At 37.0% G+C, this 144,179-nt stretch overlaps 3 protein-coding genes across 3 annotated transcripts; 2 read left to right on the forward strand and 1 right to left on the reverse strand.

Annotated features, from left to right (window-relative positions):
- Positions 1-26,137: 26,137 nt before the first annotated feature.
- LOC308194722 (cytosolic beta-glucosidase-like) lies at positions 26,138-38,340 on the reverse strand (the record flags this gene model as incomplete). Its single annotated transcript, XM_080590923.1, is given in 9 exon segments — positions 26,138-27,094; positions 27,098-27,178; positions 27,839-27,856; positions 27,860-27,969; positions 28,200-28,286; positions 31,658-31,682; positions 33,292-33,593; positions 37,757-37,829; positions 38,320-38,340. Coding segments are annotated over 9 exon segments (756 nt in total). The 3' UTR covers positions 26,138-27,055.
- An 11,057-nt stretch (positions 38,341-49,397) lies between these two features.
- LOC308194691 (uncharacterized protein) lies at positions 49,398-65,929 on the forward strand. Its single transcript, XM_080590903.1, has 4 exons — positions 49,398-50,935; positions 60,605-60,698; positions 64,143-64,247; positions 65,630-65,929. Exons 1-4 carry the CDS (start codon positions 50,872-50,874, stop codon positions 65,817-65,819), a joined length of 453 nt encoding a protein of 150 aa, XP_080447029.1. The 5' UTR covers positions 49,398-50,871; the 3' UTR covers positions 65,820-65,929.
- Positions 65,930-66,166: 237 nt separating this feature from the next.
- ADGRA3 (adhesion G protein-coupled receptor A3) lies at positions 66,167-120,389 on the forward strand. The gene is made up of 19 exons (XM_080590847.1): positions 66,167-67,242; positions 81,002-81,073; positions 88,790-88,861; positions 90,224-90,295; positions 91,175-91,246; positions 92,873-93,033; positions 94,417-94,630; positions 95,265-95,429; positions 102,017-102,218; positions 105,168-105,317; positions 107,939-108,100; positions 108,371-108,574; positions 108,908-109,121; positions 109,272-109,480; positions 113,808-113,932; positions 114,461-114,584; positions 115,432-115,577; positions 118,507-118,602; positions 118,807-120,389. The coding sequence occupies exons 1-19, from the start codon at positions 66,311-66,313 to the stop codon at positions 120,047-120,049; spliced, it is 4,635 nt and encodes a 1,544-aa protein (XP_080446973.1). The 5' UTR covers positions 66,167-66,310; the 3' UTR covers positions 120,050-120,389.
- Positions 120,390-144,179: the final 23,790 nt, after the last annotated feature.

Genomic DNA, 144,179 nt, shown 5'->3' on the forward strand with positions numbered 1-144,179 from the left:
ACATAGCCATATTGGAATAATTGTCTACGGTGGGGCAGCCAACAATGAGAACACCCCTTACATACTGGCCAAAAAGTAATAGATGCCTGCAAAAATTAAGGCTGTATGCGTATCAAAATTTCGGTGACCAGAAAGCTAATCACATCCTTAACTGCTGCACAAGCACTCCCTAACACAGCAATGCCTCTTGAAAGCCCTTTAGAAATTAATCCTTAAGTCTAGCTGGAGGGAATACTTTTATGTTCTTACTGTTAAAGAAGAGAAAGCAAAAAGAGGTTCAGTATTATAACTAATCTCCTTTCTCTCATTTTATCCACTTGTAAAACAATAAATTGGTACTTATGTATTAGGTGAAGACCAAAGAGAAACATGTCTTGATTACAAATAGAAACAGGTAGGCGTTTTCCCAACACACAAATAGATAAAATAAGACACAGACGTTAACTGACTCTCCTTGTTGACACAATAAATTGGGAAATAACTTATAAAACACTCAAAAGGCACTCTTTAAGGAAAAAATATTTAAAACTTTGCCATGATTACTCCAATTTAAAGCACTAGTGGTATCTGTGTACCTCTCTCTCTTGTTTTATGCTTTGTAATTAAATAACATTGGCAAAGTTTTATAGGAGGAGGATAGAGAACTTCCTTGTTTCCATATTTACAGTGATTAGTCTAGATCTTGAGGAAGTAGTAAGCAGAAAAGTAAAGATAACCTGTTTTTAGGATAGCTCTTAACAATTTGAGAATTGCATAGGGAAACTGGTACAGATCATAAGGAACACACAAATTTTGTAAAGTCTTCAGGAGCTTGATGCCTCAAACTTTATTTTAAGACTTCAAGTACAACGTACCAATTATCCAGCATTTGACAGTGTCCATTTACAAATTTGCAGAATTCCTCAACATTAAATTTTACTCATCTGATTTATATGACAGGTTAAAAAAAAAATAAAATTAAAAAAAAAAAAAAGATTGTGTACACCTCTAGCAGTCTTACATGACAGAAAAGCTTTTATTTTTCTTCTTTCTTTCTGGCCCCAAATCATGTCATAACACTGCAACAGCACAAATAAGTTAAGTTTAAAATGCCATAGCATGAAGCATTTAAAAAACTAACAAACAAAAAACTAACTCTTCAAAAAGGCTTAGTATCTCTATCCCAGAAAGTTACAATCTTGTAGTGAAAACAAAACATTTTAAGGCTACTTTTTCTTTTCAGAGATCAGCAGGATGTGTTTGTACCAGTTATGCAATTCATCGTTTTATGATTATCTACTAAAATGCCATGCATGACAATTTCTTTAAACCTCAAGATTTTTATTCAAATATTAAAAAGAAAGTGCTTTTTTATTCTCTCTCTTTTTAATTTCTTTCCCCTTCTCTCTGAGTTTTATTGTACTTCAGATTCTGTATTATAAGCCACCAAGGATGACTATATCCTAAAGCATGGTGTTCACTACTGAATATGGTACTCCAGGTGAAGTATATAACTAGTAATTAGGTACTATTAATTCTATGTAATTTGATTTATAATCTGTTTCTCCAGGAATTAAATATAGCATTCTATTTGACATGTGTACTGCAGGTAGGGATTCAAGAACAGGTTAGAAGAGATTGGTATAATAATTCATTGATGGTCACTATGCTGTTGGTGTTTTTGTTTGTTTGTTTATTTGTTGTTGTTTTTTAAGTATTAACTGTGAATAAACTACTGGCCCACTTCAGTATATAAATATTAATAATTGAAACTTTTGACCTTGTCAGACCCTGATCACTAGTACTTGAGCTATATTGAATCACTTCATTTACGGTATTCTCATTAGATAGTCAAATTAGCTCTAAAATATATCTTCTAATTGCCTCTAAAAAAATCCTGGTCCTCTGATGAGTTGACATACTGTTTTGACACATGTAACTGATTTTTTTTGTATGAAAGCTTTTTCAGATGAAAACCTTCTTCAAAATGAAAATGTTGATTAATTTTTTTTTTTTACTTAAAGTGTGATTTTTTTTTTTTCCTAACTGGAAAGTACCAGGCTCCATTTGTCTTATTATTTTTTTTAATTTCAGTATTTCAGTTTTACTTATCTTAATCTCCCTTTCCTTTGTGTTCTTCATTTTTTACTATTATCTAGTTAGAAGATGTCAAGCAGTAAGAAACCAGGCAATAGGCAATAGTTCCTTCACATTAAAACTATTGTGGAATAATTAATATATGATTACTTATAATCTGCAGGTTTTTTTTTTTTTTTTTTTTTTGTATATGTCTGTGAGAAAAAGAATAAGGTTAGTGAATAAGGATGTGAAGAAAATTGCAAGAGGTAAAGGTAGAACATGGAAGTCAGGACAATGCTGTCAGTTACTGTGGTCTTTGCTGCGAAGGTAGCATTTATATTCTTTGCTTCTGTAATGGTAGGAGCCAGGTCCTCCACATGTGGAACTAAGGTTTCCACTCCACTTGGGATCTGGGTTGAAGGCTTCAGTTCAGCAAAATACTTAAGTATGCATCCAAGAGTCATTAAAGAGAAGATCTTCAACAAGTGGAGATAGAGGTCTAACAATGTACATCAACTTAGATGCCACCACACAATCTTCAGAGGACTTGAACAAGTGCCTAAGAGCTACAACCAGAAAATATTTTGTTTGAACAGATACCTTCTTCTTCCTGAGTCCAGGCATGACTCAAGCGATACTGAACTAGATATGTCTAAATAGTTAGGTTTAGTAGATCACTCACATTCTGCTGAAAAACAGCACAACACAACTAGTTAGAAGAAAAACCTATCACCTTTTCCTCTCTCCCTTCCCTTCCTCTCCCTTCCTTAATGGTCTGGATGTTAATATATATCCCTGCAAGATGGGTGATGTATTTAAACCGTTTCAAGCTGACGAAGAACATGAATCCAGGTGTTCTACTTCCCAGATTACTGCTCTAACACGGGCCTATTAATAATGGAGAAAGTCCTGATAGTGGTTGTTTCTTCTAAACAATAACTAGAGGTGTATTCTGGAAAGATTATCAGCCTGTGGCTACCTTGTTTGACTCAAGCAGCTCTGTCAGGTGCTACACAGAACAGCTAGCCTCAGGATCCTTATTAGCTTGCTACAGGAAGATCTCTTCTGTGCTTGCTGGCTTTTCTGTGTCCCATTCTGAGGTCTCTAAGTCTACCTCAGGCAGGGGTCTTCAACTTGCTGATAAAGGAGCACAAGTCCTGTCTCAGAACTGGCCTTCAAGTCCTTGCAAACCAGCACTATTTGTTGAATCAGGGTCTACAGAGGAATACCCATGACAGCTTTAGGAGAAATTTCAGGTCTTGCCACTTTAATCCCAAATTGAGAATTAACTAATCACTTTAAAGTTAAACAACTTCTAAAATTACTTTCTATAAACAGATGCACTATTAAAGCTGTTTTGTTTTTAAAGTGATTTTGGAGATGTTAATTTGTATGATCAATTAGCAGAGAGCATAAAAAATACGTGTGGCTCTATGCAAACATTTCAAATTTTTATTTAAACAGAACAGAAATGAAACATACTGTCTTTAGTACTCAGATGACCTTCCAGATTTCCATGTACTGTATCTATGGATTTTTAAATATAATTAACAACTTCCATTTCAGTATTTAAGAGCTTCAAGTTCTGTTTCTTTGACAGTCAAAAGCTAATCAATCTTGTTCTCAAATGCTAATACAAGCAATTAAAAATAACATTAATTGAAATACTGCAGGGGCTGTTAGTTTTTTTTTTTTTTTTTTTTTTAACCTCATGGCAACACTAATTTACAGTACTAATTAGAGAATTGCCCTTTGTATTATAAATCTTTAGAAGGGAGAACTGGCCTTTAAAGCCCAACAGAGAGATGCAGATGGTCACTGTACTTCAGTAAGCTTTCTTGCTAACTATCAGGATATTCACTTCACCACATAGAGCAAACATGATGGATTATATTGTTTACAATGAAGAATATTAATTTCTGCAAAGAAAAATGTATTGCCCATTTGTCCTGTTGTAAAACATGCAAATATCCTTTATAGGATAGATGATATTCTGCCCAGTTGTCCTAATTAGAAGAAAGAGTATAACTGCCTCACACAAAACACAGGAAGGAAAGGTAAACTTACAATATATTAAAAAAACTAGAGAAGACAACCTAAAAAACAGATAAAAATATACTATGCATACTGTTTTTAAACAAGTATAATTGAAAACTTTTTGCTGTGGAATTAAAAAATTAAAAATAAAAAGTAAAATTAAAAGCTATTAAGTAACAGTTAAAACAATATAACTGTTTACCTTAACAATTTTTTCCACAAAATCCAGTTTAACATAGCTGTATGGCCATCTTTACTCTATATACCGAGACAGTTTATTGAAATTTACCACAGGCTAAAGGTGACTTTCATGTAAAAGCAGGGCTGGGAATCTTTAGTTATCACACTAGAACCTAGTCAAAAGAAATTCTGATTCACCTTTGATGTAACATTATAGTGGTGTCCTCTATGTACACATGTAAACATGAAAGTGCACTTAGTTCCCTCTACATTCATGAAGGCTGATTTTTTTGAGCAGTATTACTCTTGTGGGCTTTAGAAATCCGATAAGAATTTGTAGCTTTTAAATAACAGGGAAATGTTAAAACATCACATCGCATTTTCCAGGGAAGTCATCATCAGTTGAGAAGTGAAGTGAAGGTAGATGACCACAGTAAGGTGTCATAAGCTTTTTACACATACACATCCAGAGGGATTGTGTATGATGTACAGTGATTGCTGCTGAAGCTCTAACCTTCCAGAAATGCAAATATTACAATAGAAAGTCATGTTGGGTCCTAACTGTCACCAGAAGAAATAAGATGATAAGCTTTCTTCCAGTGATGTCATGCCTCACAAGGAAAAACCATACGTTTGGGGAGACCCTAATTTAAATGTATAATACAGTTAGGGCTCTGGATGTGAAACTGCTAATAAAGCAGGTAGGTTTTGAATATGAATATGAAAATAGATTTTTAGGCCTTTACTGGGTTTTCCCTGCTTAGACAGTGAAAGCAGGAAAGCAGGATAGTTAAGACTGGCAAGGTAATGATTAGTTACTAGTAAATGTTGATATAAGTAACCTTTATTTAAATTGTTTCAAACCTGTTCCTGAAGGAAGACTATTTCTTAGGATTCTCTCCTGCCACAGCTTTAGTCCAGACAAACTTGCACATAAATAACCACAGTGATAATCTGATGCTGGCTGCAGGTTTATGGTTCTCTGGCTGAAGCTGAAGTACCCAGAGAATAATTTAGTGGAGCTTCTCTGAAGTGCAGGATGATGGTAGCCTTGAGGGATCAATATAGCCGCACATTAATGATACCAGGTATATCCACATTAACAGGGATAGTGCTTTTAACACATGCTCTCAGTTTCCTCTATGCAGCGGCAATACCAGTGCCAGCACAAGCTACATGGTTCTCTGCAGGTCTCCTAATGCCGAAATCACCAAGGGAGCCAAACAAACAACAGCATAAAATCAAACTGAAAAAGGTACAGTATTGATGACAATCTTGGAAATAATCTACCTTAAAAAGGGGTGTGGGGTGCAAGCAAAGGACCAGACAGAAAAGTAAGTTAAAAAAAGAGAAAATTTTACAATGAGATAAGTCACAGTTTTTGGAGTCCGATCTTGATCCCAGCACCACTCTAAAGTAATTGTGACCAAGAAACCTCAAGCTGTAGGTGGTAAAATCAGCTCTGCCATCAGTTGTATCAAAGGTCAGGAGGCTAACATTATGACAAGAGGCTGGCCAAATATTGAGATATTATTGCAGCTTGTATCTCATTTGATTCCTAGATTCTGAGAAACTGAAGTGCATAGAGACGACATGTGCTAGATTCAGGAAAAGAAGGAGCAATTGTACAATTAACCATCACCATAAGATCTGAAAGTAAAGCATTATTTTTTATCTAGCTTCTTCCCCATCTGTAAAATGCAGTATGCGTAGCACTCCGAGTCTTAGAAAGACACTTTAAAGATGAAGCATGAAAGATTATTCTCAAAGTAAAGACAAAATTTTATGACTTTTTCCTTTTCTCCTCCCTCCCAAATGCCGAAATAAGAAAAATAAAGTTAATTCAAGGACAGCACCTTGATGTAACACTGGAAAGTGTCCTTTATAAGAAAAGGAGGGAACAAAGCAAACAACCATTCATGCTTATATATTAAATCTTCTGGTCTTTTGTAAACAGACACAGATTGTAAGCACTGTGTATAAGGGTAAAACAACTTGCTTTTAATCTAATCATCATAGATATGTGTTTTTTCCCCCTAGTAAGTTACAGTCTTTTCACATAAATTCTCCCACTTTTCATTGAAAGAAAGGTTCAACTTTTTTTCTCTCCATTGTCAGAAGGCAGGTGCTTAGCCAGAGCAATGAACCTCTTTCTGTGAGTGTCCTAAAGCAAGGGGGTCTCTGACAAAAGAGCCACTGACAAAAGATTTGAATCAATGTTAATATATTTTACAGGGATGGAACAGCAACATTTTCTGCATTGCCTAGAGAGCAATAATGAAGAGATGTTATGCACGTTTAAAAGAAAGAAACCCCCAGACCAGTGGCAATACTAGCTGGTACCATGGCATGCTGATGCACTTCAAGCATTGATTATAGCTGAAAGAAATAAACATAGAAAGAACATCAACATTTCACCTTATTTGTGTTAATTTGCCTTGCTCACTTGTCAACATTTTCTGTGTGATCACTTTTTCTTTTGCAGTCATTTCACTCTATATATTCATATTATATACAATCGAGAAGGAAAGTTATTGATATCAGATAACATTCCTATTGCTTTTGTTCAGCTGATCTTGCTTGTTTGGATGACTTTTTCATAATCTTTTGCTGATGTACAAGGAGCGTTTGAGTTTTCACAATCGATGTGGAATAGTCCAAATCAACAGGTGCATCGATACACTTGTTCAAAGTTATTAGAGGGATCACAAAAAACATACTGTAAGTTGGAAAATATCAACAGAAATGGCTGGAACTAAAATAAAATACATAATTGCAAATGTGGAGTGTATATAAATTCAGGTTTTTATACTCCACCTTTTAATGAGTCAATGTCCCAGACTGCAACACTTGCTATTAATAACCTCTATTTTTGTGAATGCAGTCCAAAGGATTACTCTTTCCCTGTTGTACATAAAGAATGCTTGGCAGCAAAGTTGGCAGACCTGAACATAACATTGTTTCACTAATGGAGGTTGTTTAACTCCCCATCTCTTTACTTTCATATGCTCTAGTGTAAAGGGTGTTGAAGGACTGTAGTAGAGCATTAAATGTCTATCCCTTTCCTTCATCTTTGCCTATTAAAACCAATCTACACTGCATCCTTTTACTTCTGTCTTGTAAGCTAATGCGTAAAAAACAGTGTTTCCTTATCTTCCCAGCTACATTTTTTTTTAAGGAAGGGTTGGTTTGGGAACCTGACTGGGGAGATGTTTTAATGTTGTGAAATCCAGGTGGATTTGTAACTTTTGCATGAGATTTTGCATGTAATTTCAGTTTTTTTTCTTTTGTCTTTTTTTGTTTGTTCATTTGGTTGGTTTTAATGGTACTTTTAGCAACTTCCTCTCAACAGTTTTTATTGGATGCTGCCTGCAGTGCAGTGTATATATGTTAAGAACAAGTCTGCACACCAATTCCTAGTTACATTCTGCAGTACAGCAGAGAAGTAGCATGCATGCTCTGTACAACCTCTAACAATCTCTTTTTAAGTAACACATGTATTCCATGAAGCAAAGCCGTATAACCATGTTATTATTTGAATTCTCCTCTATGCTTACATGTGTTTTGGAGCAGATTTTTTTAGATAACTAAAGCAGGGTTTAAAGAGTTTCCAGCAGCCCTCTAACTCTTTGTTCTTTCATTAACAGCAGACTATATTGCACTCTCTTGTATCATATGACAGAGCCTTGGCCATATCTGTATTTGTGTGTTCACATAAATATGAGGGTGGACATGAGACAAGGCTTACAAAAAAGATCAAGTAACAATTTCCTGGATAGCTGTTTGGAGATTTTCTTGGAAAAAAGTATCGAGAGAAATTGCAAGAAATTTTGCAATGCTCACATAACTTAGATAATCAAAACCAGGCAAGAATTAAGGGTAGAAAACCTGGATTCCTTTGACTGCTTTAACTAAGAAGATAAGGTAAACCTAATCTGTTTCTTTCTTCCATATTCTTAGAAACATAATCATACATGTCACTAATTATATATATGCATATTTTTTAAAAAAAATGCAATGTAGAAAATCAATTTCTCAAGAATACATGATGTTGCTACTGTAAGTAAAAGGGAAGAACAGAAATGTATTTACAAACACCACTAGGTTCACACCTGGTACAATTATATGGATTCAGTAGTGGAAATATGTCTCTGGATTTGTGATAGGAAAACATTGTCTGGGTAAAACCCACAAAAATAAGAAAATAAATTAGAAAATAAACTATTCCGAAATCTACAGTACATGCCTGCCTGCATCCAATAGACTAAACAGGGAAAGAAGTACCACCATGTGACTCTAATTGATTTATGAAGAGCTGAAATCTTGGGGAGGGGGAAGCTTTTGAGTATCAAACCTCTGCTCAAAACAGTGTTGCATGGAAAGATAACCAAGGCTGACAGGGATGTCTGTTAGTCCAAGGAAGCTGGAACAGATGTGATAAGTACTGCTCTTGTCCTGTTTCTACTGCTTTTGACTTAAAACTATTAAAAGGGAGGGGCAAAGGCAAATCTTATTCAAGGATGAGACACAAAAATAATATCCACAATGAACTTTTCATACACTGCTGCCTTGGTAATAAGATGGTCTCCAAATACAGTCAATTTCATGCTGATACTTTGATTAGAAAAACACATTGGGAGCTCATTATTTCCAAGCCCTAAGCACCATTTTCTAACACTGCTAGGGAAACTGTGCACTGTTCTTTTCTGCATAGGCTTGTTGAGGTGCTTTTTTTTCTTTTCTTTTTCTTCAGAAAGAGGGTAACCATTACAAAATTCTATTACACGTTTTTATTTCAGCTTCAAAAAAATGAATACTTCCCATTCCTGAAGACGTATACGGCACATCAGTGCAAGAGAGGCCTTCCCTACTTTTGTCATGCATGACAACATTTTTGTTATTTGGAATATCTTTTTATACCAAACACATCTAACCAAAATTGAAGAAAATATTCTCCTACAGGATAGTGACTATCTTTCTTTAACTGTCTGCTGAGATACCTAGATGCTGTGATGACAGGCATTTTATAAATAGGCATAGATCTCCCTGTCCCTATCACACCATTTATCACTGTGTTTGGAAGATCTTCTAATTACTCTGCCAATGTAGGTGGTCAGAGTAGCTGAAGGAGTCACTTTAGGTATACTGCCAAGTATCTAATTTGTCTTGTCATCCTTCACATTAAGCTCCTATTTCTTGTAGGGTCATTTCTCTGTGCTCATTCTTCTTTGATGGCTATGTTACCTTTGACACCATAGGCCACATGCTACTCCACAAGAATCTCCCACCCTTAGGTTTTTGTGACACCAACTTATTGTTTCTTCATCTGGTTGACAGCATTAGAGAGTTAATGCTGGCGGATCTTCAATTTCCCCCTGTGTCTGCTGGCACCTCTTAAGGCTCGGTCATCATTCCCTTTCCCCTCTTCCCAGACATCTCCTGGATGTCTTTGCCAGCTGTCCTGGACATAATTATTTCCCAGTGTTAATGACTCTTGAATCTATTTTTCTGCCTGCCCAGGTTTGCCTCTGTGGTATCTTATATAGGACTCCCAACTGCTTCCTAAGATGTTCCATGTCTAAGGATGCTAGTGCGATCGTATCTGTGGCAGCTCTTCTCCACCGGCTTGTGCAGACATCTCGCAGCTATTTTGACTGCTGCTTCAGTTCTATCTCCTTGCAATGACCAAAACTTTTTCATTCTACAATATTGTATCTCCTGTCACTGTTTTTCCATTTTCTTTGCCTAAATTTACCCAAGTTCTTTCTAAATGGACTGAATTAAACTTCTTGCACCTTCACTCTCTTTGCTGTTGCCTCCTTTTCCATTTATTATAAAACTTGTTCATCAAGGCTATTCCCTACCTCCTTTCAAAATCAGCAGTTTTAACATATGTATATGCTGAAGTCTTTTGAGACTGAATTTGAAAAATGTAAAGGAACCTATTTGTTCACAATGTAGTATTTTTTAAATCCAATATGGTCAAAAAATTTGACATAATGAATATTTGAAGCCATGCAAAATGTTTGTTTATACCAAAGTGGCAAAGTAACTCTCTGGCTGTGTAACAGTACTTTTCATGTCTTCATAAATATAATATAGGATTTGCTATTGCAATCTGTTTCACAGTATTTTCTAGTTCTTTTCATCCTGAACTTTTCCCGCCTGCAGTTTCAGCAAAGCTAGTCCTCCAAAACCATCCTGGAAAACTTTTCCATTTTTTTTAAAACACACCTCAATGAAGCATTATATTCACTTTGTCTTTGGCCTTTAAAATGGGTGGAGCAGTGTTAGCTGAAGAACAGGAAGTTCTTCTACAGAGGAGGCACTACCCCGTCTTAAAACACTGTTCTGAAAAGTGGGAGGTGAGAGCTAATGTCCCCAAGAGCAGAGATGAATTTTGAAACCAAGTGTCATGTAATATAAGCAAATATTCTCTCAGGCCACATCTGACACTCTTCCATCTTCCATGATGGTCGGTAGAGGGGAACATTTATTTTCCAAACGGCAACAGTCATTGCATAAGATAGGCAAGGAAAACTTTTTAATTGTCTCTCATGCAATTATATGGCTGCATAGGAATAGAAACAGTTGACTTATCTGACAGACAACAAAGTTATCTAGGCATGTAACAGAGAGTTTTGTAATTGGTGATGCTGAATAAATGTTAGGTCATTTTAAGCACACTGAGTCTGATTTGAATAACCATCTTAGCTGTTAATTCAGCAACCAGCTGCCTTGCTTTGCAGGTATGAAATAGTGAAAGTCTATGGTGACTGCTCAGAGATTTTAAACAGTGGTACTGCTGAGTATTTTCCACATTCCTCTATTTTCGGTCTCATATTACAAGCTGCACTGCAAAGTTAAACACTGAAGATCAGCCAAGATGGGTAATGAGAAATAGCAAAAATTTCCTGAGAACAGCATTTTCAAAAGTGCTGTTCTGAGAGTGACATCTTTATAGCACCTAATGTCTGCAGGACAAGCAGATTTGTGAGTATCAAAGTAAACATTACCAATGAACCACTTGGCATGTTAATAAGGCAAAGAATAGGGGGAAACCCTGGATGTAATGTAGTAAATCTGTTTATTACAGCTCTCCAGCTTTTATCTGCTTTAAAGTCTTAAGTGAAAAGTGATCCAGGTATAGCCACTGATAGCCAGGACATTGAAGATTCAAAAGGGTTGAACAGCAGTGCTTTATATACGTGTGTGCCTATATAAACTTTGACCTCAAGCTCTGACTATGCAGAAGTCTGTAAGAGAGCTGCCAGGTCCAGAAAAAAAACTTGAAATTTCTGTCAATGAGTACCAGCTTGGAGAGTTAATGTGTAGTGGAAGCAGATACGCTCAGAGTTGAACTATGTCTCATCATGACAACCTGACTGTTATTCCTCTGTATAAAGCACTTTCTGCTCTCCTTAGGGGGACCTTAGAAACATTTTCAGATTTTTAGGATGCTGCTATTAACTAATATTGGACTGAGCCCAACCTGAGCTGTTCTGCATTAAGGGTTTAATCTGAGAGATGGTTATATCTCCCTTGCTTACTTTCCCTTGATTATATGGAAAAAATGGTAGGATATAGTATTTGCTATAAGAATACTTGTTCAATGTTAATCTCTTCTTGTCCCTTTGAGGTCCTTTTTAGAAGAGATTGGCTATTCCTTACCAATACAGCAGGCAATACTGGAATATGTCACACAAATTTTTCAGAACTACAAACCCACAGAAATACTTAAAATGAAAACATCAAATCTTGGATTTCATACTGCTTTTACAGAAGTCATTGCACATCAACATTTGCTCTTACGAAATTTTACAGTGAGTTCATTACAGGTGTCAAGGTATTATTTTCCCTATTGGACTGCTATGAATGCTCTTGTTCATCATCAGCCAAGCTTTTCCTTCTGAATAAAAGCAAAGCTTGTACAATTGTACTATGCAATCAATACTTATTCAAAAAATACGATTCCTTATATACCACAAAGTGAAAACTATGAAATACGCTTCTCCTTGAAGACTTCTGGAGCTGGCATATACAGAATACGCATCACTACAAAAAAGCATTCAGTCATGCAAATGAAATGTATGGGCAAATGACATATATGGTTTTAAACAGATGTTTAATAATCAAGAGATTAGAAAACAAACAAACGAAAAACATTAGTTTAAAACCATGTACTTCACTATGCCTCATACCTGGACAGAGTTGGAGTATTTGGTAGAAATACAAAGGGGAAAAAATTGACCTGAACAATGGAATGAGATTAGACTGAGACTTAGATTTCAACAGCATGAACTAAGAAAGTACAAGAGAAAGACCAAGACAGCAGATTAAAATTCCAGTAATATAAATGACAATCTGACTTGCTTACATAGAAGTATGACACTCAAGGACAATCATACAGCCTCACAATTCTCACAATTTGCACAAGTCTAAATATTTGAGTTAGGTTCCTCTGTATGGAAATACGCAAAAAGAATCAGCAAATACTGTCAAAATATACCAAAAGAAGATTTGAAAAGATTCAAATATATCCATTCCTTTTTGTGAATGATGAAAGGACTCATGAGTTCCTGTATGTATTGTATATTCATGTATAATTACATTTTGGTCACACTGAAGTTAATGGCAAAGCTCCCATTGAATCTGGAATCCTGAATTTCATCTATGTGGCATGTTCGGCCATCTTCAGTTCATGCCTAACCATATTGCTCACAAAAATTATCAACACAAATTAGAATTTTTTTTTCCATCTATACCGATGCCAACCAGAGATTTCAGAGATGTACTGGTGTAACATAGGAACAGATCTACCATATCACGCTCATGTACCTAACCAGCATTACACAAGCCACTACCCCAAAAGGAATGTCTGAACTGAGCAAACAGAAGGCTGGCTTCCAGTTCTGATTTCCAATTGTTCATCATAAAAGAAAATTAAAATGTGAGTGTGAATTTTCCCCATCACCAATCAAAAGTATATTTATTTTCTCAAGGCAAAGAGGTGGTTGGAGTTGAAGCAGTATTAACAGTCCAGCAACATACATCCATTTCCCAAAAATAGATGGAAGAAGACAAGAAAAAAAAAAAAAAACATTTTTTGTACAGAAACAGATTTGTGTTTAAAGCCTCTAAGGAATTATTAAAACCCTAATGAGTGTTTTTAATTAACATTCACAGTGTCCTTTTAAGTGAAATCATTTAGGAGTTGCAGTGGAAACCTGTTAAACAAATTGCTGGTTGGAAAAAAATCCAGCTCTACTTATTAATAGGTCTTCTATTTCAAATGGCTCCATGCAAGCCATTTGGTGTATCTGGAAACTGACAGTGGAAGATTTAGACAGTATTTCATTATTTTTAAACAGGAGATGTGGGCTAAATTTACACATTCAATTTACAGCACATATCTGTGGTACAGGTATGCCAGGCTACACTAGCAAATGGATGTCTCTCTGCACCCTGCACTAATAAAGAGAACAGATATATTAAATAGATCATTTTCTTTAATAGATCAATATTCTACTGTTTTACAGGTTCAGGTACACTCAGTGGTTTGGCTGGTAAAAAAATCAATACACACATATACTATCATTTTTGCAGCTGGGACCAGTGCAGGGCAGCTGGATTCTGTAACAGACTCTCCTTTAGCTCATCTCCTGCCAGTCCTCTACTCCTGTAAAATCTCCCACTATTAGTCAAATTCTACAGGACTAACAAAGTGTTCGGTATTTCACAGTATTTCACAAAGTGAACTACTTCTCACCCCCATAAAGGGAAAAAAAAAAAAAAAAAAAAAGAGAGAGAGAGAAAAAAAAGAAGAAAAAAAAAGAAGAAAAAAGAAAAAACAAGAAAAAAGGTAGCTCTGAAGCACTGAAGCAGAACTTTGGTTATTACTAGTAGGGGGCTAAAACAAAGGGTTTTTATCACAATGTCTAGCTTGCTTTTTTTCCAAAATCTGTTGCATAACTATAGCCACCATGCAGCATATTCATATCTCCAGCTACCTGTGACAAAGAGAAATGTCTTTGTTTTAGAAAAGGGGTTTGCCTTTGCTGCACATAGAACTGATGCCACCCTACAGTATGTTTTGTATGTAATTTATAAACATTGTTTATACATTAATAAAACTAAGGTTCTGGAAAACCTTTTTGTTTAAGTAAAGACATTTTTCATATCACATTAATCTTCCCTATTACAACTTTCAAACTGATGCATTCACTTTGCTTATTTAAAAGCGATAGATTAAGACTGAAAGAATTAAAATGGACTTTCCATGACTAAAACTGACTACAGAAAGGACGTAGCAGAACACTGCCACCTCCAGTTACAGATCATGTACAAAATACACTGTCTATATTATTCAGACACTCAAAATAAATGAAAAACAGGCATGAGTTCTGGCAATAGGCACAGACTGACTGCCAGCAAAAAAGCCACATGCACATTTGAGCCTTTGATCATGGCTGACTTTTAAGAAAATAATAACAAAAACTGATACCACAGAAACAAATAAGCCACCAGTCCCCACATGCTAGCAACAGCGTGTTGCCATGTTAGCAAATTCTTCCGACTAGAGACTGTTCAGTGGAGGACTCTAATACTTTCCCCACTCAGCTCACATTTGGTGTAAGGAAAGAGAATCTACTTTCCCATTTTCCATATGTCTTTGCTTGTCTAGTTGTCTAGGATTAGCTACCTCTTGTATACTAACAAAATTCTGGGGGATCATCTGTTACAAAGGAAAATGTACAGGGGGAGTCAATATCCAGGCCTAACCATGAGGGCCTGTGCCTCACAGAGGAAACACAGGCGGTAGTTCGGGACCCAGAGACTGCACTGATTATTATTTTTATTTTTTGCCAATATGAAGGAATAAGTGTTACCCTAAAATATATATAAGACAAGGAGGGCAGAGCTGAAGCTGGTGAAATAAGAGAGGATGAGTACAGCTGCTACTCAAAAGAGGTGAGCTCCTTCTCCTAACCTTTGCTTTTTGTTTCTAGTGTGCCATAACCACAATTGTGAGACCTTTATCTTCCTGTTTCTCCGACTGAGCCTTTGCTATACACAATTTTGCTTTCCACATTGGGACGATTCTTTTTCCTCTGTCCTTTCCCCAGGTTTAGACGTGAGATTGGTGCTTTTCCATGGCTGAAATTGGAGTTTGCTTGAAGCATGTTTTGCCTGTCAGAGCAACAACCATGCCTATGCAATGCTTGATATTAGTATGGTCCCATGTTCTGGGTATGATGTTTTGGAGGATGGTAAGAACTTGAATGAAGTTGAAAGAAAACCACAGTGATCAAGAGACAGAAAAAATGAATTATGATTTAAGACCAAAGAAAAAAGATCAATATGTACAGCCCGGCTACTTGATGTCTATGGCTGGAGAAGAGGAAACAGGGCTTCCAACGGCTGTAGGAATGAACACAAAAGAAAGAGAGATTATCTAGCATGGGACTTGGAAGCAGTAGCAATAATAGGAAGAAAATAAGGAAGTTTATTGGAATTAAATGACATATATTAGACAGGGGAATTGCTTTCCAAGTCTGGGTCTTATAATAATGTTAACATTGTACTTTTAAAACAATTTGTGGAATATAATTAACCTTTTAAAAAATCTTTATCTTTAAGGATAAAGCCATTACTGTTTCACACCTATATATGATTACATCATTTAAAAACCTATCACGGCCTGCATAAATGATAATGAGTCTCAGAGAGGAGAACAAGTGAGAACAACCAATGAGCATTAGTGTGGAACATGTTTCCCTGTTATTCTGGACAAATCTTTGGTGGTATTCTCATGAAAATAAACTTGCTGTAAATGCAATTATGGTGTGAGACAGGAAGAATTCTTTCAGCCATAAAAAAAGCAATGCAAAAAGATTTGGGGAAAGTACAAACATTCAAATTTAAAACCTCCCCAAAGAAACATCTTGACTTTTCTTTGTAGAATGAGATATTCATTTTCAAATTGTCCTGACTTGAAAAAGAAAGATAATAATTTAAAATAATTCAAATATTAAAATAATAAACTCTGGATCACAGCACACAGCATTCCATTATTTTCTGTGGTTTTTTTTGTTTGTTTGTTGTTTTGTTTTGTTGTTGTTTTCTACTTCAACAAAACCAGTGTCTAAGGGTATACATCACTCCAACATGATTTTGGATTTTTGGATTATTTTTTTTTTGATGATGTATGTACAGTCATTGTTGTCAGCATTTTCAAATCTATAGAATTAAAGAGAGATAGGTCGTAAAATTGTCTAGTTTGACCCTCAGTGTAACACAGGCTCTTAAATTTCAGTAGTTTTCCTGGGATGCATCTTAGATCTGGGTTTGGCATATCTTCCAAACTACACTCGGCATCAATACGACGGCAAGAGGTGCAGAATCCAGGACTTCTGATAATTTGTGCCAATGTTTAATCACTTTCACTGTTACAAAGTGTGTCTGATTTCTCATTTGAATTTGTCTGGCATCCAGCCATTGGCTCTTCTTATGCTTTTGTCCACTAGATTAAAGAGCCCTTTAGTACCCAGTATATTTTCCCCATGAAGGTACCTGTACATTGTAATCAAGTCACCTCTCAATCTTCTTTTTGATAAGCTGGATAGATTGAGCTCTTTTTGAGTCCCACTGTAAGGCATTTTCTCCAGCCCTCAAATCATTTTTGCAGCTTCTTCCTGAACTCTCTCCCATTTTTCACCATCCTTTTAAAAAAGTGGACACTAGCACTGATGAAATATTCCAGTAGCTGTCTCACCAGTTCCTTATGCTCTGCACTGTACTTATTCATCCTCTGAAGAAAGGCAGAGCTAGTCAGAAGGCACCATCTGGTGAGGAAGTCTGGCTGGTGGGGGGCAGATTTAAATACTTAAAGAGCAGCAGAGGGGAGGGTGGCATGGGGAAAGGATATTTAAAGACTGACTTCCTAGACTATGATCATTTTTAGTATCCCCAGGAGGTTAGTGAATTCTTCTCCCTTGGACTCCTATTGCCTGTGTTTAGAAAGGTGAATATAGCAGATTATAAAATATGGAAAATGAAAATTTCATTGGGATTACACATGGATGAGGGGAATCAGCATCTGCCTGCTGGAAAACACAGGACTAACAGAGGTAAGGCAAGCAGGAAATCGACAAGAAGAGAAATACCATGGTAGTCAAATAAGAAGAGAAGAAAATCACAACAGTCAAAAGAATACAAATGGAAAGTGGATTTCATGACCCTAATTTAAGTAGTAGCATATATAAAAAAACATTGAATTACTGAAGTTTCAGGATGCAGGTCCAGTATTCAAGTCAATGCTCACCCTGCAGAGCCAACACCTAAGAGAGGAGACTGATTTAGCCCCATTCTGGCTCTGCAAATTGTATGTCTTAATGAAAGATCTTTTTCAGAAGGTTATAAAGATGTTGAGTAAAGGGCAGGATGCAGAACCTGTGAACTGTTTACTTATGCACCCAGCTGACCATAACTGCTGGGGTAGCTCATGAAAAAAAGACTGCCAGACAGCCACAAAACTGGTTGCTGAGATCAGAGGCGACATTCGGAGTTCCAGATATAAAAGGCATGCAAGTCCGAGAGAGCTTTTGAATGACTGTTTCAGAAGCTGTGGAAGCGAAAGCACTCTCTTCTCCCCTTCTGCAAGAGCTAAAGCATTTGTCTCTGTCTCTGCATTCAGCTATGCTTATTCATTCCTTTATGATCTTTAGATTGGATTTCTACAATGCATAGTGACTGAAGAATAAACTTGAAAAGTGCATGGCAGCTTCAGTTGTTACAGCAGGAGGCTACTTACTGCTGTGAAGGTATTAGCCCAAGCAGAAATTATACTGCATGAGCCCTACACTGTAAATGCTGACCCTGTGTTCACAATAGCAGAAGCATTGTTTTTGCTTTTTTTTTTTTTTTTAATCATCCAACTAATCAATAAGGATTCTCTATAAAGGTCACATGGTATTAAAAAACCTGTAACTATGAACATTCTTTGTAAACATGCGTCACATACTTTCATACACTTCCAATAAAGGATGGTGCACAATACTCTTGTTGTCTTTTAACCATCTGAACTTTTAAAAAACATTCAAATACCTCAGGCATGTACAGACTACAGTCCTTTCTGAAAAATCAGAGCATTTCTTTGTTGCTTAAACCCTTCACTAAAGCTTTCATAGCCCCTGCTAATATCCATACAAACTTTATCATTCCATACCAACATTGCCTGAATTCCAATAAATTATGCAACACGAAGAACATCAACAGCACAAATTACACTGTAAGCTGAGGAAATGGTGTTTCTTGGAATTCATGAGCCTTTGCCATACTTAACTCATCGGTGTTATCTACAAAAATACAAACAAGGGAAGACTGACATGGAAGTATCTTAAAGCCTTCTTAAAAATTGCAACACAGATAAGATATGGCGTGGGATGCAGAAGAATGAACCTTCCCATACATCTTTCCCTTCCACAGAGCACAGGGGCATTTTCTTCTTTCTTCTAAATGGCAATTAATCCCATGAGCCCAATACTAGCAAATACTTGTCATCCAAGTCCAATTCACTCCAGATTTTATTTCCAATGCAAGATGGTTAAAAAGAATCAACACTATATTCTGATGCTTCTAGTCATTTTCACACTGGGTAAAAGTGCCAGGATGCACAATTTGAGAGTAGAACACAGAATTACTATAAGTATTAGGAAATTCTTTACTTTTATGTCTTACTTTTCCAAAGTAAAATAGTGCCACCAACAGAGGGTTCCTCCTCACAGAGAACAGCAAGAAAAATACATTTAACTTCTAAATTATTGTCAGAAATGTAAAAGTAAATTCTTTTTAAACATACATTAACATGAACAATGTAATTCTCCTTTGGAGACTACATTTTCTTAGATTTACTTCTTTCTGAAGGCGAATTGTTAGAGAAACTTCTAGAATACTTCATCTAGCTAGCCTTTTGTTACCCGAGCATGAAGAAGTAAAAACCATGTCTTTTTTTTTTTTTCAAACTTTTGTATTCTAAATTGTGTTGCATCTAGATAGACTCAACATCCGCATAGAGGTATAATTCCTTGTAGTTATCTGATAGTCTGATTTTTCATTTCCCAGAAATACAATCGTCCACCTTTTCCTGGACAAATGATTCTACAGTATCATAGCAATATTAACTCCTCAAAAATATTCTGTTCAAGCATTAGACTTGGATAAGGCATCAGACTAAGCATCAAGCATCAGACTAAGGATAAGCATATTTAGTATGTTTGGAATGTTTTGAAATATTTTACATTTAAGTAATGTATTATGAGTTCAGTAGATGATTTCCCCATTCGTATTTTTGATAGAAGTGTATTCATGTAGATCTTCATAACTCTCTGATATGAATGTTTACTTCAAAATGTGTTTATTCGCAGCAAAAATGTGACATTGGGCACACAGAGTCAGAAAAGGAGAGCAGAAAATCCAGGTTCCATACTTATTATTACTTTCATCTTCTTTTTGACCTTAGCTAAATTACACTGAACTTGTGCTGCCTCAATTTCTCTAGTTCAAAATCAAGATAGAGATACTTCACTCCCTATATGATGAAGCTAAGTATTTCTTTATATAAAAATGGGAGATCCTTTAGCAAAACTGATTCAATGCAAATAAACTAATGCAATGTTATGGTTGAGAATCTGAACAGAGAGCTATCAAAAAATGCAAAGGCAAACTCCCATAGCAATTATAAAGTAGGTCATAGTGAATGTACGTGTTAATGCATTGAAGGAACATATACTTGCTCAGTAAAAACTGCAGTGGAAACCATGGCTTTAAATGCCCAGACATCTGAGAGTTCAAATTCTAATGCTGTGTAACAGACTGAAAGTTGTATTTTCATTTAATAAGACTTTATAACAGATAATGCCTTGTTTGCATTTTATCCAATCACTTCTGATACACTGCTCTATTGATCAATATGGCTTCTTTCCTTTTATTTTGACATTGTAGCAGCATATACATAGAACTGCAATGACACTGCTTCATTTGACATTGTGATATTCCCTGTACATCTGCATTTACATCATTTTCAGCCCTTTAGAATTACAATAACTCCCATGAAATTAAATGATGAGCTATTATTATCACAGAAACATCATGAAAAATAACTAGTTTGAAAGCTGGATAGCAACATATTAGCTATCCAGGATATTCAAAATACAGATTATTTATTTATTTATTTATTTTCTGGAGACCCTAACTAAGGTTCTCTTCTTGTTCATTCTCCTATTTGCACTTCTAAAAATGTGTCCTAGAAAAAAATCCGTTCTTCAGTAACTATCAAACAAGTACAAGGACTGTCAAATCACAGATCCATCTACTTGGTCAATAGCAGATATTTAGAGAGAAAGATGAGAAACAGAGCATGAATGCTTCGTGTGAAAATTATCATTTAGGAATACCTTGAGAAAAAAGTTGTTCCAGTGCCACTAAATTTAATAGCTTTCTCACTAATTCTCTAATACCTTTTGGAAACTATTTTCTTACTATTTTGTGGTAATGAGTTCCGCGCTAAGACAGAATAGATTTCCTGTTGTATATCAAAATACAAAATCTCATTTTCTGGAACAGAAATCTGTGACTCTAAGAAGTGATAGGCATCTAAATAGAGATGTTTATTCTAGTAAAGTGGACCTATCTCTCCACTGCAGGAAAGATGTATGCCTATATGGAAAAGCTTATGCAAATTGTATTTTATATTAACTTGGTTTCTGGTATGTGTGATCCTGTATATGATCCTAGGGAAGACATTTAGAATGCACATAATGGGACTGAGTTATATAAAACTGAATTATCTTGAAAAAGGGGGGATTTAAATTAAAAACTGTCTCAAAGACACAACAGCAGCACAGTATTTTTTTTATGATGTGCCTCTGTGGTTTCAGTACATGTTCTCCTGAAAGGTAACTCCAAATGAAGCATGTGGCTTAGAAGTGATTTTCAAACCCAGTAATGTTATGTGCATTCCATATCTGATGAATTTAAACTCACAATTTTCATAAGTCTTCTTATTCATCATAAAGACCCAAATCCCTCTTTTTTATTTATGAGGGTTTGTTTGTTGTTGTCGTTTTTGTTGTTGGTGTTGTTTTTTCCCCCAGTGGAGTTGTCATTATCTTTCATCTTGAGCAGAATCAAAAAACTACAGTAGGTACATCTGATGTGGGGATTATGTTTTGTATGTACAAATCATTTCCTAAGGGAAATCTCTAAGTTGCAGGTAAGTAATAGTTGCCTCTAACTTTCTGGACACATAGACAGGATTTGATGGTTAAAGACTGATTAGCTGTTGAGATCCCACATCTTAGCTTCCACAACTGAGGCAACTAGCAGCAAAGCTGAAGAATCCTGAATTTTGCTTTAATAATGCAGTAATACTTCCGTCTAGGCAAAGCAAATCTTCTGCCCCTAACACCAATTATACCCCAAAGGGACTCAGTCAGGAACTATCCAGCAGCAGTAGCACATCCACGGTGCCTAAATATTTAGGTTATACTCTCTGAGGTAACTGACTAGTAGTCACAAAACCTCCTACACTCTGTCTCCCCTGCAGAATGGGAACTATTCTCATGTTGCAGTTGCCAGTGCTTGTGAAAACCAACAGTTCACTGGGGTCTGGGGACTGGTTACTTTTGAATCAAAGCACATCCCAGATACTGTGTGAGGATGTGGAACACTGGTTACATCCAGATTCCCCAGAATTCAAACACACTGCTGCACCATGCAGCCTAGCTACTCTTCAACACTGCACATAAAACCCCCGTGGTGGGACCAGCTGATCCCTTTGTCCAAGGACAACCTGATCGGCCCATAGTCATCTAGCCACCATTGCATATTCTTGCTTCCTGTTTATTCTTTTCATTTAAAATCAAGACACTGGCAAGAAAGAAATCTACTCACATATATTTGTTTCAGAGAGACAGTTGTCTTCTCTTGGTGTACTAGCCAGTCTCCTATTATACTGTTTCCAATAGAAGAGAGAGCTCAGAAGTGAGCTTATCTTATCTTATCTTCAATTAAGACACTTTTGAAGGCACGGTTCAGAGCATTTTGGAGAAAGAAAACGTTCCTTCATAATTTTCCATTGGAGAACTGCTGGTTAAGAGTTGAAAAATGAGCATTCACTTTTGCAGATTAAAAAATTCAGATTATAGGATTATTGAAAAATAATTTTAAAAAAGAGGCTTAAACTTTCACTGATGAGAATCTTGCTATGAAGTCATTTCTATTGTCTAGAGGTGGCTTCAGACATCTGTCATAAGAAATTACATGTGGATGTGCTTGTGATAATGTGAAGTTATAAAGTTGGCATTGAATTGAAACTTTATAGAATCACATCTATGTATGTATTCTGGACCTATACTATATTAAAAATATGATAAATACATCATTCTATGCTAACTGTATCTTTATGGGTTTTTGGTTTTGTTTCGTTTTGTTTTATCCTTTGAATCCCTTATAATATTCACAACGAATTCAGCTTGATTTTAACACTTCTGCAGTGATACTGCAAAGCTTATTAACTTTTATACTATAATGCAGTCAATGTATTTATAGTTCTTGAAAATGTCACATGGCAATGTTATGCCAGGGACAGCACATCTCAGAGACTCCTTAAGATGTCTGCATTGTTGTATTCTATTTGTAGAGGCATTTTTGTCAGCAGCAATGAAGAAACAGAGCTGCGGCTGCAGCTCTTTCAATAACATTCAAGCTTATAGTTGACCCGAGGGGCTCACATTATGGCATCCATATTTAATTTAACAATAAATCATATTTTCATGGACTACAGTATTGTATTATAACCTCATCACTTTATGTGCATGGGAATGCAGAAAAAGAAGGCTAGTATGTATCTACAACACAGACTAAATGGTTAGTTCATGAGAGCAAGGTCAAAGTGTACAGTGACAACAATATATAAAAGGTTTTATAACAGCTTTTAGAAGTCTGAGAAAAAAAGGACAAAAAAAAAAGCAGTTGAGAAGGGACTGAATTTAACTTAAGGTACATTTTTTAAAATCCTCTTAACTGTACCACCTTGCTTACTGTCAGTTTTAGTTCTGCTCTGCACTTCTCATGGCAGTCAGCATTCTCTGTATCTCATTTTCTTTTCTGCTTCATTTAAGCATATTTAAGGAGAAAATTAACACCATCTGAATCTTAAGCTTTACCTGTTCCTTCCTCCTAGTGATAATTTCTTCTATTTGCCCTGCATTTTTTACCATTGACCTTCTAGCTAACTCCAAATTGAATGTTCATATGTTTTCTATTTTCTCCCTGCTCTAGTCCTGCTTATTCTCATTTATTCTTGTTCCTCATTTCCCTCTTATTTGTCTCTGCATGTATCACATCACATCATCCTCAACTTCTTCACTTTCTGTTCATACTAACTTCAGCTCTCTTTCCAGTGCCTACTTCTTGCAGTCCTCTGCAATCTAACCTTCATTTAATTCATTCTTTCCTCCCCATCAGCATTATTATTAATCTTCTACTGGCCAGATTACAGAATAACTTCTTTGCTCTTCTCTGTCATCTGCCTCTGGCAACAGTTTACCCACTATTTACATTGCTCTCTTCCATGGACTTCATGAAATTCTATTATCCCTTTTAAAAGGTTCCACTTTTCCAAACTAAGTAGTTTCAATTACCTTTTTATTGGTAGCCTTGATCTTTGGTCTAGATGTCATCCTTAACATATATTACATAAAATTAAGGAAGAGCAACTGTAGTAAAAGGCATTTCACTACTCTGATCCATTTTCTCTTTATACATTTCATCCAGCCTTCTGTTCGTCATCTCTTCATGCATTGTATCTAAATTAGATTTTCAGCTCCTTGGGGTAAGAAGACATCATTTTCATTTATCTGTAAAGCACCATGCATGCTTATGGCTCTGTAGAGATGCTAAATATGTATATCCACATTTATTAAAATATTGATGCTTTTATCTATTCACATAGTGCAGAGGCAACATGGCAGACGTATCCATTTAAAAACTATTTTCTATCTATAACAGCTATATTGTGATATATTTACAGTAGCTCCATGCTGTTCACCCTCTGTTTCCTAGTTCATATTTACATTGCTCTTTCTGGTCTTATTTACTAACACTGCCCCCAAAATAAAAATCTCAGTTTTCTCTGACAGCATCAAAATCTTTTTTCTAAAGATAAAACGTAGGGGTAACATACAGTGGTTTTGTTACTTATCCATACTGTGTGATCACATTCTTAGTGGGTGAAGGTTGTTGAATGAAGCCATGAAATAAAGATAGCTCCTGCCCTTCAAAGTCTTGTAATGTAAATAGTCTTCATAGCCAAAATTTAGGCATTTTACACACCAGAATTCTTGCTACTTAGTTTGAGAGGCACTGAAGTATCTGATTTTTAGAGTACAAGAGTAGAGCTCTTTCAAAAGAGACACTCATTATTTGAGTAAGCATGTATTTGAGCGAGCATTTATTCTAAAAGCTAGGATAATTTTTAATGAAAAAAAATAAAAAAAAGTGAAGACACATTAAAATACCTGTATTTTAATGCACAAGTGCAGTCACAGGCTGTAGACGTACTCTCTTCTGTAGTCAAGCATATTAATTTCTTAGACAAAAGACAAAAAAAGTAAGTAGACATGCCCAAATCCCACAGCAAAATCCACATAGGCCCCTGTCGTGACCCAGAGCTCATTGCATGAATGAGCCTGTACTAATCGTTTTAAAAGTTAGCTCAAAGATAAGGAATTATTGTAGAGTAGACACTGTATGCAGAGCAATTAAACTGTTCTGCTTCACAGGACACTTAATAAATGGTTAAGCATTTAAGCATCAAATAATGTGAGCATCTCTGAGTATCCTGTTTTGCAAGATACCTGAACTGAAAACTTGAAATGGGTTGCTTATTTGTGGGTCAGTACATAGGGAGTGGCTTTAACAAACTGTTTACTCCAGCCTTCAGGAGGGAAGTTACATAGTGATAATGTGCATTTCTTCATAGAATGCCTTACAGATGATGGATTTCATATTTATATTATCTTTGTTTACAGAGACCTGTTTGAACTAGTGGCCCACAGAGCTTATTACTGGACAAACAGATAGACATCAATTCAACGTAACATTAAAGCACCAATATAACTAAGCCTGTGTACAGTTGCACTGATTAGCCAGACCATACACATTTAAAAGCTTTGTTGGACTCACTGAATGACAAAGTAAGGCTCAATTTACCCAACCCTCGATGTCTCCCATACAGGCATCTACTTCAGAGCTAGTCTCCTCTCATTGCCTTCCTGGGCATGAATTGAACTGTGTAAATAAATGCACCTAGTTGTGATTCATCTTAACCACTTTAAATGTTTACCTCAGGATAAGACACTATAAATTGCAGAGGAACTAGATTTGGTAAATTAACCCCGTTTACATTGCATTGAACGGTAAGAATTGAATGTTTATTAATTTCTTGATCTTCTTCAGAGTAAGTTAAATACAGACATCTTGTGTATAACTTGGTAAGTAAACAAAACAGGACCAATGGCTTGACTCATACACAAACCCTTGATAATCCACAAAGCTTAATTTTTACTCCTTGACAAAACTTCTCTCCAGATATGGCTTGGGGCCAAATATGGCACAACACAGGCACTGTTCTCCAAAGGCAGCTGGAATATGATCTGCCTGCTCTAGTTAGAAGCAGACCCTACCACCTGGTTTCAGTGACAGAGAATGGCCCTTTGCATCTTCTACTTAGTTGAAGAAAATTAGTTAATTGGCATGGATGACAAGTCTAAGTAATGACTTTGAATGGAAAGGAGGAAGACAGAAAGGTATTTTTTAAATGAACATTTGAATGAACGTAACGATAAAGAATATAAATATAGTAAAAGTAAAAGAGAAGCAAAATGAAGGTGTAAGAATGACTACAAAAAACTATTAAATAAGAATATGACATTCATGATTGTGATCACATTGGACAAATATGACAGGGAGACTACCTGTTATCTAAACAAATGGGCATTTTAAAATACACTTCACATGATACATAGAGAGATGACCTACTCCCTGTGAGTTAGCTCAGAGAATCAGAGAATACTTCCAACCAGAAGGAAGGTAGGGATGGAATTTCCAGAAATTCTCAAAACTGTATCAACTTTATTTCTATCAAAGTGAATAGTACAGTGTCTTAAAAAAAAAAAAAAAAAAGAGCCATGCTGGTGCTGAACACTGTTGGCTATCCTGATGTACACGCAGAAGATGAGCTATAAAGACTTAATGGTCCTATACAGGAATGAATTATTACACGGACCTCATTCTATATGGGACAGACCTCATTCTATATGGGAGGTTGTATTCTGTAAGCATATTGTGAGATATAATGGTCAGTTTTTCAGGTGCACTCAATTTTACATCCTTCACAATGAGAAGTATGTAATAAGCAGTTCTGAAGATCAATGTGGTTGCTTTATTCAATGAAAAACTATGGTCCTACAAAACCGAGTTTAAAAATAATGTATGTATGGAGTACCTTTTCACCTGTTTCCATCCCAAAATGGGGAAGCAGGATTAAAAATACATGCTCTCCTTTCAGCTAAACATTTTTTTTTAAGCCAGATAATTTTACTCAAATTTACAAGAGTTTAAGCTTCAAGAATCGTTGGTCATTGCTGAATGCAAATAAGCACAAAGGAAAAATATATTAAGTTAGCACAATTGATCTTTCATCATTTTAAATGGTACCTTATAAAATTTCCTGTAAATTCAGCCTGAAATACTCCCATCATTGACTGTCATCAAGTAGAGCAGGGTCACTTTGGGAAAACCCATTCTCAGTGATGTAAATTACAGGGATATTATATGTATCCTAGAACAAGAGAGCAGAAGTTTTATTCAGAACAGATGTAAGAAAGTCCATAAAATCAGATGCATTACCCTCTATCTTTTCTAAGCTACAAACTAAAACTAGTTTTCATCAAATTGCACTGACCCTATTAACTTAATTTTCCATGAGCTGACCTTTTATGACTAACAATGGAAAAGCAAAACTGTGCAAATATCCATGAAGACAGTGAAATGACTTATTTTAATGAGAAGACTAAAATATCTTTCCTGCATTAGCATCTGCTTATTGTCACTGCTCCTTAACCCCTTGGTACTGGCAGTCACCGCACGTCCCATTGCCAGAAGTAGATGCATGCCAGGAATGCCTTACTGCTGGAATCACAAAGATCATTTCTGGAGTTCAAAAGATGATATAACACTGGTGTATCATTTCAAATTGTAAAAGAGCTATCAAGTACAAAGGCAATAGGAAAACACTAAGGCTCCTACTCTTAATAGATAGCATGCAAAAATTAAATTAAGAATCCCAAGGTGACTCGTCTATTTATATATCGTCCAATGTCTTATGCCATCCAGATGGGCTCCTCAAAAAAACAAATCACTCATATTACTCATTGGATTCTCAGAAACCTCGTTGGCCAGCTAACAGTGGTTAAATAGTCCTGTGAGCCTTATGTCATACCTTGATATAATACAGAAGTCAGTGTAAACCCCATGGTACTACAGCCAGCCACAAAATCCCAGTTGCAACAGGCCAAGAAGGATCCATTGTTTGTTCAGCCTCACAGACCATTGAGATACTTAGCTTCTTATCTGTATTTCTTGATCTTAAGAGAAATAGTTCAGAGCAAAGAAGTCAGCAGTATTCATGACCATCATTTTTAACTCTTTACTGAATTCCAGAAGCCTTGATGATTAGTTCAAAAAAGTGAATGTGTTGCTGAAATACTGAACTTCTTGATGTCTGGATATTCACCATCAGTAAATACTGTTCTGATAAACCTATCTAAGGTAAAGGATAGCTGTGATGTAAGCTCTGGTACCAGGTTTTGTTGTAGCTGGGGCTATGCCCTTTTCACAACCATCTACACCAACAACATAAGGCTTATTAACAGTGATCCACAGATTCACTCAGTCTTCAAATGCTCTGCAGCAATATTTTGCATGAATATCAAAAGTCTCAATGATCTTTTCAGATCTCCAGCCCCTTTATCTTCTAAAGACTGAGGTAAGTCAAAGTGATACAGTGAGCAGGATGCCATTTGCCAAGTTATTAATGATTTTGTTGATGTAATTGACTCCCAAAAACATTGAAAGAAATATGAACGGGTTAACTTATTAAATTTATTACATTTTTACACATGAAGATACCTCACTGCACATTTTTCTCTGTTATGAGATGCAAACATTCTCTCTCAACTGCATGCTGACTACTGTTACAAGACCCCAGAGTTGGCAGAAATGCTCAGCACACAACATCTTCCATTCAGGCACATAAAATGAAATGAGGATGCAAATTTTCAAAGTAGATCAGTGGACAGCAGCTCCTCAGGAGAAACATAATTCTGATGGGTGCTGGTCACATGAAAATATAATCCTTTCATTAAAATGCCTGAATGGCAGCCCAACTGCTTGTACAAGACCAAAATGCATTGGAAAAATCCTGACACTTCAGAGTATGACAGGTAGATTTGTTCCAATGAAAGTATTTCTCTCCTTGAGAACTGTATCTTTTAAAAAGTTTAGTGTCACATTCAGCAAGGTAACCAAGCTGATCTTTTATGATTTGAATTTGGTTAGATGGGTAAACTGCTTCTTCTAGGCTGTTCTGTTTTCTATTGCTCTCCATGCCTACATCAAGACAAAGAAGATACTGTCAATGCACTAAGTACTTTGCAGTGGTGTGAATTTAATCATTCCCTCATTCGATGGGGCATCCTACCAGATCTACATGAAATTTATGACTTTTCGTGGGACTCTGGTAGATTTTAGGTGTTTAGGGCACTGGTCTATTTAGCTACCAACTTGAATGGCTTTGCAATATTTTATCCAAGCAACCAACTCTCTTCCTTTTACACCACCGTTATGCAGACAGTTCAGTCCCTCTGGTTCTAAGAAGGAATTAGCTCACCTTTCTAAAATCTCATGACTTCCAACCTTTCTTGTCCCCCGTTGATAAGACAGAGTTCAGCTGCAATTTCTTGGATACACTGTTAACGGCGACCAGCACTGGGGATGCATTTCTAGAGGCTTAAAAGGAATCCACCTTCTGTTCAGATTTAGCAGCGGCTGACATGAATATGTTTCCTAAAGGACTATTTTTACGCTGCTCAGAGTTCACTGCAAGTTTAAATATCAAAATACCTTAAGCTCTCATATAAGCATTTTTAATTTTGCTTAAATCCAAACACAGCTACATTGCTTTTAAGCCTTTTGAAAACACTAGATATAGCAAAACACATCATAAGCTCTGGTTCAAAGAGTATCAATTAGCCTGCTCTTTTACTAGAACTATCTGGTTTAGTGAGGTAATTGGAAAAGGCCAACAGAGGCCTTGAATTATTATTTGTTAAGCTAAGAGGCTCCAGCCAGGAATAGGTCTCCATCATACCAGTGGAATTTAGAATCAGACAGCCTTTGCTTCAGAGACTTGGGCTAAATATACCAAAGTGTTTAAGAACTTTAGAAACCTAAAATTCATTGAGGGTTTGTGGGTCAGCTGCTTAGGAAATGTCTATCCCAAGGAGTTGCTGTATTGAAAACCAAAACTGAAAAAGGTCTAAAAAAGTTGAGAACTCAGCAGAAAGGAGGAGGAAGAAAGGAAAACTAAGCTGCACAAGTTAACAAAATGTAGGCTTAGGAGATTACATACGGTTTGTATTATTATTATCAGTGTGTGAACCAGATATTTTTTTAATTCAAATGAGGAAATTGGTTGAGTAATAAATAAGTCTGTACTGTATTGTACTATACATTCCCAGCAGTGTGTAGGTCCAGCTTTGTGTGTATTGATATTAGACTTCAAATTATCCTAATTGCAAATGACTGATCTTAAGGATTTGTGTCAAACGGCTTTTTTTAGTGCAACATATACTGCAGCAATCAATTATGAACCCCATATATAGACAGTGCCTTCCTGTAAACAAACAGGTGCAAACACATGCCTTAGCACAGCAAGACTCAATAAGTTTGTTTACAAGGTAATTCACAATAAATCTCACAGGTAGTTTGCTTTTTCTTCCAAGCACAGCACCAAGAAAACACATTAAATTCTGGGGAGATAAATGCACGTGCCTGAGAATGCACCCACATAAAAAGGGGAATGATTATATCAGAATTGTAATTTTTGAGAAGAATATTCTTGCAATTTGCAACCCATTAGGTGCAAATACAGTTTGTTACATTTGATCAGTGACCCATTTAAATTCAGAGGGACTGGGTGTGTGTTAACTGTTGCTGGTGGGACTACAAGTTTTACTACATAACCACAATCTAGGACGAACAATTCTTCACTAGTATATAATTATACCATGTTGAGAGTAATGCTCAACTAGAAGACAATACTTTTTCTTATTCTAATTTTCAAATTATAAATTGCTTAGTAAAATTTATAACATTTAAGCTCAACCAGCTACCATTCATTCTTTACATTTCAATTAAACACCAATATTGGAAAAGATTTATCCTTTGTGTTAGGGAAAAAAGAGAGAGAGAGAGAAGGATATCTAACTGCATCCCTGAAAAATATAAATGTCAATTCAAAATTCCAGATTGTGCCATACCTTCCAGAGAAGCCTGGTTTAGTGTTTATGGCTGTATCTGTGGGTTAGCTAAAAGTAGAAATAACAGCAGAAAACTATCCTCCAGGAAAATGTGTAGATAAGGGTTTTTTTTTTTGGAGACACCCCGAACTTCTGGCATTACAGACATGTAGGAGCATTTTGTCACGGGAAACTGAAGGATTCTTCTTTTCTCCTTTCTATCATCTTTCTCTCACCATCCTGATTCCCTGCCTTAATGCTGAAGTGAGGCAAAACATCAAACTCTCTCAGACCTAATAGCCCCATGCCTGTTGCTTCTGTCTTCAACCACATCTGCACCTAGTGTTTAGCAGCTAACCTCTTCTGCTCGGGGCAGCTTCTAGGGCACAAATAATCATGCAAAAATACTTCAAAACCCTATTTTGATCCTGACATGTTTTAAGAACAAGACACCTACAGCACTGCTGCTTTAAAAGACCCCACCCCCACCGAGTTGGAAACAGAATTGTTTTAAAGGTTTTCAAATGTCCTCTGTTTTAGGTGTGAAATTGGTAGTGAATCTCTTGGTGTGAATGATTTCATTTGAAAGGACATTGCTCTAAGCTTTCTAATTCTTCACATGCTCTTTGTAAAAATGTTTATATAGAAGATGATGGCCTTTCCGTGCTAGGCAGTTACAATTGCTTCAACAGATCACTGCACAAGAGAAGTGAACTCCTGCCTAATGAAAGCTGGCCTACTTGGAGTTCCTCCAATGCCCTTTCGCTAAATGTAAAGTTCATAATATTAATCAGGCAACTGCTTATACTGGGAATCGAGTGAACATTTTCTGAAATTATAGCCGAGTTTTGTCAAAATGTTAGCTTTCCTTACCAAGTGTCTGCTATCTTCCACTCTGATGACTGAAAAACAAAGCCTGTTCAGCGGGCAGCTCTGTGGCATTGCATGGAGCCTGCAGCACTAGCTGAAGGAATATCAGTACAGGAAGAAACCACAAGGACCCAGCCAAATTTAAATTCAATGTGCCACAAAAAACATTCTGAGGGAAGGACAAGCTGTGCTAGTAAAAGTGGGCCGCATATTGTAAATTTTGGTGGCAAAGGGAAGGCTTCCATTCAAACCTCTACGGGATACTGGCACAGTTTTTGCAGTCATGCTCAGCAGGGGAAAATGGCTGGTTGGTCTGTTTACAGCAGATCCACCAGCCCCCCCTTCCTGAATTCTTGAAACGAAGGCTCCTTTGCTCTCTGGTGAAAAATATAATCTGCAGAGGACAGACTGCTGCCTATTGAACAGCCAAGCTCTCCATGACCAAATCCTGCAGAAAAATATTGCTTCTGCTTCTTAGTACAGATCAGAATAACCAAGAGCATTTTCTTTGAAGCCTTCCATTTTTGCAATCTTCAAACCAGTAGAAGAAAAGAATTACCAAGGCAAACACGGCCCCAGAAGTGCAAAGGTATATATCTTCTTGGTAGAACTGAGATTCAGAGTAGGAGATGGAGCTGAGATTCAGAGGTTCATCCAAATCTGCTTTGCATGTTTTCCTTAGAATGTTATCCTCCCAGCATACAGGAGACCTCAGCCAACTGCTTTGATTCTCCCATTCTTTCTGGTTCAGCTTCAGTTGCTTTTATACTTCACAATTCTCTTTATTTCATCTTTTTTTTTTTTTTTCCCATTCCCTATTTTCTGCAGGGAATGCTGCCATTTCCTTTTTTTTTTTTCCTAGTAAGTCACCTTCATCTTTCCCCCAGTCTATACCAACAGAATTAAATAAAGAAATCAGATGTGCAACAAATTTTATACCTGACATCTAGCAATCTGGCCAGCTTTTTTTATGTGCTGTATCCCTTTACACTTATACTTTTATATTATCTGCTGAGGTTGTGAAAACTCTTCTCCTCAGAGCAGGAGCTGTCTTGCGTTTGTCACAGACATAGCTGAGTTTGAAGAATCTCCTTTAATTCTCTAGAATAAATAAATAAATAAAAATATGGGAAAAAAAAAAAATGTCCCTCTTAGTGTAAAACAGTCAACATGAAGTTCAGTACATCAGAGTATACTGATAAGCTATCTAAATGTATTTGCCAAATAAGAGATTTGTCTATTGTAAGCCATCCAAAAATATCCTTGTGGCTAGGATTCCTGTGACTAAAAACATTCTGATGAAGCAAAATGATTTAAAGTTACAATTAAACTGAAGTAAGTGAAAATACATAGGAAACATAATACTAATCCTATCCCAAAAGATTGTGCTATCCAAAGGGATCTAGAATATTAATTAGTAAGTTGTTGCAAACCTATAAAAAATCATCCCATAATTACTCTGAAAAAAGTTGCAATTTCAAAGCTACACTGCAGAATAGCATACTGGATTAATTATGCCAGACTGCAGCAATAACCTTGAATTAAAGCTGCAACCTTCTATTTTTAAGAAACAATTGCCTTTCTGGTTGATGAAACCTGTCGTCCCATCAGGTAACAGACGTGACCAGGAAAGAGAAAAGCGATAATGAGTCAATCCAAGCTGTTTGATACATTTCAAATCTTCCTCCCACAGAGTGTAGCTGCCACAAGCTACATCACCAGTCTGGTTCTTGAAAACTCGATCTCCTCCCTGATGGGTGAATGTGTCCCAGACATTAGGGCCCTTTCCATCTGCATTCCAGCCTTCTGCTTGAAAAACAAAACTTGGTTGTTACACTTTTGACATCAAAAAACATATGTTGAATGTAAATATTTACCACAAAGTAGGCACAAGAACCTCAAAATCCTAAGAGCAAATCAAGCAGTATCTCTCTCCCCACGTCATTTAAAGTAACTAGGAACTTTCAAGCATTGGTATATACATTTGCATTAGGTTTTGCATTTATTCATATTTTTGCTTGCTGCTAATTATTTGAAAATCCTGTTTCAAAAAGCACGAGTTCTGACACACTTCATACTTCCTTAGCCAAAAATAAGATGTTTGCAACTCTGGAGATATTACAGGTTTTCACAAAGGGCATTTTCTAATGCAGCTTCCATCCATAAATGTAAAAGATCAGTCCATATCAAAGAAAGCCTTTAGGGTATGAGAAATACATCCAACAAATCGGCACTTATGGCTTTCTAGATGTCCTTTGAAAATCCTGACAGTCTGTTAAAAAGAAAGGAATGCCATTATGAGCCATGGCCCTAGGCATATACAAGCTGAATTAATAACACAGCTCTGCAAAACTTCTGCTTTTTGCTTAGCCAAACGTTCACAGAAATGAATTTTAAATGTTCAAAATCCCTGCACCATTTTCTTCACTCTCATAGTTTTGGGAAATTTCTTTACAATCCCAAAATCGAGATAGTGAGATTATGTTTAAAATATTCAAAATTTAGCTGTTGTTTGAGATTACACATCATTAACATTACACAGTACTTAAGCCAAATAAATGCACCTTCCTTCCTGACGAGCTTGTCTTTCCAGAGCAATGCTGTAATGGAGGCAAACATTTTATTTTTAATGTGGAGAGCTCTGTAAACCTACACTCCTGCAAAGTGTGATTTTATCATAAAATTCCAAATAACCCCAAAATGACCGACATCATTTATCAGTAAGATTTTTCAGAGCTCCAGTGAATGCACTGTTCCAGGGTTACTCTCTGAAAACTAAAATGACATTGTGTGTTAAAATCATGTATAAATTAAATATCAGTTGGGTTGTAAGATTAATAACTATATAATAGCTACATATCAATCCTCAATAAAAGTGTTTTAATAATCAATTAGTATCATAGAAATTAGAGATGTAGAAGAACTATTAGGAGGTCATTGAGTCCATCCCCTGCCAACGCAAGATTGCTCCCTTAAGTATATTCAGTACTTAATACACATCTGTCTTATTAAATCTAAGTTTAATGCAAGGTTAAGCATATTGAAGACACTTAATTTAAAGCATTACTAAAATTTGTAATATCACTTCTATAACCTGGCTTTTCAAAGATCATTGTCACATTTCATGTTCTTTACAGAATTTTATTGCAGCACATGAACACCAATACATCTACATTTGGTTGGTCAGTAAATTAAACTCTTATGTGGGACAACCTTCAAAGTAGGTCAAATTTTAGATCCAGACAGTTTGAGTTTCTCTTAATCTCAGATTTTATCACAGACTTTGCGCTCTGCCTGTTTGGTCTTCAGGAAAATACAGTACTAAGAATTTTCTCTATCCTGCTTTTGATTTCAAATATGCCTGCGAAAATAAATATTCATTTCAGAGGAGTGCATGAAATAACAAGCAATAGTAATTCTTTGGCGGTACATAGAATGTGGAAGCCTTTAAGAGCAGGCTTCCTGCGCCACATGGATATGGTACAGCTCCTTTTCACCACAGTGGGGGTAAAGGGAAGCCAGAAGCTGCCAGAATGGGCAGCTAAGACACCTTCATTTAAGAATCAGCAGCTAGTACTGATGCTGCACCATTGCTTTTTGTGTCTGCCTTCCTCCAGCAAGGGAGGTGAGAGGGAGGGGGAGAAGCATTTGATTTTCAGCAGTCTGACAGTACTTCTCTGGTGGTCATTAGCCACTATAAAGCCGATGGGGGCTGTGGCAAACAGACCCACTTTCAAGCACTCCTCATCTTGTTCAGAGAGTCTCTCTGTACCATGTGGAGTACCTGAGCTAGCTAAATAAAGTGTAGGAAGCAATCTAGCCAAGGCAACAGAGAGCTCCACATACACTAAAGTATCCTGCTGAGCCACAATTAGCCTGCACAGAGCTCTGCTCTGCTTCAGCTAGCTTCAATGAACTGAGCCTGCACCTCTAAGCTTGTTCAGAAACCTCTACGCTACACAGCAGTTCATAGTGGAGACATACCCTGAGTTTTAGCAAGCTTCAGGGCCAGGAAAAAACAGCGATGAGGAACTGATTTTACATTTCAAACACACAGGTGAGGTTTAGTTATCAAATCCTTACATAGTACAATAACATGCCATCAAGTGATTAATCTAATGATGAACATGATGAAAGGTGATGCATATTCCCCATTCTCTGCAGTTATTACAATAGAATGAGATAGGATTATTTTCCTTTTAAGTGGAGCTAGTGAATTGGGGCTATTACTGATCGGATTATTTTAGTTTTCATCTGCTTTCCAAGTTAGGTTTTCTTCTAACTCAGCTGTGCTTTTACCTTTCAGAGTGAAGTTTTCCTGGCCTGGTCTCTGCCAGGTAAAATTTTGTTTGAATTAATGTAGCTCGTATGTAGGCATATGAAAGAAGTGAAGAAAACCACTTTTACCATTACAAGAATTTTTAGCAACTTTTCCCTCTCTTTCAAAGAAAAAAAAAATCAAGCAGAGAGTTGAAATTTAGCATAGAAATGGCCCTCAGTAAGAAGAAGTGCCTTTGAGTGTTCTGGTGCAAATTGATTTTGATTTGACTGAGTCATGAACCTCTGAAATCTGCACTTTGAGCATGCAGAGTACAATTGGTATGATTTTTTAGCACTTTGAAATATACAGAATGAAGAAGGTTGTGCTGTGCATAAATACATAGCTGACAGTAAAAAAAAAAAATAAAGTAGCCTGTCAGCTCTTGCCTCATCTACTGTGTATCTTGTGACATGTGCAGCAGCTAGGTTTGGAGTCTACAAGAACTATTGCTTCAATTGTGCTGCCTTTAAGTCAGAAGCTGCATAGCTTCCACAGCTTTCAGGAGGAGGAATTCCCTGTTGAATTTCTTACTTCTGTGGGAAAAGGGTCATTTGAGCAATGTCTAGACCACATTATAGATTTTTTTTTAACGTTTCTCCCACTCAGAGGCCTTAGGAAAGCTCATTAAAAATACATCAAGAGAACATTAAAGTTGCACATCTAGCCACTCAAAAGGCAGGAAATTATAATGTCATCTGTATGCACACACAATTCACATTTTAAGAATTAGTTAGCAGAGCTCTGCGCATTGCAGGACTCGAGTTAGGATCTGGCCCAGAATATCGATTCCCGGGGACGAGCGAGCTGTTCAGGCTATTAGGTGAAACGAGCAGAGCTCGTTAAAAGGTTCCAGGCATGGGCAAGTATTCTCGCTTTCAGCAATAACCAAGAACTAAAGGCTACATCCTCAAAGACAATTTTAGATCTACAACTCCCATTTAGGCACTGAAATCAATGGGAGCTAAGTGCCTGTACGCTGCAGGGTATAATATGAGAAAATCAGATCTATATGTATTTTAGAGGTCTCTAAACACACATTTATGAAGAGAGAAAGGTTGGGGGTTTACAGCTGTCAGTGTCCCTGTATCTTACAGGTTTGCATTCCCTACTCTGCCGGATAGTTTCTTACCATCCTGGGCAAACTACTTTACCAGTGCCACCATTTAGTGTGGAACATGGCACGTGCATGGGGGGGTCTCCCACTGTTAACCTCCCAGTTCACTGTTTTTCATATTCCTTGAAGACGAATTCCTCCCTGAGGACCCCCATGAGTACCAATGTCTGATGAAATAGTTCTCCTGTCCGTGCTCTTTTGGAACAGCCAATAGTAACCTACCTAAAGTAGCTCTAGAGAAAGGAAATAAGAGCTAGTGGGAAAATTACTTATTTCTGCCCCTCTCCCCCCCAATAGCTAGTGGTGGAGGTTCCTCCTCCATTTCCATTACCTAACCATATTTCTGAGATCTGAATCACCTTTTACCCTCCTCTTACTGCTCACGCCAGAAGTGTTTAAGCAGAAGTGCTACATGCATTTGCATCAGAGGCAGCATCCAGGCAGTGAGGCAAAGATCAAACACTCTCCTTCCTGGATCCTGACTTCCTGCTCACTTGAAACTTCCTTAACACTTTGGCAGCTAAAAATTGACACCTTCAATTTGATATGCTGCTGTAGCTGCACCCCAAGCAAATCCAGCTGGAAAAGCAATATCCTCTAGCACCAGCTGCAGAGGACAGGCGAATACACAGCATTATGCGATGCTATGGAGATGTGGGCTTCGTTTGCAGACAACAGTTTCTGGCTCGATCACTCTTCCACTTATTACAAGCAGATTCTATATTGAAGACAAAAATAAACCCTGTGCAGCTTCACAGGCTGAAGGGTAAGCCGTGCACTTTGCATATCTCCGGATTAAAGCAGAGAGGTTCAGTCAGCTAACAGTGAAAGCGAAAAAGGCAGCAGTGGAAAAGCCTACAGTGGTCACGGTAAAAGGGCTCCACCTAGTCCGCAGCATTGGCACACAGAGCAGGTTCCCATTCCCCTTCACCTCCCCTTGTATCCCACTCCCCAGCCGAAGGACTTCGAGGACCCTCTAGTCGACATAAATCCTTCAGTGACCAGGCAAAGAATCCTTTCCAGCCCTTGCTAGCTTCAAAAAGCAGCAGTGCCTCCGCATTTCTGGCATCAAATGTGTATTTTTTCTCTCCCCATACCAAAACAATTGGCCTGTCCATGCTGTAGTGGATGAGAAAGGACGTTTTAGCCATTACATGCTTAGCAATGGAAATCAATGAGTAGAAGAGTCAGTTTTATGTGGGAGTACAGGCAGAAGACCTTTCTCCTTCTTTAAAGTCCCATGGATGCTCTTTTTTTTTCTTCTAGAGCGGCAACAACAACCACGTCTGCCAGGATCAGCATCTGCAGAGCAGCCCTCAGGTCTCTACCTCTACCTTCTGCCAGCGCTGTTACTGCTCCCTGCCAGCAGGCAGAGAGGGAAGCAGCAGCAGGAGGACCCGCCTGGGTAAAACTGTAACTAGTGGGATGGGCTGAAAGTAGTTTACTGTCCCTTTCCAGAAAGCTGCAACACCTGGCACACTAGATGGCACTACTGCAAATTTTTTTTTTTTTTTTTTTGAGTTAGAAGTCTTTCTCCCATTTATTATGCTACCAAAGCTATACCGCTTTTGCCGAGGTCAGTATCTGCACTTATTGGACTGCTAGGCAATAATGTCTGACAACTAATATTTTTTCTTTTTGTTTACTTCTGTTTCACCTTTTTGATTTTGAAACCAGGTGAAGACCTACTCCTGCAAAGTGTTATACTTGCATGTAATACTTTCTTTTACTAGGAAAACAAGAAAAACCTTAAGATACACAGAAAAGCCACTAATACAGCTAGTGCACATACTTTTCCCAGAAATGCACACAACAGAAGAGTCAACTTATTAGGAAAATATATTCTTTGCAGAGATGCAGAGAAGCTGATTTAAATCCAAAGTGCACATTACAGAACCAGACAGTGCAGATGCAATGCAAAATGAATCAGGCTTTCACAGCAGGCATGCATTTCCTCAAGTGTCTTTCAAAGGAAAGGTAAAGGCTCTTTGAATACAAAGGAACAAAGGGGGAAATGAGGCACAACATACCAATTTGTTCTCAAAACACACATTGATGCATAGTTCAGACAGACGTACATATCTCTCACATGTTTCATACTGATGACTAAAGACTGATGCAACAAATGAGTTAATGCTCTCTGGTGGAAGCAGCCTCCTCAGGCTTTCATTTGCAAGGAGGTAAGCATTGGACAGTTAACACTAAAACTCATCAGGGACATCTTAAATCATGATTAATAGGTATTAATGAACCAGAGTAATTATGCATATTTTTTACATCATTAAATGTTATTGGTAGGTACCTTCTAAAATGTAAGTGACATTAAATCTTTTCCCAGAAAATCATACAATTCAATTTCACAAGAGATATAATAAATATGTAACTCAATAATATGGGGGAAGAGGCAGACAGGAGATAGTAGCAATAAAAACCCAATAAAAAGTTTTATAAAAATGCTTAACCATAAAAACAAGGCTAAAAAGTGTCACTGCTGATTCTCTGGCAGGAATCAACAGAGACAGAGATGGGTTTTAAGAGAGATTGAGTGGGAGGAAAATATTCCATAAGCAGTCTGGGGAAGAGTGAACAAAATTTGCCTCAGAGGTTAAGGCAGATTCACAGTAATGAGATAGCAGACTATGTCAGATAAGTAGGTAGATACTGAAAGATGCAGAGCTTCAAAATTCAGAGAAGCTGAGTTTCTAGCAGCTAATCTCAAACTCTTCTGGCAACCCAGTTTCTAGATTTGTGACCCCACTTTGGCTAGCATTTCTGGACTCATGAACCTATTTCTTGTTGCAGAAGTGGGACTTGCAATCATATTTCCATTAGACCCACTCCATGTCATGGCCTTTAGGATGCATGCCTGGCTCATTCAGCCTTCTTCATCCTTTGGCAATTTCCCCCACATCTAGTAAGTAGCCTCACCTCTACCTAAAATTCAGTAGCCCACTGCTCCATTGTTTTGTCCAATACATACGTACAAAACTATAAAAGAACTTGGTTCTACCTAGAGGCAATTTTTTCCAGACTAGATTTTGTTGGCTTTGTTTGTTTGTTTGTTTTCACATTTGTACTGACACAGATTATACGTAACTAACAGAGCTCAAGCAAAATATTCCTAGGAAAATTTGAGCAGTTCTTGGATATTCAAACACACTTGGATAAACATATATTTTGGTAAGTCAATACATAACAAGGGTAATTGGGTTTGATGCTAAGAGTTGTCAACCTATCTTTATAAAATGGTATTATATAAAGGTCAAGGGTGAACAGGTTTTGGTGTCGGTACCTTTAGTCATGTAGGATTAATTAATATCAGAGGAATTATATATTGTCAAAATTAATTTTTCCTGACTGATTCTGTTTCTACATATCCTATCCTGTTTCTACATTCCTATCTACATATTATAAATATGTTTAATAACATTTACTATACAATTTAGAAATTAAACTTTGGAGGGGTTGTGAAAATTAAAATCTCTCTCCTGAAACAGTACGCTGTGCAGGAACAGAAGAAGGATACAGATGCTTTGGAAGCGTATGTCTCTGAAACAGCCAAAGATAGAAGTTCACATATTCTGCAAGTTGTCTTTGAAATTGCTACTCATAAATTTAGCTTCCATCCCTGGCAACATAATGGAACAGCTATTGAGAAAACAAATTTACTAAAACACTTTGAAGTCTGCCAGACAAAGTTGATTTTTTTTAATTTTATTTTATTGTGATACAAAATTAATGAACAGACAGCAGAAGATATACTGCCATGTGCCTGAATATTATCAGTCTACTGTTTTCTTTTGGACATTTTAGCACTGAGCTTAGGTGTTCTCAATTACAGAGACAGTTTCCACCTTGCACTGTTGCTGCGGGAGAGGACTCCTGACTTTGATCCCCTAAATTAAGCCTTAATTAGAAGCTTCTGCTGGGCTGTGGATTAGCCTTTCTTCTCCCATCTCTACTGTGTCAAAATACTGTTCCCAAGCCTAAATCAAATTGGAAATGAACTTTCATGTTGACTGAAATGAAGGGTGATGACAAACAATGAAGGGTAATGATAAACAATAACTTTGAAGGGAGGCATTTAGTGCAGTACACAAAGATTAGTATTAGTTCTGATCTCATTTAATAGCTTCAATAATGAGCTAGAAGAGGGAGTAAATGGTACATTAATGAAATCTGCAGATCTATTAAACTAGGAGGAGCTGAGCATACTGCTGAAAATGGAGAAATAATACAAGGGGTCACGGCAAGATTAGAAACACAGTCAGAATATTGTAATGACATTCAGTTTAGAAAATAGAAGAATAATATTTGGGTTAAAAAAATAATCAACAGATGGTTACAGGTATAGTGCTGGAAAACTAGGCAAGAGTCTGTAACTGAGCAGTAGAGAAAAACAGTGAAATTTGGGCAGAACTAGTAAAAAATAAGCAGTAATGACTCATCTTAAGCAGCTCTTCTGCCATCAGCTCTCCTCTGCATTTAGTCTGGGCACTGGAAAAACAGACTATCTTTCAGATGTTCAGAGATTGTGTAACTACAGATTTTTTTCCAGGAAGAAAACTTAGAAGCAAGCCATCCATTTAACAGAGTGTTGTCCTTCATGGAGTGAATGACATAACTGTTAGCCACTGGCTAAAAGACAGTAAAAGCATGAGACTGAAGAAATAAAATATTCTCCCACTGCTTCTGGTAATTGCATCATGCAGCTTGATTTTTTTTGATATTGCTGAGAAAACTGCCGATGCAATGCCAGCTGCTATGAACTTTCCAATACCAGATATATGTGCACAATATCTTGGAAAGCTAAAGCTAGTAGTGAGCAAGTGAATTCCAGTTGAGGAACTAACATAAATTAATCTTGCTGGGAATAATGGGTCACAAGCTATAATGGAGTGCCAAAGTAATGTTATATCACTGCCTGTACCAGAGAGGGTTTCGGCAATTTGGCATGGCACAGCATTAGGATGTATAGCATGTATGTAAAGTGATATTCCATATTGGTCATCAGTCATCAAAAGTCCTTGCTAGCTGTTGGCTGTTGAAGGAATCGTCCTTTATTGCTGAGTGCCTCCATACAGAATTTTTAAGTGGGCCTGACCGCTCAAGAGTTTGTCACTGTCACAACATTATGACCCAACACTGAGTGTGCAGAGAGCAGGGCATTGATCCACAACTTTAAATTTGCACACTTCAGTAGAAAAACTGGCTCATGTAAAACCATGCTGTATTCATTTATATCTTGGCGTGTCCTGCCGTTCCACGTTCCTGGCTTGTTCACCTTGTAAGTGAACAGGCTTAAAACCAATGAGCTGTCATGCAAAAATGTCAGGATAAAAAAAAAAAAAAAAAAAAAAAAAAAAAAAAAAAAGGAGAAGAAAGGAGGATGTATATATGAAAAAAAATGCAAAAAAAAAAAAAAAACACAGAAGCATACACAGGCATGAGAAAGATCCCTTGAGAATGACACCTGTTTGTTGAGAAAGCACCTTTTCACCAATGTGTCAGGGAGAACTGCCTAAGTTTTTCAGAAATTGTCAGTTTCAAGAAATCTGTAGAAACTGCCTACTGGCAAAGTTGCTTGATTTGATTTAGCCAAGAAAATATCTGCTACAGCTAATCAGGTTGTTTGAAAGTAGCTAAGATGACATCTGAATGATTTTAAATGAAACTTGTTACCATTTTTAAAATAGAATGTCCAGAATTGTTACATGCATTCGAAATCTGTGCAATTCCTTTGTTCATGTCACGATATTTCTCCACAGAGCTGAATTTTCAAATGTGTATATCATCTTCACTGCACATACCAAGCTCTGTTTTAAAACCAGTATGCCCCATTTTTCCCCATATGTACACTTTGAAATCCCAATACCTTACCCAAGGGTTACCTCACTTTGGAACATCATCCATATGTCTCTATGAATGCAAATCTGCAGGTCAAACATGACTGTCTTGAAAATGTAGGCCCAGTACCTCGCTGTTTTGATGCTTCCTCTGTGAAACTTCTGCCTTGTTAGCAACTAAATCGTATTTATCCTTAGAAACCTGGCAGATTACTTGGGTTATATTCCTGGGTCTCACTTACATGCTCTCTGTATTAATCTCCCACTGTAGCATTCACAACTTGCATATTTCCTGGCACAGCAAAGGTTTTCTTTTTGTTGCAGGTTTCTGAGAGCATATGCCATCAACAAGAAGAGGAGGGCAGGCCTTCAGCCAAAGCCAGGCAGAGCTTGCACTGACTGCAGCCCCATGCACACATCGACCTGCAGCCCCTGCTGCCACTCCATGCCCCTGGCGGGAGAGGCGTGTGCTCCAGTCGCATCACACGGAGGGCGAAAAGGCAGGTGAGAAGTCGGAGCTCTTACAAAGATGATGCAGCTCAGTCCTCACAGCCTATCAACCAACATCAATGGAAATCACTCACTAGCTTCAACCAAATATGACAGAAAAATTAACATTTGTGAAAATACATGGCTGAGTAAGTGGATAGGATTATATTGGTGTTGCAGATGATATAAAGCCTGAAAAGTGAGGGCAACTAGAATATTAGGCACCAGAGAATGCACTACAAATGTGTCACCATACCACCTGGGAAATGCTTCAGGCAGGATGTGTAAAACCACAAAAAAGCAAAAATCAACACCCCCGATATAAACCCGGTTTTAAAACTTTGAATGATCATAGAATCACTTTTTTATCAGTTTTGTGAAGATTTTTTGGCTGAAACACTAGCAATCCAGAATTCTTAACACTTTATCTTTCTTTTCTTTTTTTTTTAACCTTTCAGGTATTTTTATTATTATTATTTATTTTAACATATGTCTAGAATCAGGTAGAAAGGATTCTGCTCAGACTGATTTCGTACTGGGGATATACTGTCTAAATCCAATGATTTCAACATTTATGATCTGTATTAAGTCCTGTAAAGTCCCACATTTTGTTTTCAGAATTAGCTAGAAATAGAGAGACAAGGTTTTATACCAGTGAAATGGTATCTTTCATTTTCTTTTCTTACAGAAATGCTGTTTCCAATGTCACTGACTATGACTAATGACATTGACTATGACTTTAGCAAATATGCTTGAAAAGCTTCTTCCACCAGTCAGGATTAAGAAATCCCATTATATTAGTGCATTTACATAAAATCCACTTCTCTATATCAGCAGTATGGAACTATCTACTATTAAGCAGCAGCACACTATGAGAGACAGTAGTTGATATTACTTTTCAAAAGATTTGTGCTATGCCATTATGCTATAAATATTTTTTTCCTTTTGCAAGATATACTACCCATTGTACTGTTCATTTTTATCCTGCAAAATATTAGTAAATACTACTGCTTGCACCTGGAAAGTGAGATAAGTAGCACAGCAATACTTTAATTTGACAAAGTAATCCAAGTACCTATTTGGAGTTCAGTAAATACAGGTTATTTTTCAGACAACCTATGCTTTACATATATGTTTTTGGTCTTCCAAACAGTGTTACAGATGTGCAGTGATGTCTGGGGATGATGTTATTCTGGAAATATTGCAAAACTTGTACCTGACCCTGAATCTAAACTAATAGAATCAAAAGAAAAAAAAAATCAATATAACTGTTTAACATAGCTGTCTCTTGCTTGATTTAAACACACAAATAAAAAAATAAAATAATTTAAAAAAAAGATTAAAGGATATTGTAGTTATAATGGTGCAGCACTGACCTTTTTATCATCACAGAGGCTGACTACTTAGCAAAGAAGTCACACAGATGAACACAGTATCTCATTCAATTTAAGTTCTTTAATCTTTCCCCATGTTTTAGCTTTGCTCAGAGGAATCTGAACATTCACATAGTGCAGATGAAATCACGTACATTTTTCCTCTTCCGATTAAATACTAAAGAATTTTATAAACAGCACACACACAAAAAAGTGGAGTTTATGGGTAAGTAAGTCTGTTTATGTATCCAACTCCTTCATATATTAACTGCCTCTTTCAAACTAAACTGGTGAATAGACCTAGCAATGGTTGCTGTATTAGAGCTTTTGGCTGTTGGGTGATCAGCTTCCAGTAGGAGGCAATAACTAAAGACATGAGCATGGGAAGGTTGGCTGAACACACATGCTGACCTCTTAGAAATGGTTGTCTCCTTACATTCCCAAGGAGGCCTGTAGAAAAATAGTGGGTATTTGTGTAATTAAAGGACTGTATCATGATCTATGACACGGATTGGGAAGGGGGAGACACAGGCAATCTATTATTTTCTAGCCTTTGAAAAGCAAATTTTGGAAATTACCATTCTGTTAGCCAAATTCATACAGCGCTTTATTAAATGTATTTAAAATCCAGCCACTGGTGGCGCTGCTACTCACATCACTTTCCTCTCTTGGTCTGAGCCAAGGCAAGAAGTTGTAGCAATAGAAATCTGCTACCTTTTATGTGGACTATTACTACAGCTTGTCACTGGTTCCAGTTATTTGTTTCCTTGCCAAAGACTGAGGAACTTTACGTTGAGCTCCAAGTTCTGCAGCAGAGTGTGCTCTACTGATTATAAATTATTTTTATACTCCGCTTCTGGCCTGCATTCCTGATCTTAGCGCCTGTTGGTTTTTTTGAAACAACCTTTGGCAGCAGTAGGAAAATGGCAGGGAATATTTTGTTTAGCCTCTGAACTCTAGAGTGGAGCCTGCTCAGTCTCTGCAGCACTGGCTCAATCCAGGTAATTCAAAGAAGCTGAGAAAGGCTGAGGCATTCTCAAAGTGGACTGAATCTTTGGCAAATTATACAATCAAACTCTAACAAGCTCTCCACTGGGCTTATGTAAAGGGTTTTTCTTCCAAGGCTTATACTGGTTCCAAATTTTAATGAATCTTGCCAGATATGGCAAGAGGCTTATGCTAACATGCATTTGTCATTTGTGTCCAAATTTCGATTTTCTCCTTCAGTGTTTGGAGATGCTAAAGCTACCTTGCTTTCTTCCTGTGAAAATCTCATGTTTCAGACACCTCTGATCTGTACCAGGACAAATTTGAGACCAGAAAGAAAGAGGCAAGTACACTTGTACACCAAAACAATGCGTAGATGCAAGATACAGTTGTTAGCTTAAATGTTTGCAAGAAAAGAGCCCAGTTCTTACATTGCCCCAATAGGGTAGAATATTAGAACTAGATGAGTGTCCTAATCAGCATGTGTTGGCTATCCTACACTGAATTTGAATTTATTTATTTATTTATTTATTTTTGGCATTCTGGATATCTTATTGACAAAAAGTACAGCACAGTGCTACCTTCTGACAAAATGTATCTCAGTTCTACTGGTTCCAACAGTAAAAAAAAAAAAAAAAAAAAAAAAGGATAATCATTGCTGCTTTTTAAACTCTTTTTTTCCAATTTTACAGTTTTCCTCCTTTTATACATACTATTGTGGAATTCCTCAGCGTGCAGTGAAAAAATGCAAATTCGATCACGGTTCTGACAAATACATTACAAAAAAAATCCCATTTCAGACTCTATAAGGGTAGAAACAGCCTCTGTGATCAAAATCAGCACAAGCTTTCCATTGAAGTCATTGGAACTTGGATGAGGTCTTAGCTTTCACCAAAATAAATTATTTAGTCAACCTGAATGAAAGGAAAGGAAAATATGACACATGATGGTACCCAAATTTTTACTACCCGCAAAACATTTTTTTTTCACACAACTGTAGCTGATATTTTAAAAGCTATTTTCTCAGTCTTCTTTTAACCCTGCTGCACTGCCACTATTGCAATGGGTTGTTAAATGGGTATTGCAAAAAGGTTTGGGATTTTTTTCTTTTGCTCTCTCCCTCCCAATCAAGATTAGCCAGCTCCTAGTCAACATATGCTATATATAATATTTCTAAGGGTTTTCTAAAGACTGCAGGTTGTGTATACTCAAAAAAATCTGTATTTCTCTTGCAGTTCCAGCATAAAGTCTTGGACTGATGCCTAGAACAGACCCAAGATGTGTATCTCTCAGCATGCTCTGTCATGTGCTATTGGTTATAAAGCTTGCAATTGTTATACAGCTGGAGTAGTGCCTTAAGCATACCTTTGCCTTTCAAGGAGAAGGTTCAAACAAAACAAAACTTTTGTTCTCCCAGGAAATTTCGATGAGAATGTCAGCATGACAAAGCAAGCTTGGAATATTTTCTTAAGAGAAGATCTCGTGATTAGTATAACTTTTGTTTCTGGCAATATCTAGCTATTTGCATGGAATACTTTACAGCCATTAATTTATGTAGGCATTGGTTTATTCTCTTCCCAAATTCTTATTTTCAATTAAAAAAGGGGTGACATGCATTTTTGAACTTTTTTTTTGGCATTTTTTTCCTTCCATGTGCTGAATTTTCCAATGAGAAGAATTCCCAGATGGAACGAGAACACAGTAAGTTGGGAATAACACTGTCAAAGGAAAAGTACTATAAAACAAAAACAAAACAACACCAGTTGTTTAGAATACAGTAAACAATTTCCAGTGCAAAAAGATTCCAGTGCTGTTATGCTCAGATCTTCTTTCTCTGTGCCTGAAAAGGTGCTATGAAGGAGAAGAGAGTCCCTAGAGAAAAGATAAATGAATTCTCAAAATCCATATAAAAGCTCAATATCAGGATTAGGAAAACATTTAGATCTTTCATCAAGCAAATGTCTTTTTCAGGGGACAATACCTACCTATACATTCTCGCCTCTACTGTAAAATTATTATCTCTCACTATGCACATTTCTGAAGAGTTAGGAAAATGTGCAGATATATGTTTTGTTCTCCCATACACAATTAGAAAAATGGAAATCTGGAAGTTTTTTGTTAGATTTAATTAAAGTAAGTTGTGTTGCTTTGTCCTGGAAAGCAATGTGTAGAAATGCTCAACAGAATATGAAGCTCGGAATAGCCCTTCAAAAATAGACATTAACAGAGCTTTATAACTTAGATGTTAAAATGTCAGAAAGAAGACCTTAAATTCAAAATCATGTATGCCAGCTCTCCCGTTCTGAATATTTTGTATGCAGTAACTTGTATGTACTGCCAAGTGGATGCTGAAATGTATCTTTTCATCCGTAACGTTGCAATGGCAAGTCTTCTGTACTAAATTTATTTTGCATTTTAAAAGTTAAAAAGTTGAATGATTGCCTATTAAATTCAATACTACCACATCTCAGCTCCTGTGGAGAAGTAAATCTTAAAGGCTTGTGTTCAGTATACAACCAATTCAAACACGAACACTGTAAATGATGTTAGAGATTACCTTTTTATCATTCAAATTTCTCCTCTGAATCTGTCAGGGAAAGAGGTGGTTTTATAAAAGAAATAATTAGAATTGCCTTTGAAGTGAGTTGTGATCACAATCTAATAAGAAGGTAGATAAGTATTTGATGGTAGAACTAGAATTTTAACAGATGCAGCAAATCTATCTGCAAACAATAGCTTTTTCATTGGACAGCATCAGAAAACTGCTACGCTTTTCTGTTGTGGTTTCCCTCTGCTGTTGTCCACCTATCACTTTAAAATTTATCCCCTTAACAATCATTAAAACTTGAATACAAACTCTTCTCAAACTCTGTTTGTGTATACATAGTGTAGCTATTCATCACTATGATAAATGAAGGGAAGTTTCTGTTGAAAGCTGGAAATAGCCCTTTTTTTTTTTTTTTTTTTTTTAAACTATTTGAGCCTAATTCAAGGAAATTTATGGAATAATGCCATTACCCAATTCACTGCAACCTTCCATGAGATCACTCATGCCACTCACTTTTTCAGGCACGATGTCTCTTTATAATTCTTTGACCACTGTGGAGTCTCTCCTAGGTGCTTATTTCCTAAGTGAAGTCACTGCATCACTTAGTGAGATAAATGTTTGTGTGCACTTATTCTGAAACATGAACCTCTCCAAGAGGAGAGGAAGTAATTCAAGTTTCCAAATATTGGCAAACACATAATTTTCATTAGTTTCTTGAAGTTCTATTTCTTTCCGCACATGGTCCATACTAATGAAAAAGAAAAATAGCTTGGATAATCTGTATAACTCTATCAAATAGGAATAGACTGTTAATAAAGCACTGAAAAGAACATGGCTAAACTAAGTATATGCCAAGCTAAATTTCAAAGTCTTCAGATATGAGTGTTGCTTAAAATTGTGCAGGCAAAAACACAATCCTTCACATGAAAAAAAGGAAACAGTTACATGACATATGATCACAAGCTGGATGAAATGATTTTTGTCAAAACTTAAAATAGTAAGTAACCAGGATAAAACTGACCTTTGGTCAGTAATCATATCTGAGAAATTTCAGCTGTAAAGGTGAAAGCTTGACAAAGTTATAAATAACTGAAAAGGAAAGAAAGAAAACATTAAGAAAATTATAGCTGTCAATATGGTCTCTATTTGGAATACTATTACTGGTAGTTTTTCGATATAGCACAGACAGCAGAGTAAGGTGATCTATGGAAAAACAATCTGTCATTATTTAAGAGGAGATGAAAACTGTAGTGGAGATGAGATCATGGACCATCCAGAAGACCAACCACTGAAAAAAAAGGGGGGGGGGGGAAGGTCTCTTTTAGCCAACTTCAGTGTTTTACTAAATCGACCTTTGAACCACTAAGTCATCAGTTTCCAAATATCCAGTTTCACTGGCAAATTACTCAGCAGAATATGACATGATCAATGATCTGAAAGTTTTCAGCTGGTTGTATTGATCAAATATATAAACAAAACACAACTCTCAGCTGCTCTGAGTTCACTACTGATTAAGTGATGTTTAAAGCAATTAATGAATAAATCTTTGAACACAGAAGAAAAAAGCCTAAGTGATATAAAAGAGTAAAGATGTTTATTGTTCACTTAATTAATAATCTGCTTTATAATTGATTTTTTTTAAATCATTTGACTGACAAAGCAAAGGTATGAACTATAATTACTAGCTACCTACAATTACTCATTTTTTAGATTTCTGTTACACACATCTAAAGTGCAGAAAGCAGAATCACTGTGGCTGCCAAATTCTCTTCCAAATATTGGTGACAAAAAATAAATCTCAGACAATGCCAATTATTACAAAAATGTGAAGGTTGATTACGTTTCGTACAAAAAGTCATATAAGCAAATGCTGTAGAATGCTGAGGCAGGGCTTGGGCACACAAAGGAATTATCGTAAACTAATGAGCTTCCAGGTGTCGGTCAAGCTTGGGTAACTAACCATATTCGCACTCTTAGCCTGAAGCAAATCTGAAGCAAAACAAGTTAGATTAATCTTCAGGGAGAGCACCCTCTGTTAGCAAGACCAGCCCCAAACAAGAGTCTCGTTTTCAATGAGGCACTACCTCATGAAGAACATCTACCTGATTCTCCCTTGTCCTGATCTGACAATAGGAATGATTTCAACTTTTAATTTGGGAATTTAATTTCCCTTAGACGTCAATAGAAAGATCCAAGACTCAGTTCTATCTTGCCTTTGCAGAGGAAGAGCCTATAAAACGAGGGCTGCTATAAAAGAGAGTCTTGGAAACAAATTCCACGTTGGTCTCACTAGGAAACTGAATTTATGTCTTTCTTGGCCAGTTAAGATGGGAGACAATCTAGCTGTTAGAAAATAAGGACCTGAGTTAAAGAAAATGGAGGGGGAGAGAATCTACTGTGGAAAGAATGCTGTTTAAAGAAAGGGTGAAAACTGAAAGATTAGCTTACTGTTACTCTAGTTTTATCTCTTGTAAGTACATTTTTTAATTCTTTAAATCAAAGTTCTTCTGCTTTATGTCTGCTGCTATTATTTCCCTGGAATTTCAAGTGCCTGTTTTGTTCAGCAAGTGGCTGTTAGAAATCTTGAGCTATTAAAAGATGGTGCCAATGTTAACTATTATATGAAGGATTAAATCTTAACTAAGTAGTATTAAAAAGTGACTGTATAAACCTTTAGGTTATTGGTACTTCCAAGATTTTTCAAAGAAAAGAAGACCAATATGAAGGATTAATAGTTAAGGTTATGCAAAATCCACTTAATCAGCATGGCTAATTTTAGCTTAAACTAAAGCTGCTGGCAACTCTATGCATTTTGCTTTGGGGCTTTACTTTTGAAGGGAGGGATGAACGCATTTTTGAGGTAAATCTATCTTAACTGAGAGTCTACCTAATACTGTTTAATTTCTGAAAAGGTGATTTTAATAGCATTTGCATGTAGGAAAGGAAGGAGGTCTTCAGCTGTATATCTGTAAGATCCTAAAATAAACATTATATTTTTCACATTTTTATAATATACTGTTTGATTGTAGAATAGGTAAGTTTTATAAACAACACAGTCATCAACATGGGCATCATTTATGAAGACAGAATTGTTCTTCTGATATTATATACCCTATTCAGAAAAGAGCCTAGGAAAATTGGAGCACACTCTGAAGATATGAATATAATAACTTGCCAGACTATCTGGGGTGCAAATACTGAGGATGAGTGTGTTTCACTGACAAATGCTACCTAAGCGAGGCAGATGATGTACAGAGTATCAGCTCAACCACTCCAAGCATTTTAAGCCAAAAATATAGACTTGCTAAGACTTACAGCTCTTTTATCCAGCTCCAGAATCACAAAGGATTATTCAATGTGAAGTAGTTATGATATGGTTATGCTCTTAGTCAAAATAACATGATATGAGCACTAAGTTTCCTGACCACTGAGAGTCAGACAAAATCTGGCTGCATCTCAGATTGGTAGGGTAAAATGTGGAGAAAGCAAGGAAATAGGTATTTGATGGGATTACAAAGGGCTTTTTCCTGTGGCAAAAGTGGGTAAGACTGGTGAAATAAGACTTGATTTACAATGAAGTTACTGCAATTGGAGCCCTGAGTGAAATCCAGCCGTGCTATTATTTATAGACCTAACGTAACTATGTTGAAATGTATGTCTAGATCCTAGTGCACTAATACAGTATAATTTATTTTGAAGTCTTTTTAGGCACCTTCACTTTTTTTTTTTCTTCCTGTGTCATGAATAAATTAATTGTAATTCATAAAGCTTCACCTCCCTATGGCTGCTCTCATGCCCTGAGAAGGTCATCCCAACTTTCCATCTCTCTTAGGGTTTTCACTACTATTATTTTTTCACTGAAATCTGTTTATCAGCTAGGAGCATAAGGGGTGATATACTGGACTGGAATCAGTGCATCCACCGTTGTGTGTGTGTGGAAGTGCTTTAGAAGATACTTCAGATGAAGGACTGTGAACCCCCACTGAGCTAATGAACTTTCTCTCAGTCTAAACTAATGCTTGGAGAAGGCTTAGGCCCTGTGGACCAAAGCTGAAAATTGTATGTAATTAGGTCTCCTCACCCTGTGTAAAATTAGATAAAGTCAATAACAGAACCAGAAGCCACTTCAAGGAAATGGGGAATCTCAACAGCAAGTCAGGAGTGATGCTCTTCCTTCTTGCAGTAAATCTAAGCTGTAATGAAGGTTATGTTTAACTCTGTCCGCTTACAGAGGTTAGAGTTTCAGCTAACTAGCTTAAGTGCTGTTAGTCGTGATACTGTACCAGCAATTGTGCTTAGCAATCTACTAAGGATTTGCATAAATACTTAGATGGCAAGCCTGCACTGATCTTGGTGTTGGCCATTTAGCCATAGACATACAGCTATTCACAGCTCTGTTATGGGTTGCCTCTGCTATAGTTAGTATGTGCAAGAGCTAGTGTTCTGGTTTTTGGTTTGTTTTGAGTGCAGCATAGATGTTTTGAGAGTCTTGCATGTCTTGGATATATGTCCCACAAGAGGATCAAATCATGGCTGTTAGAAACATCTTCTTCCAGATTGCAAATGGAAATTGGAATGACTATACTCAATGAAACAGATAATGTGTATTGTAGTATTTCCCTTGGCTAAATGTTCAGTATTACAATTCTGCCTGTTTAGAATCTTCCTGTTCCTGACACCTGCTCTTAGTCAGATATGGCCTTCGATTTTTGGTTTAGGCCATTGTGTAATGGATCACTGTGCAATACTCTTCACTGCACCTCAGAAGAAACTGTACCTCTTTGATGGAAAAAAATGTTGGTAGAGATTTGTGAGAGGTGTCTTTGAAAATAAATTATGCTGATAGCTCACTTAAGAATCTTCAGATTCTGGCCTTTCTGTTTCTCACTAAACTGGCACTTGGAGAATAGTAATTATGAGCAATGAGAATTTGAGCCTGAAATTTCTTACACTGCTGTAACTGAAATCTCTTCACCTCCATCATACCACAAAACCCCTATCTACTTTTTTTTTTTTTTTTCCTTCTGGAAGCACTCAGAAAGAACATATCTATAACCATATTAATATTTGTCACCTTGTTTTCTTGTTTTACATTCTTACATATGATTAAGTGCCAAATGCATTTCTATGGGGTTAAAACAATTAAAACAATTTAAAGCTCTTGGAGAACTATTTATCTGTGTGTGTTTGTATATACATGGTTACACTACAACTTCTCATTTATAAAGGAAAAATGTACCCTTCTAAATCTTCTAGGAAACATTCCTTAAAACATATTTTGAGCTATAATCTCTGACCAGACCTCCCGAAGTAAGATGTTGTATGGTTCTTTTAAGTAAAAATATTGTTACTTATGAATAAATCTGTCTAGTTATGCTATAACAAATTATTTTAATTCTAGAATAGAAAGTCAAGTACTTAAATCCATTATAACTTATAAGGAAGAACAGTAAACTTAAGAGTACAGAGGTTTACACAATCTCTACCCTGTGTGAGCTGCTTCAAAACACCAGTGTGTAAAAGAAGATGGTAATTAGCTGGCATGTAAGAATGGGGACATCTGATTGAGTACACCCTTCCCAGGAACTTTTGTAAAAAGTGCCTGACACACTGCATCATCAGAAGGAAGTACTGGTGCATGTGGACTTCCTAAGTGGAAGAGTACTGAAATATCTTCGTAGCCTCTGACTTGGAATTTGAAGTCTTATAATGTCTACTGCCAGGAGAAACTAATTTAATAAATCTCATGTCTTCTATTTTGACACAGCAGCGGCATCTGTAGCCATAGGTGTCTCCAGTAATAACAATTGCACAGTCATTTGTATTTACTTTCTACTATACTCATTGAAAAAAAAAATTCCTCTCTGCAATCTCCCTTTGTTCTCAGCAAGTACTATTTTCCATCTAATTAATATACACAGGTATTTGTAGGTTATTAAGCTTTGTTTTTATTCTTTTCTATGAAATGAATATGCCTGTGAGTTATTGAGAAATTGAGTTATAAAGAGAAAAAAACTAAATCCATTCATTTTTATTATATGTTTTGGACTCTTAAATTTATCTTCAGGTAATATTGAAATTGTATTAGTATGCACATTGAGGTAGCATTCATCATGGAGGGGAACAGAGTTACCTTATTTTTTGCATCTTTACTTGCCATACTTTAACTGAAGAAACTTAATGAAATACTTCTCTATACCTTTAAATATAAGCATCCAATCTTGTAACCCCAATCTATTTAATGATATTTTATCCTTGCCCTTTTAAACATTAATTATTCAAGTCATGTGGTACTTTGCTGAAATTAGAAGGCACAGTGCTTGTGAGTGCAAAGCCGTTCCTGATGAAATCAGAAGTGATTTTGCATTTTTTTCCAACTTTAATGCTATGTGGACAATGTTAAGGGTGCAGAAGTGACTGTGACAGAAGTTTTACTGACTAGGATTTTATTTGTTGCCTATATCTTACTGGTTCTAATCAATATACATTAAAATAAGCACTACTGCAATCTGTATGGACAGACAAAATCAACTGTTAACACAATGGTATTTGCTTTTTCTCGTGTAAAACACTTTTTTATTGCATCTCCTTATTCTCCATGCTTTGGATTTCTTTCTTTTACACATGATGTCTCCTTTCAACACTATATTTCTACTCTAGTATCTAAAATACATTTGTTATCTTCTCTTGTTAGATCTGATTAGTGCACACTGTTCAGGTTTGTGCTACCCTTCTTACTTGGGAAGATAGTTTCATAAGAATCTCGAAAACTAACCTGATAATCCTTCTTTAAGATTTCTAAAAAAAAAAAAAAGAGGTTCCTTTCCCTTAAAAGCTATGAAAAATCTTGACAATGTTGATGAAGCTGATGTACTTGCTACAATTGCTGTCTATAAAGCTTACAAAGAATTCTCAGATATCTTGGGCTCTCGCATCTCTGGCAAATATTGTCTCCAGTCACATCTCAGTGATCAGCTTTTGGGACAAGAACAAAATTTTGTTTTATTTTCCAAAATATTTTCTTACGTGTCAAAATGCGTAGGTGGCTAACTACCAACAGTGTGCCTATTTGCTGTGGTAAAACAAATGAATAAACATAAGAATCTTTATTATGTTTCATAAAGAAAACAGAGCAAAAGTTCTCAGAGACTTGATGCTACTAGACATTTTTCTCAGTCACAACAACAGGGCATAAACATTTCATGAATCATGCAATTTTTAGATGGACAGAAATATCAGTCAACAGAAGCAACGTCAATAAATAAATTTGAGATAATCCTGCAGTAATCAAAGCTCTATTTAGATATGCTCTGGAGTATTTAACATGTCTAAATAAAGAAACTCAGCTGTGTAGCAGAAAAACGATGCTGATGTAAGGTATTTGGTGCTGGCATGGAACCAAAATGGATGACATTTCTGCTGTTCTGCTCAGTTTCTTTATTTAGGTGTTTCTTACGCTAGATGCTGCTTTATGATAGTTTTCTTTTTTTTTTTTAAAAAAAAAAAGGCAAGCAAAACACCCTTCAGGTCTAAATTGATCTATGTGGGATGTCTGATCATCTAAAATGTTTTTGATCTCTTCCTGGCTACCAGCTCAACTGTTCATTAAGATTCTCAGTGTTTGATTTATTTACCTGTGTAGTCAATTTATGGTGGTTTCACCTAATCCAACTTGATTTGGCTTCTTTCTAAGAATGCAATGAGCAACCATTATCAGTGTCTTACTAATATTAAGAAGTTCTGTGTCTACCACTTTTCCTTTATGCATTCGTTATTCTATTAAAAAAAACAATTAGTTTGTTTTCACTTGATTTGTGCTTTTTACAAATGTGTTACCAATTTATCACTGTATTTTCTTCAAGCTGTTTACATACTGATTGCTCTTGCTTTGCTAATCGTTTTAGTTATTTGTCAGGTATTGAAGTTAAATTTAGTGGCCTATAATTCTTCATCTTTCCTTATCCCTCACTTATTCTTTTCTTTAAAATTTTAATATAAATTTAACCCCAATCCTCCTTGGTCTCCAGAAGCAAAGAAGTAAGTGGAGACAGATTTTAAATTAAACAGTAAACACTAAGTAAGACTTGACTAATAAAACCTACTTTGAGCAATAAATGACTTCAGTGGGCAAAGGAGAAAGTTGTACGCAAACTGGATGAGAGGAATGGATTCTGTCTTTGGCCTACAAGGCCATACCCTCTCTTGTTGCCCATACTTCTTGTTTTCCGTAAGTGTGCATATCTGCAGCAAGGTAAAACGTTGGCGCTGCTGTTTGCGTATTATTTTTGGATCATGAATCAACAAATTACAGATCGTTGCTCTAGCCAAGCTAGAGCTAGGGCTACAACATCAGTGTTACAGCACTACAGGAAGAAATAGCATGACAAGAGCCAGAAATGATGTAATGTTTGGCTTTATATGAGAAAGAAAAATTAAGTCCTATCAAGACAAAGAAAATAGGTACTGTTTGAAAAGGGCAAAGTAATATAAAATATCTGGTTCTTAAGTAGCTGAGGACTGATTCACAAAGACATTTATTACTTAAATCTCATCAGCTCTCTGGATGTTGGCCTTAAACTCAATGTTCAGCTGCAAACAGCTAAACATTTTAAAGGACAGTAAATCTGTCTATTATTCTTTTAGCTAACACAATTTAACTCTCTTTAAACACTCCCTGTTTCCAAAGACTGGACAAGATTATGAGGCCTGTGCTCTTTCAAGGCAGTTACTGTCATCAGCTCCCTCAATATTCAGCTTTCAAGGAAAAGAGCTCACAGGATAATCACGACATGAGAGGGAACTATGGAAGAGCCCTTACCAATGCTATTTTATTCCTGCAGCAAATATTGAGATATATTAAGTTTCTATCAGATTTGAAGCTAGCCAGCAACAGGTAGTTGACACATTTGAAATGCAGTGTGTGCAAAAACTACAACACAGCATTGCAAACTTATGGGAGCACAGCCTGGCTGCAAGATGATGCAAAATAGGAACTAATGGACAAATGTAGCAGGTCTGCATAGAAAAGGAGAAAATACAGTTCAAAACTACATACTTCATATTTGGAAGTCTTGTAAAAATAACACACTTGGTTTTGAGTCATCACTGTGACCATGAAGAATGTCGTACATCTATGAAGGATTCATTTTTTTTGCAGTGCTCAATTAACCTGTAGCTGAGACTCCAAGGAGAGTCTGCTAAGCATAGCTCTTACTCAGAGATGTTCGCTTTAATATGTCTTGTAAAGCTGAGTGAATTCCAGGGAGCAGAAGTGGTAGTACTGTTGTGACAATATTCAGAGCATAATGACTTGTATGAATTTTTAATCTGGAAAAGTATAGCGAAAGTCAATACAGGATTTAATTGTTCAACAGAGAATAATTATAAATTAACATCTGCCATTTTTTTAAGTACACCTCTTAAATGTGTTTGAGCTTGTTCTTTCTTGACACAAAGTTTGAACAATTCAGGTAACTTCACAGATGTAATTTCTCTCAGTGCCATTACACCATACCAAACAGCATTCTGGTTTAAAAGAAATCAATGCTATACGTTTACATTAAGATACATGTTATCTGGGTTAAGTGTTCAATAATTAATACACCTAATGTTTCCTTACACTGAGATGTTTCTCATGTGTCTCATTACAGATTTAGTTCTGGTACTATGAAAAATTTTAATTTTCAATCTGGAAAAAGTAATGATGCATGATAATGATGGATAATATATACAGGTTAATAATACAGATTCTTTAGGATTGTAGCACATCAACTTGCAAGGAACCTAGATCAGGTTGTTTGGGACCTTATCTCGTTCTTTACAAATTCTTATCCAACACAGGAGTTGGTTCTGCTTAGAGCTGGAGTTCAACCAAATGACCTAAAGAGGTCCTTTCCAACCTAAACTACACCATGATTGTAACCTGAAAATTGCAGATTTCAAGTGGGAACTGTATTGGGAGGAAGAGCTGGAGTGCTGTTCTGTTTTACTTGTGGTTTGCCTGTTAGATGTTGTTATAGCACCAATGCAACAGAACTCTCAGACATCAGAAGTTTTATTCAGAAATAACGAGTCTTTCATGCAAAAATAACATGCACTATGGGAAGCAGCCTGATGTGCTCTTTCTATTTAAAAATTTACATGCATCTTCATATTGCCACATACACAGATATATACAGGTATTCTACCTAGACAGGACAAAGAACTCAAAGTAGATCTACAAAACCAAAGACTGCTCAGTGGGCTCCTGAACACTGATTCTCAAAGGACAATGGCAGGAAAACAAAACACAGACAGTGGAAATATAGAAGGAATTATGAGTGTGAACAAAGAAGTCATATGGCCTTGATGAGACTAATATTGGAATATTGTATGTAATTTTGGTGACTGTTTTTTTTTAAGATATGTTGAGAAACTGTAGAGACTGAAGAAATGATTCACAAAAGGGCTGGCAAGCCTTCTGTATGACAGAGACTGGCTTTAAAAAGACTGAGAGGTGATATAATCAGGATATATGGATAAAATAATGAGAATTAGATACAGGGTGCTGAAAAATGCCTTTATAGTTATACAATATTCTAAAAATATAAACATGAAGGCAGAAAAGTTCAAACTGGTATGTTTACTATAAAACTGAAGGTAAACAGTCATTGGGAATGCATTCTGAAGAGAAGCAATGGCTTGTCTAGCTCTGGATGTTCTCAGAAATATTTTGCTAGAGAGCTTGAATTGGATATAACTTACTGAGGTCAATACAGGCTTTTGATGTTTTTTTTGTAGTATATGTTAGGTGGCATGACTCAACAGTTTTTTCTGGCATTAGTTTCAGTGAATCTTGTCCCTTTCTCCAATTACACAACTTGGTTCACAGATCAAAACACTCTGATGCCAGTTATTGCTCATTGCTATGCAGTCTTTATCAAAATATAAAAAATATAAAGTCTAAATCTAGCATTATGCTAGCTTCTCACATTTGTTATTCAGAAGACTGCAAGGGATACAGTTACTATTAAATCAATTCTGTGGTGATCCTGATTCATTTAGAGAAGAAATGTATTCTGTAAATTTTCAGTCTTACATCTCATCCTGAGAGATGGCCATTTTGTAAACTCACAATGTGCAAATCCCACAGCCGAATTTTTATTCAATGATTTTAATGAACTGCTGAATGTCAGTTCTTGCAGTCAAAAGAGTTTACCTTTCCTAAACAAATATGTGATATTTTATTATCTTCATGTAATGCTAATGACACTGGAAGGAAATGGGAGAGAATCTTTAATATTGCTATTAGCAGAGAAGCTTGGCAGAACGTGATTCACAGATATGCAGAGCACCTAGTAACTATATTCTAAATGAAACAAATTTACTCAGTCTTTAAGACTAATTTTAATGAAAAAATATGAAACAAAGATCAGATCTGCTGGGAAAATAGGTAACCTTTTAAATTAATGTTCCCTGAGCCACAATTAATTTAGATTTAATAGGACAGTTAATGTATGTTATTTGAATACTGATTATTAAACATTCACAAAGGATTAAAAGTTATGTAATAGATTCATAACTGTGAAATTGATATGGACCTATTGCATAGCCATAATACTCTGCAAATATGTTTGAGTATGTAGTTGCTATTTATTTAATATATATTAACTGTTTTATGAAGTCTAAATTAAATACTTAAATCTCAATTGAAAATGTTTCTGTGAAATACAAAACAGAACATGGGATATGTTTAATGTGCTGTGTTTATCTAGATAAAATCCCGTTGCTTCAAAAACAACAAAAAAGTGAATAGTCTGTGCGGCCTGCTTGAGTAAAGGTTTTCAATGGATAGTTTCACTTGAAATGCCTATGGAAGTGAGTGGATGTCAGGATGATGAAGTATCCAAAATGCAGGATCCAGAAATTTTGCTGATGTTGACATGAAAATCCTTTGTTTTCCCAATCTCCTTCCTCCTCGAGAAGCAAACCTATAATGATGTATTAATTGCTGTTTATTATGCTTCCTATTGCTTCATTTTTTATGGCTTGTGGTTGCTTAACAGAAGTAAAAGTAATCCTATGGATAAAATGTATTGGGATAAAAGATCACTGCAAGTCTTACTGCAGATTTTTTTGGATGTTTTTATTGTAATTGAAGGTGGCACAAAGATCACTTCTCTAATGACAAGAGCGCTAGCTCTGCAACCAGACGAGCATGCTATACCTACTGCTGTGGCTCCACCTGCTGAAAGGTATGGGTTTGAGTTCAGAAGGAGTACCATGGTAAAACACATTGCTTCTCCTATCCACTTACTGTTTTTTAGCATCTCTGCATGGTACTGTGTCTACTTAGCATATAGGGTGTAGATGTATCTTGGTTACTTGACAACAAGAAGAACACAGCCTCTGTCTCAAAGGCAACTTGTACCTCTTGCCTCCAACAGGCCTGTAACTCCTGCTCTATCAGCTGGATCTGGATGTAGGTACACCTCCGAGCCCCGATGTGTGGCTGGGCTGACACAGTCCTGTAGGACATTGTCTGAGCTACATTCCCATGTCAGTATGGTACTCTGAAATCACTTGCCTCTGGCCAGCGTAGCCTTTTTATTTCAACTACCATATTAGCCTTTCTCATTATTTTTTTCTTCAGAGTTTTCTGCCTCAATTTGAGGCACTTTGCAGGGGAAGAAAAAGAGAATCTCTTGCTTCAGGCACCATTACACAGCCAATAAAGTTGGGACTTTTCTAGAGTTAATGTTCTGTAAAATCTAAGGTGATAAGATTTGGGAACGCAGGAAATTCTTCAAAGTATTCATGTTAAGGAAGTTTAACTTCTGAACCATTTGAATGCTTAAGCATCAGACAGCTTTTCTTTCATATGCATTGTTCACACAACAGTGCAAATCCCCATCTATCTGGCTAGACATAATCACTACCATCTTGGAATACCATTTCCTTCTTTTCAGCCATAAGCACTGATGTGTTAGTAACGAAGTAGTTCAGCTTGTATTTTCCCTGCTAATTCTACTCCCTTCCCTAAATCTGTGTCTTTGGATCCTACTTTCATTATAACATCTTTTAGAGTATTTAATGACATATGACAAGGAATAGAAGGAAAAGTACTTTATTTCCATTTTTATTAGTAGCTTATTGCTTGGAAGTCTATTAATGCTGAGTAATGTGCCTAACAGATGCCAATCTTTTCAGAAGGGGTTAAAGTGACAGTTACACATTTTAGCAACATTTTCAATGCAAGGTCTTACAAGAACTGCATTTACTTCTTCCTCGCACATGCAGATATATATTTCTATAACTTTTTTTATTTTTATTTTATTGAAAATTCACATTGGATATATAAAAAGCCAAGAGGTTTCAAAGTCACATGAAACATTTATCTGGAGGCCAAATACTAAAAAAGTGGTAATTGGATAGCATGTCAGAAAGAAACCTGGCACAATATATTTTACACATTTCTTTGCAGTGTACATTGCTTTCAAAAATTTAGCAATGAGACTGTATTTCATAGTCAGTCTTCCACCTACAATTATAGACAGCAGAGGAGGAATGAGATCCCTGCATGAGTCTGCTGAATCCACATGGTACTTTTTTTTCCCTTTGCTCAAGGCAAAGAAAAATCAAGCATGAAAATCTTCAGGGCCGACTGTTCTTTCTGCAGAAGTGCATCTGGTGATATTTCAGGTTTTAACATACAAAATATCACTGTCTAATTCTGGCTTAATTTGGGATTTACTGAAAACCAAAACCAGAGACTTCTAAATAAACAACTTAGAGAGCAGTCTTCTTTTAAGCATTTCCAAAAAGTTTTCCATAAGAAGTTCACAAACTAAGCCAACTAATGTTTGGGGGTCTGCCAAAGCATTCTTGAAATACTCACGTCTACTTAAAGGAACAACCAGGTAAAGGGAAGTAGTGTTTCTCCTCAGTTTTCCCAACTGAGTCTAAAAACTATAATTTCACCCAGTTATATATTACTACTGACACTGAAGATCCTGACCCTCGAACACAGCAGTACCCAAGTTTGTTGTGTCCAACATGACGAACGTCAGCTACGCATCTGGGAACGCCTGTGTTTGTCACAAGCCAACAGCAGAGCTCGGACAAAGTAAGTGAACTGACAGAGGCAGAGATGTAATACTACAACCTACAGTTGCGCAAGATGTACTTGTATAAAGGTGACTCTGTGCCTGCTTGGATTTAGTGGTTAATAGCAAGCCAGTGTGTGTGCCAGCAGTTATCATCACCTCTGTCTACTTGGAATAGCAAATAACCACAGTATTGCAGACATAGCTAAGAGCAACCAAATGCTTCCTCTTCCTTGGTGATTGCTGTAGCAAACAAAACATATGTCCCAATCCATTAAGGAAAGAGATGAAATGTGGTAGGTAGAACACTCCATGGCAGTGAGAAGTAGGGGCAGCATGATGGTCCCTTGTGAGGAAAATTAGGGAACAATCATTTTGATGAAGGTGATGATAGCTCAAGAAAAATGTGCAGGGATGTGAAATCTGAACTGATAAAAGCAATGGACAGGAGTAAGCAAAGTAAAGAATCAGAATGAAAGACAGACAAAAAATCACTTAAGAGCTCCTATTTATCTCTCTACCCTAAGGACACATGAAGGATTTGAAGTGCTGCCAAAACTATCTTTGTTTACACATAAATGCTGATAAGAATTTCCTTCACCCTCCCCTACTTCCCACCCCCTCTTCCTAATTTCTTGGGTACAAAAATTTTGTAATTAGTAAACTAGAATGAACAGAGAAAAAATTAATTTTCAAAACTGAATGTGTTAGTGGTAGATTTTATGAAGGGACGGAAAACAGCGAAAAAAGGACAAAGCATACTTGTTTGCAATCTGGAAGCAAAACACATTTTAAAAAGTTCAAGTTTCACCTCAAGTAAAGCATTACCAACACCACCAAGATTACCAACACTGACAGAGGATTGCAGGATTGAGGGAAAGAAAGGTTAGGGTTTTTTTTTTTGTTTGTTTAATTCATTGTTTAAGAAAAAGAAGCATAGATTGCAGAAAGAGAGAATATTTTTGAGTAGTTGCTACTCCTACTATGTCCTGTAAATTTTGGGTACAGTTTTCCATCTTTTTTGCAGCCATATCACCTGCTATAAGATATTGCCTCCCCCTACAAATCTTGTCTTTCTTTAAGTTATATATTCTGGTTTACTTTACTGCTAAGACAGGAGATTGTGCTCCCTTTGCTAGTGTTCTTGCCTTGTTCCGACACTGGTAATCTTTTAGTCCTTCCCTGAGCTGATTCAACTCCATAACCTGTCAGAAAACAGAAAACAAAGGAGAAAGGAAAAAAAAGAGGGTAGGTTAATTGTTGAGTTGAATGGGTTTATTGTACAATCAGATTACTACCACAGGTAGACCAAGAGACAGGGTATATAACCTAAAAGGTAAAAGGGTTGTGGGAAATCTAGGAGGAACAGGACTTTCTGGTTTTTGAAGCAGCTGCAGAACATAATTTCATCCTTATATCCTTAGACCACCACAACTACAATACAGGTAGTGATCTAATGAATGTGGAAAAAAAAATTACATTTCAAAAGAGAAAAAAAAGTTGAAATATGTTAAGTGATTCCTGTGAGACATGTTTTGGATGAAAAGCTTTTCTGAGTCAATGTAAAAAAATACTTTTTCAAATCTTTGGCAGAAAATGGAAGTTGCAGTATTTGCACAATGGAGAAAAGATGAGGGTAAAAGCACAAGCCTTCAAGAACAGCCTTTTGCTTAAAGCTTTCAAGCCTTTTGAAAACAGGTGAGGAACAATATGCTTTGGAATTAGATTCACTGCAGAAGCAGAGTAACTAAGAGAAGACAACAAAATAAAAATCAACAAATCACTTCGAGGTTTCAATAGTACCAGTTTAAACAAAGGCATCACTTAAAATGGTAGGAGATTTGCAGCTGGGAAACATAGTTAGAGACCTTAGCAGGGGTGAGCTCAGAGAAGTGGTGAGAACAGAGCAGATTGTTGAGAAACACCAAGGTCAAGAAACAAGTGAATCTATAAAATAAAAGGAACGAAAGTGGACAGGACATTAATATGAAAAATAGTGGTGAGAATTTGTCTCTTCAGGATTATGGGAAAATCAAGAGTTAAAATGGTCTACGACTGCAGTCACCAGAAGAAATAGTTCCTCGTCACCATTTCTATCATCACCTTTACGTTATGAGACAATGTAGATCACCTCCCTGATGCAACTGGAAACTAATGTGGTCTAAACAATGAATTACCACAAATGCAAGGCAAGGGAGAAGAACAAATAGCTGCAGAAAAAAATGGGAATGTTCTCTTCAGTAGCACTGAAATGCAATCTTGATTAGCAACGCTGAAACTGAGGTGATGCTAAGCCAAAACTCTGGTGGTGCCAATGGTTTGAAGTGATATACTCTGCCAGAAGCAGCAGCTCCACGTCTCCATGTTGACCTTCACATGTTGTGCTTCAGCCAGCACTTACCTTTATGTAGCTGTGCAGTGAACCATACCGTAGAACTGACATAGGTGAAGGCAAAAGAAAGTAGAAAACGTGAAGAGCTGCTTAACTCCAGACTAATTCTGAGTAGAAAAGTTATCTTGGGCCATGTTTTGATAGAGTAAATCCAGATATAAAGCTCCTGATAGCAGGTCAAAAATAATGGGGCTCCATGATGCAAAGCACCGATCCAACAGAAATTCACTTTCCAGTTTGAATTTGTTTAAAACAAAGCCTCAAACTGAAGAATTGACTTTATACTGCTGAGCTATATGTTGATCAGATATATATTTTCTTATGGTTGCCACAATAGCATCATAAGAGCACAGACATTGTCATTTTGTATTTCATGTCCTGACCTAATTTGGTTCAAGTATAATTGTGACTTCGCATCTCATCCAGATCAGGCTGGTCCTGCTGAGTGACTCAGTGACTAATATAAAAGTTCAAGGAACTATGGTCTCTTTGTACTCTGGTCAACAATTTCATTAAGTGAGACAGGCTCCATTTTGATTTGTAAGAGGCCATAAAACAGAGGAGAGAGAGCATGGTGGTAGGTAAAGAGTATCCACAACACGCCCAAGTAATTTTGATGCTGTTACTGAAACCTTGTTCCAGCTGCCACAATCCACAACTCCAGTTGTCCACCTTTATCTTTTATTAGGTTGCATCTAAAACTGGGCTGCAACCTGAGGTGTTCCAGATCATTTCAAGGAAACAGTATGCTAAAGATTTTCTTATCCTCATTGTGGCAGCTGTCAGTGCCAATACCTAGCATTGCATTTCTCTGTAACAATGGGTATTTTGAAGGGTGTTACTTGCCAGCACTCTTCTGCAACGATGTGGCTTTGTGAGTTCTTAATTAGGGACCAACAACTTCCCATTGGTTCTGGAAAGTTTTCCTTAAACTTTTAAAGTAGGTGCTGCCAGTTCTTGTAATTCGGTTGCAAGTTAGATGACAGTTCTTTTATTAATCTCACACATACTGGAGGCAAAGAACGCACTGAGAACTTCTACTGTCATTGGCACAAAGGCATTTGGGCCTGGCCAGCCTGGCTGCTTAGAAAAGTGCAAAAATGACCCGACAACACCCAGAAAAGCAGTCTCGAGAGTATAATGAAAAGACTCATTGTAGATATGGTGTTTCTGTTTGTTTAACCTGTGAGATTGATGATATTGAAATGACTTTTTCCATCTTTTGGCTCCTTGGCTGTGAAGTGGGAGTAACAGTTGCTTGTTTTTACCGGGATGACCTGAGGAGGACAGATGAATTAAGAGGGCAAGACATCATGACAACAAAGGCCATTTAGCACCCAGGCACAAGATAACCCTTTTTCCATGAGGCATGAGTGGAAACAGCCCCTTGTGGACAACCGCGGATCCAGAGCAGGGGACGAGAGATGAGGCACACGTGCATAGCAACGAGGGGAACGGCGCCCACAAAGCACCACCATCCCCCACAGCGCTGGGAAGGGGGCACTCCCCCAGACAGGGCGCTCGCAGGAGGAAGGCACCGACGGCAGGCAGTGCCCCACAGCGGCGGAAGGGCGGCCGGGGGTTCCCCCGAGGAGGCGCTCACACGCCGGGCAGGCACCACGGCTCTCCCGGGGGCAGCAGCACCTCCCCACCCCGTCCCCTCAGCCGGCGAGGCGCAGGCGCGCTGGAGGCCGCCCAGGCGGCGGCGCTTGCGCGGTCAGGCCGAGGCCCGGCGGGGGGCGCCGGCCGCGGGGTTCCGACACCGGCGGAAGGCGGCGCTGCTGCCGCTGCCGCCGCTCGGAGCCCGCCCGGCCCCGACACAAAGACGAGGGCGGATGCGGCAGCGGTGGCGGCTCCTGCCCGCCCGCAGCCCCCTCCCGACGCCCCATGGCGGCAGCGCCCCCAGGGAGCTAGGCCACGGCGAGCCGCGGCGCCCAGCTCGCTGCTCTCCCCCCGGGGCTCCTGCGGGAGGAGCGGGGCCCTGAGCGCCCCGCGCGGCCCCGCCATGCTGCCCCCGGGCCGCCGCGCACCCTGCCGCCCGCCTCGGCCCCACCGCCGCCGCCGGCCGGCCCGGCTGCTGGCCGCGCTGCTGCTGCTGCTGCTGCTCCCGGCGGTGCTGGGGGGCGGCGGTGGTGGCGCCGCGCTGCCCCCGGGCTGTAAGTACGACGGGCGCCCCAAGAGCGCCGGGAAGGCGGCCGGGGCGGCGGGCGGCGGCCCCGTGGAGATGAAGGTGGTGTGCAGCAACCTGCAGCTCGCCCGGGTGCTGCCTCCCGAGGCGCTGCCCAACCGCACGGTCACGCTGTGAGTACGGGCGGTGGGGGGGGGGGACCGATGTGTGTGGGGGGGAAGGGTCCGTGCTGGGGCTGCCTGGGAACTCCGGCGTCGTTTTATCCCGCGAAGAGTCGCCTTTAAACTTCTAAAGAGCTCTGTGGCGTATTTCTTTCTTAATTTTGAACTTTCTCTCAGGGGAAAGCCAGCCTCGGAGGACCGTGGTTGTGTTCACCGAGCGTGAGTAGGGAGCGTGAGCCGCGCGGTGCGTGGCAGGCAGGGAGCTTGGCGGTAACAAATATTGTCACACAGCCAAAGGGACTTAGTTTGTTTCTTAGGAAAACGTCAGTTTACTTTCAGGTAACAGTAGGCGTGTTGTTTTTACCTGGACTTAATCCTGGCTCGTCCGTTTGAATAACAAGTTCAAACTGGGTGTGCAGCTTACTCCAGAGTAAGAAGTGTATTGCTGCTCATCTAAAGAGCATGCACATGTAAACGAAGGATATGCAAGTTGTTTTTTTCTTCTCCTTGAGACGTTCACCAGGCTCTATAGCAAAGAAGATATGCAGCAACACTGAACCTCATCAGTGGATGGCCCAAAAAGTGCAACCTGTGTTCATTTTTTTAAGGAGCCTCTGCAATTATGGGGAGGTTCAAGTGCAACAAAGTAGCACGCAAGGAAGTTTATGAAAAGAAACTCTATTATGAGGTCTAGCATAAGATACCTATTTGTTTGACAGGAAATCACGGGTTTGAAAGATCTAGAAATAATTGGAGTTTAATATGCTTATGTTATGAGAACAACAGTTTGACTTGTCTTTGTGAACTTCGGCAGCGCTAAACACGAAGGAAGGGCTTCTTTGGGAAGTTACGGTGAGATGTATATGCCAGTCCCGTGGATGTGGACCTATGAGAAAGGGGAAGAACAAAAAAGGGAGATGATCAAGGCCAAAGTAGTTATGCTCAGCTTGTCAGTATGTAAGGGCTCAGAGAATATTTCTAAATGACCTGTTAGAAGCGACCAGAAATATTGATGTGTGAAGTTTCTGAAGTCGACAAGAAAGCAAAAGGTGAAAGGTGACAGCTGTTTGATCAACAAATTCATTTTAGTCTTTTTTAGCTGTAAGAGATTTGCAGCTGATTAGCTGTTAAGCATATAGCATTCACAAAAAAAAAAAGATAAAAGTATTTCTTAGTCTGGGTGATATGCAGAAGTTGGCAGTGGGGATCTTTTGATTCAAAAAAGTTTGGAATCACAGCTGTGATTGCTGTGAAAGACAAGCAGATATCAAATACAGCAGCCTTGCTGTGAATGGACCTTTGTTCATAATTGTAGTCACAGAAGAATTTGGAAGAATGGTTCATCTTTCATCTTGATTCTTCATACTCCTTCATTATCTAGAGTGTATCTAGAGCATATCTACATACAGTAATTAGTTGCTTTCACTTTTAACTGGCCTTTGAAGATTATGATAACTTCTGAAACATTTTTTCACTTAAATACTCTTAAACTTTTAATAGACTTAGCAAGAACATGTTTTTCCATTGTTTACTCTAGTAAGTATCATAACTATGTTGATACAATTAATGTGAACACATACTTTGAAGTTTTACTTAAATATAACGCAAAGATTATTAAACCAATACTCTTTTCTAAGAGACCGGACACAGTAAGTGTTGTGGTTTGGGATCTTTCAAGTTTGTTCACTTCTGAGGCGTGACTTTCCATATCATTTTTCCTGAATCAGTGTTAACCTGGTTAGAAGATTCTGGTGATTTGTGAAGTGGGTTGCCATGTGCCATTATGTGCCATTTCAATACCATGTTGATTAGTGATGGCTGGGTTAATTGTTACTTAATTGTCTGCCAAAATTTCTTGCCTTTTTTTTTTTTTTTCCCTCCAAGCTGATACTTAGAACTGCAATACTTGGTGGGAAGGGTTGTCTGATTAGAGTCAAACTGCCCTAAGTTATCTTAAATCTTGATTCTTGTGGGAACCTTCTATTAAGATAAATACTAGTTCTGTTATAGCTTTTTGGATTAGTGGATTGCTGTAGAGATAAGTAGCTGAAAATAGGTTACTGTTGTGTAGATCAGCTGCGTTTTAATTCAGTTAATTTTCTTTTATGTTGACTCTTAATTTGCAGAAAGCAATCATATATAAAGACTTTTATAAAGTTTTATAATTTATTACACTTCTGTGAGTGAGCTAGAAGGGGCTCAAATTTAGTGATTATATTCTTCTTGGAGATCCCGCTTCCATCTTCATCACCGGTCAAACTCTTAGACATTCAGTGGGTGAGATGCTGTGCATTTAGCATGCATATTTCAGTATTTTTCCTCTAATTAAACATTTATGAGGATAAAACTCACTAAAAAGTAAGGAAGGAAGAAAAATAGTGGAAATAAGGATAAATGAGTAGCATCATAGGATGTTGGCCAGGCTTTTGTAGGTGGCAGTTAACACTGGTATTGGTAAGTTTGGCAAGGTCACTTAAATTATGAAGTGCTTGGCATTTGTTTGCCACAAAAGCTTTCATTGCTTGTAATTTAGGTCTGTACTAGTTATGGTTGGTTAGAATATTTAGTTACAATTCAGGAAGAAATATCCTAACTTGATTTCAATTAATAAAGGACAAAGTAAATTTGCTTTATGGTTTAAGAAGGAAAGCAACTGCTGAAGGAAGAACATTAAAGTATGGAGAGGTGTGTACAGGAGAATAAGTAGTGTTTAGGATTTAAAACTGTACTGTAAACTGAGATTCGTTTAGAATCTAATTAGAATTAGCTAGTGCTTTACAAAGCAGTAACTCAAATTCACTATGGAATTTGACCTCTAGTTATGGTTATAGTTAGTCCCTAAGGAAGGGACTGACTATTTTGTAGCCTTATATAATAAAAATGATTGGGATGCAAATGAAGGGTGGTGTACCTACAGTAACATCCAGAGATGGCTTTGACCTTTGTAGTTTAACCGGCCAGATGAGATGCTTTTGGTGTGAAGATAATATAACTGGGTGAATGTAGCTATGTGCTTTTGTCTACTGTGTTTCACTAGATACTGAAGTCAGTGCCATGATTCACATTTAAGTAAGGAGCACGCTATATTCACGTATACTCATGAGATAAGATAACTATTGCTGTTCTTTCTTTGATGCAAGCTCACATGATGATCTCATAGCTTGTTCTGTGAAAGGGAACGTGTAATCCCACTGAAGACAAGCCAATGAACTCATAATCCTTGTTGAGAATTTTGGTTACTGGTTACATATAGGTTATGCTATAGGAATCTAAATAAACAGAGGAAAAGCATGTATGTTCAGTAAAGAACTGTTACTGAAATAGGAGCCTTACTGGTCTGCAACTTTGCTTACCCACCTACTCTGATAGGAACGTGAGTATCAGTGTTGGCACTTACAAGCATTAGGGTTTACAAGCCAGAACATTAGTCTGGATTTGTGTTCAGAACCGTCCAAAGATACGGTTAACTGGATTGCTGTTAAGAAACATCTTAAAATGTCACACTTCTTACCCAGCTTCTAAATATAACCATATTGAACTGTATCCATTAAGCATCTGAAAGGCATATTTTTTTTTTGGCCTTTCAGGTACTTCCAAAGCCTTTCCATTTTTGTAACACAAATTCTTATACTCCCAGATTCTCAAAGCAAAAGGTCACTCATATCACAAGGAGTCATTCCTATCACAGTGTGCGATGACATTGTAATTACATTAATTATGTGTAGTTAAATGAGTAATTTTTTCCTACTTGCAGTAAAGGACTTCAAGTTTTTAAAATAAAGCACATTATTATTATGTAGTGACTTTTATATTCATAATTTTTTATACTCCCTTTTTGAGGCATTGTCTGATGCTTTGCTAAACTGTTTTGATTTCACTTGCTTTATTTAGTTGAGCATTTCTTTATTATGTCTTAGAAAAAGACGTTCATTACCAAAAAATTGACAAACGGGAAATACAGGCATAGTAACTGTATTCTGTGGAAGTTTGCTTCTTTTTTTTAAAGTACATTTGCATTATTAATTTGAATGGTTTTCTTGACAGCTAATCCCTTTTTTGTTGAAGTAGTCTGTCTGGGACTGTTGTAAGTGCTCTGTACTAATAGCTGATAACATTTTTTGAAGACACAAAAGGCTAATAACTCCCAGGGAGACGTATCTTAACACTTTCTTCAGCCAGTGGATGCATGGACTGTGTAAAAATGTTTTCCTCAAGAACATGTGGCAGAGCAGAGACAGTACAGTACTTGAGAATTGTCATATCCATAGTTTAGTCATTCGTAAGTACTTGTGCATGTCCATCTACCAGTGGCATCCAACCTGGAAAAATCGGTAGTGATACTTCATTATCTGTTAGGCTTGTACACAAAACAATAGGTAAATACTGAAGAAGTCTACTAGAATACATCTTTCTCTTTATTGAGAAGATAGCAATCCACAATCAAAATCAAACTAACGTTTTGCCATATACCCTGTTTCAAAACTGATATATTATTGTGAGGTTATTATTATAGGACATTGAAAATACATAGTATTCTTTTATGACCGTGTATGCCTACGTATATATTTGAGCACTGCAAGAAAACTAAGGTCACAATTTGAACAGCTTTTTCATCTAATTTGTAGTATTTTGTTCTGCCTAAATAACTACTGAACTTCTGAAGGCATCATCGTGTAATTATGTGCACACTGGGACAACCACTCAGTTTTGCATAGTGTGTTGTTGTTTCTTCTCGTGTAGTAGTAATGTCTTCAACGTAGATGGTGGGTTGTAATTGGTAATAATCTTCATGTGATAATGATTATATAAATACTGATTTTTTTTTGAGATTCTTGTATACAAATGTGCTTGAATTGTTTTAGGTGGCTTTCAAAAAGAGGTCATTGTTCTTTTAATTAAATACATGAAGTAATTAGAAATATGTCTTTTTATCATAAATACAACTGTAGTCGATGGTTACAAGTCTGAGTCTCAGAGTTTAAAAAAAAAGGCAGGAGGACAGAGGTAAGTTATGCAAAATTCTGCAGAGCAAATTTAAAATTTTGTAATGAGGCCAAATTCAATTTCTAATTTTTTTTGGAGAAAAATATTTATATAGAATTGCCCAGAACCTTTTATTGCCCATGAGGATATCCATGAAAGCAACACCTTTTATATGTTCCATAACCTTTCAGTAAATGTCAGATGTTCATTGTGTTGTGCAGTGTTTAGCCTCAAAAAGTGGTGTTTTCATTTTCAGGATTAATACTTTTTAATTCTTTTATTGTGGACTTTATTGATCAGTAGTATGCCTGGTTTTGTTTGTTCTGCAAATCTGCAAAACCGTAGAACTTTGCATTTGAAAGTTAAAGGAATGTAAATAGATTTTGTGCTGCATTGTTGAATGAAGAATGAACAACTGCATGTCTTGTTCCTTCTTGCTTGCAGTTTGTTCATGTTTCAAATGTTACTGTTGTAATTTTAAATAAGTATGGAGATGTAAGATTAGATTTTTCAGAATTTGAATGTATGTACTTGCATGGGCCAGATAAGTTGCAAATTCATGGTTTTGCCATTACTGTTTTATTTAGTCTTTATCTTGACTGTTATAGTCTCTATAATTTTCAAATCTATGTGGTTTAAGTGCATTCATTGTACTAGTAGTTAATCCATGCAGATTAAAACCAGTTGAGCATTTCTTTTCATTATTAATAGTAAATTGTTTTAAATTTAAGAACTTCAGAGAAGATAATGAAAATACTTATATTACTTATATTACTTATATTTTGCTTTCTGCGATGAAATAATTGATGAATTTTAAAAATGTTGTAAAATCAGAGAGAAACCATCTGTTAAATATCTGAAAGATTTAACAGTAAACAAGTGAGAGAATTTTATTTTCACCTTTGGATTTCATGGTGTAGCTGTTTAGCCGGGAAAACTACCATGTCTTGCTGCGCTTATATTCCTGCAGTGGCCATTAATTGCTGTTTCCATGGATTGCCCTGTTGTGGCTCCTCCGACAGTGATGTCCAGATACCTGCCCTGTGGATATCCATGCTGCCCCGGAGTGAGGGGGAAGGAAGGGCCGTAGGAACGGAGGCAGAAAGCTGTTGCTGGCAGCTGGGGAGGACCTGAGGTGTCAGGGAGAGTTTCTTGGGATGGATTTGTTGGTTATGGAGTTGGGAAATCAGACTTTGGATGGAATGGAAGGTAGGGTAAGTAAGGTGCTGAAGGGGGTGTATGGGTGGTTTAGTGAGACAGAAGCAAGAATTTTTGGAAAGTCAGCAGCTATGGAGGAAATCTGTGTAGGATTAGTAACAGGTTGCCTGTAGGATGGGGGTCATATAACAATGTCTTGGAAAACTGTTCTGGTATTGTCCACATGATGTGTTTCCATCTGAGGAGATGAACGTAGACTTTTTCTGTCAGAAAAGAGGGCTCATTATGAGGTAACCCTTGTTAAAGAACAGGTCTTACCATGAAACTTAGCATCAGGCAGAATTTACAAATTGTGCCCTGATTTCTAAAATCATCCGGTAAGATGTCTGGAGGATTTTAGCCCATTTAATACCTCAAATTTGTTTCAGGGTGACAGCCTCTGCTGTTGACAGGCATTTACGCAAACGCTCAAAACTGTGCCGATGGTCTCGTTAAAGAGACCCCTGCCTGTTTCCTTGCGCAGGCGTTCCAGCTCCGTGCTGCCGACTGGGGGTCCCCTTCCTGCCCCCCTCCCTGCTTTTGGCACGGGGCTGGTGTAGTGTGAGGGAGAGGGGAGCGGGGTCTCCCCACTGCTGGCAGGCAGTGACGCCCCCGTTCAGCTGCTTCTCAGGTGCCGGCCGGGCCGCTCTGGGGCCTTTCCTCACTGCTGTGCTGTGTCTGGCTCCACGTGGAATCAGTTTGGGGAGCTAAATTGTCCAAAAGCTGTTGACTTCTATAGTATTAAGATATAAATTTTTGTGAAAATGTGTCTTCATGTGTTAGGAGTTGACAGGAAGTACTTGCTAACATGTCTAGACAAATCATGTCTAGACAAAGCACTTTCTTATCAGGTAATATGTGCGCGTTGGAAATATAAATACGTGACACTGTGGGCTTGACAGCATGGGCTATAATTACTGCTTCTGCGATAGGGCGTACAGAACATTTAGGCTGTAACAGCTTAAGCTGGGAGGGTCTGGCTAGACTTGGGTGTCTGCGGTATTTCCCATGAAGTGAGCTCCTCTGGTGCATGTATGTGTGGAGCTTGAAGGGGTAGGGTACGCTTGAACTAAACTGCAAGGGAGAATCCTAAAAAGTGTATAGCTGCTGGCTAAGAAGTGGGAAAGCCAGGAAAAGGGAGAGGAATAAGACAGGAGGGTTGCCACAGAAAAAGTCAGTCGTCTCTTAAACTGATGCAGTTGCTACAGATACGGGGAGGGGAGGAGAGAATTTGGAGGAAGCTCTGGGAACATTGTGGTCACAAGGGTTAGGTTGCCAGTGCTTTTGGTTAGCTTTAGGACTGGCAACATGGAGTTAGTGCTGGAAAAAAAATAGACGTTGCTGTGTTCTCTTGACTTTTCCATCTTATCCTAGGTTGAAAAATTGAAGTACTAGAAAGAGAGGTTTGGTTGTTAAGCTTATAATTTCGCAAGCATTTCTCTTCATGGTAGTGTGATTTTTCAGCAACATTGGTACTCATTCTTGCATTCTGCTTTATCCCTCAGTTGTGTTATTTTTCCAAGATTTCTTTCATTTAGTATTTTTTTGATTAGAAAATTAATTGAGGTAGTCCAGTGATGGGCACTGTATTTCACTGGAAATTAAGAATTCTGTCCTTAAAGGTAATAAAGAATGTGGCAGCACACTGAGTATCAGGAAAAAGTCTTGAATAGCAGTGCACAAAATGAGCATCATTCCTTTTGTAAATTAATGATACAGGGATTGTGCAGAAAAAAAATTGGTCTGTCATTATATCGTATAAAGTTAGTATGTTCCTGGCTTAAAAAAAAAGAAAGATAAACAGATACAGGTGTAATTCAGTAACCTCATTAGTTTAGTGTTTTAGTTTACAATGTTAATATTGCCTAATGTGCATAATAGTAAGATAGCACAGATCTTTTTACCTGTTACAAACTTGTATTTTGGAAATGTTTCATTGCTAAACTTCCTCATATGAAAAATATAAAAAATTGGAAAATGCTCTCTGCTTTAGTAGAGGCTTTAGAAAGATTCATCATTCTTTTTCTGTAGAATAGCTTGTAGAATGTTTTCATTTCAGGGATTACTTTTAAGCAAGTACTGTTCAAGTTCTGCTCAGTGTATTACTTAATGTTTCTTTACCTTTGACACCAGTAATTTGCTAGAAGGCAAAGTACTAACTGTGCTAAATTCAGTTTTTATGTCCTTGTTAAATCACAGTTTCTACAAGATAAACTTTGATAAATATATTTATTTTTGCACATTCACTGCTTTCAACAGAAAGCCTTTTTCTTGGTTGTACCGATGGTTATTTTAGTCCATTTTTTGCTGGTGGTCACTTTCCTAGTCCTTAAGAGTATACAACCACCACTGTGAAATGATTTGCTCTATTTTCTGCTTCCTGGCTTGCTGTTGGACTCTCTTAAATTTTGTTCTGGAAGCTACTTCAACGTTCAGCTACAAGTTACTGTCTCCCAGTCTTCATACTTCTTGGAGGCCATTTTGACTATTTTGTAATAATGTTAATGGATGTTAATGTGTAATTTAGTAATATCCTATGAAAGGGATTCATTTGTGAAGTTTGGAGATGTATTCTAAATTCATGATTAGTTGACTTCTGTCGTAATAATGGTTGTTTTATTGCTGACAAGCCAAAATTGTTTTATAGAACAAAACTTTTTTCACTTAGTGTTTTATTACCTCATTCTAAAGGTAAAAATAGAACAAGCCTTGATTTTTTTCTTCTCTGTCATAAAGAAGTGGCTGATTACATCACATTTAATAGCTGCTGTTAAGTAATTGCATAAAGTAGATCCACATCTCAGTTTGTGTTCTTACATAAGGGTTGGACAGTGGAAAAGCAAAATGCATTTCTTCCAAGCAGGTACTGTTGATCGTTTGAAAAACAAAACAAAAAACACGCCCCAAGTCTAAACCAGAAAAAACAAACCAACCAACAGAAAAACAGTGACTCTAAACTGGAGCTTATGAGATGTATGGAAATCGGCATCAGTTATGTGTGAGGTCACTTCTTTAAGAAGAGTTGAACAAGAAGGGGTTGAGTGGAGTGTGCACTCATGCTCATTTTCCCACTCACCTTCTTAACGATGCACAAGTTCAGGTGTTTTTGCCTCTTAGGAAGAATTATGGTCTTAAACTAATAAATTAAAATTATTATTGATCACAAAATAATTGTGTCTAAGTGGTACATAATAGTTCATTTCACTGCACATTAATGCACAGGAATTGTAAAAGTGGATATAAAATGTCTACTTTGAGGTGAATGCTTTATTGTGTTTTGTCATCTTATGCTACATCCCTAAACACTTCTAATAACATATAGACTAAATATATTAATAGCAAGTTTAAGCTGCATTTTTTAAAGATTACACTTACAACATTAAGAGTGATGAAATGTCTTACGTTATATGGAGTGTTATAAAATCTATCATTTATTGTACTAAACCTTTATGGTTAAGCAACTAACAGCCTCTGCAGAAAAAATACTAAATCAGGCTGACTATAATTTGTACATCACACTCCAGAGAGAAATTTACCTAGTGAACAGATATTCAGAGGCTTCTACTTTAGGCCTTTTATTTTATAGGCAATGTCAGAAAACTGATTATTTATTTACAGAATTGTAATTTTTATTTCATTTAAATTTAGTTCAGTTGGTTATAGCTACTTCTGAAGAGGTTTCTGCTCCATTTTGAATAGCTATTTTTTCCTGGAAAAAGTATAGGTAAAATCAATATTTCATGAAATGAAGTCAGTTATAACTAAAACAGAAAAGATTTCTGTGCCACTAAAGATTGTAGTTTGTTTGCTTGTGTCGACTTCGATGTTTTCTGTTTGACCCTCATGTTTTTTCTTTTCATTTTATTTGTAAACATTTTTTTTCTGCTGCAGCTGTTATGCCTTATGCTCAGTTTGCATTAAGTAATAATTTTTTATAAGCTTCTTTGTTCATTTCTTTTTATTCCATTTTTTTCCTGCGTGTTTCTGGAACCAGGATGGATGTTGAAATAAAGATGTACTTTCCTGTAGGTTTAGCTAGATGGTTTAGGTTTGCAAAATGAATCCTGTACCTGCCTTTCTACTTACTGTCTAGGTTGAATCCTTTCTCTCTTTGAATAGAAGTAAAAGTATTTTCAAAGGGTTTAGGGTATGTGATTTTAATGCTTCAGTTAAGTATTAATAGTTTTGCAGGCATTCTGTGTTGAAGATAGATTTAAAAAAAAATAAAATCTTTTTGCTGTTAAAAATGTCTGCATTCTGCCTTGCCAAATTTCAGCCTTTTCAGCCTCTGTTTTTCTGTTCTGCGTTGGATCTTCCTTGATGCAAGGACTCCTTGAAATACCTGCTGATTTCTGAAAAGATTACCCTTGTTTCCTTGATTTGTTTGTCTGTCTTTAAAAAAAACTCTGCGTGTTTTCATTTGTTTGGTCAACGAGGTTATCATAGATGCAGCCAAGGTCCAGTTTTCCTTCCTTCCTATAACTTATGCATCTGACTCTGGAACTGTATTTTTGCAAGAGCAGACTTTCTTAGCTGACACTCTAGTGAATGTTACAGACATAGGCACACATACCAGCATATTTTTGGTATACTTCTAAAAGTAAGTATTTTTCTTATCCTTTCACCTTTCCGCCGTTGATCAGTTTCCACACAGGACTGGCTGACTCTGTAGAGCACTATGTTGATCGCAGTTGTGCAATTGACATGTAATTGTTCATGTAATTGACATGACACCTCTTGAAAGTTCCCTGGGGTGTTTGTTTAATGTTGCTTATGGAGCAGTGGGCACCAGGGATGGCTTTGGATGGGTTGCTGAAATATGTGGTATGGGTGGAAGAGAAGGAGAAAGAACAGGATCTCCTCCTTTTAGCATCAGAACTGTTACCTTGGTTGAATGATTCAATATTAACTTCAAGAGTTTTCAAACCTTCTGCCTGTCAGATTGGAAATGGAAAGGTTTTCACAAAAATTGTTCAGCTGTCTCAATTCTCTGCATGTGTGTGATCGAGAGAGATTGACTCAAAGCCAAAGCTTTGAGATGAAAATTGCCTTCACTGTTTGTCTAAACCATAGACGCTTGAGGCGATCTTTGAGAAACCCGGAGAAGAAAACTGCTTAATGCAATATATGGCTGTGTCAAAAAGGTGCTGTTTTCATAGACAGTATTTCTGTATTTTAGTTTTGTCTTATTCATGATGAGCTTTGAAGTACTAATGCTTGTCATCGGATAATAAATTTTATGCATTGGAGGAAAGGTGTGTGTGTGTGTGTGTTTGTTTTTACTGCTACTGTAAAGGATATCTGAAAGATGTAGCAGACTGGAAAAAAATCTCCTAGTGGCAGTCGTTAGTGCTGAAGTAGTGTGATCCAGCCTGAAGATATAATTGGTGTAAGTGAAGAAGAGCATGGACATGCTGGATCTGCAAGACACATTTGATAGAGGATCTGTCAGAAATTGAAGTGACTGTAGCAGAAGTTATGGAACAAGCTGACAGTGAATAAATTTGCAGGATGAGCTGGTTTTCACTGGAGAGCTTTTAGAAGAACTTGGGGATGAAAAAGTCAAATGATGAATGTCTGAAGTCTTGCTCAGAATGAATTTGATTTCTGAAGGCTGGAGGGTGGCAAATACACTGCTGATTTTTAGAAGTGCACCGGTTTTGTGGAACTACATGCTTCCAAGTCTGATGTTTGCACTGGAAAAAGTGAGAGATATGCACCTTGGAAAACTTGTATCTGCTGTAAGTCAATGGTCAATTCTCTTGATGGAGTGGAGTCTTACAGACCTGTGTGTATGATGTATTTATTAATGACCTGTAAAAGAGGGTTTGGGGGGGGTGGGGGTGACAATTTGAGGCTGAGGGTAAATTGAAGAATTTCTGAAGAACTTTATGAAACTAACTGGGCAACAAATGGCAGAAGCAGCACACTAGAGAAGTAAAAATTGTGTTGGGAACAACAATGACAACAATTGTCTTCGTATGTGAGATGATGGGCACTGACCTGATCAGAAAACTTCAGTTTTCAGTACAAGTGGTAAAGGCAGATCAGGTGTTAGGAATTGTTAAGAAAACCATAGGAAACAAAATAGAACATGCTTATGCCACCGTCTGAATTTGCGACTTGTCCATGTGTTGAGTACTACTTCAGTTATGGTACTTTTGTCTCAAAATATTTTGGGTTTAATAAAGCTGGAGAGAGCTCAGAAAAGGTTAAGATGGCAAAAAATTACCTTTGTGTGAGAAGTAATTAATGAGTCTTCCATCTGGCAAGAGACAATCGAGGTTTTCTACATAATTGTGGGTGGTAAGGAGAGGGTAGGTGGGGAGTACTGTTCCCTTCCCTATAAAAAGTAGGGAGCACCAGCTGCAGGTGGTAGAAACAGTGATCCAAACAAATGAGATGAGGGGTTCCTTATGTAACAGTTCTGCACTGTGAAACCACCTGCTAAGGAGTGTTGTGGGTACCAAAACGGCATTCACAAATGGTTTCAAAAGAAAAACAGGAAAATTTAGTGACTAGGATATAGAAAGCAGGACCTCCTAAGTAAGGAAGCCTCCAAGGAATTTCTTAGCTTAAGGATAAGTTGCATCTGCAGATGGCTGCTGGAGACAGGATACTTGGCTAGAGGGGGCTTAATAGATCCATACAATCAGGTTGGGAAAGACCTCCAAGATCGTCAAGTCCAACCATTAACCTAGCACAGCTTACCACTAAATAATGTCCCTAAGCACCACATCTACACATCTTTTGAATACCTCCAGGGATGGTGACTCAACCACTACCCTGGGCAGCCTGTTCCAATGCTTCACAACCTTTTCAATGAAGTTTGTCTTAATGTCCAACCTGAACCTACCTTGGTGCGACTTGAGGCCACTTCCTCTTTTCCTATTGTTTGTTACTTAGGAGAAGAGACAGACTCTGACCCCACTGCAGCCTCCTTTTGAAGTAGTTGTAGAGAGTGATAAGGTCTCTCTGAACCTCCTGTTCAATAACCTTTGATCCAGTTATTTGTATGGAAGGGAAAACAGTACAGTGATCTGGTTCTTCAAGGGAAGAAGTAATGGATAGGCAGAATGCTTGCTGATGTCATTTAAAGGCGTCTTAAAAGAATTGCATTAGGTAGAAAGCTGAATAACTGAGGGAATGCTGGGACGTTAGGTACAAAAAAAGGAAATGGACAATGTCCTGTGTGTTTTGGAAAACCAAAATGGGTGCGACAGAACATCATGCTGAGTGTGTAAACTTGTTAGTTTTTTTAATACTGCACTTTCTATCACACCAGTTATAACGTTTCATTATGGTGATCCATAATGGTGTTTTTGGTGTTATAGTGATTCATACGGTGTTTTTTCTTTCACATGTTATGACATGAGCTTGCATGTTCCATAGGGCGCTTAACATAAAAAAATCTTCCTTCTTCCTGTGTGGTATTTGGGCAGTGCTGCTATATAGCTAGGTATTGTAGTTTGGTGTAAAGACTGCTAAGCAGAAAGATTGTTTAGAAGTCTTAGCACTAGAAGTGTGAGCTGCAGCAAATAATTTGTTATCAAATATGTAATATATTGTTCTTTTCTGTTCTTGTTTACAGAATTCTGAGTAACAATAAAATAACAGAGTTGAAGAATGGTTCCTTCTCTGGATTAAACCTTCTTGAAAGATTGTAAGTACTTCTTAAAAATCTGTTTTCACATAAAAAAAAAAAAATAAATATATACTGTTTATTTCATTAATAGTTCTGGTAACAAGATATGTTCCCATTGTATTTTGATACAACTTCTTGTGATTACAGAGTTAATATAGTTAAGCATTTTCTTTATGAAAATGAATTTTATGTCATAGCCTAAAGGGAGCTTAGTAAAAGCTGTAATCCTGAAAACTAGGTGCAAGTGAAGAAAACGCAAAAACAGCAAAGCAACAAACGCGCCCCCCCCCCCCCCCCCCCCCCCAAAATAACACAAATCCAGCAAACAAAAACCTGTCCACTTTTTAAAGGGTGGTAATGAAATCTGACATTTTACAGGAAAGCTGTAGCTCATAACCCGATTTGGGTGAGATTAGGGCATTTCCAGTGGGTAGTTCACTGGAACGCTATGATGGACTGGACTTGTTTTCTTGTTGGCCTTATAATATGAAAACTTAGGTTGTAAAGAAAGCTGTTTAATTTCTTTTCTTATGAAGTGTCAAGCCCTCTATCAAAGAACTTCAAAGTATTTGTCTAGGGGAAACGGGTATATGACAGCCTCTAAAAGAGGCTGTATGCACTGTAGGTTTGTTACTGACATACATGTTAACAGTTTTGTGTGTTACTATACAGTCCATGTATATGCCAAATGTATGGGGAAAAATGGGAGTGAGTCTGATGGGAATAACCTCTTTGACACCTTTCGCTTCCTATTTTCACTTTCCCTTTCAGATGATGTATTGCCTGTGGGATAAGAAGCGTTATAGCTTCTGTTACAGTCAGCTTTTTTTCCGGCTGGTAGAAGGTCAGGATTGGCAGGTTGATCTACCTGGGAGCAAGCAGAAACTTCAGAGATAGGGATTTTTCTAGGCCATTTGACTGGGAAGGTAGCCAGTTTCATAATAATCTTGCAACATCTAGGAAGAGTTCCAAAGGACTTTTGGCTTCAGGGGATTAAAAGAATTTTATTCATCCTCTGAAACTTGAAAGCTGCAATCCCAGTCACCTGGCCTAAATAAATTCAAATGCTACCACTGTTCCATCCCCCACATGCTAGGAGAAAGATCTGTCTCCTGCACTGACAGATGAGCTCTATTGTAGAAATAAGCCTTTGCGCCAAAGAAGCAAGGTTATCAGCAGGGACAGCATTCTGGATCTTTACACGTTATTTTGGCATCGTTGCTCTAGGTAATAAAAGCATCTGCTGACAGTTGTTAGTTGTTGAAACTCATTACAATTTTCAGACAGGAAATACTTGAAACTCTAATTAGTTTGAGGTGATCATTTACATTTGCTCTATGAATCCAAATCTTAATTTCATTTAATTTAATAACCCAGCTTTCTTCCATTTAATGCCTGTCGTTTGTAAGGATTTTTAGGTTATTTTTATATCTCTTTTCAAGAAAAGGAAAAGAAAGTAATAAGTAATCCATCATGTTTTGAACATTTAAAGTGATCTGGATAGGCAGTATTTAGATGGTATGGTGATGTAATTTGAATGAGATAACACACGGTGTACTAGTGTAGGAATTAATACACCAACAAATGATTATTGAGGGTAAGGTGTCTGCTTCGTAAAGGAAGGGATAACTGGCATGACGCTAGTCCTTAATGACCTCTCTTGTGTGTGTGCAAGACCTTATGAGGGGAAAGAAGTATTTAGAACAACAAATAAACTTCTCTGCCTTAAGTACTATTAAGACCTCCATCTAACTTTAGGACAGAGGGTAAGATTGTAACTGAAACAATTTTTCAAACTTAAATTAATAGTCATTCCCTTGAGACTATGTAGCATGCTCTCTTCCTGGGGAAACTGAACCTGACAAGGTACCCTTGCCCAGAGGAACCATGAGTCTTCTGTGAGCTTTTCATCATTATATTTAGCAGTCCAAACGAAAATATTGTACTGCAGTTGGTGTTTGAACAATTTAAAATAACACCTGACCTTTGAATTTCTCAACTTGAAAGTTTAGCCACTACCGTATTCTGGAAGGGTATCAAGGCATCATTATGTAACCGTAGTTCTTAATTCTGTCTTCTGTGAACTAGACAGTACTTGTTTACTTGTAAGCTCCGCTTCTAAAATTATTGCAAACAGTTTGAAGAATGATGATTATACATTTGTTTGAATTTATTCTGTAACCCCTTACGTGCTAACCTGGATTTAGAAATGATAATTTGAGAAAATAATAGAGAGCATTTCTCACACAGGTCTCAATGTGCCTCTTGAGTGTGCAAAATAAAAGATACACTGAAAGCTTAGCATAATTTATTTTTTTCCTACCTGAAAAGTTTGAGAAAGATTTACCCCCCTATTGATCATCCATCTGGAAACATCTATTGGTTATAATTCACCCTTGTTTCCTTCTCGATTTCCTTCTGTATATGTGATATTTTAATGTTATTGTTATTTTTGCTGTTGTAGGGGTTCTAGACTTGGCCATGACACCTTCCTTGTGATGAAAACAAGATACACAATTGTTGTCTTTTAAAAACTTCAGTTTTTACATTAGCTTTTGCTGACTGACAAGGTGAAACAGTCTGTTTTCTGTATTCTTTCAAGGAAATGAAAAGATAATATGGTATAATACTACATAAGAACATTCTTGCCATTACCTTGATACTGAAAGCTTTCTAAAATGTGGGAATTGTAACGGAGAATGTCTAAAAAAGATTAATGGGTGCTTCTGTGAAAGAGAATATTTTGATTTGTGTTGGAATTATGAATATCTGTGTACTGTATCCTCCAAAAATTCTCGTTAAATGTTGTTACCTCAGTAGTAACAGAGTTCTGATGTGTGTACATGTGTGGCAGGGAAAGTAAGGAGGCCACAAAGCTTGACTGCCTATGTGCTTCTTTGCAAAAGAGGGAGTACACTTTCAGTGGTGTTTCTCTGTGGCCTTCAGCATTTCTGGCATAAGTTGGAGTGCTCAAATGTCTGCCTTTTTCAGACATAACAGAAACACCCTACCGATTCTCTAACAGTGGGTCTCTATTCAAACTGTGAAGCTGTTCTCAGGGCTCTTGTTCTGTCCTAAGAAATCGTGGATTTCAGTTTTTCCCACTGGACTCTTCCTTTTAATATAAAAACTTCTAGAAGTTCAGATGAGGAAAACTTTATTCAGTGACCTAGAAAGAGTAGAAACAAGACGAAATATTTACATTTGTTAGTAAAGTTTGTCCTGTTTTGAAAGGAGAATATAATTACAAATATGCCAGTATTTGCTAACGTAATCCAGTGCTGAGGACATTTCCAGATATGTTTGTTTTAATTTTCTTGTTTGTGTTGGACTGTGCCCATTGTCATATGCATGAACACGTTAGTGGTTGATGTAAGTACTACTTCGACCTTCCCTCAGTTAACTGTCATTTCACATTAAGCATTTTAAATAATTTCTTCTCACTTTCCAATGAGGGAATTGTCATTTTATTAAGACTGTTGTCTTCCAGTGTGGAAAAGATACAATTTCACGAATAACTTAATATTACTGTAAGACACTGAAATAAATCCTCTTACTTTTTCCAAAATGATTTTTGAGTATGCGTGAGCAGGCTACAGAAACATTTTTTTTTAAAGTTATGTACAGGGAGATTACCAAAATAAGAGTTTTATTTAACTGAAGGATGGAATGTTTGTTGGGAGCATCTAATAGCTTTTTGGACAGTGGCATTTTCTGATTTTAGTTCCTGTTGTGATAGTGCAGCAGAGCACGTGCAAAGAGGGACTTGTGTTCTAGTAGCGGAACTGATTTTTGTTATATTTTGAAGTCTTTTTAAAAGTGATCAGTGTGTGTTTCTTGTTTGAATGACACTGAGCAGAGAAGTGGTTTTATGGATATTCAGAAACTTGTTTTCTGCTCAGATATTAGGTCTGTTTTCAGTTTTGGAAGCCACGTTTCTTTTTGTTACTTGCAGCTCTTCCAGGAGAAGACTGGGAGTTTTAGGCTAACAAAATAGTATTTGTTTGCCCCATCCTCGCAGTGCTTCAGAGAGAATTTTTGAAAGATTAGTGGTAAGAGAGAAAATGTTCCTTTAGTCTCTGAAAAGCCAGTGCTTCAAAACTGAATAGTTTGGAATGTTCTGAACTGTTGGAAATGGCATAGAAATTGAAAGAAAGGGAAAAATAGGGCTTCTGGTCTGGGCTGTAGCTTTTGTGTATACCCTATAAAACTGGGAGGGAGAGGTTGACTTTATGTAATGATTAACCTATTTTTATAACTTCATACTTTGTCCTTTCTCCCCATTTCCTTTTTGAAAAGGCATTTCATATAGTACGGGTCTCTGTAAGCTAATGTCTTTCTTACATTAATTTTCAAGCTCAATTCAGAAAGAAACGATTATTCAATAGTAGTGGAGAGCTAAATGTATACTTTCCAGTAGGTACATATATGCATCGTTTGTGCCTGCAGGATGCTTAAGTAATTACTTAAACGATCCTTTGTGTCCTGAGAAAAGGATAAATTGTAAATAGGGTGTATTTATACATAAGTAATTTTTAGGTACTTATGCACATGCTTTTAGGTCATTGACAATTGGCTAATGAAATACAATTTTAAATTCTAATGAAATAGAAGGATTTTTTTTTTCATGGCAAGCCCCAGTTAAATCCAAGTATTCTTTCATTGCTATTTTTGTTATGTTAACCAAGTAACATTAGGGTTCATTGTCAGGCATCAACATTTTTGCTTGTTGATAAGTTGGTATTTGCCAGGTTAAACGCAGATTTGTGTGGGGGAAGGAAAGACTGTTCTGAGCATGAGAAAATCCTTCCTAATGAGAATGATTAACACTAGAAAAAGTTGCATGATAAGACAGTAAAATCTCCGTCCTTTCAGGTTTTCAGGACTTGACTGGATATCACAGTGCAGCAGTTCATCGGGTTCAGTTGTGCTTTGAGACAGGGTTGGACTGTATGATCTCTACAGATCCCTGCAAATCTAAGTTTTCCGATGATCCTAATCCCAGTTAGTCACCTCTGCTGATAAATACATGGGCATCCTCATCTGCAGTGTTCTGTAGATTTAAGGAAAATTAACATTTTTTTATAGCTTCTCAGTGCAAGATTGCTCTTCTGCCTCGCTTGTGGTTTTTGTTGTTTTTCAGCAGTATTTCTAATTGCTAGATGGAAGATGTAGTTACTGTAAAATAAAAGATGTGCCAATGAGATAGAGGTTGAAGCTGTAATGCCACCCGAAATGAAACCCTTCTAGTGGATTTCCGTGTTTTAAAATAAACTTTTATTTGGACAAATTAATATCTGTCACTATATCCTGTTGGTTAAGCTTTCCCAAAGAAAAAATAATTAAAATCAGTGAATAAGATGATTACATTCCATTTGCTAAAAATCAGTCGTTCTGTTGGCAGATATTAAAAGTGGTAAGAATAAAACAAAACCCTTAAAAGCCAAACAACTTTCTAATGAGATCGCCTTCCCCACCCTACCCCGTTGATGAGGATGTGACCAGTCTGTCAGTTTGGCCACAGCTGCCACTTCTCGAAGCTGTCCCAAATCCTGGAGTCCTGGCATCTGCACCACCTGGGCATCAACATCTCTTCCTATTTTAGGAGAGCTGCCAGACATGTCAGTGCTGTGTTAATTTGTGCTCTTTAAATGTCTCTTACGTTTCACAGTTTTCATCTGCTAATGCTTTTTGAGAGCTGAACACATAACTAGTCTTCCAAGTGATTGCCTCTGGGAGTGGGAAAAATCCCAAAACGCAGACTCCCCAACTGTTGTTGTTGCAGGTTGAGAAAAAGCTAACGCTTTGGGTATTTGGGATGTTGGTTTTTTGTTTGCTCTAAAATACTTTAATATAGTTGTTGATTAATGCTTTGCTATCTTATTTAAAAAATATGGAGTATCCATTGAACAAGTTCTGCGAAAACATGACAATTGTTGGCATTTCTTTTTTAAAAAAATGTTAATTCTGGTTTAATTATCCCTCTGGAACTTGTTTTAAGACCTATTATGAGGAGGAAAAAAATACTATGTAAAAACCAGACTGGTCACTTTTTATAAACTAATCTGAAACACATTTTGGAAGTAATAAAACTCTTATAATTCTGAAACTACATTGTTGTGGGTTGGTTTGTTTGTTTTTCCACTGAAGTGTGGAATTTAAGTAAGAGATGTATCAGAGAGTACGATTTGAATTAAAGTAATGAAATTAAAGATAATCTAAACTAGTGGATTTCCAAGGCATGCTGCCAAGGTTTTTTCTCCCCGAGTGGGAGTTGTATGATTTCAAATTAAAGCTTTAAATATGAAAAGAGACTATCATTTTTCTTCATTGTCCAAAGACTGATGGTAAATAAGTGATGACTAATATTTCATATTCTCAGATTTGTCACAGTCTCCGGGCTGGATTTGTCAGCGTTCTGAAAGAGGCTTAAAAACATTAGATTTTCAGATTCCTAATACTGCCTCGGATGCTGCTGGCAGTCCCTGCTCCACACAGGGCAAGAAAATAAAGTTGAAATAAGAGAACAGAATATACACGCCATAGTTTGATTTAAAACTAACTGGTGATACTGCAAGGTAAATTTGAAGTATTTCAACTATTTAAAACGTTTATTAGGTATGGCAGTGAGGCCTGATCCATGTGCCCTGGCATTGTCTGTTGTACCATGTCTGACTAATCTGGCTGCAGGAAATGCTATTGTGAAATCTCAGGATGAACTTGTATTTTCATTTATGCGTATCTGTGTGATGGTAGGTGTAATCCTCTTGTACTGTTCTTTTTTTGGCAGAATTATTAATGTTGTAGATTTAGGAGCTGTTTTTTCTACCCCAGCTAACTAAAACATTGTTTTTAATTGGAATTACTAATTTTGTTTTCAAATGTGAAGCTTTCCTGCGTTACCAAAGGAGTGAAAACTTTTCCATGTTACAATAAATGCCTGAGACGTTTCAGTAATAATACAGTACAAATATTAGATGAGTACGAAGGTAAAAATATTTTTTAGCAGTGATAAAGTTTGTTCAAAACTCTGTAGATGCTGGCAGACACTACTTGTGATCTTTCAAACTAAGCCATGTCTGCAGGACATCTTAATTCAGGAATTGAAACTATTGTACAAGGACATCACTTGTACAGTTAATAAAGCCGTTTAATGACACAGTCACTTTAAATCCCTACAGTCTCCTGTTCTAGAAATTAAAGATTTAAAAATCTGTGCTCTGAGTCTTTTCACCACTTTATGTGGGATTTTCAGCCAAGGCTTTGCTTTTTTTGCTGGTAATGGTGGTGGAAACTTTCAGTTGTCTGATGTATTTTTAGGATCTTGTTTTGCTGCTTTGGTAGATGTTGGGCAATACTGAAGTATTAAAATGCGGGTAGGTTGAAGAAAATGATCCTGAACTAGAATGTATTGTACTATATAATGAGCAAATGTAATACATCTTGAGCAGCTGTAATTTATTTGGACAGTATGATAGAATGTCTTTGACTGTACCTTTTCATGTGCTAAGAATCGATAGAATATTTAAAGGAATATATATGCTGTTCGTATTCTTCTTTCTAATTAAAATACAGGTTTGCAATTTTTGAAAGATACGTCAAAAATTACAAATGTGTTGTTTGGGGTTTTGGGGTAGTTTGCAAAGTGGCTAAGGCAAGCTAGGTGTATCTTCATGTATTTATGTCCATATTTAATGGGTAGTTTGTGATTAATGTTTTAATTTTTCTGCACAGGGACCTTAAAAACAACCTTATTAGTACTATAGATCCAGGAGCTTTTTTGGGACTTTCATCTCTGAAAAGACTGTAAGTAGCTGGTCAGTTTATGGGGGGAAATAAAAATAAAAAACAAACAAAAAAAGATAGAATAAATTTTAAGTATCTTTTAGAAGATGGGTATATATCACAGTCACAGAATTGTAGGGGTTGGAAGAGATCTCTGAAGATCGAGTGTGTATGTATATATGTGTGTATATATATAGTTTTGCTGTCTAATTGTATATACGCACAGTTACATCTATATGTAAATATAAAACAGTCTGCTTTCAGTCTAAAAGAACTGCTTCAGTCTTCAGACTGAAGAATATCTACTGCCTGTGGCTTGGCAGTCTCACTTGATCTTACTGGCAGTCTCTCTTGTATTTTTCCTCTGTTTTAGTATTTCAGTGACTTGAGACAACAATGGGTGAATGTTCACTCAGAGCTTTGATGCCATCAAGTTGTTTTATTAAATGTTAAACTCCCCGTGATTTTTTTTTTCTATGGGTCATACTGGAACACAGAGTCCCTTGCTATTAATATTACGCTGAATTTACTATGTTGTTAATGCTGCGTTATTGAAGATTGTGCCAACATTTCCATTAACGCATTTTTCAGGGATTTATACCTTGGCTGTAAAAATTCTGTCTTAGATGAAACTTGAAAAACAGGGTATTGGTGTGACAGCTTTTTTTTTTTTTAACTCAATTTTCAAAATATCTGGGACAGCTTTTAACTCATGGAAGTCTTAGTGATTCTATTTTTCACAGGCCTTTGGTCAGCATGTGACTTTTGCTCTTAAATTTTCATCGTGTGTATGTATGTTTGTCACTGTTCAGGTAATCTGGCTCAGTTAAAAGGAGATTTTGTTGCTAATTGCACTTTCAAGAACCTCAAAAATAAAGCTGAAGGACCAATTCTGTCACTTGCAAGCTTAATTTTTATTCCTTATTAAGTCTAAGATTTACCTCGTGAATTATGTAATGTTTATGTATTAATATAAATACTGAAATGTTCATATCTGCATACAATAAAGAAACTGGTATAGATATCTTTGGCAGGCCAAAAAAAAATCAGTGAAGTAGCACATGAATATACCACACAAATGCAAAAATATGCTTTGTAGTGATATAAGCCAAGCCTGTTCTGAGGGGATTTATATTAAGGTTAGGCTTACTTTAACTGTATATAGGCAAACCATTATTGCTTTAGATATGGAGTAAGATGTCTGTGTGCATGTGCATACATTCATAGAACAATACATTTTGATTTTTGCTGAAAAAGACTAAATGTATATATGGTACGTTCCATTACTCATGAATTTTAGTTGAAATACTTCAGTTTGCAGACTTGTATGTCATTTTGAAATGAAATAGTTTATTCTGATTTTTGATTTTTTCCTATTGATAGAGACCTAACTAATAACAGAATAGGCTGCCTGAATGCAGACATATTTAGAGGACTCGTGAATCTTGTTAGACTGTAAGTATAATTTTATTGTGTATTATTTCACTTAAGTATTTTTCTCACGTAAGTTAATGTTCTTTGTTTTAAATGGACTAGTTTGTTTTAAGTGTGTGCATGAAAGACATGCCCTGATTGTGGTCAGCAGCAAGCTTAAAATACAAAGAAAGGAGCAGGGCAGGGGTCAACCAGCGGGTTACTTACTACTCAGTCCTCTGCCTCCCTTGCAACTGTTTTCTAGTTCTTTTAAAAGTATAGTGGGAAAAAAGAGTAGCAGACTAAAAAATACTTTCTGTACAATACTTTCTGTACTTTCTGTTAGGCTTACACGACCTTGCCTTCTTACCATAGCATCAGTATAGTTGTTTTGTTGTCTTTCTCGCATATTTTGTAAATATTCTTTATTTTAATAAAATAACGTTTAAGATTATTAAATGTTACTCTGTTTTAGCTATATGTTTCTTACAGACTTTCACTGACTTTGAGGGGAAAAAAAGGGATGTTCTTGAAGTATTCACTGAAGTTTTGCTATATAAACTTTTACATCGTATTAGTAATATCAATTCACTGCAAACAATGAAGTTATTTTAAAAATTCTGGAAGCGTATACTGAATATGTATGTGCTAGTTGTTTTTAATAAAGAATATGCTACCAAACCTTGTTTCCAATCTTAAAATTCCTCAGCTAAAAAGTATTGGGGAACAGTTTATCGGGGGATTTTTGCTATGCTATCAAACTTCATATGAATCTTAGTCTTGTGAACTATGGCAGTGTACCATAATAGTTACTTGTAGGTTTTAAAAATAATGCTGTGTTGAAGAGGGATCTTCTTTGTAAGTAAGTTTCACGTTAATCTCTTGAGCATGAATTGAAATCATTTTACTTCTATTTCTCAGAAATCTTTCTGGAAATCTGTTTTCTACACTTACACAGGGAACATTTGATCATCTTGGTTCACTAAAGTCTCTGTAAGTATTGCATCTAATTTTAAAATGATCATTTGTGTTCTTAAAAAAATATTACGTTCTTAAAACATGCTTCAGTGTTTTCTTGGAATGGCCTTTTGTGTGAAACAAAAATAGCCAAATCAAAACTTCCACAGTATTCCAGATTTTGAATGAGATTTTTACATTAATGTGAGTGCTCTCGCTTGCTAGTACTTCAGTTTCTTTTTTACTTTTAAATGTCATAATAGCATTTTTTAAAGCCTGAATAAGTGCATAGGAAATGTGCCTACAAACATACAATACAATGTAAGCACACAGTACTCTGTTTGTGTGTTTATAGAAAAACCTTCAAAAATGTTCAATGTGTTACAAAGCTCTGAGAGAACAAAGCTATAGCAGCTTCTGGACTTCTGAAGTTTTACTCTGTATGTATGATTCATACATAAATACTTCATATTCAATAGGATCATACACCTTTTACTAAAAAAGGATTAAATGGGTTTAAATAAAATCTCAGTCTTATCTTGAAGAATGGTATATTTTTGTTAGACATAACAGTGGTTACATCTCAACGTCATTACTTTAATTTCATGAGTTGTAATTGTGTGTGGAACAAAGTTAATAAAAAAAAAAAAGTATTAGTGTTTATGACTAGCTTGTATTTTTCCCTGGTAATCATGATGGTTGGCTCTCTGTGCTAGGACGTTCATAAAGGTAAATGTTTCCTTCCCTCTTCCAGCTCCTTTTAATTGTTAAAAAGTTGTTATTCCTAGAATTTGTATATGAAAAGGCTGCTGTCCAAGATCATCACAGGTCTGACAAGAGAATCTGAAAATAACTGTTGCTATTTAAAATGTATGTCTGGAGGAATGCCTGCGAACAAAGACCAAACGGAGTTTGACAAGAATGTTGGTTTAGTGTTTGAAGTGTTCAGCCTGTGATGTGCTATCCTCAAGACATTTGCAAAAATAGAAATAAATTGTTTTTAACAGAGGTAAAAAACAGCATAGACATAATGATTCATTTTGATCCGTTTTAACTGTTTCCAAACAGACTCAATTTTTCTGTAGCTGACTACGACAGACACCTATTGGGAATTTGGTATATTGTTTTAGTAGAAAGTATTAAGATATACAGAGATTTTATGAATCAATGGAAAGCCTTATGTGATTTGCATATAAAGCAGAATAAAACTATTGTTAAAATTGTGTGAGTGGTGGCTCTCGTAAGAGAAATAAATGAGAGGATGCTTTTTATATTTCTGTTGATTTTAATGTTAAAGCATTTGATTGCTAAATAAACCTTCTGTCAGTGAAGTGTGCTCTTAAGTCATGGTGATGCATATTCAGGCACATTATTTAAAAATTACTAGAAATTATTTCATACACAAGTATTAGATGTTATCCGTATTTACGGCGAGGATTACTTTCCTCAAGGAGTGTTTGCTTTTGACGTGACACCAGAGCTTGCAGAGTTATTGGAGTATCTTCCAATACGTGGTAGGAGGCCATGCGGCTGTGTTGTGGCATTTGGTCATCTGTCAACAGCGTGTCTGTGGCTGCAAGAGACATCTACAGCTGTTCTGTAAAGCTTTCAGACCTCTGAGTGTCTCATTTCGTCATTGTGAATACTCGTTTTGCATTGCAGAGAATTTCAGACTGATTATCTTCTTTGTGATTGCAACATACTCTGGATGCATCAGTGGCTAAAAGAAAGAAATATAACTGTACGTGAAACTAAATGTGCCTATCCCAAATCACTTCAGTCACAGACGGTGACGGGTGTTAAGCAGGAGCTTCTGACCTGTGGTAAGCACTTCTGACAACTGACACTTTATTTTCTAATGCATTTGCTACTGTGTTAATATTAGTGGACAGACTTTTTTTACTTTTTATTTCCATGAAATTCAGAACTTGTATGAAATTTGGTAATAGTGATGCGTTTTTAAAGACTTGGTTTTATTCCTTGTCCAGCGTTGTTTGTTTTTTGGAAATAAGTTTTTGATTACTGATATTAGTCTGTAGAAATTAAGGATGAGTGGCAATGCCTGGAGATAAACTCCTTTTCCTTTTAATACTTGTTTTAAGTGATTTTTATCTAAACTTCACGAGAGGAATCAGAAACTGATATTATTTCTTTTCCCCGGTATCTGCCTTCTCACATACACAAATTATTCCAAGCCAAAGTCTGAAGTTGAAAGGTCTTCATCTTATCATTGATTTTATTTTGTGGTATTTTATATATATATATATGTGTGTGTGTGTGTGTATATATTATTCTACTGTTGTTTAGTCTCCAATGCAAATAAATTAGGGTTGGGAGAGTCAGTGTAATAATTTCCAGGTTGGTTCTGTGATTAAGATACATACAAGAAAAACTTGTGAGAAAGTAGCTTTATCTAAGAAGGTGGGGGAATACCACTACACTGGGTTGTTCTTAAAGTAGTAAAGTTTTCTCTTATTAGAGACGGACTAGAATGCACACTGAACTACTGAGATTATTTTTCGGCAGGTTCAGTCTCTTATTTTTTGGCTTGGTAGTGTTTTGTGCCTAACAGTAGATCTGCCTCAACTAACCTTTCAGGGCATGTCCTATGGCTTTAGGAAAGGAGGAAAAAGGCATTGTATTATCTGTAAATTGCAGTATGCTTGCCAATAGTGTTCCAGAATAACTGAGATGTTTATAGAGGTGGCTTACTTTTTTTTTTGTCAGACTTCTGCTAGAGAAGCACATGGTTAGTTTAGTTGCTGAGATGGAGCTCAGCCAGGCATAAGCACCAGTTGTGCTCTGCCAGTGGAAGAGGATATCCTGAGAAGAGGACAAACAGATGAGGAATATGAACTTAATAAGCTTAATATTATATATATGGTTTTCAAATATTCATGTTGAGAAATTATAAAGAAATAAAATGCATAGGGATATTTTTCTTTCAGATTTATATTCATTCTTGTGAATGTAGGCTAGCAAATGACTTAGGGAATGTACTACATTAAAAGAATATACATTTAGAAAAAGGATATAGTTTGAATTTCTGATGCATCAAATGTAGCTTTTTGCATATAAATTCTGCAAACTGTAGTTTACAATGTGATTGAATCAATAATTGATACACAATTTTTTCTTGTCTTCTGAAGAATGCTTATAAAACATATTTCTGGCCATTAATTGTGCTTTTATTTCTTGAATTCTAGAGCCTCCTCTTGAATTACCATCTTTCTATATGACTCCATCTCACCGCCAGGTTGTTTTTGAAGGAGATAGTCTACCCTTCCAATGTATGGCTTCGTATATTGATCAAGACATGCAAGTCTTGTGGTACCAAGATGGAAAGATAGTAGAAACTGATGAGTCCCAGGGTATTTTTGTTGAAAAAAATATGATTCATAACTGCTCACTGATCGCAAGGTAAATCCCTGCAAACTGTGTTCCCCCACCTCCCTTCTACCCCTCAGCCCCCCAGCACTTTCTTGATGTGACTTGGTGACTATTTCAATGACCAGTAAGGCTTTCTCATATCCTTACAGAGTGAGTGTATGTAGAGAGAAACTTCCTAGCAGGGACATAATAACAGTTAAATCAGTTAGTTTAAGATACGGATGTATGATGTTACTAACTATTTAGGAGGGAGCTCTAGAGATTGCATAGCTCTCACACACGCAGACACACACACACAGATTTCACATAAAACAGCTTTGTGGTACAATACACTTGTCGTCTTAGGATAGTAAAATTACAAGAACAGGGTTTTCAAGTGAACTCATGAATTGTTCCCTCTTCCTTTTGACTACACCACAACTGGTAATATGGAAGTTCTCCATCAGAGATCTGTATCATTTTTAAAAAAAAAAAAAAGACAGATTGTTAATTACAGTACACTTATTCATAGGTAGCTGTGATCTTACAAGATCACTCACAGTTTTATGTAACTGGTTGTTTCTTCCATTGTCTTTCCGTACGTTATTCATCTTTTGGTAAAAACTGATGTGAATCTTGTTGCAAGACTGTTGGGATTTTTTGTTTGTTTATTTTGTCTTCCCAGTGCACTGACAATCTCAAACATTCAGGCTGGCTCCACAGGAAACTGGGGTTGCCACGTACAAACCAGGCGTGGGAATAATACAAGGACAGTAGACATTGTGGTATTAGAAAGCTCTGCGCAATACTGCCCTCCAGAGAGGGTTGTGAACAATAAAGGAGATTTCAGGTTGGTAACATCAATTTTTTTCAGAAAAAGTCCATTTACTTCTGTTTTAAACTCAAGCCTTATTGCTTTAAAGGCACCTAAATTAAATGGACGTTCATTTGTAAGTGATATATAATGGATTTTTAGCTGTTCTTGATTAGTGTGTGTTGAAAGAAGTGCACACAACTGAAATACTAAACTTTGAGCTTGTAAACTCAGGTCTTTGGAACAGTTGGAAATTAAAGTATGATATCCAGATATACGTAATTTAAATTATTAGAATAGATTAAAACGTTAAAAATGAGCTGTAAGTTAAGAGTTAGAATGCATACTGGTGGATTGGGTTTTCCACCAGGTTGTCATTCTGTTTTAAAAGCTTTACCTGCTTTCATACAACAAAATAACTATGTAAGAAACATATAGTCTTGTTTTTTTCTGAGTATTCAAGTGAATAATATGAATGTTGCTTTCTTTTTATGACTGTTGGGATTGTAGTGCTAGTTCTGATATTCCATTGTGTTGGATATTGCAGAGTATTTTGTCTTTTGTTCTTACCTCTTCACCTGTTTTCCCTTTTCTGATCTTTCTGCTGCTGGTCACTCTAACAACACGTTACTCCTGGAGGTGCCAGCTGTAACAGATAGCTTCTGTATAGATTCTCTGTATGTAAGGTAATTCCCTTTATAATACTCTGTGTTGTACCTCCCTACAGTAGCTCCTGCTGAGAATTAGTGTATGTCATAGCATATATCTTCACTACAGTTTGTAGGGTTTCTTAACATTGTAATAACCGCTTTTCATTTATGTTCCTTTATGCTGCTTGGCTATGTTGATCTGTTTACATTTATAAGCTTTCTTCCTTTCCCTGTGTACATTAGGGTTCTTTAAAGTCATCTTTATGTAGAAATAATCTAAGACCATTAACATTTTAAGAAATTAAAAGCAAGTTAAAGCATGATGCTAGGACATAGTTTGTGGGGGGAGAGAAGACAAGCTTTTCAAGTACAAGAGGCCTCCAGTTTTAGCAAAAATTCAGGTAAAGTCCCGGCTGAGAACATTTGTGTTGAGTTCAAATTCTTGTTCATCAGCTGGACATTTTTGAGGAGACAGGTAGTGGCCATCTGGGTACTAGGGAACTGTTAGTAGGGGAAGAAACATTAAGATCAACTTGCTGCACAGAGACGATTTGGAATTACTGAAGAGTTTCACTTTCACGTTGTAATGAATTATTTATGTAGGAAACAATGTGAATATCTTCCTTTTACACTGTGGTGGTTCCTAATGCAGGGATGAGCACTACATTAGCAAATGAGAACTTCCTGCTTAAGATAAAAGGTGAAGAAAGTCAAACAGATGCATGCTGTATTCATCAAAGAACATACACATCTATTTAAATCACTTATGCTTTTTTTTATGATACAAGTGTGAATTGTTCTTCTTTGATTTGCCATTAGAGGTGAAAACAGATGGTAAAGGCTTATTTCAAAGTGTTTTCCATTAAATTAACCTGTGCTGTTCAGTGACTGTTCAGTGTAATAGGATTTACCCCCTCTGGAATTCAGTGAAAAGAAATAAGATATCAGGAAATGTTCAGCTTATCAAAAGCTTCACTGTGTCTGAGTTCACTATAACAGTCTTCCATTTGTAGTTTAGGTAGAGTAATAATAAAGAGTAATTTTTCACCTTTGAGACCATATGGAAATACGGCTTTGACTAGTGAGAAAATGGTTCTGAGCAGATGGCTGTAAATGATCCTAGGTGAATTTGATTTTATAGTTTTTTAGTTGGAACTGGCTAGTCATTTTAGCTGAAGAACTGCTTCAGAATTGGCAGCTAGATTTTTATCCCTTCAAAGATGGGAGAGCAAAGTGTAGCGATGGAGAATGTTTGTCTTTAGTTGGTGCAGTAATGATGGTTTAGCACGAGTTCATAAGGATTAGGTAAAAGCTGTCTTCATCATGGGAATGTCTTTTGTTGTGTTTTTTAATATAAGTATTCTTTTAAGTCTTAGCAGACATCCCAGAATACATTACAATCCATGAATGAATGGAAAATATAATTTGTATGTTAAAATATAACCTATTGCTTCTGATTCAGTAAATCCTTCAAGTGTTGTTTGGTATAATTTTCTGCTGGTAGTTGATAGAATTCTGTCTTAAATATAAGAATTATCTTTTTGAAAACTGTTATAAGGTTAAATTAATCTTAAAAATATAATTATGTTGAATTTAGAAAATTACTAAGATGTGATAATAAAAAAAGACTACCTGTAAGCTAATGAAATTACAGTATCAAAATCTATTGTTACTAAAAGATATTGTTCAAAGAAATAAATGTTCTCAAAACAGCTTTAATAAGCATGAAAGAAAGGATGCTTCTATAACCTCGTGGTCTGGCTTTTTCTTCGTGAAATGTAATTACAGTACTTAAATATAAATGAATCCTATTTCCCCCCCACAGCTGTCTACTCTCATGTATATATGATAAATTTTGAGCACCTAATTATAAACAGTGATGAAGTAAGAGTTAATACAGTCCAAATGTGCACTTCTGCTAGCGTTGGTTAAAGTGTGAAAGACATTCAAGTTTAGGCTCACAAGAAATGAAGAATGCAGCCAAACTTACGCAGCCTTTGTTCCATGATGAGAATTTCATATCGCTGTTCACCTTTTGAACCCTGCTTCAGGGAAGAGCAGAGTACCTCATCTCATGCACGTATTGGGGAGGGAAACAGTTTATGGCTGAGAACAGTTAAGATTAACGTTCACTAAGGAAAAACGGGGAACTAAGGAAGCGTAGCTACAGCTGGAGTCAGTTCCCCTATCTGATTCACTGCTGGGCTACAGAGAAACTTACACTTGCACGTGGAGTACTGGGAATGGGGGAGGGAAGAGGGCAAGGGACTTCAGTTCCCCATAAGGTGCTTTTAGTGACTGTGCTTATTTCTGTTGGTTTTGCATATGTGAAGTTACGGCAGGAAGCTTTGTAGTTTAAACTGGACATAAACAGTAGGCCATTTCAGTGGAAAGCTTTCTGAATCATTAGATAAATAATGTATGAGCTTTATTAGCAAATTGTTTCTGTAAATGATTAAATTTGCTGGAAAAGTAGCACTGGCTATATGACTGTCTGATGTTGCCAGTCTTTTGAGAAGATTGTGGTAAAAGACGATAAAATGCTCTGTAGGGAGATGAATGAAAAGTAAATGCAGTAGGAATAAAGGGACGGTGACAAAAAGGAAAGAGATGCATTAAAAAAAAAGGGAAGTCTAGAGATGTGCAAAGAGAAGAGAGACAAATCATCTTGTGATCATCTAATAATCTTTGTTGAATTAAGGAAGTAGTGTTACACTGAAACTCACTTCTTTCCATTTAACAGCTGCAGAAGTTCCAGAAGCTATATATAGCTTAGCAATGATATTTGCTTAGAAATGTAGTAATTAAATGTAATAATTAAAACTGTTGCTGGAAAAAAAAATGCTTCTTAGTTGAATCCTGCTGTTTCACTTTTTTCTTTTTTTCCTGATGTTCTGAGTAGTGAGCAAAGGAATTGAACATGCCATTTTCCAATTAAAATAGTTTCCTGATCTTGGAGGTCATGTCATACAACATCTGGTAGGACCACAGAGTTTAAGGTAGTATAACACCACGCGGCACTCAGTCTGTAATGCAGCATATTCAGTCAAAACTGAGGCAGCCACGCTTCAACTTAAAAGCCTTTGGAAAAATACATCTTTTAAAAAATTGCATGTAAAGAGATGTAGATATACCTTTAAAAGTGCTGTCATTGATGTAGAAACCTAATTTAAAAAAAAAAAGATTGTTTTTGTTAAGGAAATAGCATTTTGGAATTTCAATGTCAGTGTTTCTGGAAACCTGAATCTTTGCGTTCTGGAAACTGCGTTTTGGATGTGTTCCCCAAAGTGTTCATGGGCCTGCATGTCATCCAGTATCTGTGTTAGCTGATTTTTCAGTTGTCCTTTATCTGCTTGCTTTCTTTTTACTTCATCCTCTGAAGGCTTTTTGTATCTATAAGAAGTAGGAAGTAGCTCAACTTTTTACTTGTTTTCCCCAAATCTACTCAGATTGGACTATGTTTTGATTTGCCCATGCAGGAATTTCAGTGACTTAGAAATGTTTATCATGTTCTGGTTAGTATATATTGTACTCCCTTCCTTGCTTCCCAGCAGATCCGTAACTTCCTCTGTCCACGACCAGTTGTCCAGACATGATCCAGCACCATTACTTCTGTTAGCTTACAAGGATGCACATAATGTTGCTCTAAGTTTGCAACTGGGATTGCAGCACTTCGCAAAGGCTGCTGTGATTTTTGTAAGGAAGATTTTGTCCTTTCTCCTGGCTTTTCCTCTCTACAGGAGATAAGATGATAAATAATTACAGAATCTATACCTACTCTTTGAAATTGTTTACATTGTATAAAACACCTGTATATAATTGCTGGCATTTTCAATCCCTGCTTATTTTTTTCGTCTTTTTAACATCCTCTGTTGCCCCTAATTCTGGTATAAGTTTTCGTTCCTGATATAGGTTGAATAGTGACAGTTTCGTTAGTTTCTTGAAGTGGCCCTTGAGGCTCTGAATGCGTGTGTACTAGGCTGAATGAAGCTGTACTACAAGACCCAAATAATCACCTTTCTTCTCATCTAGTACTCAGATATTATGGTGATGGTCATATGAAGTCTCCATATCTTAACTCAATTATGTCACTGCAGTATGGTGAATTGACTTGTAATGCCAAGCTGTTAGAAATGCACAAAAATTTAAGCCTTTGTTTTCTCTTTTGGTTTATTGTAATTATATTGTCTAATCTTTTTCCATTAGATTCCTTATTGACTTGAATTTTTGTGGTGATGTCATGATTCATGCATTTTAAGGATTCTGTCATTTTAAGCTATCATTTTGTGAGTTGCTTGTTTTGACCAAACCAACGTAATCTCTGCCAAAATGCCTGCAATGCTTTTTCTTCCACTGCTGAAGGTGCTTGATGTGGTCTCTTGGAGTTGACTAGAAATTCACAGGAGTTTGAGATAGAGAGGACTTTCAGGATACTGGAGATGGTTAATGCCTTGCATCATGTAAGACAATTTGATCATAAACCATTCCCTGGAATTGTTGTTTATCAGAGAGGACTGTGATAAATCCCCATCATCTTTGGTATGAGAAGTTAATTGACAAATAAGGAAGGAAAATGGAGCCGACTAGAATTCAACTTCTGTGTTTTGGTAATATTACTTACATTTTACTTCCCTGAAGTGGAATATTCTTCAAGGTATTTACTCCAGTCTCCTTCAAATGCAGAAATGTGTATTTTTTACAAAGTTAGGTATGTTGTGCAAATCCGTTAATTTAGATAATAGCAGTGATTAATTGGCCATTTACTGAAATACAGTCCAGATATATTAAAAAAAATGGTTTTTTGAGTTTTGTATACAACTGCTGTGTGTAAAGATACTAGAAATTCTTAAGACTGAGAAAAAGTGTGTTGGTTCGTCAGGCTGTTCAAAGAGCTTGCTTTGGCTTGACTTGATTATGGTACAGAAAGCCTGGGGTGATGGAATGAAGCTTTCTTTTGCTGTTGGTTTTAGTTGCACCTTATATGTTAGCTTGTAAGATTTGAGATATTTGGCTTTTTGTATCGTAGGTATATGTGGTTTTGCTTTCAATTTTAAGCATTAGTGTTCTGAATGTAAGCAATATTTTATTCATGTCTTAATAGGGAGAGGGCAGGAAGCATGGCAGACTGGCTGGCATTTCTTGTCCTTGCCTTTCTCAGTGTTGCAGCTTAATTCAATTGTGGTTTCTTTATCTTCTTATATCTCCTTTGAAACAGTTCTTAGGTTTTGAATGATCAGTGCACTAGATGTGTATTGCAATTTAACTTTGTGTTTATTCTTACTTGTTTTTATCTGTGTATATGCACCTATAGATATACAGTAAAATTACAGAAGAGAAAATGGAGAATATTTGGGTTTCCTTAATCTGCTTAGTTCTCTGTTCCTTTAGTTAAAGGAATCCTTTCCTACTTAACATTATGAACGTTTCCCTCTCACGTTAATTTCTATTTGGTATATGTTTGGTTGCAAAATCAGTCAGTGGTTATACTACTACCATTGCTTCAGAATTAGTTTGAAAGTTGTTTTTTTGCAGTTTAGTGTTGATACGAATGAAGTCATTTGGGAAGTTACTGATGCATGTGAACAGGACAAGCAGAAAGTTTGCAGGGCTTGCTACTGTGTTTTTAACAACTATTTAGATAGCTTTAATACAAATTTTTTCATGAAGTAGGCTTGTTTTCTTTTATAAGAAAATCTGTAAACTGTTCTTAGTAATTGTATAAGCATCTTTTTCACTCCACCTGCAACCTCATGAAAGAATGAAGAAAAGCATGCTAGCATTAGTACTCACATTTTGTTAATAGTGCTCAAATATGAACAGCTTGAAAGGACTGAAGGTGAGCCAAGGTGGCCCTTTAAATAGTTTAGAGATGCTTAGTTTTGAGTGTCTCTTTATTTCATGTTGTGCTTAATCCTTTTATTTACTTGTCATGTAAATTTGTCTTTTTTTTTGTTTTTGCTTCTGACTCCCCAGGTGGCCTAGAACATTGGCAGGCATCACAGCCTACCTGCTGTGTACACGTTATTCTGCTGGCAGTGGGATATATCCTGGCAACTCACAAGATGAGAGAAGAGCTTGGCGCAGATGTGACAGGGGAGGATACTGGGCAGAGGAGGACTATTCTAGGTGCCAGTATGCAAACGATGTGACTCGAGTTCTTTATATGTTCAATCAGGTAATTTGTGCCAATCTATGAAATCAAATTCTTTAATGAAAATAAAAACTCAGCCTATTTTTCCATTTCTTTTACGTTGGTAAAACTGGTGGTCTTGTTGAGTTATGAAAAACAAATGACTCTGAGTATGCAAGAACTCAAAGGTTAAGAGTTTGATCTATTTTGGGTGCCCCAAGTTGGAGAGCATGAGGAAATTCTATTCTTTAGTGTGCTTGTGTAAAGCGTGGAGAGGATGAATGGTACATGTCTTGAATATATTTGTCAGCTGGATGTCCTATCCTGCCTGTGTTCTATGAGGAAACAAGGCTGGTTCAATTTGTAACAGAACAGCTATTTTCATTATAATAATCATAGAGTGGGCAAATTCTGCTCAGCCTCTGTTGCAGTAAGCCTGTAATAGTTTTTGTGGTTAATAAGAGTTTACTAGTAAAAGTAGCAATTATTGCCTAGGCCTCTATAATCTGATTGTATTTACTAAGAAAAAAATAGTGTAGCTTTGAAACAATATTTTTCTGCTCCAAACTACTTTTGAGGCTTATCTCTAGCTAATGCATGCTTTTGGTACATCACTGCAAAACAGTGTATGTAAACCCTGTGTGTATAGGCACTGTATTGATGTTCTCTAGTACATAGTGTCAGATCACTAGCACCTGTGCAACAGAGGGAAATAGGGAGGTCTGAGAAAGTTAGTTATTTATAATACAACTATACCTCTTGAGTTGATGATGTTGGTAGCACAAGCCATGGTGCTTGTCTGACCTCAGGGAGGGATTACCACATGTTGCATCAATTCATAGCGTTTTCTTGTGTGAGCTCACATTCCTTTAGAGAAAACTTCCGTCTGTGCATCAGAAGCACTGCACCCTCTATATGGGAGTTGAGATCTAGACCAGTATGTGCTCTCTGGATGTCTTTGATTTACACGTTTGGTGAGTGCTTCGTGTCCAGAGGCTTGGACTAAATCTAGCCTGAGGGTAAAAGCATTGAACTGCATGTTGTGTAGATTGGTAGCTGCTGACTTGCTCCCTCTCTCCCTCTATATACTTAACAGAACCAACTTACTAGCATTTACCTTTCTGCTCTGGTTCCCTGGGGATCAGTGAACACTGGTGTAAGACGAGTGGGAGGGAGAGAAAGGGAGAAGACTGCCTGTTGTGGCCCAGGTTGAACTTGGGCTGACATAACTGTGTGTGTAGTGCTGCTTTGTATTCCTAGCATGGGAGGTGCATGCTGTGGCTTAGTCACAAGAAATGTGGCTGAGGGTTGAAGGGGGGGAGCGCTCAATAAGTGGTTAATAGGTGAGAGGTGATGCCAGGGATCCCATTATTGTCCCCTAATGGGACACAGTAAGGTCAAGTATTTGCTTATTAAGACCTTTGATGTAGCTGGGTTGTTTTTTCCCCACCTGGGAATTCATGATTTCCAGCAGGGCCTGTAACAGCCCGGCACTGCTGACTACATGCTGCAGCATCAATTTATGGTTGCAATTGCTCAGGAGCCTGGATGATTTCAACCTGTTGTAGCTGTTTTGTTAGCCAATGTTTTTCAGGTTGTGAAAGAACGTTGCCAATTTTGTGTTAAGAAATTTAAAATGCGATTGATCCTTCTTAAAAATACAGGAACAGGTAGTACACTGAAATAAAGCTTTCCAATTTTTTTTTCTTTAAAGAGAAGAGTGGCATGTTTTCATTTTGAGGGTTGTTTTTTACTCATTAGAGCCTTCCTCTCTTTATGTGTAGTAGGTCTGGAAGTCTTTCTAGCAGTATTCTGCACAGAAGTTTATTGTCTCTTTGAGACTAACATTAAATGTAATAATGATATAAGCATCATTAGAGTCTTTGTACACAAAGTAGTTGATGAGCTGTTTCGAACATTAGAACTCTGTCAAGTAATTTAAATCGAATAGAGGCGTATGTTTTAAATGGCAGGAAACCTCTGTAGCATAATAAACATGTATTTTTATATAAATTTATATATAAAGGTATAGTTCTTGGTGAAAAGAAATTTAATATCTAAAGTTCAAAGAAACTTCACAGAATATCTGAATTTGCAAGTTCACATTGTTCAGTGTCTGTTATGACTTGGAACACTGAGTGATTTAAATTGTAAATGGTGTTTTGGAAAAAATAATCTTCCATTAATTGCATTCAATTCTATGTTTATGAGCTAAGACCTGCAGGGAGTAACATATAGCCATGTTTACATGGCAGATTGCAAATTCAGTAGGGCAGACTGTATGTCCAGACTCCAAATAATGCAAAGAAGAGGGGTCTCTACTTTGGATCATCGTGTATAGACAGCATCTGAACACGAGTGGATGATATTAGCACAGTGCTCCACTGTCCCGTGTGAAATTTGTCATTTTGGGGCCCTGCTACCTCAGGCATGTTGGAGTTGTGTATTATTTAGTGGTAAATATTTTTTTTAGCCTGTACTCGCTTCAGGAATGAAGCGATCAGATTTGTTATAGAGAGGATCTGCCTTGGGTTTGTTGTTTATGTGTGTTCTGTTCCAAACACTTCCAGTAATTACAGAATCAAGAGTGAGTGCTACAGCAGTGGTGTGTTGGAATTTCTTTTGGCTTCTCTTACTATAAAATGCTGTATTTTAGGAACTTTGCGTTACTCAGGCTCTCATACAAAAGCAAAATAAGCATTTAACAATAGCGTCTCTTTTGCTGTTCTTGGTGCAACATCTACTTTCCAAGACAACCGGACAAAAAAGGACTTGTGGCTGCAGATAATGTTGGTTCTTTGGCTTATTTTCAAACGTGGTGTTGCTAGCAGATATACTGGTAGTTCTGGCTAGTTCAAACACTGAACTCTCCCATGATCCCTGTGAGGTTTGTTAGCCTCCTTGGGAAATGCTGGTTTGTTAATTGCTGAAGTGTTTCCTCTATATTGTACTTACAATTTTTACTTTTTTCAAATGTTTTTCTTCTTTACATAGATGCCTCTCAACCTCACTAATGCAGTTGCAACAGCAAGACAGCTCTTGGCTTACACTGTTGAAGCAGCAAATTTTTCTGATAAGATGGATGTTATTTTTGTGGCTGAAATGATAGAGAAATTTGGAAGATTTGCAGAAAAATATAAAGAGGTAACTGGATAACTTGTCATCGCTTTAAAGATAATCAAAGTGTTGGTCCTAAAGTATTCTGAGCAGTGAAGCCTTTTCAACAGTAGATGCAGGCACTGAGTTAGTGGTTTATTAGATGCTATTCCGTGTTTTTGTTTGTTTAGTAGGTCCCTGAAGTTGCTGACCCATGGTCACAGACTTTGCATTGGCGCTGAGATCATCCAGCATTCACTGGACCTGTAATGTGAGTAACACCTCTGGTCAGCACTGGAGCAGGGAGATAGGTACAGTAAGTCTGTTTTTATTTAATATGGAGTGGGTCACACAGGTTTTCATTGGTATGTTCTTATCTAAAAAGATAAATAATGAAAGCCTCAGAGATCCTCTCAATAATGAATAAAATAAGACTTATCTTCTCCCCTTCCACTGTGGTAGGATGTCTTTATTCAATATTGAGCTGTATCTCTAAGGTTTTCAGTATTCCTGTATCTTGCAGGATATAAGATAAAACATGAAAATGAAATCTTAGAGAACGCTCGTTGTTGGGGAGAAAAATGTCAGTGGTTAAATAGTCCCACCAGTGGGCAGGAACTCTCTGTTTCACTGCTGAACAGAGGTTATGTTGATCTCACTGTACAGTGCATGTTGGGCAATTGTAGACCACAGTGCCTTGGTTTTAAATTTGTACGCAAAAAAGCATCCAAATTTCCCCCTCCACCCTCAGCAAACCATAAATGCCAGCTGTAAATTCTTTGCAGAACTCTTGGACAATTTTCAGTCCACAACTTGTTTTTACTATCATAGATTGGATTTTTTTGTGTATTTTGGAATTACATAAGTAGTTCATTAAATAGCTAGTTTTCTATCCAGCTGAAAGAAGAAACGTGTTTTAGATTGCTGCCTTACTTGTTACATTATAAGGGTATTATTTTCTCAGCTGTGACTTATTGTCTGTAAAGTGACACAATCTGGCATTGTTTTGCCATTTTTGAAGGTAATAGCTGATATGAGAATGTCCTAAATTAAGTCTGAAATTACCAATGAATTTGTCTTTGATGTATTTTTATCTTAATTGGTTTGATTTGAAATCAACCTTGCTGATATGTTAAAAAAAAAAAGAGTACAATTTCATTTAATACTCTTTATTAATTAAGAAAATTCTTGTTAGTCTTATTCTACAAAACTCTTAACTATGGATATGATACTGTATTGACTTACACCATCTCATTTTTAGTTCTTTAATTTGCATTACGGTGGCTATTCTGAAATACAAATATTATACATTATAAAATGCTTCATTTAATAGCTTTTTGATGTGAAAAGAAAAATTGAAGATATTCAGAAAGTTCTCGGTAGATTGTCTTAGGTTAAAATGCAGTTTGAGAAACATATGCATACCTTGATAAAGTGAAAGAATAATGTTTAATATTTAATGTATGAAACATGAAATAACTTGAGTCCTGTGATTTCAGGATCTTAACACTGATAATTTATTGTAACAAAACCATCTATTGATGTATTAAACATGGTAACAGCTTTCAAGTAATAAGTAATAATAAGCATCTTACGTTAATATAATTTTGATTTGTTCTTGAAAACTTAATGAAAAGGGCTGTAGCCTGCAAGTTTTGCTTGATGCTTTGTTAGCTGTGGAATGTTGCCTGACTAGGTTCTGTCCCTAAAAGAGTCAGATCATAAAAGAGTTAATATTTTTATATTCCCATTTATACCTTTGTTCTTTTTCGAGTCTTTAAAAATGACAAGCTACTGTGTTCTCTACTTATTAATAATATTCCTTCAAAAAAAACAACACACCACAATCTGGATCAAAAGGAGATCACTTACCAACCCTACCACCCTGTCAGTTTAGGCACTGTGAATTGCATTTCATTCAGTTTTGTTAGAATTACGTGCGCCTTCACTTTTGGTGCAATATTTGCCACTTTCTTAAATGCGGTGAAAATCCAATGTAGGCCAATATAGGTACTTGATAATTTTGGCACAGTTGTGGTCTAAGTGAAGGAATTCCCTTCGTTGGTTTGTATTTTTGTCATGTAGGGGGCCAGGTAGGGAGTATGAGCATCCACTTTAACAGTGTAATTGGTGGTTTGAAGTCAACTCTGGTACCTTTCTGTATTTCTTGAATAGCCCGTGACCTAAAACAGTCCACACAGAACTGAAGGTAGGCAAGGAAGGAATCAAAGGAAGGGCAGACACAGCAAAAGGAAGAGAGGCAGAAGGATTGTGTGCTAATTCTTCCTCTATTACTCTTTTCTTGACCTGCACACTGTACTATTGCTGATTTATAGCTCTTTATTTTAGGTTTAAATTTGATTTTAAATTGTTCTTTAAAATAAGTTGAAAAGTAGAAGTTGGAGTATTACACCTTTTTCTCTTACTGAAATATCTGTATTTCTCATGGTTTTGTTCTGTAGTTCTAATGCAATTACACAAATTACTTTGGTATAGTATTTGGATGGAGGTAAATGTCTTTGTATTTCAGTATGTCAGCTTGACAAGCAGTGATTGAAATAAGGACATCCAATTCCTTTTTCTTATGTTAACAAGTAGCGTATTTTCTGGTAATGATCCTGCTTGATGCATGTTATCAAAGATATAACCTTATTTCTTTTCTCTGCTAGCTTGGTGATGTGATGGTGGACATAGCAAGTAACATTATGTTAGCTGATGAACGTGTTCTGTGGATGGCACAAAGGGAAGCGAAGGCTTGCACTAGAATTGTACAGTGTCTACAGAAAATTGCTATGTACCGGCTTGCAAATGGGGCTCAAGTTTATTCAACCGTAAGTATAAATTTCTTTAGAAGACATGTTGCTGGCTCTTAAGTTTCAATAGCTTTTTATTTTTCCTTGCTTAATAGCTTTTGGTATTATCTTAATCTCTGCTCTTTCGGTAGGAAGAAGAGAAATATTCTGAATTCCCTGACAGATATACAGAAGTAGTTTTTGTTTTGTTTTTGTATACTGTTATGACAGAGAATCCCTTAAAGATTATTTGTTATTCCTCCTGTAGCATGTAACTTTTTTTATTTGATTTTTATTTTTTTGTCTCAGTATTCTCCAAATATTGCTCTTGAGGCTTATGTAATAAAGGCTGCTGGCTTCACTGGGATGACGTGCACCGTATTTCAAAAAGTGGCTACATCAGACCGTACAGGACTCAGTGATTATGGGAGAAGAGATCCAGATGGAAATCTAGATAAGCAACTAAGCTTTAAATGCAATGTTTCAAATACGCTGTCAAGCCTGGCTTTAAAGGTTGTATACTTGCTGTTTTCCCACTGTTTTTGTAATAATATCATAAATGTGAATCACTTGGAAAGCAAGCTTACATTATGAATTTCTGATGTTAAAGTAGCATTCTTATGTAATCCAGAATGACACTGACAAAGGATGATTAAAGTGACACAGGATAATATAGTTTGCTTATGGGATAATTTCTTAATGGGCTCAGTTTTTAATGAGTAGGTGTGGTTTCCCTTATTAAAACATCTTAAGTGGAAAGATGCTTTCAGGCTGTTTGTAGGTATAGATATTAAATGCTCCCTAGTTCATAATAGTTCTTGTTTATTTCAATCTGTCTATTTCTAGAATACAATCGTGGAGGCTTCTATCCAGTTGCCAGCTTCCCTTTTCACCCAGAAGCAAAAAAGAGAAATCAGACCAGCAGATGAATCTGTCTACAAGCTTCAGCTTATTGCATTTCGCAATGGAAAGCTTTTTCCAGCAACAGGAAATTCAACAAATCTGGCTGATGATGGGAAACGTCGTACAGTTGTAACACCGGTTATTCTTACCAAGATAGGTTTGTTTTTTATTACTACACTTTTATGATCTTTAAAAATAAGAAGCTTTTCTTGACTCATTTCTGTCAAGTAGCGTGTATCTAAATTATGTTTTTTTTGCATTTGGCATATTGAGAAATTTATGTGCAAATACATTTATTTTGTAACAGATGGTTTAAACCTAGCCAGTCACCACATTCCTATAAATGTGACACTGCGGCGCATTGCGCATGGAGCAGATGCTGTTGCAGCTCAGTGGGACTTTGATCTACTGAACGGACAAGGGGGCTGGAAGTCTGATGGCTGTCGCATTCTTCTGTCTGATGAAAATATTACTACTATTCAGTGCCACTCCCTCAGCAACTATGCAGTTTTAATGGTATGACACTTAAAATTACATATTCTTTCTGGAACTTAAAAACATTGGAACTGCAGTTCTGTTTTTTGTTTCTGCATTAAAGTAAGCATTCCCATGTTATTTTCACAGAAAACTACACATAAGAAATATTCAGTTGTTACTTCTGTTAATACAGATTTTGATGCAAGATGAGGTTTAAGTGGAAAACTGTCAAAGTGGAATTAATTGCTTAGTATGCTGGAGAAAAAAGAATTTTCATACGAAAAGAACTATGCTATAGGAAGCCATTCTAATGAACCATTTAATTAGATGGGGTTTTATGAACTTCAGTCTTACAATGGCAGTTTAAAATAAAGAACAGATAGCATTGGAGAAAAAATGTATCTGTTAAATAAAATTAGTTAGCTTTGTCTGTTAATAGGAATGCTTCCCAGTTGTTGTTTTTTTGCTATAATCTATAATCAGGGTTAGCTATTTTACTGCAAATTAGCTATTCATACACTAGTATTAGTGAATGGAATAGTATTAGTGAATCTGGTTCATTAACGGAAGAAATGAACTGAAAAGGTAAAAAAAAAAAAAAAAAACTATACAAAATAAAATCTTATTCTTTTAAGAAACACCTAAAAATCTATATCTCAACATTAGTCTGCATGTATTGATGCCAATAAAATGGTTAACCAGTTGTAAAATACGATAGATGGACAAAAAAAGAGGGAGGTGCCTTCTCGTGCACTTTAGTTAGAAGAAGAATTTCTTTTTTGCTCCTGAAGTGCTTCATTTCAGAAGCTTCCAGTTTACAGATGGTGATTGATACCCTGCTCATCAGCCATCACCACATGTAAAATGTGATACCTTAACAATGGTACACCAGTAGGAAACAGGGCGGAAATTTTAAGAGCTTTAGGAATACTCTTAACTTACTAAGTATAAATTTGGTGTGGGTTTTGTTTTGTTGTAGTTAATGTGCTATTTGAAATTATATATATATCTTTATGTAATCATACTCGGAAGAAAGAGCATTTCTTGGTGATCAGTGCATGAGAAGTTGCAGTTTTTGTTGTTTTCCAACTCAAATTCATAATTCATCCTCTTAAGAGAATTAAATAGAATAACAAACAGCTAAATAGAAATAAGCAAAATTAAGATTTGGCATGATGCCATAACGTTAAAAAAAATTCTTTTACCTCAGAAGGTACTGTTTTAAATGACTTCAAACTGTTATAATCCCTTAGTTCCCTTTAATATTTTTAATATATAATCCTTCCCTTAAAATATATGTTCTTTAGAACTGAATTCATCTGTATGTGTAGTATACATGTGAAGAGAGATTATACTTTAAATTGGTCACATTTCTGCCATCTGGAGGAAGAAAAATGAAGGGCATACTCAATCTGCAGCTGTAAATGACTTTCTATATTAACACATGGTAGGATTACATCAATAGCTATATTGTGAGGCATATAGAAAACTGTTGACAGCCAGAAGTCAGAAAAGAGGACGAGGCAGCTTTCTTGCTTTTCTGCCAGTGGCTCTTCGAGCAGGCATTCCATTCCATACTCAAAACCGGTATTCCTTAAATATTTAGCTACTTCCAGAAGTGTTAGGCTGAGACAGGAGAGGAGTCAGTAGGTGGAGGAAGAGGGAGAGTAACTCTCATCTATGTTTCTTACAGTATGCTGCAAAACAGCTGTCTCTCTAAGTAGCTGCTGAAGAAAGTTTTCATACTTCCTATGTATTATTTAACTAAAAATTAAAAATAAAATAATAAGATTATTTTGAGTTCAGTTTTAGAAGTTTGGCTTTTAATTCAGCAGTTATCATTAACATAAAATAACATGAACAGAAATGGCAACCAAGGACCTGAATGCGGCATCCATCATTATGGCTACTGGCTAATAACCAGAGTTATTTCACTCTTCTGCACATATACACACTGAAATAAAAGGTTTAAAATAGTGGTTTGTATACATTTCAGAACATAATGTAAAGTCCTCTCTGATAAGGAATGCCATAACTGAGTGCCCAGTTTCCTAATCTAGTGATCTAGGAACATACAGCTATAAAACTTTGTATTTAGTTGGAAATCATTTTAACTACCGCTTAATAATGGTGCAGATAACCAGGAGGCTCAGCAGTTCTCCTACAGTTCTTGTTCTCCAGTACTCACCAGCTGTGTGTGACACTGCCTTTGCTTATGCTTGTAACAGCAGTGGGTAGTTAAGGATCTCCAGCTGGATATTAGCCAGGCCGTGGGGGGTGTTCCAATCGGACTATGCTGCCTGCCTGAGGTGCAGTATTTTATGACCGTTCCTAAAGTGTTTTCATCTGGGTGCTGAGGAAAACCAAATACATAAAAAATCAAACTGACAATCTGACTAAATTAGTTTGAAATGAGGTTAATAAGTTAGTTAGCAACAATAAATTTATATTCTGATAAAAGAATAATTGAAGTAGTGAAGATGCTGCTGACTCTAATTTAATTTTAAGCCTTGATTCAAGAGCTCTTCCACTGACCATGAGACCAGATAACCCATTTTAACCTTAAAAACAGATTGTGTATCACTGATTTTTCTCAAAATAAATTGAAGCTTCCTTCTAATGTTTTAGTTTTTTTGTGAATGCTGAATTTATTCTCCCTTCCATCAGCATGCATTTGAACTTCACTCAAACTTCTAAAAGTTGTGTGATTCTCACAGTGATATCTGAGAAAAGTTCCTGTATCCTGGCCCATCTGAAAATAAAAAAATATATATATTGTTTTCCACTGAACTTAGTTTTATTTTGTGCTTTTTCATTACCATTATGGAATCAGAATCCTAGTAAATCGTTCCAACGTGAGTGGAAACTTACCTAACTGCATCCAAATCAAATGAGAGTATTTTTTGCTTTTCTTGTTCATAAGTGAAAATGTCACTCCTGAGATGTTATTTAAAATATTGTCATGCTTTAGCAGTTCAAGATTCCATTTCATACTTACTCCTTGAGGAATATTTTGACCAGTGAGTTCACCAGGCTGGAATGATGCTAAAGAGATGTTTAAATCTTGAGTTATCAATTATCTATTCCAGTCGAACAGTACTCATAGAGTAACGGTCTGGTAGGAACCTCTGGATGTCAGTAGGTCCAATCACTGCTTAAAGCTGGATCAGCTTCGAAGTTGAATTATGTTGCTCCAGGTCATATTCAGTCAAGCTTTGAGTATTTGCAAGGACAGCAGTTGTACAGCCTCACTGGGCAGCCTGGGTCCAGTATTTGGCCACTGTCATCAGAATTTGTTTCGTACATCTAATTAGAATTTTCCATGTTGCCAACAATGTCCATTGCTCCTCACAGTTTCACTGAACTCCAAGTAGTTTGACTCAGTCTTTTTTTTCCCAGTAGATGGTTCAATATAATAATGAGATTTCTAATTATAATGATTAGTCCAGTGTAGGAGTAATGATTTCTCCCATCTTCCTTCTCTTAGAGATGAACAAATCCAGCTTTTTCAGCCTTACACATTGTGTGCTTCACCCTGTTAATGATTCTCCCTTTGTTAGACTTGCATTATCCTATGTGTCAGTGTCTGTCTTATACTGGGGAGTCTTAAACTGAATATAGTTCTGCAGAGGTGGTCTTGCAGTGCTAAACAGAGGGGAGTAATTGCTTTCATTCACCTGTTTGCTATATTTTCACTAGTACAGGGAAGCATGGCCTTGGGCTGTAGGGTATGCTGCTGACTTGTATTCAGATTCTGTCTACCAGCGCACCCTTAGGTTCTTCTTTTCTTTGTTTTCTATCTAGTCCAGCACCCAGCCTGTACTGTTGCATGCATGGCGTTATTCTGTCCAAGATGCAGAACTCTCACATATTCCTTTGTTGAAATTCATGACGTTTTATCAGCCCGTTTCTCTGGCTTTTCAGAATCAATCTGTATATTCTCCAATCTACTGATCATTCTCCCCACTTCAGCATTATCTGCAAACTTGCTGAGGGCGCTTTCTGTTCCATCTCTGAGTTGCTGCAGATGTTAATCATCACTGAAACACATGATCGTTCTACGTGCAATACGAAGTTATATGCATTTTAAAAACAAGAAAGTTGTGTTCTGTCTAAGCTGCTAACATTTCTGTATATTCAGACATACACGAAGTCTGTGCGCTATAAAGCGTGACTGCATTTATAACGTTCAGCCAGAATAACGGGTATTGGTAGAAGAAAGACAACCATATATAATGGGGGGAGGCTACAGGGGTATAGTATTGTATCTAGAAGGTTCCTGATACTTTTATTGTCTCGTCTCCCATTCCCACCCACAAAATAAGGAGATAAGATGGACTAACGTTACTTTTGGTTTTGTTGTCAGGACTTGACAGGAGCTGAACTATATACGCAGCCAGCTGATCTTTTACATCCAGTAATTTATGCTACTGCCATGGTTTTGCTAATGTGCCTGTTGATGATCATAGTCAGCTACATATACCATCACAGGTATGAATCAAAATCACTAGAGACTAAAAAAAATTACTTTCAAAGTGCTTAGGATCCTTTTCTTTCTTATATGAATGTGATACAGTAATTTACATTCATATTTTTTTCCTGTAAAATTTGTTGATGCAGACCGACACTTAAGCAAGTAGCTATTTTGTATGTTCTTTAGTATTATAATTTAACTCATAACTCTGTATCTCTTTAATTCTTATTTTTCCTTCATGATGCGAGAAAAGACCACTCAAAAATGACAGTGAAATTTAACAAAATGTTTAGCTTTTGACATTTCTGTTAATGCCAGTGAAAGCTTGAAGCCTAAGATTTCTTGAATCAGGCCTCAAATACTTGTATAAAGCTGGTTAATAAGAGGGTGTTTTAAATTCTTGTAATGAAGATTAGAGATTATATTTGAAGTCAAACAATCATTAACAGTAATTATATCTCATTTAACATGAATGTATCTTGCTAGTTTCTGAAAGACAATAATGCAGCTGTACTTTATTTTGTCTAATTTGTTTTTTTTAACAGTGTGATCAGGATCAGTGTAAAAAGCTGGCACATGTTAGTTAACCTAAGTTTTCATATTTTTCTGACATGCGTGATGTTTATTGGAGGCATAACTCAGACCAGGAATGCGAGCATTTGCCAAGCAGTAAGTAAACACAACAGCACAAATAATAAGTTACAATTATTTGCAAAAAACAATGTTAAAATACTGAATTTTATCTCTTCCATCATTTGGTAGGCAAAGCTGAGCTTTTATGTAAATATGAAGGTTTGCTATTTTTAGCTCTTATTTATTATAACTGAATATTTTGGAATTGTACTTAAGATCATTTGAAAAAACTAGTTTTACCAGTTTCATACTATAGGGATATTCATATATATCCCCATGCCTCCTACAGTGCAGTACAGGCATTTTCATCAGAATGTAAAATTTTGATAATCAATTTTTTTTCTACCTTAAAACTTCTCTCATTTTGACCCATCCATGAGGATAGAACTAGATCATTATTTGAAAACCAAAAAATAATTCAGAAATGCACTGGATTTCTTTAGCCAGAAACGCTATCACAAAAGTGTTTTTTACCTGGTAGTTTTATATTTGAGACTCATTTGTTACAGAATTATTATAGAGAGCTGTAGGTGACATTTACAGACCACACAAAAAGGTGATTTCTGCAAATATAAAAACATTTATTTTTTACTGCCTCAGGATAACTTAAAGGAAGTGACAAGTATTTGAAGTCAAAGATCTGTTCTTTCTATAAACAAACAGCTTTATTGGGACTCCTCTTTTATAATGATTTATTCTTCAGAGATTGAGCCATCTATCATTCAGTTGTGTTTAAATGTAATGCAGTTGCTTCTTTGGAAAGCAACTGCATGAAAATTCAGGTTTTATGCAAATTTCATGATAAATGGTTATCTTGTAACTTGGTAAAATCGGAATGTTTGGGGGTTTGTTTGTATTTTTCTCATTTTTTATTTTTTTTAAGGTTGGGATAATTCTCCATTATTCCACTCTTGCAACAGTATTGTGGCTGGGAGTGACATCTCGTAATATTTACAAGCAAGTAACCAAAAAAGCAAAAAGGTGTCAAGATCCTGATGAGCCGCCACCTCCACCTAGACCAATGCTGAGGTGAGCCTCTTTTGTTTCTGCATCTCTATGTGCCGGGTCACCTTGCTCATATTCTGACTAGAAGTTTTAACAGGTTGATATTGTTCTTTTGCAAGTGCTTTTCCTGTAAGATTTTTCCTTTCAAGTTTACAAAGTTGCTTCCAGATTTTTCTGCTCCTCAGCGTCATTAATGAGGATGAAGTGAAGGAAGGCTGGTCTCAGCATGTTACAGTTACGATGTTGTATTTCTGATTCTTAAATTAAGAAATTGGTAGTGGTTTAGCATCACTCCTGGGGCTTTGATTAGGACTTCAGATGGGAACGCTCCCCATTAAGTTATAGGGGAAAGAATGTGGAGAACTGTGTTATCAGACAATTAACAAACACTAGAATTCAAGTAAACAGTTTAATATGGTTTTCTGAAAAATTGCTGACAAGTCATTTCAAAAAATGTCAGGCATTGTCAAATGAAAATAGTATTCTTTGTAAAGCATTCCTCTTTACAATTTGTATTTCTAAAATCACTGAAATGCAAACAAATTATATGTAAAATTCCCTTTATGAAATACTTTTAGTAGTAAAATTAACATAATTCGTACATATAGCTTACTCTGTGCCTCCAGGTACTAATTAAAGACTGCTGAGCTGGAATTCTCCACAAGGTGGCAGACATTGATTAACTTTGATTAGTTACATAGCAAATATTTAGATTAATTTTAAGGTACAGAAAGTGCAGAAAATCAGAAATACTCTCCTGAATATCAACTAAAATTTGCAGTACTATGTACAAGCATATAGAAATATTAAATGCACAAGTCAGAAAGTAGAAGGCTAGTATTTATACTGCTAAGCACTCGTTTTGCTTTATTTAGTTTATTCATTGTTTTTGTTTTAAGAAAAATAATCTGTTCCATTCAGTGTAGGATATCATGATCACCAACTGTTTGCCTTCCAGCAGGATACTGCATGGCTATTTTTAACATCTGTGTAACTTTATTTCATTTTCCATCCCCTATTATTTGTCATGCTGGTTTTGCTTTGGAAAAATTTACAGTAATGTTACCAGCCTCAGAGGCTCATCTTTGTGTAAACATAAACATGCACGTACCTTTTCAGATCTGGGCACCTCCTTTGTGACAATGACAGTAACTCTGCCCTGTTCTTGTACTTCTCTCCAAGCATACTTAATAAATTCTCAGGTTATTCTGTCTCTGCAGATCAAAGATTTCCACAGTCAACATGTGATGTTTTTGCGTGGGATGGCCATAGAAGGATTTAATTTTTTTTTCATTCAGTTGCGTATTAAACTCTTGCTCAAGGCAAGCCTAACCATTAGTGGCATAGGGTAAAGAGTTCTGTATAAGAGTTTCTTGCTTGTATGGAACCAGTCACTTCCTTTACTCAGGCCCCTGGTTTCTTGAACTGAAAGAGACAAAACCAACCAATTCACTCTTTGCTGCCATACTGCTTAAATTCTTACTCCCGTGTACCCTTTCAGATTCACAAAGGGTATTTTGAAATGGATGAAGAAAAGCCCTGGTAGATGTATATAGTTTTCTCCTCATTTGCCATGTGCAAATTATTCTGCTTTGCATTCTTTGGGTTTAAAGAAGTCCACTCTGAAGTTGATAGGAAGCCATTGTGCTTACACTTGGATCTTCAGTTCCTGTAGGTGTCTTATGAGGGTAGACTTCATACCTATTAATCTTCCTTCCTTACTAGCATAGATAAACTTTATTCTTTATTTTGGAAAATTAATTTCATGTAACATAGTTCTGTTGATCTTCTCTATTCTGTATGTTAATGTGGCTTTATCTCAGTTCATAAACAAGGTGAAAAAGACTTCAAAACTGATTCCGTGTTTCGTAAAACACTCTAGACCAGAGAGGGGTTCTGATGTGGTTCACAGTAGCCATGTTGCAAAGCTGGTGCAGCACTTGCACTGGGTGGAATTTCTTAATTGTTTGGAACTTTATGCCAAGTATATTGAATTGCGTTGCCATGCCAAGCGAGAGGGTGTGAAAATAACTGTTTCCTAGCTGCCAACCACAAGAAGGAAATGGAGTTTGTCATGCAGAAATGGTGTTTAGTTGACATGTCTACCAAGACAAAAGGGAACAGTTGCAAATTATTTTTACTTTAAAGAATTGCTTTTAAAAGAATATCAGGATTTTAATCGTAGTTTTCTTCATGGAAATCAAAATACAGTAGTACAAATACTGGGTATGAATGCTCTACTTAAAAACACAAAATGTCACTATTTACATGGTTTTGTTACTGTTGTAACACGTTGTATATCCATGTCATTAGATTTTTGATCTAACTGAAGGAAAAAGTGTAGCACAGGGTGCTATTGATTGGAATGATTGTTGGTAATTAGTGATTTGATTAGTTAGATCCTCCAACAACATATGCCCTCATCCTTGTGAAAGCATAGAGTTTTCATTACTACTGCACAAGGAAACAGGAAGTATGTGGTACAAGATCAGAGTTCTTTAAAAAAAAAAATACAGTTCTTATGGCTTCTGAAAAACAAAACAGTTCTTCTGAAAAGTATCCATAATATTAGGCAAATTCATCTCCAGGAACAAGAGAGAGAACACTTACTGTTTTATTCTAAATTTCCATATTCTCTTCTAACAATTTACAGCTTCTAACTGTCATCTTTTTCTTCTTCCTTCTAACTTTATATACCTTGTCTGTTCAGTGCCTTGGAGAGAGGTGAGAAGCTGAGAAAAAGGTGGTTTACACCAGAAGAAAAAAACTGTAGTGAGGAAGACATGGAAAAAAAATTGATTTTACTGGAGTCCAAAACAAATCCATTCCACTTTTTCTTTAAAAAATTGCATATTTCCAGAATCCTGGAAAGCTCTCCTTTTCCTTATGGTGACCAAATAAAATCCATTGCCATTATGCAGCCAAGTGTTTATATATTGGTTTTACTTTTTAGGTTCTACCTTATTGGTGGAGGGATCCCAATCATAGTTTGTGGAATAACAGCAGCAGCAAACATCCGAAATTATGGCAGCAGACCTAATGCACCTTAGTAAGTACTGTGTAACTGAGAGCTCTGTCATAATGTTTCACAGTCTTGCTTTTCTGAATACTACTTGCAATTAATTCTGGTAGTTCCAGTAAGTGTAATGCAGCCAAGGTCACTTCACTTTGTTTTGAACTGATAAAGCATAAATGATTTGTGAGAAGGTGTTCATCCTGATTTTTTTTTTTTTTTGGTTTGTTTCTTTTCCAGTTGCTGGATGGCTTGGGAACCTAGCTTAGGAGCATTTTATGGACCAGCTAGCTTTATAATTTTCATAAACTGCATGTATTTTCTCAGCATATTCATACAACTAAAACGGCACCCTGAACGTAAATACGAACTTAAGGAACCAGTTGAGGAACAGCAGCGTCTTGCCACCAATGAACATGGGGAACTGGCTCACCAAGATTCGTTGTCTGTGTCACTAGTTTCTGCATCTGCTTTGGAGAACGAGCACAGTTTTCAAGCACAGCTTCTGGGAGTGGGCCTTACTTTGCTTTTGTATGTTGCTCTGTGGATTTTTGGAGCTCTGTCAGTTTCCCTGTATTATCCTATGGACCTGATTTTTAGCTGTTTTTTTGGGGCAACTTGTTTAAGCCTTAGTGCCTTTCTTATGGTGCACCATTGTGTTAATAGGGAAGATGTCCGGCACGCATGGATAACGACTTGCTGCCCTGGAAGGAGTACGTACTCCGTGCAAGTGAATGTTCAGCCCTCCAGTTCCAGTGGAACCAATGGAGAGGCCCCCAAGTGCACCAACAGCAGCGCAGAATCTTCATGCACAAATAAAAGTGCATCAAGCCTAAAAAATTCTTCTCAAGGTTGCAAACTAACAAATTTACAAGCTGCAGCAGCTCAGTGCCACCCTACTTCTCTTCCACTGAACACAGGTCCTCAGCTTGATAACAGTCTCACTGAGCATTCAGTGGATAACGATATCAAAATGCATGTAGCTCCATTAGAGGTACAATTTCGGACAAATGGACACCCAAGCCGGCATCATAAGAACAGAAGCAAGGGACATCGTGCTAGCAGGCTTGCAGTATTGAGGGAATATGCATATGATGTTCCTACCAGTGTGGAAGGAAGCGTGCAAAATGGCGTACCTAAAAGTCGACAAAGCAACAGTGAAGGGCATTCAAGGAGCCGAAGAGCTTATTTGGCATATAGAGAACGTCAGTATAACCAATCCCAACAAGATAGCAGTGATGCTTGCAGTACGCTTCCAAAAAGTGGCAGAAATACTGAAAAAACAACAGTTACCAACAACAAAAAAGATATTCTGAGGAAACCAATAGTGGTTGAACTTGAAAACCAGCAAAAATCTTATGGCCTAAATTTAGCCATTCAGAATGGACCACTTAAAAGCAGTGGACAGGATGGACCCTTGCTCACTGCAGACAGTACTGGTAATATTAGAACTGGCTTATGGAAACATGAAACTACTGTGTAGCATTACAACTTGTGGGACAAATCCATGTGAACTGTGATTACACATTCCTTAAAGCTATTAACACTTTTAAAGACTGTTTACAAACTCTAGGTACTTTATGCAGGGAGGGAACAAGGATAATCTGCCAAGCAAAAGATTGTATGCATTACCTTCACTGTTCGTACAAGGATGAACTTCTGCTGTTTTTGTGAATTTTTTTTGAAGTATCAATCTTGTTAAGAGATACAGAACAGAACTTTGTACATTTTTTATTTTTTACCTGTAACCCTGCAGATGTGTCCACAACACATTTCAAGTTTGTATTTAAATGTATAATAAATAAATAGTATTTTCCCCAGCAGCCCAATGTTGCACTTACTTGTTTTTCAATTAAAGATTATTAAATTCCATGTCATCTTGATTTTACTACTTAAGTGTGATAGTTTCAGTCACCAGAGAAAACACTTGGTGTCTGAAATAGACAATGCAGATAGCTTAATTACATCAGTTTGTTTGAAATGCAGTTATAATTTATAGAGAATTTATAGAGGTTTTTCTAGTTTACAGGCAACTTAGGTACTCCAAAATTACTGTCTTGTGGTTGATGCATAAGTTAGTTAATATTTTCAGATGGTTGTGGCTTATTTCAATATGTACTTACACAGGGCTGTAGTATGCTTGTCCTGGTAATGTATTTGGAAAATACAATTTTTCCCTCATAATTGCCTGGCTGGGGTTTTCTGGTTTTTAATTTGATTTAATCATTTGTAATTGAGAAAGAAAGGGTGTGTGTTTGTGTGTGTGTAAATTTTCAAAAGGGACTTTTTCCATGCAAACAATCGTTTCTTCAATGTATAATAAGACTTGAAGGTGCAAGTATTTTACATTCTTCTGAATGAGGAGCTCACTGTATTATTATTTGTTTGTGGGTAATGCGAAGGAATGGGTTAGCCTTAAATGCTGATTACTAATTTTAAATTTCTGTAGGTTAAGAAATGTCAGGTGCTGGGGTGGGGAGGGAGGGGATAACTTCTTTTCATGGAGTGCTTTTATTTTTATGTTAAGATGTATTCCATTTTGACAGTTCTGTATTAATGCTGTGCTGTTTACTGAAACTCTGTTTCGTGTTGTATTGCTGCTTTTTCACATCCCTGAGCAAACAAAGATCAGTGGGAGTTTTTTGCTCACAGTTTCTAGATTTTAAACAATGTTTGCTTCTAAATCTTAAATCAATAGCATAGATATCAGTGAGAAATTGCCCTTGTAGTTCAAGATTCACTTATAAAACCTGAAGAAAGTTTGCGCTGTAACAAACATCTTGTGAATTTTTAATTCTTGCTTTCCAAAACAGAGGGACCTGTTCTGCTGTGGGAGTTTGTTTTTTCATTTGAATTTAGTTTATACCTTCTGTGGTTCCAAGATTGGTTTGGATGGTTGAATGTGAACATGTAGGGAGATGGGGGAGGAAATGGAGGGGTGGTATCTATGAATATAAAATTTGTTTTATATGGAAGACCTAACTTTTGAAAGTGATCAGGTTAACAAGATCTGCAAATATGACAAACTTTCATACCTGTAATACTAACCCACCAACGCCACCTCGCATCTGAACTCTCCTCCATACAAGTAAATCAAAAATGGCAGTAGGCTTTGGTCCTGAAGTAAGGAGGTGAGGAAATCAGCTTGATATTTACTGTTATGCCTAGCGTTTACTAACCCGGTACTTTTAATAAAGCTCTTGCAGAACTGGCGCTGCTGACCAGGCTTCTGTGTTGACTGCGGTTGTGGCTTACCAGTGTGTCATGGACAAAACCCTGTGTCAAGTGGAGAATGTCCCTACACACTCAAAAGACAGCAGCTAAAAGGTCAGTGCAGAGATAGGGTTTTACAAATCTCTGAAAGTGTGCTTTATATGCAGTCAAGCAGATGACTGGTGTGACTTCAGTTTAAAAATTTAATTTTTTAATCACTGCAGCAGTCTGCAATGAGGATGGTTCTCCTTGAAAATTAACCAAAATCAAACCCCAAAATGCACATTTTTTATGTACAAATGAATACTTAGCTGAACACATCATCTCCTCTGAATTCAGCACTTAGTATAATGGTGCTTATAAATCTTGCATTCTCTGAGCTCTAGTGCAGTAGATGAGGCAGGACTTACGATTAAGTGAGATCAAATTGTGGAGAAATTTTGTACTCTTTAGTAGATGAAGATTGTTGAAAATTTGCACTTGATTTGCACTACTTGGCTAGTAAAAGTTTAGTACACATCTTTCAGTGGGGCATCACTAAAAAGCCTCAAATCCAATAGTTAACTTTCATGAATGAAAGAAAATACTAAATGTTGAAATAACAAATAGAGGAATGTAAGAGTCTAGAGAGTTTCAGAGAACATGCTTCTCATAAAATGCACGAAGACAAAAACATTTATATAAAAGAAAACCTGTTGTTAAATGTAAACTTTTGTTTTTGTTTACAGGAGGAGGACTTCAGCCCATTTCCAAAGCCTAAGGGACAGGTGTGTAGAATCTATGTAATTCTTGATGTAATGAGCTATGTTTTGTATCATACATAGGTGACATTTGCTTCCACTGACATCCACTTAAATTCTGTTCACTGGCTGATCTCTTTCTCTCAAATTCAGATGTTCCCCCTGCATCCTTTTCACTAATCTCTGCTGAGCTGCAAATGAATTCTGTGTTAGACTGTGTGCTGCAGTCCTCAGCACCCTTCTTCCTATCTCGTTAAGGTATCCAGCAACTTCACAAACTGTGGCAATTTCCCTTTAAGCCACAAATGAGTGAGTTTTTCCTCTGTCAGAGTCTAACTTTGAGGAGCAGAAAGGTGCACTATGCAGAAATTTAATTTCCTCTGTTAGCTAACTGGACACAACTGATGAAACAAATTTGTATGATAGTTTTCCTCCTAGGGAGGAGGGATCCCTAGCAGCATCCACAGCGACTGAGCAAGTTATTTAAAATTAGAATAAATACTGATGTGCCATGCAGCCAATCATTAGCAGACTTACTTATAGAGGTAGTAGAACATGCAACTTCTGTATGCTCCCATGGAAGCCATAATATATGATGAACTTGTTTATTCTGTTGACACTTAAGAGCACTTACCCAAATCAGACCACAGTTTAATCTTCAGCTCTGATGGGCTGAAGATGTGCTACTATTATGAATTTTCATGTAAAACTGTACTTGGAATTTAATCATTTGTTAGTAACTACAAGGCAAATAATGTTTGCAGAGGAAAAGAATTTGATGTAAAAACAGAAAAAGGATAGTTAAAAGACCTTTTTTACTAACCATACTTGTACATACAAAAATACCTATTCCCAGACCATTACAGTTTCAGTATCTGGTTAAAAAATTGATGCAATCACTCCCACCTGGTTCCTTCCTTTTGTGGATAATGAAGAACCTAGCAGGTTGCCCTAGGATGCTACCAGTCTGGAGTGACATTGAATTTTGCCCAGTAGTGAAAGATGATCTGGATATGGGAGGCCATCACCAGTGTAACAAATTCATGACAATGACTTACATTACTTTAACCTATGTATCACATCACTGAAGTTTTCTCAGCCTTGTGGACAGTACGAAGGAGCTTTTAAAAAATCTTGACGTACAGTTGAAATGGTTTTATGTTACCAGTTTTGGAGAAATGGATCTTTCAATCTTAAATGAAGTAAGGTGCACAAGCGAACCTTGGGGGTAGAAGACTCAGTATGAGCTTTTTCTATTACATGATTCAAGAGCTTTCCTAGTACCTTCAGTAGCTATCAGAGAAGTGAACTCTGCCTCCATCTTTTTGACAAAAGTGTTTTGTAGTTTGAGATTTTTTTTCTCGTCCTGTTTTTATGCAAGTTCCTGTCATCAGATTTTTCAACACTAAGCTATCCGATCAGTTATATCCATTAAAGAGATTAGCTGAACAGGTATGATTTCCCCTTCCCTGTTACATCTGCTACCTTATCTTTCCTGTTCCTGAATCTAGGAACCACTAAATAAAGGCAGCTTAGTTCTTGATCTTTAATTTTGTAATGAGCTCTTAAGTAGCCTCATGTATACAGAAATACTCAAGAGGAATCTGAGGAGAATTTCCTAATCCTGTGATCCTGTCCAATATTTCAGATAAAGGAAATAGAACAGTTTTAATCCAATACTTGACCAAAAAAAAAAAAAACAACCAACAACCCAAAAACCTCCCTGCACAAGGGAACTAAACAGTTTCCTGATGCAGATCTAAAAAGGAAGGAGAGCAAAATTTTAATACTACTTAATAGGTAAAAATATGTTCACTGTGGCAAAGATGAAGCTGTTTCTTGCACTGAGGTGCCCTTAGACTGAACAGCGTTTAGATATGTTGTTAATGTTGGAGTTTAATGGATGAGATCTGATGTACTAATTCAGCTCCTATTTGCCTATTTTGGAAGGTTTTGTCTGAAAGCAAGCAAGTAGACCCAAGAGTGCCACTGAAAATGACATGGAGTGAAGTTACATGTTAGAAATACCACAGCAATTAATGACCAAAGCTATCCGAGGGCTGATCTTCGTTTGTTCCCAAAACATCTTGTTTTAGAACAATGTAATTACTATAGTTCTATGACTGGGGTAAAATTATTTCCTCCCTTCTGCCAAATAGTTGATACTCAACTTGAATAGGCACCTGATTTGTTTGTTGCCCCTGCCTTGCTCACCCGTGAAGCTATCAAGTAACAGCTGTTAACTCAGCAAGTTAGTGGCTTGGCTTGTACAACACATGTCAAGTACCTTTCCTCTCCTAACATTATCTGTCTAATTTTCTTGCTTCCCAAAACACCTTTTCTTCTTAGGATGGGTACCTTGATGGGCAAAACTCCCAAAAGCCAGTCTTTCCCCCCAGGAATCCTGGCTTCTGCTGCAGGCTGTTTTCACTTCATCAGGAAGTGTTTTATAAAATTTTATTCAACAGTACTGAGATTGAAATGGAGATGGTATATTTCTGCAAGGCCATGGGCTTTCTTCTTTCTGTGAGATAACTGTTCATTTAAGAAAAAGTGATAGACTCCGTGGTAGCATGATGCCATGAATTAGTCTGGATCAGAAATTTGAAAGATCGTTTGGAGGTCTCTAGGACCTGCTCTGTAATTCTTGTTAATTTCCCTAGGTATTCTGCTTTTCACCAAGTGTCATCATAGCCTTGTCTTCTCAAGAGAATGCTAAAGCAACTTTCTTAATGCACAGGAGAAAGCTTAAGAAAATAAGCCTAAAGCTTTTATGTCTGAAAACACACTACAGAGAAATTCTAAATTTATGCCTGTGTAACTTTAAAAAGACTGTTCAGTGTAACTATTTAAAAGACAAACAAACAACAAAAAAAAAGACATACAAACTTTCTTAAGGCAAGTAACTTTTCTTTGCAAAATGTGCTGCTGCTTACTTTTATCCAGAAAGCTGATTAAACCAAGCAACCAAGGTTGCTATTAGGCTGTATTTTTACATTGTCGAGTCTTTCCGTTTTTTACAGAATAGGTGTCCACAAGCACAAAGCTCCAGAGTGTGCCTGTTAGCGCTCACACGCTTGTCCCATGTTCTCATCCCACTGTTTGCATGGCACGTCCTGTACAGACAAAAATCGAAGGTGTTTCAGAGGTGCCAGTACGATGTGCCTGCTGGTAATGAAGCACCAACTCCTCTTTTCCTAGGTGTAGAATCCCAGTGAATTTATATTCGCTCTTGCCATGATCAAATCCATCCCTTGTAAGCCATAGATACCTGCTATCTGTAAGCTGTTACTCATAGTTCTAGATACATAGGTTTTGAAGAGGAAATAATTCAATCAATAGCACTGTCAAAATGTTTAGTTCTCAATGTACAACCTTTATTTTAAGGAAACTTCCTATTTAACAAATAAAATCTGATCTTTAATCGTGCAAACATTCCCTTCTCCACAAAGTCAAAATGAAAGTTGTTATGCTTCAAGTTACAAGTTTCGATACATTTCCTTTGTTTGGATTTAAGCATAGTGCTTTTCAGCAGCATTCAAACTTTAATCCAGTTGATAGTGGAGAGTCAAAAATGCCCTAGAACTGTGTCCCACATATTCATGGAAAAAAAAAAGCAGGAGGCAAAGGAACATAGATGGAATGAGGATGGTAGTGGAAGAAGAAAATGTGAAAGAAAAGGCAGTTCTTACAAAGATTTTTTGTTTAAGCTGTAGCATGGGGGCTAGTGTATGCCAATAGATCTGGACCCTGCAGATGGCTGCTGCTGCCTCCCAGTGCTTCCGAAGGGCCTGTGAATGCTAAAATAATGTCAAGGGCCTGAAAATAGCCAGGAAAATTTGAGGAGTAGGAGGGATAGAGGTGAAAAAGATACAAATATATTGTAACGCTGCTAGTGACAAGCTATTTGCATCAGACAGAGGCAAAATTAAATGAATGGGAATTTTGCCATCACAAACATAAGGAAGTGGCGTAATAATTAAGAAATGATTTGAAGTAACAATATGAGTAATAGCAGAATGGTAAAAACTCAGCGGAAGCCCGTCACAATAGACAGGTTCGGTCATGGAGAGAGTGTTGCTATGGATTTCAATGGAGTGCAGACTTTCAACGTTGCCTGCAGTCACATTAAAATGGAAAAAGTTCCAAATTGAGAGCATGCTCAACATCATCTCCAGAAATGAAAGCCTGTTTCTGCTATACTGAAAACAAAAAGCACAATGCAGCTGTGTTAAGAAGCAGATAAAGCAGAAAATGGGTAATACTGCACTCATAAATACATACTTTTAATATTTTAAAAAGAAAAGAAAAAGACTAGAAAAACTGTATTTCCGCTAGAAAACTGTATTTGCTTTTTGCTCCTTCTGTTGTTTTTAGCTCTTCAAAATCCTGCACTGCTAGCTCCTCATGGACACCTGCTCTGAACCTGATGCAAGAGAAAAAAATAAAGGCTTAAAAAATCTCGAACCCCAAAGTCTTTGTTTGTGGGTTCTTACAGAAATCCTATTAGAACAACAATGTACATGTACACAACAATGTTTGCATTATTTTGTGGGTAGTCTATTAAATTGCTGTGATGCTTTCATTGATCTTCTGTGGAGCGAACAACAAACTCCAAGTATTTAAAAGGTCCAGTTACGAAACCCAGACGCAGAAAGTACAAGCTTGCTTGCCCAGCTGTGACCAATGTAATCATTGCATTAAGGCAGCTGATTTATGGTAAGTGACGTCTGGCTCTTGCGTGTGTATTTTATGTCTTAAGAATGGAACCAGAGAATTAAATAAGGTGATTCACAATCAATAAAAATCAGCATTCCCTAAGCATGTACGAAAACACTGAAGTTAAAGCTGTAGGGATACAGATAACAGCTGGCCTTGGAATTAAAGCTGTAGTTTGCTTCCAGTGTTAATACCATGATACAAAGGCAACACGATGCAGAAATGCCCCTCGTGCTATTCCTGTAGTCTTAGCTAGTGGGGAAAAAAGCAAAGCTTTCACTCAAAATCACTCAGTCTTATATTGGTTTTTTTTGTATACTGCCCCTATATTAAAGAGCCACTCTAACATTTAATGTGTTATGTCTGATTCTGTATTGCACGGGAAGTTAATCAAAGCATAGCAGGCTCTAAGGTCTACCCAGGAAAGCTTTTGGACTCTAGGTCGTGGCTAAATGTATTTGTGAGGCGCAGGAGAAGTTAATGCACAAAATGATCCTTCTGAGGGGCTTGTGTGTCAGTTTATTGTAAGCTGTAAATTGCTTTTGGAGATGAAAGACATTCTTTTCTGCTATTAACTATAACATAATGACGCTTAATGATTCTGAAATTGTTTCAAAGCCAGGGCCAGGAACGTGCTCATCTCAATGCAACCCAGCACTCCCAAAAGAGCACGTTACTGAAATACCTTTCAATCTCAGCATAGGAATGTGTGGACACAATAACAAAACCCTTGCTATAATACACATGCCAAAACAAATTTATTCGTCTGGATTTTTCACGGCCACTTTCACACAAATGTAGCATTCTTTAAGATTTGTTGTGTAAATTGTAGACAGTCGTGAGGTACCAGGAAACACCAAGAAATGAAACCTTTATATAGGCAATGCCAGGAGAACAGTGGAATTCAGCCTACATACATCTCACGTAGAAGAGGCATTTTTATATTCTGTTTAGGGATTACTTGTTGATTAAAGTACTAATCAAACCATGTAATGCCATCACTAAATCTGTGCAGTTAGACAATTATTGCAAGTTTTACCGCACAAACCTCCTTCACTATTGAGATAGAAACGATATATAACCGAAATTAACATGCCAGAAGCATGAAAACAGGAGGTTCAAGTATTCATTGCATGAATAACTTCAAAAAAACAACTTTGCAACATGACCTCATGAATGCAAAAGTTGTGTACGTGTTCACCATACCAACCTCAGCTGAGTCACACCAACTTCATACACACCATGGACTCCAGTGGTTTTCCAGGCCCAACAAAAGTGGTGAAAGCTTATTCAGCAATGCTTAAGAGCAACTGAAACCTAAGCCAGGAAATTCCTTGGCTAATTCTAGATTTTTACTTATTTCTTAGGATACATTGCAAATGAAAGCAAGGGTTGTGTATGTGAAATCTGTCACCTTTTGCAGGTATCCCCAGTTTCCTATGGATATTTTCAGATGCCAGGTGATTCAGGAACTAAAAAAATTATGTGCACAGATTTTTGCTTCTGCCTCAAAATACATACTGTTAGAGCCCATCCTTTATTATGTTTAGAATATTTTTAAGAAGTAGTTATGATTTTGTTTGCTGCTGCTGCCTTTTTTTCTTTTTCTCCTACATTTTTTTTCCTATTATATATTTTCCTACATTGGCAAATGCCCATTTTTTCCCCCAGAAGATAGCACTGAAGGCTGTAGTGCAAGGTGCACATATTTCCTTCCATACTGCGGTGTAAAATACTTTCATGCGTGATGTATTGCAGGCAGCTGAGCGAGAGGAATTTGCAGCCAATGTGCAAATAATTCCTAGAGCACAGCCCTTTGTTGTCCCAGTAGCCTTACTGCACCAGCCACAGTCAGTGCATCTTTGCATAACTTGTGGGCAGCCTTGGTGGCAAGGGAGCTCGGGCTCACCCCAGAATAATTTAGCTTTGTCTTCCTACGACCATGATGCTGTTTAAAGAGCAGTTCTCCCAGCTCAGAGCTAATCCTTAAAAATATAGTAAAACTTCAGATCAATCTCGATAACAGACAGGATAAGTTCCACCCAAAATTAGATTCTTTGCTCAATTAAAATCTTTTTATACCTCTCATCTGTAAACAATTAACAAAATGCAAATCCTATTACTTGCCTAGGCAAACGCAGCAATAAGGAGAGAAACTTAATTTACCTTGGCAAAACTGAATTTTCTCTCACCTCCAATCCATACCCAAGAAGACAAAAGTATGATCTCATGCTGTGATCGTCTTGAATTGCTCCAAGAAAAGAGCTGGCACTGAGCAAGCTGTACCATGGTATTAGGTCTGAGTCCATGAATTGAAGTAAAACAGCAGCAGTTAACTTACCATTTTCAAAGTTTTGCCTCAAATTTATTAGCTTATTGATTGGTCTGGGGCTTTCATTTTAATTTCCTGTTCATTTTAATTTTCCTGATAACAGCAATGGCAATTCTAGGATTTATTACCATTATAAAAAATGTTTTGAAAGAAACTGCGATGGATTCATTCATTAAAACTGCTGGAGTTTTACTTTGTGTTGTGGAAATCAGGGTGGTAATGGTTTGCATTACAAATGTATGAAGTAGCACAAAAATTCCTTGACTGTGAATTTGTACCTCATCGCACTGCAATAATAATAAAAAAGCAAATTAATGAGCTTTCTGCATCTAGGCTAACGACTGGAATATTCTCCAAGCAAATTAATGTTACGTTCCTTCTGTTTGAGCTCTTTGAGCTCACTGCAGGCAAAGTTCACCAGCAAGTTACAACCCTAGGGCCTTCCCTGTTTCTGCAAGTCTCTTGGCAATGGCTGTTAGCGTCCTGAGAAGGTTTTACAGGCTGGCATAGAACCAGATCGACCTTCAGAAATGTCCTTTGTCAGCCACTACAGTGGGCATGTTACAGGGGTGTCCCTTCCCAGGCAACTAGCGCCTCGTTCCATTTAACACTGTCTCATTTAGAGTACCGAAGCATGGGAAGGTCTCGCCTTGACCCTCCCCCCTTTAGAAAAACTTGGAATAAAGAGAGAATCTTAGACAGCGTTTTTCAACCAAAGGTATTTACATGGTGCGCAGGAAAGAGTGAAACTGAATTTGCTATCAGTGGCACAACAGCCCTTGGGGTCCCTCAATATGAACCAGCTCCCTGATATACCAATTGTCTTGGGGGCAAAATAAAGTAAGACTAAAATAAAATAAAATAGGAAATTAGATATCTGCCCCCAGAACTTACCTGTACAATTCCTAGAGATCATCGTGAAAACTTGCAGTTCGTTTCAATGCCAATGGAATCGCTTCATGAACCAACTTTCATGGCTGATGGAGATGAAGTTATTCTGTCTGTGCCAGTCTGTATCGAGATCTCTTTTATGCAGTTGTGATGCATCAGTTACGATGCTTTATTTTACAAAACAGTCAACAGAAAGTAGTGATTGAAGCCTTCTCATCAGATTGAGAACAGGACTTGCTTGCTGGAATAGACTGCCTGCTGCTGCCTGCTGCAGAAATTCAGAGATGCTTTTGAACAGTTAATATCGCCACGTCATAAAAATCAGGTTTTCTACCTGTGTGATTAGCAGCAGCAGACACTCCATCTTGTTCTCTGCCGTTGTCAATGCTCTCACCTTGCTCCCCAGGAAGGGCCTCACCAGGAAGCAGACCTTGTTCACTGGTGGTTTATGCAGAAGAACCTCACAAAATTTGGCACTTTTCACACAAAAATTTCTTGACTGTTTCCAAAAGGCTCTTTCTCCTGTTGGTTTCCATTACATTTGTTACATCATACCAGCTATCAACCTGTAATGACCTCATAGTACCCTGCAAGCAGCATCAGAACAGAGAATTGAGTAATTTCCTCACTGCTCCTTTATTTTTTCCAGCCCTCAGCTTTCCTTTTGTAAGGTAGGTTATTAGTACTTTTTTTTTTTTTTTTCTCCAAAGGATCATTAAAGAAAATACTTGCATTACAGGCAATTTTAGCTTTTTTTTTCAAAACTTGTGAGGAACAGAGTCAGATTTACGTTTCAAATCCAGTAACTAGAATATTAGCCAAAAGTGTTCCCCAAAGTAAGTGTGAATGCGATGCATACTAGTTAATATATTAAGGTAGAATTTGGTATGTGGTTTGTATTGCTGGAAGTTATCTTCAAAACCCCTTCAAAACAGTGTAAAGCTGATGATGAATCACATGAATAAATGCACAGAACTAACATTTACTGACACTTTGAATATTTTGGGGTTGATCTCATATCTAAACATGATTTTAAGTATTTTGCTACAAAAACCTTGTTGTTGTCTTGTAAAGCCAGCTGGATATATAATCTCTTAATTACTGAAACATGAAGTCCATAACTAAAATGGAAAGATTTGGAATAGCACAGGTCTCATAAAACTGGAAAGGGTAATAAAAAATGGAAAAACTGAATAGTTTTATAGACTTTTTAATGTTGCAAATCCAAACATAATTTTTTGACAGTGGCAAACTCTAAGTGATGAGATGTGAAAGAGAAAGGTAGATCGTAAGTTCCCAGTAGCTATTTAAAATGGGTACTGCCAACCAGAATTTCACTCAGAATTTAGGTTCTAGATGAGGTTTTATTAAGCATTAAAGTAGAGAGTTAGATTAAGTGTTTCCATGACAACTGTGTTGAAGTTTCAGGAGTTCTTTATGTAAATAGAATTTGTTTCCAAACCTAACCATGGCAGTTTTGACTTGGTGCTGTCACTCCAGGGATGCAGTGACATTAGCTAAGACAGAAGCAAGTGGCATGGTTGAGTGGTCTCCAGTTCAGGTGTACATGTACAAGAAGGTAAGAAGTAATTATAAGCTATTTTCATTCCCAAGCAAGGTAGAATGCCCGGATCTCCTCAGTTGCCCTATAATGACTTACAGACACATTCACATTTAAGGCAAGTGCTAAAGGAGTAGCATTTGAAAGCAGCAGCTACAAGAACATAGACTTATGGGGCACATCCACATCACAAACCATAGAATCACAGAACTGTAGAATCACAGAATGGTTTGGGTTGGAAGGGACCTTAAAGATCACCCGGTTCCAACCTCCCTGCCATTGGCAGGGACACCTCAAACTACACCAGGTTGCTCAAAGCCCCATCCACCCTGGCCTTGGGCACCTGCAGGGATGGGGCATCCACAGCTCCTTGGGGCAACCTGGTCTATGGCCTCAGCACCCTAATAGGAAAGAATTTCTTCCAAATGCCTAATATAAACCTACGGTCTTAGTTTAAAGCCATTCCCCCTTGTTGTATCACTACACTCCCAGAGTCCCTCCCCAGCTTTCCTGCAGCCCCCTTCAGGTACTGGAAGTCTGTTTGCAACCAGTGAGACCATCAAACTTCAGTACAAGTCCATGGCTGTTGAGGATATGGCAAAATGTCCATGTCTTTCTCCCTTTCCTGCTGAACGTGACTGACAAGGCCAGAGAAGGGGCCTAATATGCTTAATTAAGCAGGTTACTTGCAACAAGTAACATCAGGGTAGCATCAGGGAGATCACTTGCCTTTTCTGCAGGCGTGGAAGTAGTTTGAGGGAGATGACCTGTGGATATTCTGTAGCCTTTCATACCAGGCAAGTTGCATGCAAGCAACCAAAGCAATTTTTCATTTGAGAGGGGTAAAAACGTCTGTCTTTATCCTTTCTGCTCTTATAAACTCCTCTTATAATTTTCTGTATCATAAACCTCCCTTCTTTTTAGAAAAGCAGAAAATAAAAGATACATTTGGGGCACATTATTTTCAGAAAAATATCCACCTTCACCTGTTTCAGTTTGTATGAGCCATTCTTCTTGGCCTGCCCTGGTAATTTCAGGTTTTTGCATACAAGTGCTTGCTAGACAAGCTCGCCTTGTACTCTAGCAGGTTTGTATTCAAAACACCCACACACTTTTACCAGGCAATAATTCCCTAAGGTTTCACTAATTACCTCTTCTTTGCAGTCTGCATCATTATATCAACCAACTGAGCAATTCTTCCTTTTGCATCACGCTTACATAGAAAAGTGAGAGGTCAGTGCATTAAATTTAATGACACTAATTTTTGCTTGCTTGTTTTTTTTTTTCCACACACCTTTACATAAACAGATAAGCAAATGATCACAAATGTAACTTCTGTGTTTATGTACGTATAAATATCCAGCTGGATGGATTACAACCAAGCTGTTTCCCAGGGTGATCAAAAAAAAAAAAAAAAGGAATTTTACCTACCAACGTACAGCCGTAGGGGGTGAGATAGAGGAAGGGGCTGGCGCAAGTTGATACTGGCTTTGGTGAGCTTATGGATATGTTTTTATTCTCCTAATAGAAAAGAGAGAAGCAAAATAACTTGTGTTTGTGGTAGGCTTTGAGGGGTGGGGGTGGGGAACACAAAGAAATTAATTCATAGCACTCAAATCCATCAGAGAAACAAGCTTCTCAGTTTTAATTTGTTCTGGCTTATAAATATAGTGATATTATATTCCATGATATCAATTTAATCTATCTTTCTCACCCACTTTCTATAAATAATGAGACTGAATTAACTTTAAAAATAGGAGGTTTGAGTTCCTGTAGTCAGCAAGGTAGGTGATCCGTGGAATATTGTCCATTGGAAAATTTTAATGGCAAACTGAAAAACACACAGAAAAAGAATAAGCAGATGTTAAATGACTTTGAATCCTCCCACGTGGATGAAGTGCTTGATGTCAGGGTTTCAGTAAGCCTACTGAATTTTAGAAGTGCACATTGAAGCACGCAGTTCAATAGCAGCGTATCTGTGGCACTCAAACAATTGCAGTCCACATTAAAATCATATTCAGAACAACAGCATGTATTATTGGGAGAGAAAATAGAGCTGTGTAAGATACAGCAAAATAGAATCTCAGCAAAAGCTCCTGAAATGCTGGTCGTTACATATGTAAAGTCTTCAGCATAGGCTTGTTGAAAATGTCTGTGAGCCTTTCAGATAAGCCTGACCTCAATTTAGAATGAAATTGGGTTGTTAGGGAAGCCAAACCTAAACCAAAGAAACAGAAAACAAACAAAAAGTATCTTTAGACTGGTTTCCTTAGGCAGTGTGTCTTATACAATTGTGCTCTGTTTTTCCTTTCCAAAACCTTTTTGACACTCCTAGCTGTTTTAGCTCTACTTAAAAAATGGGTACCTACCTCAGAAGACAGTACATTTTTGTGTTTTGTGGGTATACACAGGAGCAACCAACATAATGCTGATACTGAGGACAAACTAACACTCTAGCTAAACCTAGAAGTATCCCAACTACCTGAAAGCCTATTCCATTCTGTAGCTGGACTAATACAAGTCCAACTAGACACAAAGTGCGTTTAAGCTTTCCTGCACAGACAACCACTTGTTTTTCAAGGTTACAGCAAAAACTCTGCCTCTCCATACATTTAGTTTTTATGAACTGGCACACATCCGTTGAGACCAACAGGTTGCAGGGGGCGGGGGATCGTTATTGTTCAAGGCACTGTAAGCACATCAAGTCACATCAGCTGAGTGACAAAATCCTGCCCCAAATCAAAGTTATCAGAAAACAAAACAAAGCCTCCCCCACTACTCCCCTATATCCCTAAAAAAAAATCATAAAGGGTACCAATTGCACCAACAAATGTTTCTGCATTATCCAATGAAACTTGAACTACCCACCTTTGTCTAATTAAAATGTATATGAACTCAGAAGAAAGAACTGATGACCATGGCTAATGTATTGGCAAGAAGAAGAAAAAGGGCGAAGGGAGTCATAAATGTGCCACTTTGGGCAAATCAGTTGGGCTGCGACATGCTGAAGCATATGTTCCCCTGGAATTAGTAAAAGTGAGCTGGCAGATGTGAAATTGCGGAGCTGGAGAAAGGGGTTAAAGCACAGAGTGAGCACTTCTCCACTGAGCTTCTGAAGCAGATCACAATCTTGGTTTGTTTCAGTGGAAGGTGACTTTAAATCATTCTCTGCAATGATTTCAATTGCATTTTCATGGATATAGTGAATGAGATTATCCTGTTCCCCTATTCTGTACATTTCTTTTCCTCTGTCTCTTTCTAATTTCTATTTCTGTATGCAGAATTCTCCAGGTTTAAGCTTTCAGGATGCACTTTTAGACAAAAAGGAAAGATGTTTCAGTATTGAAATCTCTTTCTTATAATTTAATCTATATATAGACAGGCTTCTAAATCAAATTCTGTTGTGCAACTCACTGCAACACTTCTCCTTAAGTCAATTTTCTTGAATTCAGACACTTGTCATGATGATGAACCACTGAGTAATGGTTAAATCTGTAGTCTCCAGCTGTTAATTTCAGGAAAAAAAATGCAGAATATATAATGTCAAAAATACAGAAAAGAATCTGGAATGAGTGCTTGTTCTGTTCATTACTTTCACAAGACTCCTACACAATAAATTCTTGGTATGTGTGAAGAAGCCATCTTCAGCATATGTCATTCAATAGCCTTTTAGAACTGCCTCATAACCAGTAAATGTGAGATTGAAAGCTAATGCCATGTATTTTAGCACAGTAACTGTCTTCAGTAACAGTAACAGTAACAGCTTCACTTGTAATAGGATTGACAGAAATTGCCCTATCCAGAGGAATCAGAAAGGACCAGACAAGCCCCACTAGCCACAATTATACTTGAGGAACAGTGATAGAGTGCTACTCTCCTCACCGCACATGAACCCTGGAGAAGGTATGAAGATGGCAGGAGGGCTGGAACTAGATGATCTTCAAAGTCCCTTCCAAATCAACCCATTCTGTGATTCTTTATCTTTCCACTGCCAATCCCTAAATTCGGCCAGAACTGAGAATGACCAAAGGAAATAAATTGGAAAAAAAAGCAAACAAATGTGAAGCTGGTATGAAGGAAAGGCAGAGAGAAGGTAGCAAGTGCCTTCAATCTGCACTGAGAAAGTTGGTGACCCTCAGTCACCAACACTTGACTTTTAACAGTATCCTAAATTTTGATGTTAACTTTACCTGCTTGCAGTATTTTGAACAAGGATAATTTAGTCTTTGGGAATCCTGTTTATTACAAAAATTAAACTATAGGGAATACTTCAGTCAAGTAAAATTGAATAGGTTTGTGGGAACAGAGGGGAATGAGAAGGGAATGAGGAACATCATGAGCTGTGAACCTATAAACTTTGGTAAACTTGAATGAGTATATTACTTAGTTGTCTATCCTTTATTTAAACATGTAATTTGGTTTTATATTTACAGAGATTTAAAGGGTCATAAGAGCAATACAGGCTGCATAAAATTGGACTAAATGCTGTGAAACACAAAAGACAGAATTTAAGTAAGTAATGGATTAGCTAGACAGGGATATTTTTCTGCTTAAAAAAAACAAAAAGATTAAGTTTTTTTTCCAACCTGCCATCTGACCTTTGATAATTCTTCATGAATCACGAAAGGGCATTTAACTTAATCTCTGAAAAAAAAAGCCAGAGTCTCATTGCACCTTTTGCTAAGTAACTACTTGAAAGGAAGCGAACTGGTGAAGTCTGCTGTCCTGGGCCCTGTTCTTATAAACCCTTATGCTGAGTATTTCTTAACTCAATCAATTTCCTTTTCTATGAGACTAGGAGAGAGTGTGAGTCACTATCAATAATTCCTAGAGTTAATTCGTTTGAGAACATCTTTGTTCCTGCAGACAGTAAACTTGGGAATCACATACAAGAGGATGTGTCCCACAGGCCCTCTACTGCTGAGATGGAAAAAAAAAATCGAAGTTAAAATAAAGTACAAAAATAATTCAGATATTTTGTGAAGAGAACAAAGTATGCGAGCTCTTTGCAGTTTGTTTGCAAAAGTTTGTTTGTTTTTAACTGGCAAGCCTTATACAAAAGCAGGTCTTCAAGTTTTCAAGGAGTCAGGAGGTTGCCATGTGGCTGATTCACTCTTAATTCACCAGTCCCCCTACTCTGAAATCCATGCTCTACCTTTCTAATATTCAAGGGTTTTGGTACATATAAGGACTTGCTTCTTCTTCGTTTCTTATCCTCCATTTCTTTTCAGCTACAGCTTCAATAATGAATTGCACTACTTGGAATTTCCTTAAATGCCTTGCTGTTGTACCAGTCCATACCTAAGACTCGTTAAGATCCAAATAGTAAGTGTTTTTATGCTGGGATGACGAATAATCTGTGTCCCCAGACTGTACATAGCATTTGCAGCAGGCAGGCTAAACAGGGATCACGGTACTGGCTGTCATATTTGGGGTGGAAGAGCTGACTGGCAGGGAAGCAAGGCTAGGTTCGGGGCACACCCCCAGGCTGAGGAGTTCAGGTCACCTGGCAAGAGAGTGTCAGCAGCCAGCGAGAGAAGACCTCTCATCCTCCCTGTGGCTGAAGCTGAAGCAAAAGGAACCTAAGATCCACCAAGTGCAAAGAGCTGGGGAGAAAATACACATGGGAGCACAATATAATAGTGAGCATTTGTAATTGCAACACTGGTTGGAAGAGCAGTCATCCAGGGTACTGCTATTGTCACTGCTTTCAGGACCTCTGTACGGGTCAGGTGCATGTGCAGCTCTCACTGGCATCTCAATCCCTGCTGGTGAGCATGCTCTGAGCAGCAGGAGGAGGGTCCCTGTGTGTCACCAGGTGCTCCAACGCAACCTGTCAGCATGGGAAGCCTGCCTGCAGACTGACGTGAGAGGTGTGGAATGGTTTGCGCTCAAAGCCTGGTGCTTAGAGTACCGAGGAGATGGACAAGAATCTGAATCCCCCAGACAGACCTGGAAAATTAACCTGTGCCTCCTAACCAGATGAAGCACTTGAGTAACTTTGTAAATAGATCAGAAAAGAAGGAAACATTCCCTACTGCTGTCCTCTCCTCACCCCCATACCCTCCCAGCGGGCTTTTCTTTGGGTTAAGTGAGCATCCATGCATTCCTTGGAGCAACTATTTCTAAGGACAGAGATCTGCCCAGGGACACCTGTATCTAGCACCTTGATTCTGCAGAAGGAAGGCATTTAAGCTACCACCATGTTCATGTTTCTCACTTTGAAAGCTCTAGAAGCTGTCTCTTTTGGATCTTATTTCGAGGTGCCTTTCACTTCCCCTGGAGTCTTCACGAGGGCCAGATGCTCAGACTCAAGCCCTGCAGGGCTTTTTTGGTGGGTGTGAACATTGTGATATCTGGCTGTAGGAGCTTTGCAGTGCAGAGGAGGAAGAGGGCAAAGTGGCTTCCATCACATATACCAGCCTTTACCAGACGGGAAGGACAGAGTTGAGGTTGTTTTTCCTTTTTAACAAAGTGCAGAAGTGTGCGTGTGGGCAGGGAGTGTGAAGAAGGGGAAATAGTATAAGGGATGTGACTGAGCTGGGGTAGCTCTGAGACCACGTATGGGAACAAGACTAGCACGGATATCAGAAACATCAGGCTGATCTCCCTAATTCAGCTCAAAAAAAGCTTGCTTTTTCCTAACACAGAGCAGAAAAGACAGTTTTAGGAAACACCAGTCAAAAGCAGATTTAGTGATAAAAAAAATAAATACAAAGCCTCAGTTTATAATATGGTTATTATGAGTAAAGGCAGGTCTTAGGTAAAGAATATTTGCCTCTTTGTTGGTTACTACAGGAACACACTGATTGAAGAAAAGGCACTGAAGCCGCTTTAGCCTGGTGTGTAGCCCGTTCTGATAGATTTGTTCATGTTGGGTTTTGTTACATGAACACAATTCACTCCTAGATAAATGGAGTATTTTATTGACTGGATTATATCTATGCTAGGTTTTTGTTGTTGTTGTTTTTTAAAGACAGATCTGTCAGAGGTTTATTTTGCTTTGATTTGTACCTTACCCAGAATCTATAGCTGTAGTGTTAGCAGGCAAGGTGAATCCTAGCTTGTAAGCCAGACGTAAACAAAAAAGCCATTAGATTTACCCAGCTTTTGAAGTACATGCTGTATAATGAACACATTGGAAATGAAACCCATCATTGCTTCAGAAACAAAGATGATTACATCCCCTGATTGTCCTGAGCTTCACAAAGTACACAAGACAATCACATGTAATTGGTATAAATTGAACATCCTGAACTGCCTGGAGCCTAAATTGAGAAAATGGAGAACAAGAGCAAAGACCTATAAAGTGGTAATGTTTTCATGAATAGAATGCTGAATTTATATTGTATGCTTCAGTTTTAATTCCAAAACTTATTAAAGTTTTCTCTCCTGCTGGTTGAGACATACTTTTATCCAAGCTCTGAACACACAACACTGCTTAAGATCAGCTTCTGAAATTTGGTGGTCCTATTCATACATGAGATGTCACCAGTATTAGTCTGTGATGTTTAAAGGTAGGTGTTAATACTAATATGTTAAGGGTGGAGCAGAGGGTTAATTCTTAAATTTATAAACACCTGTACTAAAGAGAAACACAGTATTTTGCTGTCAGACAACAAGGGGACATTATACCTTTGTTTCAGAGGGTCACCCTCCATTTCCTGCTGCTGTTATATTTTCCTGCAAGATGGACTAGCTGTTATTATTAATAATGTGGTCTAATAAAAGAAAAATTAGGAAAGCGTTCCTCAGTAATTGTTCCTCCTATTCCAGTTTCAATTCTATTGGTTGTCCTGTCTAAAGACTGAAAACAGTATTTTTCCCATTACTCTAAATTGCCATTTCTCCAGCTGGATGTATACAACAAGCAGCACACAAATCTGACAGGATGCTAGCCAGACAGGGGATTCTGAGGAGTTGGGGAAAGGAAATAGTATATAAGGATGCAGGTCCTAAAGATGTTGCAGCTTACTACAAGCATCTGCCAGAGTGGCATCTGTTTCCAATTCATGTGATGCTGATGTGATCACACTGCTGGAAAATTCTCACACTTGGATTATCACCCCATGGCTGCAACTAGAAGCAAGACAGCTTGTCATGCAATTGCTGATGCAGTCCTTTCAGCAACTGGTAATCTAGTGTCTATTCACTGTCATCATAATTTTATTATTTTATTTTATTGTATTTTATTTTATTTTTTCCAGAAGATGCAACAACAGCATTTCTTATGTGTACACAGGTCTGCCTCAGTTTATTGTGAAGTAACTAAAATACTGAAAAGGAGATTTTGGAAAGAAATTCAGAAGAAATTTAGGACAGAAATAAAGACCCACTGAGAGTGACCCAGTGTAATTAAGTTTTAAGACATCTTTAGGGTCTATATGATTTTCATCCAGTCCTAACCTTCCTAGCAAATGTGTCTGTCTTTCCTGCTTAATGTATTTGCTGGAATATCAAAACAAAAACTGTGCACTGCACAGTGTCCAAATTAGGAGACTCTCAAACTGTTTTTTCATAGTGTTTTTAGAGGTCATTTGCTGTTCCCGTAGTTTCAGAGGTGCTCTAAATTGAACATAGTGAGTTCAGTATGAAAGAAGACAGTCACACCGTGGCTGAATAGTTTAGAGGTACGTTTTAGAGTCTTTGAAGTTCACTGAGTTGATTTGCAGGTTTAGTTGCATTTATTCACACAGGAATTCCACTAGCCTGAATAACACAGTAAATTTCTGGGGGAAAATTTCAGCTTCTAGACAGTTAAGCATTAAGTTACATGCTCTCTACCAATATAGTAAGATTAGTGTACGTTGTCACTTTCTGCATTAAATGGGTACAGAATTCCATTACTAGGAAGAAAACGATTTCTGTTCAGAGCAACAAGGACCTTGATTAACAGAGCACATGTTGTAATTTTAAAAAGTCTCAGAGGAGAGTGAAGAGATTTCTGTACTGGAACCTGATTAAATATTATATCATTTTTGTGAATTCCAAATACTATTTAGAGATCACAGGTGGGAAGATTAGTTTCAGTTGGAAAGCAATAAGATTGTTTTATGACATTATATTTTGTTAGCCATTAAAGTTTATTAAAGATACCATAAGCTACACTACTCTTCCATTTGCAATTTATGGTGGATATGCCACCAGAATACAGTAGAGCAGGAAAGTATGTTGTCTAAAGTAAACAGCCTGTAAATGGATAAAGGCCATGCAGAAATAACTACTGATCCTGCTTGCTGCTGAACATCTCTCTCAACATTTCTGTGGGGGCAATATTTGATAATATAGTTCCAAAAACTTAGTTCCTGGAAGATAATGTAAGAAACTCACACTACTTCTACCAGTTAATCTGTGGGTAATGCAGTTTCTGTTTCTGCAATCACTGTAGTACTGCACAGAGCATAAAACCAAAACTCCTAAACCTTTCTCAGTACTCATATGTGTATGTCTTGTTAGGATCTACATAGATTAGATGTTTTCCCACATATTCTTAAACAACCCATCCTGCAGGATTCTGCAGATATGAATCTAACATACTGGAGTAAAACCCATAAGACTCTCTTCCTTCCCTTCCTTCCCAAGATGACCTAAGTCACAAAGGAGTCCTTTTGTACAGTGAGGGAAAGTACAAAACGCTAAAGATGTGGCAAACGTCATTCAGTCTCCCATGTCCATAGCAAGGAAAAACTTACATTTATGGTTTTCTGGCACATTAGATTAATGGGTGCTCCATCTCCCCTTTGTTGAGGCTATCAAGCTTTGAAAAGAAATCTAAAACAAACAAAACAAAAAAAAGTATCAAAAAAAAAAGAAAGAGAGAGCTCCTGATCCAGAGCAACATGACTATGGCTTTCTCATGGCTAAGGTATTTTCACATGGAAAGGGGACTTAGATTTCAGTTTATGATTCACCAAATGCAATAAGAACAGTGGCTACTTTTTTTTTTTTTTTTTCATTGTTTGTTTGCTTATTTGTTTTGCTTTCCCTGCTGATTTTTGTAAATTTGGTCCTCAAATAATTTGTTCACTTCATGCGTGGTATGAAGCCAACTCAGAACTTATGCTGTGAGATAGTTATTTAAGGTACAATGATGTAAGCCTTGATTATAGTAAGTTCTTCTTAAAATGGGCCATTTTTTTTCTTGGTTAAGGATGTTTGTTTGTTTTTATTGTGGTTTAAATACCTCAATCTTAAATATCCTAACTCCCAACTGAATATTTGAGATTACATATGTTAACTCTGTTTAAAGTAATTTCTGCCTCATAATATAGTTTCGGTCTATCCTAGTAAGACTTTTGCTTTTGCGATCTAGATGAAGACAGACTTTGTTCCTTTCAGCCCCTAATTGCTAACAGATAGATAAGTCTTCACCAGGTCATTTCCATCAACTATCACTCTGATAAGGATCTGGTGTTTCTTTGGTACACCTTATTTAATTACAAAGCATACACATCATATCTTCATTCCCAGATCAACACTCTCTATGGAGCTTTCTGAACAGATAGAAAGCCTACACTCATCTGATTCTTGCTGGAGAACCCATCTCCCATCCCTGTAATTCACAAGCAGAAAAGCTGAGGATCACAGAAGCACATCCTAAAACCATGCAGGCAAGTTTCTGTCAAAAACATAGATGAGCTGAAACAAAAACATGTTTATATTTCAGGTTCCATACATCACAAGCTACTACAACTTTTTGAATTTTTCTCCTTGAAGCTTGAAGTTGTATATCTTTTCTGCCCACCCTCTGCCCAACTGCACAGCAGTTGTCTGTTGTTTCTTGTCTGTTTTTATTGCAAGCTCTCTGGAAGAAGGCTCTGGTGCAGAGAGAAATCTGTTGAAGGAATGATTTTGGTTACTACTGCAATATATTTAACTATCATAAGTCCTATTGACAAAAATGCTGACACTAGCCTGAGAAAGGAGAGACATGGGGCACAGTAACTCTACATTAATTAAAACTGTTTTACTTAAAAGAGCAATAGCTTATCAAAAGGAGCAGTTTGTTACTCTCAGCCAGTTTCTAAAGTATGCCAAGAAAGACTATAGTTAAGTTTTTTTTTGTTGTTGTTGTTGTTTTAAGATAATTAAACTCGTACGAGAATAGACACTTGTATCTTATCAATGCGCCTTTCTCAATGTTGCAATATATATATATATATATATTAATAAAAAGCACTCGGCTTCTAGAGCATGAAAAAAAGAGTGCTAGAGACCAAAACATACCAAGAAAGCTTAAACGAGCAAAAAAGGACTGAGAAGCAACCTGCAAAGTTTCTTACTCCTGTGCCTGTCTTCCCTCTTTTCTCCAAATTCTCTTCCCTTTTTTCTTCTCCACACCCAGAAAACAGTGCAAGTGATTTACAAATAAGTGAAAAATGTCAATAGATCTGCAAATAAGCAAAAACTGCATGATGGATCAGGGTGGACTGTAAAATATACAGCAAACACTAGCTGAATACTCTTGACTATGCATTTCATTTACTTGTTTCTCAAGGAAATGCCAATGAGTCTAGCCACAGAATTCCCTTACTTACCTTGTCTAGTGTTGGGGAGGCCAAAAGAAAAACTTATTGTTACAACTTTGGGAAAGGCCCGATGTTAAGGTCTTCATATTACTATTATACATTTCACATAAGTTTCATTATCTCAGAAGTCATCCCTTCCTCACTGTTTTATTTGCCTGGAATACACTTTACACCAGAAATGCAATTACTGAATTTGGATGTCGTTTTCTACATCTTTTTGTATGTGTTAATCTAGGATTTTTATAATCAGAGGGATGCACAAATTCAGTATCTGTGTTAACATATATGAAGGATACTATATACCTGATCAAAATGTTTGGAGCAAGCCACACTAAGAATGGTGAAGTCAATATCTATGTAATGAGGTAGCAGGAAGTTCAGAATTTCCTAAATTAACCCAGGTAACCACAACCCCAAGGGACATTTTCTGTCTTGGACAGTAGTGTCATTTATCAATTTTCCAGATTTCTGTATTTATTACTCTTCAAAAAAAAAAAAAAAAAAAAAGAAAGATGGAGTCAAGAGCAAGAAGCACTCCATCTTCCAGTTTATTTAACACAGAATTTGCTTAACTTACATTCTCATGACTTACAGGTGATGAAAAAGATGAATTTTCTTCTTTATTTACT

The sequence above is a fragment of the Anser brachyrhynchus genome, assembly GCF_964034855.1.
Source record: "Anser brachyrhynchus genome assembly, chromosome: 4".
Taxonomy (NCBI): Eukaryota; Metazoa; Chordata; class Aves; order Anseriformes; family Anatidae; genus Anser; species Anser brachyrhynchus.

Excerpts from the sequence above, each read along its gene's own strand:
- LOC308194691 (XM_080590903.1), top strand. The coding sequence starts at position 50,872 with ATGCTGTTTAAAGAAAGGGTGAAAACTGAAAGATTAGCTTACTGTTAC. Across the intron at positions 50,936-60,604 it reads TTACTCTAGTTTTATCTCTT|GTGGCACAAAGATCACTTCT; the intron begins GTAAGTACATTT and ends TTGTAATTGAAG. Across the intron at positions 60,699-64,142 it reads GTGGCTCCACCTGCTGAAAG|AAAATGGAAGTTGCAGTATT; the intron begins GTATGGGTTTGA and ends AATCTTTGGCAG.
- ADGRA3 (XM_080590847.1), top strand. The coding sequence starts at position 66,311 with ATGAGTGGAAACAGCCCCTTGTGGACAACCGCGGATCCAGAGCAGGGG. Across the intron at positions 109,122-109,271 it reads GGTTATTCTTACCAAGATAG|ATGGTTTAAACCTAGCCAGT; the intron begins GTTTGTTTTTTA and ends ATTTTGTAACAG. Across the intron at positions 114,585-115,431 it reads ATGCGAGCATTTGCCAAGCA|GTTGGGATAATTCTCCATTA; the intron begins GTAAGTAAACAC and ends ATTTTTTTTAAG.